The following is a 144,179-nucleotide window of genomic DNA, read 5'->3' as shown; positions in this document are numbered from 1 at the left end:
AATCTTTGGTAGCTGGTAAAATACCAGCATAATTGGAAATGACATAACCAAATAATTAAACATCTTCATATCAATTATATTTATATCAACATCATTTTTAAGGACGCAATTGATTTATCTTTTAATGTTGGATCACTATCTGATAGTTATATAGTGAGGGCAAACAGACAATTATTTATTCATAATTACCACCTCTCCTCCCTTATCGACCTGTTTAAATATGATATTTGGATTCCTCTTTAAATTAAACAGTATATAGCACTCTTTGACAAAGCGCCCTGTGCATGAAACACGTTAGAGGATCTATCAGGACTTTATCTACATGTCTTTTAACTAAATATATTTTTAAACGGTCCAACGTTACATTTTTTCGGCTGTGCTCCGGTTACTGTCTTGGATTGTGTTCTCTACTCAGTATATGGCAAAGGTTTAGGAAACAATTTGTACGCTTAAATGGCAAATTCCAATGGAGTTGAGAAATATTCTGTAAAACTATGTTCTTAAATGTGTTCAAAGAAGCACTCTGTATAGGAAAATTAAATGTACTACCGTAAGTTGCTGCAATTGCTTTCCACTGATTTCTTCACCAGGTAATCTCCTACTTTAGTATCAGAATGGAATATAATTGGGATCTTATATTTTTTTTGTATAGCGCTGTACATAGCTTTTCTTTGGTGCCCATGGCTCATGGAGATAAAATGACTTGCCCCAGGTCACAAGGAGTTGACAGTGAGATATGATCTAGGCTCCCCTGCTTCAAACTCAGTGTCATTTATCAATGAGCCGCTCCTTCAGCCAATTACATATTACAGTTAGTCTTTCTCTCTTTAAAAATCATAGTATCTCTAAGAGATCTAGGACTCAGGTTTTAGCCCTGAGATGTATCAGGTTGTTGACAAATAATCTAATGTTCCATAGAAAGCGACACCTCTGTCTGGTTCCATTTTGAACTGGGAAATGTTGTGAAAATTGATTGTTCACCATAATATTTACCTATCAAAGATTTTTTCCGCATCAAAGACCCAAAAGCATTGTACAGGCATACCCCGCTTTAAGGACACTCACGAGTAAGTACATGTCGCCCAATAGGCAAACAGCAGCTCGTGCATGCACCTGTCTGCACGTCCTGAACAGCAATACCTGCTCCCTACCTGTACCAAAGCTGTGCGCAAGCGGGGAGACTATAGAGCCTGTTACAAATGTGTTATTTACATCAGTTATGCACGTATATGACGATTGCAGTACAGTACATGCATCAATAAGTGGAAAAAAGGTAGTGCTTCACTTTAAGTACATTTTCGCTTTACATACATGCTCCGGTCCCATTGCATACGTTAATGCGGGGTATGCCTGTATGTTATATTCCTGGAGCATCCCTGATTAATAAGGCTAATTATCCAACATATACTGTATTGTCAAATGCCTGTCTCCCCTGTATAAAACCCACTTGGTATGGCTGGACTATAGACAAAAGAATAGAATGAAGTCTGTTCGCAAGTGTAGGTTTTAATATCCACGTTCAGCAGAGAAATTTACCTACAGTATATAGCTTTAACAGTATAAAGAGTTCTTTCTGTAAGAAATATGCATTAAGTTAATTACTGCAGCACCATGGTCAGTAGCCAGAATGCAGCACCGACTGCTGTACAGTACCTTGGAGAGCTGTTTATAATCTATTGGCTGCTACAGTATAGCAGGAGTGTGATTGGTCAGGGGATGTGGTCTCCTGCTTAAAGGTCCAATCCCACACAGTGGGTCAATTACATTTTTAGGGGCCTCTGAATATAGAACTGTTTGTCAATCAAGTGTTTTCTTTACCCTTTGCCAACAGAAAGGGAATTTTATCGACGGTTTATATCATGTAGTCCATGAAGAATTAGAGAAACTGGTGTCAAATACCTTTAAAAGTAAGGTAAGACCGAATCTGACCGAAGAAGGAAATGAGAAAATTAGAACAACTAATAAATGAGGAAGAAATCATAACACCTGCAGACAAGGGAGAGGGATTGTGATTTTAAATAAGTCTGATTGAAAGAATCCTACAATATTTTAAATGAGATAAATACATATCTAAGACTAAGGGGTATATGCACTAAGCAGCGAAAAAATGCATTTGCCAGTTTTGCAATTAGCCATGTTTTTGGCGTGTTAAACTCGCTGTATGCTGTAAGGGCCAAATCCCTGGCGAATTAATGCGCCACCACCATTTGATATAACCGTTGGCGAGACGGCTGCCTGGCGAGAAGCTGCCGAGAAGCTGTCCCCTGCCGAGTTGTGTTTGCAGCAGAGAGAGATCTGTTGCTCTCTCGGCGCAAACATCGGCATATTAAAAATTATTTTATATACAATTTTATTCATAGTATACATGTGCAGGGGGTCTCCGTAACTGAACCGCATTGGTTTCAGGTCCGGGGGCCCCCTGCTTCCTGAGATACAGGCCCCTTTATGAGGTGCCGGTATCCCTCTGCATTTAAAGGTCCCAATCACGTGACCGCGGAATGTAAACAAAGCAGAGGGATACCGGCACCCCTAAAGGGGCCTGTATCTCGGGAAACAGGGGGTCCCCGGACCTAAAACCAAAGCGGTTCAGCTCCGGAGACCCTCTGCACATCTACAGTATGAATAAAACACACATATCAATAAACACTCATTCCTTACCTTTGCGGCTATCTGCTATGGTAACGAAGCAGCATGAATATTTTTTTAATAATACTGTACAGTGAGCAGGGGGTCCCCCGAGCTGAACCGCATTGCTTTGTGGACCAGAGACACCTTGCTTCCCGAGTTACAGGCCCCGGTATGTGTGATCGGGTGGGCAGTGTCGTCGCCATGTTTATAGCGTCCCATACGCTACGTGCCCGCAATAAAGATGGCGTCGACACTGTAACCGATGCCCCAAACCGGGGCCTGTAACTCGGGAAGCAGGGGGGCTCTGAGCCAGAAATCAATGCGGTTCAGCTCAGGGGACCCCCTGCTCCCGCACAATATTATTAAAATACATTAATGCTGCTTCATTACCATAGCGGATAGCCGCTAAGGCAATGAAGGGGTTAACACATAATAGCATGTTTATTGGGGACAATTGCCCCCAATAAACATTGCAATACACAACATACAATACAGTAATGGGCAACATTACTATTATCCACAAATAGATAATAGTGAATGTGCCCATTTAAAATACATAAAGAACAATAAATACATTAAATACATATAGCACTCACCCATGTCCGGCTGCCACGATGAAGGACATCCTCATCTTCATCCTGCTAATGCCCCATCCACGTCTGCAAAACAGAAAAAAGAATAAAAACATCCAATGTAATGTCCCCTAACCCCTTAATCACCGCAGCGGTTAATAACCGCTACAGTCATTAAGGGGTTAACCCACCATCACCCACATACCCTACCCCACTACCCCCCCACCCCATGAGGCCTAACCACCCTCACCCACTACCCACAAGGGAGGCCTACCCACATACCCTTGGGGCCAATACCCCCTCCCCCGACCCCAACACATTCAGTAAGTACAATAATGTGCCAAATAATTATTGTCCAGATAGGGATAATGCATTATTTGGCCATTATTAAACACATTAACTAGCATAGTAAAATAAAGAAAATTCTACTGACCTCATCAATAAGAAGGCCCCGTCGCCAGCATCACCCTTGTGGTCGTTTGCCAAAATAATACATAGCCAATACATTGCAATGACATTCACATATCAATGAACCCCTTAATCACCTTATCGGATACTAACCGCAAAGGTAATTAAGGGGTTAAGCCATCATGGCCACATACCCACCCTTCACGCATTCCTTTGTACAGTGGCTACATCATAAAAAAAAAAATTACAATAAAATAAAAAAATAAAATAAAAAAAAAAATATATATATATATATATATATATATATATATATATATATATATATATATATACAACAAAGAAAAAAGCTGCGCCTCTAAAGAACATATACAATAAATATATATATATATATATATATATGCTATAACAATATGATGTAAATATGGATGAATATCTTAATAATATAAGCAATATATACACATATATGGTATTGCGGACCTATAATAGTATCAGGCCCACAAAAACATGAACAATAGTATATATAAAAAAATATATATATAATGAACCAATATACAACTAAATGTCAATCAGAGTAGGGATAGACTTCCCACGCTCTAATTGGCTACTGGAGCATGTGAGGCCGGCCATGTTTCTTTTCATGACGTCATCTTAAAGGCAATTGAAGCAAAGCCATTCTGATTGGCTGTGCTTTCATTGCCTTTAAGTGACGTCATCATTTTTTTTTGTATCGACCAAAACACATGGTTTTCACAGCCCAATCAGGGCCGTGGAAACCATGACGAAAATGTGACGTCAAAAGCCTTTAAAAGCCTATGTCGTCTCATTTTGAAGCCAGACGCCGAGGAGGAAGGACCTCCCGAAGAAGAAGAAGACCAGGGCATGGCAGCAGACGGGAAGAAGACCCCGGAAGAGAGCCGCAGCTGAAAAAAAGAAGAATACAGATGAAGATGGATTACAAGTAGAAGACACGTGGATTGGTTTGTTTTATTATTTTATTGTTTATTATTTTATGGGTTCCTGTTCGTGGATTGGTTCTTGAGTAAGCTGTTCAACGGGAGTCGGTGAGTGGGTCAAGTAATGGTAAGTGAACTAAAAAAATGTATTTAATGTAACTGTTTTTTTTTGTTTTTTACATGTGTTGTTTTTTTTTTATTGTACATCATTTCTTGCCACTGTATGTATGTATGTATGTATGTATGTATGTATGTATGTATGTATGTATGTCTAGAGAGATATATACATACAGGGTCAGAAATGAGAGTGTTTGAAAAGCTTGCTTTGCACTATGTTAAATGATTTTGGCTATGCTGCTATGCATAGATGTGTGTTCAATGTATTTTATAATTAGATAGATGTAATTTTTGGGCTTCTATGCTGTACTTTAGGTCATGGTGAGGATTGCTTTTGTATATTTTAATTTTTGGTGTCCTATTTTGTATGATGGTACCTTGTTCTCTTTAACGGTTGTAGTTAATTGTGTAATTGGTATGGATGGTATTTTAATTGTTTTGGGATGTAATTAATGTATGCAAATTGATTGATTGTGACTTTATTGGATTACATAGTATACTTCTTTTGATGTAATGGTATTTTCTTTGGAATATTGTATTGTTAACATTGATTTTCAGCGTCTCCATGTTGCTTACATTTTATGCTGCATGTATACCATGAAAATGCAATGTTTTTGTTTTTTTAACGTGACGTTTATTTTTTTGTAACAATTTTTTTATTGGACACGTTCACATATAAAAGTACATACAGAAATGTCATGAGCCCGCAACATTTCAACTCAATACAATCAGGTGGTGACCAATAACATTTTCACGTTTTCCATAGGGGGAAAAGAGAGGGGGGGGGGAAGGAGGGGAGGGAGAGAGGGTAACAAACAAGTGGGGGGGAGGGGAATAGGTGAACAAAGGTACGTCCAGAGGCTTCCTTGATTCTCTCTCCTGCTGTCTGGAGGGGACTAAAGGTCTAGGTGGTTGGCCTTTTTGGGCTTTATTTCTCTAACCAGGGGTCCCATGTGTTCCGAAATTGAGGCATCTTCTTTTGGAGCATAGCTGTCAGCTTCTCCATAGTCATGACCTCATTGATTCTTCTGACTACTGTAGTTCTCAAGGGGGGCTTAACCTGTTCCCAGGCGGCCGCTATGGAGCATCTGGCCGCTGTCAGCATTGCCGTGATCAGCCTTGACATCGGCGGAGGAAGATCTTCGATGGGTTTGCTCAGCACCAGGGTCAGAGGCTCCAGGGGAAGGGGGAGTCCCGTGGTCTCATAAATGAGCATCTGGATCATGGTCCAGTACCTCTGAATCTCCGGACATGACCACCAAATGTGGGCCATGTCCCCCTTTTGACCACATCCCTCCAGCACAGATCCAGTGTGCCGGGGGAAGACCTGGCCCAGCCTAATTGGCTACTGGCGCATGTGAGGCCGGCCATGTTTCTTTTCATGACATCATCTTAAAGGCAATTGAAGCAAAGCCATTCTGATTGGCTGTGCTTTCATTGCCTTTAAGTGACGTCATCATTTTTTTTTGTATCAACCAAAACACATGGTTTTCACAGCCCAATCAGGGCCGTGGAAACCATGACGAAAATGTGACGTCATAGGCCTTTAAAAGCCTATGTTGTCTCATTTTGAAGCCAGACGCCGAGGAGGAAGGACCTCCCGAAGAAGAAGAAGACCAGGGCATGGCAGCAGACGGGAAGAAGACCCCGGAAGAGAGCCGCAGCTGAAAAAAAGAAGAATACAGATGAAGATGGATTACAAGTAGAAGACACGTGGATTGGTTTGTTTTATTATTTTAATGTTTATTATTTTATGGGTTCCTGTTCGTGGATTGGTTCGTGAGTAAGCTGTTCAATGGGAGTCGGTGAGTGGGTCAAGTAATGGTAAGTGAACTAAAGAAATGTATTTAATGTAACTGTTTTTTTTTGTTTTTTACATGTGTTGTTTTTTTTTTATTGTACATCATTTCTTGCCACTGTATGTATGTATGTATGTATGTATGTATGTATGTATGTATGTATGTATGTATGTATGTATGTATGTATGTCTAGAGAGATATATACATACAGGGTCAGAAATGAGAGTGTTTGAAAAGCTTGCTTTGCACAATGTTAAATGATTTTGGCTATGCTGCTATGCATAGATGTGTGTTCAATGTATTTTATAATTAGATAGATGTAATTTTTGGGCTTCTATGCTGTACTTTAGGTCATGGTGAGGATTGCTTTTGTATATTTTAATTTTTGGTGTCCTATTTTGTATGATGGTACCTTGTTCTCTTTAACGGTTGTAGTTAATTGTGTAATTGGTATGGATGGTATTTTAATTGTTTTGGGATGTAATTAATGTATGCAAATTGATTGATTGTGACTTTATTGGATTACATAGTATACTTCTTTTGATGTAATGGTATTTTCTTTGGAATATTGTATTGTTAACATTGATTTTCAGCGTCTCCATGTTGCTTACATTTTATGCTGCATGTATACCATGAAAATGCAATGTTTTTGTTTTTTTTAACGTGACGTTTATTTTTTTGTAACAATTTTTTTATTGGACACGTTCACATATAAAAGTACATACAGAAATGTCATGAGCCCGCAACATTTCAACTCAATACAATCAGGTGGTGACCAATAACATTTTCACGTTTTCCATAGGGGGAAAAGAGAGGGGGGGGGAAGGAGGGGAGGGAGAGAGGGTAACAAACAAGTGGGGGGGAGGGGAATAGGTGAACAAAGGTACGTCCAGAGGCTTCCTTGATTCTCTCTCCTGCTGTCTGGAGGGGACTAAAGGTCTAGGTGGTTGGCCTTTTTGGGCTTTATTTCTCTAACCAGGGGTCCCATGTGTTCCGAAATTGAGGCATCTTCTTTTGGAGCATAGCTGTCAGCTTCTCCATAGTCATGACCTCATTGATTCTTCTGACTACTGTAGTTCTCGAGGGGGGCTTAACCTGTTCCCAGGCGGCCGCTATGGAGCATCTGGCCGCTGTCAGCATTGCCGTGATCAGCCTTGACATCGGCGGAGGAAGATCTTCGATGGGTTTGCTCAGCACCAGGGTCAGAGGCTCCAGGGGAAGGGGGAGTCCCGTGGTCTCGTAAATGAGCGTCTGGATCATGGTCCAGTACCTCTGAATCTCCGGACATGACCACCAAATGTGGGCCATGTCCCCCTTTTGACCACATCCCCTCCAGCACAGATCCAGTGTGCCGGGGGAAGACCTGGCCCAGCCTAGCTGTGGTCAGGTACCACTGAAATATAATTTTATAGATCTTTTCTTTTATTGTTGTGCAGATTGATGTTTTAGCAGCTTGCTCCCAAATTTCCTCCCAGTCTTCCAGGTCTATTTGGAGGCCCAGATCCTCCAACCATTTTTGCATGTATCGGTGATTCGGGGGGCTGGATGTTGGCTCTATTCCCTTATATATCTCGGAGATCAGGCCTCTTTGGTAGGTATTTTTAATGCATATGGATTCAAATCTGGTCAGCGGGGGGAACTTGGAGGTTGGGGATAAAGATAGTAGGAAGTGACGAACTTGTAAATACTTAAACAGGTGAAGGCCCTGGATCTGGAATTTGTTCTTCAGCACCTGATAGGTTAATATCTCCTCCTTCTGCAGCAGATCGGCAACCATCCTAATATTATGATTCTGGAATTGGTCAAATTGTCTTGGGGAACACCCTGGCGGGAAATTGGGGTTCCCAAAGATTGGAGTGAGCTGGGAGGGGGAAGCTATCAAACCATATTTCCCTTTGCTTTTAAGCCATGCGTCCCACGTACATCTCATTGCTCCTAGGTCGAACCCCTGTGGACCAGCCCTGCCACCACCTGTGGTCCATAAAGCCACTTGGAGGGAGTGGGGACGCGCGTAATGAGACTCTATTGCGAGCCAACAGGCTGAGGCCGGGTCGCAATTCCAAACTACGGCCTGCTTCAGTTGTGCTGCGAGATAATACCTGACGATATCAGGACCCCCATACCTCCTCTAGCTCTTGATGAGAGCATCACTGATGTTGGGACTCTTGGCCTTTTATCGTTCCAAATTAATTGGAGCAGTAGTGATTGGATGTTCTTCAGGGCCGCTTGTGGCACCGTAATTGGGAGGGTTTGGAAATTATACAGTAGCCTTGGGAGAACATTAATTTTTACGGAAACCATTCTCCCAAACCAGGAAATTTGATGTTTTTTCCAAGTTTCCATGTCTTTTTTTAATCTGATCGAATGGGGGGGGGGGTAATTATATTGGAAGAGGGTATTGTAGGAATTTGAGATTTTAACCCCAAGATATTTCATATAGGTGGAACTCCACTTGTATTTATAGTTAGCTTGAATGAGTTTCCACATCTGGGCTGGGAGGGATATATTAGGGCTTCTGACTTGTCCATGTTAACTTTATAGTCAGAGACTGACCCAAATTGGGTCAGTAGCCTTTGTAGGTTGGGGAGGGAGGTATGGGTGTCCGCGAGGGTCAAAATCACATCGTCAGCAAATAGAGAAATTTTGTATTTTCTTTCCGCAATTTGGATCCCCTTAATACTTTTTTCTTCTCTGATTTTGGCCGCTAAGGGCTCAATGGTTAGGGAGAATAGCAAGGGGGAGAGTGGGCAACCTTGTCTGGTCCCGTTCCTAATTTTTATTGGGTCAGAGAAGCCGCCTGATAATTTAACATACGCTGTTGGGTTTTGGTAGAGGGCTCTCACCCCCTCCAAAAAAAGGCCACAGAAGCCAAACCTCAGCATTGTTTGGTCTAAAAAAGTCCACTTGATTCTGTTGAACGCCTTTTCAGCATCAAGGCTCAGAATCATTGCTTTGGAACCTGTGAGATGCACGTGGTCAATTATATCCACAATTTTGCGGGTATTGTCGGAGGCCTGTCTTCCAGACACAAAGCCTACTTGATCTACATGTATGAGTCTAGGGAGAATTGCGTTTAGCCTGTTTGCCAGGATCTTACTGTAGATTTGGAGATCGGTATTTAATAGGGAGATGGGCCTGTCGTTGCCGCATAGTAGCGGGTCTCAACCCTTCTTGTGAATTATGGCTAAATTTGCTGCTGTGATTGTGGCGGGAATCCGGTCTCCTTGAAGGAAGGAATTGTACATGTCTAATAGGTAGGGGGAGAGGGTCGGCATGAACATTTTGTAGTAGGAGTTTGAAAAACCATCTGGGCCCGGAGTTTTGGCTAACTTGAGTGAGCTGATAGCCTGAGATAGTTCCTCTTGGGAGATGTTGTTGTTCAGACTCTCTACTTCCTCGGGGGATAGGGATGGGAGGTTACATTGCTCTAGATATTGTGTAATTGTGTTGCGGCTGGTCGGGTCTTGGTCTGGGGGGTGGATGTTGTTCTGTTTAAGTCAGAGTAAAAATCTGCAAATTCCTGGGCTATCTCTTTTTCTATGTATGAGATCTGCCCTTTTCGTGTCTGAATGCGGGCTATATGAGATTTAACTCTGGCGCCCCTGACCTTTGAGGCCAAGTGTCTATCTGCTTTATTGCCTTTGTCAAAATATTTTTGTTTTGACCACCTCAGTGCTTTCTCCACCTCTTCGAGTTGGGTCTGTTTCAGGGCAGATCTAGCTAGATTTAATTGTTTTAGCTTTTTTTTAGACGCCGTGATTTTATGTTGCTGTTCCAGTTGGGTGATCTTATCTGTGAGGTCCTTTTGTAGCTTAAGTTTAGTTTTCTTTTTATAAGAGGCGATTGAGATCAGGTCTCCTCTGATAGAGGCTTTATGAGCGTAAATGCAATGTTTTAAGTGGCATTTGAGGCTTTGGATTGGAATTTGATGGTTTAGATTGGATGATTACATTTGATTTGTTTAGGAAATAGCATTGTATTTTATTGAGGATGTTAGGGATAAGTGGTATTTATATTGGAGAATGTTTTTGTTAACCCTGAGACATTTATTTGTATATTTGTTCATCATGTATGTATATATATATATATATACATATATATATATATATATATTATTTTTTATTTTATTGTAATTTTTTTTTCATGAATACAAAGGAATGCGTGAAGGGTGGGTATGTGGCCATGATGGCTTAACCCCTTAATTACCTTTGCGGTTAGTATCCGATAAGGTGATTAAGGGGTTCATTGATATGTGAATGTCATTGCAATGTATTGGCTATATATTATTTTGGCAACGAACCACAAGGATGATGCTGGCGACAAGGCCTTCTTATTGATGAGGTCAGTAGAATTTTCTTTATTTTACTATGCTAGTTAATGTGTTTAATAATGGCCAAATAATGTACAGTATTATCCCTATCTGGACAATAGTTATTTGGCACATTATTGTACTGTACAGTATGTGTTGGGGTGGGGGGAGGGGGTATTGGCCCCAAGGGTATGTGGGTAGGCCTCCCTTGTGGGTAGTGGGTGAGGGTGGTTAGGCCTCACAGGGTGGGGGTTAGTGGGGTAGGGTATGTGGGTGATGGTGGGTTAACCCCTTATTGACTGTAGCAGTTATTAACCACTACAGTGATTAAGGGGTTAGGGGACATTACATTGGATGTTTATATTCTTGTTTCTGTTTTGCAGAAGCGGATGGGGCATTAGCAGGATGAAGATGAGGATGACCTTCATCGTGGCAGCCGGACAAGGGTGAGTGCTATATGTATTTAATGTATTTATTGTTCTTTATGTATTTTAAATGGGCACATTCACTATTATCCATTTGTGGATAATAGTAATTGTGCCCATTACTATACTGTATGTTAGGGGGTATAGGTGTTGTTGGTGTAATATATATATTATTTAGTTAGTGTGGGGCTGTTTTGTGTGTTTTATTTTTTTTGTGGGTAGCGGGGGTGGGTGAAGGGGGTATTTAGCCCTAACGGTGGTTTGTTTAGGGCTTGCGGGTGGGTAGCGGGAGGGTTTAACCCCTTCATGACCGTAGCGGTATTAACTGCTACGGTCGTGAAGGGGTTAAGCACACCCGCAACCCCCCGGCAAACCCTAAACAAACAACAAGAGCTAAATACCCCCTTCCCCCACCCTCGCTACCCACAATTAAGCTGGCATGGCGGCTTAACCCCTTCATTGCCTTAGCGGTTAGCCGCTAAGGTAATGAAGTGGCCTTTAAAAGCATTTTTCTTGCCTCGGATGCATGCAGGGGGGCTCCGGTGCTGGTGTTAATGGTATCAGCTCAGGAGACCCCTGGCCTCAATCCCAGCCAGGAAAAAGGCCCAAAAAAATTCTAAGTGCTGATCCGCCGCTCATCAGCAGCCTCTCACCATCAACTAGCCAACTTTTTTTGCCGTGGTTGAGTCGGCATAAAAATGCCATTCTAGAGTGGCGAATAGCGGCGCAAAGCTACTCGCCACTACTAGAATACAGCGTGGCGGAAAATGTGCCTATTTTAGGCAAAAAGTGCCTTCTCGCCTCGCCAATGGCGGAAAAGAAAACCGCCACAAAAACTGGCGTTTTTTTTTATTCTCGCCACTTTCTCGCCCCTTACTGAATAGGGGTAGGCATTTTTGGCGGGAAACGGGCAAGAAGTGCCTTTTCGCCGCTTACTACATGATGCCCTAAGTTACAATCCTACCAAAGAATATCAAGTAGAATTAAGAGACTAATTAGTAAAAAGTCATAATGAAGGTATCATTACTAAAAAAAAGGATTTTTTATCTCTATATTGGAAACATCCAAATATACCTACATAGTATTACCGCCCTAAAGTGCATAAAAGTGTAACAGCACCATCTGGAAGACAGATTATATCTGGGATAGACTCCCTTATTGCAAATCTATCCCAGTATATAGATTCCTTTCTAAGTTATAAAACTGAGGTCACACATTAGAAAAACTACACACTTAAAATTGTGAAAAATATTATCTGTCAAGAAGATTATGTACTAGCTACATGTGATGTTATATTTTTATACACATCAATCAACCATGGCCACTGTTGTGATTCTAGAAAACACATAAGAGTTTACAAGCATATTTTCTTAATTGAACACACCAGATTTATACTTCAATGGGGAATTTGTCCTACAAATATGTGGAACAGCCATAGCCACCTGATTTGCACCAAGCTACTCCAATCTGTTCACAGAAGCATAGAAGGGTCATTTTGGTGTAAACCTTGTGCTCTGGTGTCACCTGATAGAAGACGTGGTTTTTATTTGGATAGGTCATCAAGACAATTTAGATGTTTATCTATTGTTTCTCAATACTATCTCATTTAATTTACATTTTACCTCAATATGGAGAACCAAAAGAGAGCAATTATTAGACTTGGAGATTCTCATAGATAATGGTACACTGGCGACACACTTTATTCGAGCTCGGCTAGTCCCACGAATTCGGGTATACCCGGGTGTATTGAGGTTTGTGACTGTTTTCTGCCCGAGTGCATTGGGTTATTTTCCAGGCAGGGATTGAAGCATTTTATTCCCGCTGGCTGCAATACTGCACAGTATATATATATATATATACTGCATTACAATTCATGAATTTATGCCATCTGGTAGACACGCGAAGCATTGCAGCCTATTAAATCCTAATCATTATCATTTAACAGATCAGCCGCCCGTCAGCCAGGCATGAACCCAGGCTGGGAAGGCAAACACAACGGGGCTTGTCAGAGGTGAGGAGCGGCGCATTCCAGGTATCTGCCAGGTACATACTGGGTATTTGCTCGAATAAAGTGTGTCGGTGCAGTACAATTCATACCAAAACTTTCCAGAAACAGGTAGACAAGAAAAGCTACAGCATCTATTAGCTTTAATCATAATCCAAAATGTATATGAGATATTACATGCAGTTAATCCAGGAGAATTCAGAGAAATGGTTGAAAATAAGAGGATCATGAAGCTCAATCAGAGACATTAAAGAAATAATTTCTGGATAGAAAATATGATAGATTAGGTCTGTCAAACTCATGTCGCCAGGTGCCCCGTGCCCACTGAGCCGTCAGGGAGGAGACACGCATCAGCGTGGAGTCCCAAGCCCGGCAACTGTGGAGGCCCAGCTAGCTGGAGCTGGAAGTTGTGTCTGGCTGGTGGCCTTCTCCCACTGGTGCGTGCCTCCTCCCTCTACAGGTGCACACCTCCTCCCCTGCTGGTGCAAGTCAGAAGAAGGCCCAGGTGGCTGCGTGGCACTGCAGACATCAGCAAGGTATGGTGTGGGATTATTGTGAGGGAGGCTGGTGTGGGGCTATTGTTGGGAGGGGATCTGGTGTGGGTCTCTTGTGGGTGGGGGGGCAGCTATGGGGCTATTGTGGGGAAGAGGGGCTTGTGGGAGTATTGTGGGGAGGGGGGCTGCTGTGCGGCAGGGGTGCTTGTGTTGGGCAGGGGGTTCTATGTGGGGCAAGGGGGTTTTAGAGACAGACAGTTTATCCCTCTCTCTTAGGGCCACTCACCGGGATTAAGTAATCATCTTCTCTAGGGACTTCTCTAGATTGGGAGAGGGGGAGAGAGTGGAGATGGGGGAGAGAGATGAGGTGGGTGAGAGAGGAGATGGGGAGGGAGGGAGCAGATGAGGATGGAGGAGAGAAAGGGGATGGGGGAGATAAAGATGGGATGGGGAGAGAGAGAGAGGATCGGGGAGAGAGGGGGGTGAGGAATAGAGGGGATGGGGAGAGAGAGGGGATGAGGACAGAGCGGGTATGGTGAGACAGAGGAGATGGGAAGAGAGTGGAGATGGGGGAGAGAGAGAGGTGGTGGGGAAAATAAAGAGGTGATGGAGAGAGAGAGGAGATAGTGGAGGGAGAGAGGAGAGAGAGGAGAGAGAGGAGATGGTGGAGATAGGAGATAAGGGCCCTTGAGAACTAGAATTGGCTACTCCTGTTTTAGAATATCCTTGATGCCTACAATATGTAGTCTGCACCAGTTACTCTCTAAAAAAACAGAATATGTGAACATATTCTCGATATTAAAAAAGGCATAGCTACACACACTGTGTCTAATCATTTTAAAGTACATGATAAAAATCGCAGAGGTTTCATATTTTGCGCTATAGATAATGTAGTGCTGCTTTCCCCCCCACATCCCCTCTGGGAGATTTACTCTGGCTTCAGGTCAGTGTGGTGCTAGATACCTGTTTGATTCAGGAGAGGCTGAGCATCCGCGATGTTGTGGGAAACAGGACAGGCTTTAGGCGGTTTCAGGCAGTAGTTCTTCTCATGGTGCTGCGCCTTCAGTCACAGTAGGCTCCAGAGTTCTGGAGACAGTCCATCCTGTGACAGTCCTCTGAACATACCCCTACCCAATAGACTGTAGACTCAGGCAGGGGTATATAAAATGGGATCCTTTATTGAGACAGTCACTGCAGTTCTTGTTACAGTAGGTGCATGATGTTACTAGCAGGATCCAGGTCTTAGAATAGCCCTAGGTCACACTGGTAGGCTGGAGGCCTGGCCAGGTGCCTCAACTCTTCCCCAACCCATAACGGGGCTGGAGGCATATGTCTCTACCCCCTGAAGGGTGAACCTGGACTAACTAACTTTACATGCTTCCTCCCTAAAGCACATAAGGGGGAGGGAACTATTTTATTTTTATTTATTTTTTTATTTATAAAAATATTTTACCAGGAAGTAATACATTGAGAGTTACCTCTCGTTTTCAAGTATGTCCTGGGCACAGAGTAAAACAAATAATACATGGTTACAAGTACAGAGATTTAAATGAGCAGGGTATACATTATATACAAGACATTGCGTGCACAGTTAAAGAAAATATATATTATGGGCTTATGAAACAGTTACAGACCAGATTAAAATGTGAGACAGCCTTAGATTTGAAAGAACTTAAACTGGTGGTGGATGTGAGAGTCTCTGGTAGGTTGTTCCAGTTTTGGGGTGCACGGTAGGAGAAGGAGGAACGTCCGGATACTTTGTTGAGCCTTGGGACCAGGAACAGTCTTTTGGAGTCTGATCTCAGGTGATAAGTGCTGCAAGTGGTAGGGGTGAGGAGCTTGTTCAGGTAGCTGGGTAGCTTGCCCGTGAAGAATTTAAAGGCAAGACAGGAAAGGTGAACTTTGCGCCTAGACTCTAGTGTTGACCAATCTAGTTCTTTGAGCATTTCGCAGTGATGTGTGTTGTAGTTGCATTGGATAACAAAACAACAAATTGAATTGTAGAGGATGTCAAGTTTGCTAAGGTTCAAATAGGTCTGCACCATGATTGGCTGTGCACAGACCCAGTTCCACCTCCACACTCGACTCCTCTCTCACATTCGCCCCTCACATTCAAAACATTTCTAAAACTTGTTGCTTTTTCCTCCGCAATATAACAAACATACGCCCTTTCCTCTGTTGCTCGACTGCTAAAACTCTGACTCAGGCCCTCATTCTCTCCCGTCTTGATTACTGTAACCTCCTGCTGTCCGGCCTTCCTGCCTCTCACCTGTCTCCCCTACAATCTATCCTAAATGCTGCTGCCAGAATCACTCTACTCTTTCCTAGATCTGTCTCAGCATCTCCCCTCCTGAAATCCCTGTCCTGGCTTCCAATCAAATCCCGCATCTCACATTCCATTCTTCTCCTCACTTTTAAAGCTTTACATTCTTCTGCCCCTCCTTACACCTCAGCCCTAATTTCTCGCTATGCACCATCCCGACTCTTGCGTTCTGCTCAAGGATGTCTTCTTTCTACCCCCTTTTTATCTAAAGCCCTCTCCCGCCTTAAACCTTTTTCACTGACTGCCCCACACCTCTGGAATGCCCTTCCCCTCAGTACCCGACTAGCACCCTCTCTATCCACCTTTAAGACCCACCTTAAGACACACTTGCTTAAAGAAGCATACGAATAGCACTGTGAACATTCTGAACACATGATACATAAAGCTTGGCCCCCTGCAGACGCACTTACCAGAACTCCCTCCTCCTGTCTCTGTACGTTCTCCCTACCTACCAATTAGATTGTAAGCTCCTCGGGGCAGGGACTCCTCTTCCTTAATGTTATGTTTGTCTAAAGCACTTATTCCCATGATCTGTTATTTATATTATCTGTTATTTATTCGATTACCACATGTATTACTACTGTGAAGCGCTATGTACATTAATGGCGCTATGTAAATAAAGACATACAATACAATACAATACACACCCTGTCACTCAGAGAGGCTGCTGGAGGAGGGGGAAAACCCAAGATGACAGTCTGTATAGCCTGCATCTATCAGGGCTTACATAACAGGGGGGCAGTGGAATAGCCAAAACCTTCCATGGCTAAACTAATATTGCATAAGATTGGAGCGTTGGTGACATTATAAACAAATGATACAAAAGATAAACTCTTTGGCTACATACATTGCAGACCCTAATACCAAAGAGCTGGAACACAGTCATAGATTTTGGTTGTTTACTAGTTTAACGTTAATACGCCTATATATTAAGTATCTAAAAACATAACCTCTAGTTTTGCACATACGTTACTTTTAGCTTTTAAGGTTCCTGAGGGGTCAAACGTCAATCTTATGTTGAGGCCTCTATACTGTAGCTTGATAAATATGTGTTTCAGTTGCATTTAAAGAGGATTGAAGCAGGGGGTCTCCGGAGCTGAACCCCATTAATTTCAGCTCCGGTGACCCCCTGCTTCCCAAAATACTGGCTCCGTAAGGGACGCCAGTTGCTGCTCTGGCTCACTTGCTGGGTTTCATATAATGGCCGTTTCTCAAAAGTCCAGCACCCTAAGGGCCAATAGGAAGCTGCGACGTTCTAAGTTGCAGCTTCCTATTGGCCAGCGTGACGTGGGAGATTCAGGGCTGTTATATACAGCGTGGGGCCGCGCGTTCCTATGCGAACGCGCGTGCACGTGACGCATGCTTTTCCTGTATATAGTGCCGGGAGTTGCAGGTAATGTATATGTGTGTGTATGTGTATGTATGTGTGTGTATATGTGTGTGCATGGGTTGTGTGAGTGAAAGGAAGTGCTAGACAAGATTTTTTAAAGAAAAAAAAACTTTAATATATATATTTTTTTACCTTCTGCAATCATTCACACACAAACACACACACACACACACACACATCCATATAAACACACATCCACGCATACATGCATACACACATACACACATACACACACATACATACATTTGAGCGCAGGCAGCGGCGCGAAAAGATGATTTCCCTCATCTTCGCCGCTGTCTGTCGGCTCCCCTCTCCCTGCCGTGCGCGCGCGCGGCCCTTCTATAGAAAGGCTGACTTACGTCAGCCAACTAAAAATCCGCACGCGCGCGGCACTATAGAACATGCCTTAGAAAGCAGAGAGATACCGCTACAGAGGTAATTATCCCTGGAAGCAGGAAGTCCCCAGAGCAGCAGAGCTGAAATGAATGAGATTCAGCTGCGGAGACCCCCTACTTTAATTCAATGTAAAAAAAATAATTAAAAAAGAAACGCAAAACAAATCACCTGCAGGATTGCTCCTTTAAATGCAACAGAAACACATGTACCAAGCTTTAGAGACTTTAACATAAGATTGCCATCTAACCCGGAAACCTTTAAAGCTAAAAGTAACCTATGTGCAAAACTAGAGATCCCATTTTTAGATACTTAAAATATAAGAGTGGATCTTTTTAGGTTTCAGAAAAGCCTGAAAGTTGAAATATAAATATTTTGAATCCCACTGGGAAAGGATCCTGTGTTCAGATAAAAATGGGAAATGACGGCTTTAATATATTTGATGCATATGGAAGAGAAACCACTACTGACTGAGAGTCTGGCTACATAAAGCAATTGCAAGTTGGATACAATCGTTACGTGTTCCTGTGTGTCAAAACATTTTGTCTGATTTGTAGGACATGTTCTAGCAGTGATTGAATCAACCAAGAATATAATGCAAAGATCATACTGTATTTTGTTTTTTTGTGTAAAGTTAAAACACACTAAAACATTATTTCAGTTTTAAAGTGGAGAATGCATAGAGTTCTGTATCAAGAGCAGTGTTGTAAGACCATCATAAATTGGTCCATACCTAGCCCAAATTTTTTCATTTTTTATGTTGCATTTAGTGGTCAAAGTGACTTAAAAAAAAAATCAGTGATAGTGTGTCGGGTTGAAAATATATTCTAAATTTCTTGTACAATGGGGCAAACTACTTTCAACAATAGTTTAGAAAAATGTATATGAAAACAGAAAGGGAAAGAGTAATTCCAAGACAAAGCTTACAGGGGCTATTTCCGAGTTAGTGGGTTAGGGGTTATTGACCCTGTTTCCGAGCTCACCCATTCCACCTTTTTAATTGCAGTTCTTGCCAAGCACTTGTAAATGACCAGCTTATAAAGACAGCTCTCCCCATTAGAGAGGTTATGAGAGCTTTTTGCAGGTAGTGTTGGGACCCACAGATGGGCCATACCATGACGTGGTTGTAAGCTTAAAAACATTGGCCAAAGAATTGAACTAAATGGCCCTGGCTTATGAGAAGATAAACAGATAGATATTTAACTATATAATATGACAAGATAGATGTAGCACGAGGCCTTTTTGTCTTTTGTTCTTGACAAATCCCCTTTTCTTTCAAAAGAAACTCGAACTTTAGATATAGCAGGTTTATAAATAAAATTTGAGTCATACTCCATTCCCGCACACTTCGACCTCCTAGTTAAATTGCAAAAAAAAAAAAAATAAGAAGAAAGACATTTTGAATGTGTGACAATGTATAAAAAAGGTAACATTTTAACAAATGTTAACTATTTAACATCCTTTGCGTCATTGAGTGATTTATGGAATGATTCTAGGAGCAGTTATTTGATGCAATACCATAATGGGGTGCATCAAGTTCTACCACACACCCCCCACACCCCCTTCTATTCATTTTTTCCCCTCTTGGTGTAATGTTTGCACATATTCTGACATGGTGTAAACTTCCCTGGCAAATTTGCATCAGTAAGAAAACTGATTTAGACGTTTTCTTGCAGTACGTTTGACCAAGATTACAGTTTTCCTTCAAAATGGCACATTGTAATATTTAGAAAGCATTTCCTTGGATTGAATAAGGTTACAGGTGTCGCATACGTATGGTTTCCTTTCAGAAGCACTATTAAAAAGAACTGCCTTCCCTTTACCAGAATCTCTTCTTAGTAACATTTTCTTTCCCTAAACCTCTGCTGCTTTTAGAGGCCCCTGATAAGACTTCCGGTCCTTCTCTCCATCCTCTAAAGTACATAACCTATTTAATAAAGCATCTGGGGACACATTATCATTCATTTTTAATTTCCCTTTTTCCATTCATAAAATAATGCTTCTTGTTTGTTAATAACTTATGCAGCACAATTAATGGAAATATAAATCAGCCCTGTCATCTAGCTCCATTTCACTAAATAGGATAAGGGGAAAACAGCATAATATTATGATTGTTTTCTGTGTGCAAAGTGGATGTAAATTGGATACAAAACCTGATGCAACCATCCTACTTTTCACAAGAAAGGTCCTGGCTGTATTGAGAGACCTACCTACAGTAAGTGAATGAGCCGTACAGTGTATTCTGGCGCCAGAGGGTGTCTCATGGAGTGTGGCCAGGAAAGTCACCCGACTGTCTCTATCTGATCCCATTCTGGATTTTCAGTTTACCTGGAGCTGCAGAGCTAATTTTTCACCTCTAGATGCCCTGGACTAATTAACAAGGCTGATATCCCTATATCATGGCTGAGTTAGACTGCAGGAGAAAGGTGTGTCTGCACAACCTCTGTCTATGCCAGTGGTTTCCAACCTTTTTGTGGTTAAGGAACCCTATGTGAAATTCTGAGGAACCTCAACCCTATCTAACAGCGAGTCTGAGATCACATGCATTGTTAATTCTTCTGTATTTGGCACACTTTTAAAATAACCTGAAAACTACATGGAACCCTTTAGGGAGGCCCGGGGAACCCAAGGGTTCATAGGAACCCTGGTTGAAAAACACTTGTCTGTGTGATACTGTCTGTGTGCATGTTGACTTGCTTTGAGACTAATAATCTGACTGATATACTGTTGATTTGTACTCTCCCAGTCCTGTTACTGGGAGTAAAGACTGTGTTAGTGTTAGATTTAGTTACTTAGTTATTGCTGGAAGGTCCCTTATGGAGTACAAATTCTATTAGCCTAAATATCACTTAAGGACCTCCAGTTTGACCCCACCAGTGTCAATGAATACATTGTACAAAGTTTGTGCCATTTGTTGTAAGCACCATTGTCTCTCTTATACTGGTAGCCATGCCCGTTTTGGCTACTAATCTGCCCTTCCCGAAAACACAAGCCCTGGCAGGCAGTGTCAGGGCCAATCCAGGGTTTTCCCCACCAGAAGCAGCTCCCTTGAGAGACAGGAGAGGAGGTGGGCTAAGGCCTGTGTTCTGCCCAATGAAGGGCTGAGACCTTGCACCTTCCCCCTCGGTACCTAAGGGGCTGCACATGTAAATATAGGCAGTTGTCTCTCCCTCTTGAGAGAGACTGGTATCACGCAGAGGTGTTCAGGGCTCTGGCCCCTCCCCTTGGGGAGTGGGGGTGAATAACATACCCCTGACTCTAATAGAGAGTCAGGGAAGAGCAAGGACCGCCATTGGTGCCCATGGCCAGGGGTGAGAGTCCAGGGACCATCCGGAGGCTGAAGGCCTAGAGTAAGCTGTTTGCAGTGTTCCTGTGTATGCTGTAATATGCTGTGTATTCTGACTGTTGCAATAAAGGAGCTGCTGTTTATAAAATATACTCCTGCCTCGTGAGTACAATCTATCATGGGGAGTAATGTGAGTTCTCCTGCAAGAATTGCCTTCACATTCCTGCAGCTTGCAAGAGATGGAGGCGCTGACACCAATGAGATAAAGAACTATCATCTACCCCAGAATCCTGTCCAGATGTCCCCACTACCACCGGCGGACAACTCAGTATCCTGTATGCCAGCAGGTACCAGCACTACACACCTGGATAGCAGGGCAAATCTCCCAGAGGGTGGGGAAAACACCGCTACATACACTGGCGACACACTTTATTCGAGCTCGGCTAGTCCCACGAATTCGGGTATACCCGGGTGTATTGAGGTTTGTGACTGTTTTCTGCCCGAGTGCATTGAGGTATTTTCCAAGCAGGGATTGAAGCATTTTATTCCCGCTAGCTGCAATACTGCACAGTATATATATATATACTGCATTACAATTCATGAATTTATGCCATCTGGTAGACACGCGAAGCATTGCAGCCTATTAAATCCTAATCATTATCATTTAACAGATCAGCCGCCCGTCAGCCAGGCATGAACCCAGGCTGGGAAGGCAAACGCAACGGGGCTTGTCAGAGGTGAGGAGCGGCGCATTCCAGGTATCTGCCAGGTACATACTGGGTATTTGCTCGAATAAAGTGTGTCGGTGCAGTACTAATTACAAAGTAACTTAGACACATAAACATTAGTATGTCCCTTCTTCCTTCACTTGAACACAACAATATTAGAGCAAAAGAAAGTGCTCAACAACTTTTGCAAAACGTTCTGTTGCTTTTTTGTATCTTTAAGGCTCCAGTGAATACCTATATACAAATAACCATAACCTAAAGGGTTAACTCCCATACATAGTATTGAGCCCTCCCAGATAGGATCTAGCGAATCCCAGAAATCGGGTTTCAGCCATATTAATCGTGATTAGGCACCATAAAGAGAGAAGCAAGTGCAGCAGTGGCTCAGAGCTCATCACTCACCAGCGGCTTCCCGGCCAAGGCCCAACACAACTGTCCATCGGGAGGACCAGACAACAAGAGGAAAAAGGCAGCACTGACTGTTATTTAATAAACTCTATTATATTATCCTGTTATTGTTTAGCAAATCCTCCCTTCCCAGTCCAGTGGTACTACTACAGGGGTGGCCAACTCCAATCCTCAAGGGCCATCAACAGGTCAGGTTTTAAGAATGTGAAAAAACTATAATAAAGCACAACAAATATTGTGATTTAATCAAGTTTCAGCCTAAACACCAGCGGTTTTCCCTAAAACCGCAAATTAAAAAAAACCTGAACAAAACAGTGTTCATGGCGCAAAGTGATAAAACAGTTAATATGTGCAAATAAACCCAGTGTTAGTTAGCACTGAAAAACACATCATACTGTAACTCCAAGTAGAAGATTCTCCAGGTCAGCAGCCTCTTTGTAGACCCTCATATGAAGAAACACAAATGCAAGGATATAGTGCATTATCATTTACTTTAAGATGACAAACAACACAGAGGGGAATGGTAACACACTCACTCTCCCCACTGGTAAGTAAACAAGAAGTGACTTTGGGCGCACTTCAACCCTTCTCCTTAGATAACAGCACCCGAAGCGACCGCTTCACTTCTCAGTCAGGAACAGACCGCGATTGCCTCCGCCAGCGTCTCTCACCCACAGTGGGGGCAATCCGCCGCGTCTTGTTTACTTAGGCTACGGCTCCGCTCCCTCAGTCAGCGCGGCCGCACTGCAGACAGGTGGCGCGCTGACAGGCACAGACCGCGATATGCGGTCTGTAGGGAGCCGGGAGCCGGAGCGGGAGTGGAAGGGGGGGGCGTGGTTTGAACGGAGGAACCCGCTACTCCCCCTCCCTCCACAGGCTCGGTCTCGGTCTCCCGGGCTGCAGGAGGGAGCTGCTGCGGGCTGCTAGAAGGTAAGCAGCTCCCGCTCCCTCCCCCTTCCCCCACAAATGCCCTCCTCACACACGCTGACACACACACACACACCACCCCCTACCTTGTGGAGGAAGCTGTCTGACAGCTCCCGCCCCCGCCGCTGATAGGCTCATCAGCGCACCACGTGACGCATCACCGCTCGGGATCACAATTTTCTTGCATCCCCTGGCGGCTGACGCGTCACAGCACGTTGTGAGCAGTGCAGCGAGGGGGGACTGGGACCGGCTAGGAAAGGATACCCCTGCTGGTGAGGAACGCGCACGCGGCCGCACGCGCCGCCAGACGCAGCGGGACCAAAGCCATATCAGCGGGGAGCGTGTGAGTGTGTTACCATTCCCCTCTGTGTTGTTTGTCATCTTAAAGTAAATGATAATGCACTATATCCTTGCATTTGTGTTTCTTCATATGAGGGTCTACAAAGAGGCTGCTGACCTGGAGAATCTTCTACTTGGAGTTACAGTATGATGTGTTTTTCAGTGCTAACTAACACTGGGTTCATTTGCACATATTAACTGTTTTATCACTTTGCGCCATGAACACTGTTTTGTTCAGGTTTTAAGAATATCCCTGCTTCAGCTCAGGTGGCTCAATCATTGACCTGTGCTGAAGCAGGGATAGCCTTAAAACCTGACCTGTTGGTGGCCCTTAAGGACTGGCGTTGGCCACCCCTGTGCTACACGTAGCAACAACGAAAGTGACTACACTCAGTGCTGGTCTTCAGCGTACATTTCCCAGTCAGTGCTAAACCTTCAGTTCACATAATAAATCTAGCCCAAGGTCTTGGATCAGTTCTGTAATTAGTCACAGTCATACAGCTTGGCTTTGCCATCAGTGAGCTAGGCATTACAGTACTTGCTAGGAACAATTATTTTGAATGTCACTGCTAGAGATGTACTTGTAGATGTAAAAGTTGTGATACCTTTTATGGGACTAAAATGAAATGTCTTCATAGATACGGTAATATACCACAGAGCTTTCCCAATCTCACAGGTCTTTTCAACTATACACTGCCAAGCAAGTGAATTGGTTAAACTAAAAAAAATAATCCCCGTATATTAAAGGTTTTTTATTTGAATTGGGAAGTGACTTTGATGCGTCTCAGCACACAGCATAGGGTAGCAGTAGCACTGACATAGGGGGAAATGTTTTGCTACCAGCCGATGCATTTATTTTAAGGGTTACAGATTCAGCCCTAATTATCCTTTCTCGAGGTTCTTTTGTGCCTTTTCATGCTTATTCACATTTTCTGGAGATGTCATTTATTTATTCTGAAAAATGAATGACCTAGAAGAAAATACAGATCAAGTATAAGGATGTTATGTACTTTTCCTTCACGTTGTACCACTTTCAGATGCTTGATGAATAGACCCCACTGACTTGCAGAACCAAATCAATATTAAAGGCGCACTCTAGTAAATACCAACATTATTCAACTGGAAGAAAAACTCTAGTCACATCTTTAATTTAAACTTGTATTAAATGTTATTTGTCCTTTTATTAATTCTTTATTTAGGTATGATTATTAATACTATTCCACAAAATATAGTCACAGTGAGATCAATTGTATCATCATTTCCAGAGTGAGTAAAAAAAAATGATATTGACTAAAAAAAACAATCCCCATTTCCCCTAACACAATATGTCCCAGGTGCCACATTTTCAAAATGCATTTTAGGAGGTACAGGCATACCCCGCATTAACGTACGCAATGGGACCGGAGCATGGATGTAAAGTGAAAATGTACTTAAAGTGAAGCTCTACCTTTTCCCCACTTATCGATGCATGTACTGTACTGCAATCGTCATATACGTGCATAACTGATGTAAATAACGCATGTGTAACAGGCTCTATAGTCTCCCCGCTTGCGCACAGCTTCGGTACAGATAGGGAGACAGTATTGCTGTTCAGGACGTGCTGACAGGTGCATGCGTGAGCTGCCGTTTGCCTATTGGCCGATAAGTCCTTACTCGCGAGTGTACTTAAAGTGAGTGTCCTTAAACCGTGGTATGCCTGTATACCAGTTGAAATTACAGGTATTTATTGAAAAGGCTTTTACCAGACGTGTTCTTACAGTGTTGTCTCTTTTTTTCTGTGTGTACCCCATCTTCAGTATCTCTTAAATGTATATGTTCATTGTTTAATATACAGTACTAGCTGATCTACCCAGCGTTGCCCGGGTGATAATTTTCCCGCTCCCCCTCTGTCTCTGCACCCCCCTCTCTCTCCGCTCCCCCTGTCTCTCTCCGCTCCCCCCTCTCTCTCTCTCCCCCTTCCCCTCTCTGCCCACCTCTCTCTTTCTCCCCCGTTCACAGCAATCTGGTCCCCCCCTGCACATGAATGCGGCCCCCCCTCCTTTCACAGCTCCGGTCCGCCCCCCCCCCCCGTTCACAGCTCCATTCCCCCCGTTCACAGCTCCACCCCCCCCCCCTGTTCAATGCTGTGGCCCCCGTTTACACCTCGGGCCCCCCCTTCACAGCTCCGTTCTCCCCGCTTCACAGCTCCTTCCCCCCCCTTCACAGCCCCGTTCACCCACACACTCTCTCTCACACTCTCTTTCTCACACACACTGTCACTCACTCACACACACACACTGTCAATCACACACACGCACACAGTCACAAACACACAGTCAAGATGGTGGTAGTGACGCGTATGCGTCGTGTGCAATGCCTCCCAGCTGTGTGACATCAGAGGAGGTGGTGCGCGGAATGGAGGTGGGAGGACGGGCTGCGGCGGGCGGTCAGGCGCGGCGAGGTGAGTGGGAGTAAGGCGCTGTTGTAAGGGGGAGAGCGCATGGGAGGATAGGGGTCAGGCGCGGTGGTGGTGTGGAATGGAGGCGGGAGGACATTTGGCGGTCAGGCATGGTGAGGTGAGCGGGAGGATGGCGCGGGTGGAAAGGGGAGCGCGCGAGGGAGGTTGCGGATACGGCGGTGTGCGTGGTGTGAGTGGGAGGATGGCGGCGTGGGAAGAAGGGGGAGACAGTGAGGGAGGCTGCGGAGTGTAGTAGCAGTGACTGTGGGGTCCTGCCAGTCACCAAATGGAGAGTGAGGCCAAGAGGCGCATGCGGTATGAGGGTGGTGTTACTGTCACGCCCTGCTTAGGCATGGCCATGACGTCAGGCCACCCCACAGGCCAATGAGCTGTGGCCATCTGCCGGCCAATCACAGGGGGTACAAATTGACAGACAAACATTTTTCTGTGCTATTAGTTAACCTTATATCTCTCAGAGCTTCCCACCTATATTCTGTACTCCTACAGCACAATATGTGCCCCACAGAAACACCACCCTACTGCCCCTTATTACTCTCTCAGTGCATTCCTACAAAACAACCAATTTACTCATATCACTTCCAGCCCTTATTTATTTGTATTGGCTGTCATAGTAAATGTCTGTTGCTTCACCTTTCCAACATGTGTAACCCCTTTGTAAGTGCAAGCAGTGCCCACATACACTGCCCCTTGACTGCAATAAGAAACTACAACTCCCAGCTTGCTGTGCTGCAGCAGGGAGCCACTTCCGGTACAGGAGGATGTGACTAGTGATGGACAGGGCCTCAGCCAATAAGATTAGACCCTGGAGAGGCGGGACTGTGGAAGGAGGTTTCTAAGAGTCCCTGGCAGGACACGCAAGGGGAGAGCTGCCTGCTACAGCAGATCTGCGTGCACATGATATGCCCAGGACATACTTGAAAACGAGAGGTAGCTCTCAATGTATTACTTCCTGGTAAAACATTTTATAAATAAATAAAATAATGATAGATCTCAGGACTGACTGTTGGGGACCCAGGGCCACTGTACATTTCCACCTGGGTGAGTAGACGCTGGCTGAAAGGAGAGCAGTTATCACCACGAGGAGGCCCAGCGGAGCATCCAAGTGAGAGAAGCAGGAGGAACTCGCACCATCAGAAGGGATCCTCAATGGAAGCAAAAAGGGGCACTGAAGTGTTTTGCGAAGTACTGATGTTAGTTGTAAGCTCAACCGACAAGAAAAATGTATGCTGCTGTTGCTAGTAGTTCTCCTTGCTCTGATATGACACATGTGGCTGGTAAGGAGTCTGAGGATTAATATGTATTCTCTCACTATTATAGTGACAACCAGTTATAATTAAAGAGAAAGACAGAAATAGATATGACATCCTTTTTATGGAATTTTAATTGAATTTATGTTCACTCTTAGGGGACTGGTGGGGTTTGTTCACTCATCACACTTTTTTGCCCTTCACACGTGAATGGAGAGGAATCAGCAGGAGATATTCCCCCTCCTTATGTGGAGAAATGCAGGAAACTGCAAGTCAAGTAAAGGAGATTGCCAGATGCATTAAAGCGCAGAGAATGAGGGGATCAACCACATAGGTGGAGGAACAGCGCAAACAGAATGACGTGACACGCAACGCCAAAACATCACAGGATCTCGGGAGCAGTACCTGACCAATCAAGGACGATGAGGGAGGCCGTGATGAAGTCACATGCGTTCCAGAGTGGATGATGCGCTCACGGTCAGGTGATGCGGAAGAAGGACAGTGTGGAGTGATGAACAGCGTGGGACACGTGACTATAAAAGAAGGAAACTGGGGTTTTAATGGTTATATCAGTCACTTGAAAAAGGCCACTGTGATGGCCAAAACGTTGTTATTCTGATTTAATAAATTAAATATTGATTCTAAATCCGCAGTGCCCTGAGTCATCTTCTCATAAAGTGACCTTGGATTTTCTTGACAGGTATTCCCTGAACCAGGAGCGCTGGTAACTGTAGGTATATTTATGCTTATTATTTTGGTGTGCAGCCTATAATCTATATTTGCCCCCCACAGAAGCCCCACTCTACTGCCCCTATTTACTCTTACAGTACATTCCTACAAAACAAACAATTTACTAATATCACTTCCTGCCTTTATTTATTTGTATTGGCTGTCATAGCCATAGTAAATGACTGTCATAGTACATTTCTTTTACTTCACCTTTCCGACATGTGTAACCCTGTTGTAAGTGCAGGCAGCTGACACACATAGAAAACACAAAGACAAGGGGAGTGCGGATGAACAAATAGTAAATTGTATGTGGAATAAGGTTGGCTGGTTAAAAGTACAGCCAGACTTATCGCCTCACCTCAGTGTACAAAGGTTCAGCCTGAACCACAGTGGGCAAACTTATAACAGGGATGGTGTAAATGTAGAATAAAAATGATAATAAATGGATACTCACACGGGCTTATGTGAGTACATATGCATCAAGGGGTCTTTGTCCTGGTGAGTGGGGAAAGTCTCGGTGAAAGTAACATCTCTCGATCCAATCAGAAGGGCAAAGACCGGGACTAAGAGAGACTACAGACAGCTGCCTGGGAGATTAGGATTTCCGTCTCCCCATTTGGCCTGTGTTCAACACGATTCGGTGTAGAAGAGCTGGCGATGTGGTAACATGTCCCTTAGGCTTTGCCTATAGTGCCTCCGACGGCGACGGCGACACGATGGGTGACGTCACCCGTCAACGTCGCCACCGGGTGAAAGTTATGTTTCGCCGGTCGGCCGCATCGCGGGATTCCCGCAATGTGATTTGTTCAAGGGCCGTCACGTGACGGCCCTTGAAAAATCAAATTTTGCCGGCGGCGGGTTTTCGCGACGGCGCCGTCGCTCCGTCGCATGTCGCCGTCGCATGCACTATAAGCGCACGCAGCGGCAATGCTTTTGTTTTGGGGCGAATTCGCTTCGCCGTCGCCGGCACTATAAGCACGGCCTAACATGTTATGTTTATATACACTATAATTGATTTACGTGCGATACTCACCTGCTGATATATCATCACAATATACAGTATTTAAATACTACACTATGAGGCTTTGCGCTGTTTTTTCTTTCGTTTTTCTCACTAGTGATATGGTTTGTGGAGCCATCCCATGAAAGTCACAGCGGCAGCCTCCAAGTTTAGCATTTGAAAATACCAGGTTTATTTTTGACTTGTTGGTTTACACCTACAGCACTGTATACGTTAAATATTCACTCAAGTCGTTTTATTCACTTTATGTATATATATTGAATCACATATGTTTTTTCACTTTAATCATCTAGTGCGCGGTTCACATTCACTTTTATTTCACCTATCATAGGCAAGGTCTGAGAGATCCTAGCTGAGGAGGGGGCCACCATGGAAGTGCTTCACTGTAAGATGTACCCCGCTGTCCCTATGTCCTCCACGGACACCCCCTTTACCTCACCCGTGGTGCTCATAACTGTCATGGGTGAGTTAGTGGAAAAGTCCATGCAGTTCCGCCAGGGAGACAACTACTACCGGCAGCTACAGAACTTTTCAGGTGTAAGGCCTACCTCATCTGGAGAGGACGATTTTGAGAACTAGATAGAGCAGGCCACACAGATGGTGCAAAAATGGGTGGGGATCAGAGCAGGATAAGTGAGTCCGGATAACGGAAAGCCTCAAAGATCCCACGTTGGCTTTAGTAAGGGCAGTTACAGAAGGGAAAGAAGCTGTCACCCCTGTTGCATACCTGCACACCTTAGAAAGAACATTCAGTGCTACCGAAAGTGGAGAAGAGCTCAACTTTCAGTCCAGGGGTTGTATCAACAGGAAGGGGAGAAATTATCAGAATTTCTACTCTGGTTAGAAGTGGCCTTGATAAAGGTTGTGTGGAACAAAGGGGTCTCCACTGACCGTATCACAGTGGGACAATTAATGCAGGGGGGCCCCAAGAGAGACATGATGCTATACCTGCGGCTCCAAGAAAGGAGACACCACCTAAATTCCTAGAACTTCCTAAGGGAGATAAGGGATGAGGAACAACAGATGGCTGTGTGACCACACATATTGAGATCAAATAAGAGTGTCGCAGCTAGCAGCTGGTGGGAATCCAGCGACAGTGATGTCAATGCACGGCCGGGGGAAAAGACCCACCACTAGCCTGGAAACATGGATGGGAATCGCAGAGCAGCATGGACCTGATAAAGGTGCGGGCTCCCCTGCAGATTGCCGGAGCTCTTGGCCTCATTACAGATAAGAGAGGTGTTGAGAGAGGATGCTTGGTCCAGTCAAGTCGAAAGGCCCAGGACGACTCCCAGGAGAGAAACGCCTTGTAGAAGGTGGATGAAACAAGAGGACCCCCCACACTGATGCACACTAGCCTTGACTTCTGCTATACTGATGCAGCCACGATTATCAGAACATTTGCCTGGGAAAATCTGGGGCAATAACCCAGTAATGCTGCAACATTTCTGTGACATTTCTGCAGACAGACCAATGGCCCATCGGATTAGCACAGCGGGGTCCCATTCAAACTGAATGAGACTGCCAGGGACCGCCGCTGTATTAATCCGATGGGCCATTAGTCTGTGTGCAGAAATGTCACAGAAACGTTGCAGCATTACTGGGAGATTGCCCCAGATTTTCAACGTCAAGTGTTCGGATGCTCATTGCTGCATCTGTAGGTGTGGCGATGAGGGATGCTATGCCAAGTACTGTAGAAAACAAGAAAATCTGCAATATGTAATTAAGAGATTCATCTGGTCGAAGAAAGGCTCTGCAAATACAATCCCTACTAACAGACCGGGACAATCCCACCTGCCTAAAAGACTCCTTGGCACGTCAGCCCAGGTGGAAGTAAAGATATAGGGGAAGAAATGTGACGTCATTTTTGGATAGTGGATGCCAAGTATCCATTTTCTTTAAGCCATGGTACGATAAACACCTGAAGCACCTGACATTACAGCCAGTGGAGGGGCTTGTGTTGTAAGGTCTCAGTGATGCCAGCTACACATACCTGGGTTATGTAGTGGTGAAACTGGAATTACCAAAGTAGATTACGGGAGTATAGGGACCCCTGATGGTGGTTGCCTTAATATGTCCAGAACTCCGACGGAGGAGACTGGAGCCATCATCAGGACCAATGCCAACATGTTTGGGCAGCTAGCAAATTGGTGACAGATAGTAGGCAGATTGGGCTTCCATCTACTGTGTTTGAAGGCCTACCAAAGAATAGAGAAGAGAGCTATGGCTCAGGGTAGGGGCCCCTAGGGGAGGTCAGATGGAAAGGTCTACAGCAGTGGTTTCCACCTTATTCTATTTATTTTTATTTAAGGAACGCTATAATTCTATTGTGAAATTCTGAGGAACCCCAACCCTCTCTAATAGTGTGTCTGAGATCAGCTGCATTGTTAGGAACCCCAACCCTCTCTAATAGCGCGTCTGAGGGTGGATACATTGTAAGGAACCCCAACCCTCTCTAATAGAACGTCTCAGATCAGATGCATTGTAAGGAACCCCAACCCTCTGTCACAGGAGACCAGGCAAGTTATACCTTTTTACCAGGATCATGCATTGAGCAAAACAAGTTAATGAAATAAATGATACATTTATTCACAAGAAATGGCATACACACAATGATACACAAACTACAGCAAAAAGACACACTTACTTGGGAATTGGGGTAACAACCTAGATTCTCCTACGTGCAGGGAATCCTAACCCTGATAACAGTTGCAAAAACAGGACAGAAAATATTCCAGGCAGCTTTCTCTGAAGCAGCCCTTTCTTGCTGGAGACTTGAAACTGGAAACTTAGAATCTGAGAATCTTAGAGGACTGGAGAACTAACTATCTGATGAGCGTAGGGGGTTTTAATACTTCTGAGTTTCATTCAAAAAATACTACAGCCCAAATTTCTCCGCAGCCACTCAGAGCAGGGCTCATCTGGCTGATGATGTCAGAGGCAGTTAGCGTGTTGAGCTAGCTTGAAAAAAAACGGGTGGACGGGAAATATGAATCAGCCAATGGGAAATGTGCCCACCAGCAGCATCTTCCCCCCCAGCTAACCCATTGTCGGCTCCACTAAGTCTGGTGGGGCAAATAGAAATGCAAAGTGTGTCCATTGATCCCAGGGCGTGGATACTTGAGTCCTTCCCTCCTGTCCAAATGGTCTTGACACCTCAGACATCCTCTGGGGCTTTCATCTCCAGATGTCCTGCCAGAAATACTGGCACCAATTGGTAGCCCTAGTGGCCTGTCAGAGCATTGGTTCTGAAAGTCCCAGCTCATTTCTGTGCACAAGCATATATGGTTTAAAACACAATTTAATCAAATATACACTTTAAAAATATCCTAAGTTTTGCTGGTATGGGGAATAGAATAAAAAAAACTGCACTTTATTTCTTACTAGCCATATTCCCCACAGACTATAAAATAGACTTAGGACTGGACTTTACAAGTCCCCTCACAACCTTATAGATGATTGGAGTACCCCCAGAACATCTAAGCAGGTTCTGGGTTACCTGTGCAGTAACTGGGTATCCCCCCTAACCTGGGGACCACTTATAGTTACAGGGATACTTTACATCCCTTTGCACCATTTACCTTTCTGGGCTGTGCTGAAGCAGGGAACCCTAGTGGTGAGTCGCGCAAGCGTTTTCAAGGGGAGATATTACCGAGACACTGTGTCTACATACATCCAGGAATCCGACCTGATTCCCGGGCACATTTTTAGGGGAACCACAATTTGAGCAAGGTTCACAAGAATAAAAGAGAAAGAGGAGAGGTTATATAAGTGTTAATGCGATAATGAAATTGTGAGTGTATTCTTTTTTTATCTCTTATCCGCTGCAATAATTTTTCCAAATATGGGTTGTTCCCTGCCTATAATAGAGGAAAAACGATTGTGACATTTAAAGCAGCAGGGCAAAAACAAAAAGCTTAATGTATATGTAACCCTCCTTACCTGGCTCTAAAGGAGACCACATCAGATTAGCTATATACATTGGCAGTGCTCAGTATCTCAGCCTTTGCAAGGTTCCGGCTGAGTGTGGATGCTTCAATATGAAAAGGATGGATGCCCGGAACTTTTATAAACAAAAAGGTGCTTTATTTGACAGCCGTCAATAACGCTTCACAGACATTCACATATTGGTTATTTGATAGAAACTCTCGGCAAACAATATCACTCTGGACTTCATCTCCTGGTAGCTCTCACTCCCACTTTGGGGAGGTACTTAAACTTGTTACCCGTATTAAAGGCTAAATTGTCATTCTCCTGCACGGAGTTAATAATGCTCCACAACTTGTTGAGTGAGCCATTAAGGCATACACGTTGAGCTCCTGAGTTAGCAACCCGTTATTATGTATGGCATGCTTTAGCCATACCTACAGTATGCGATCAGGAATGCGCAGAGAACCTTATGGTTGTGTCGGCCCAAACATACTATGGAATTACTATGCTGAGAACTCCTTACCAACAGCATGCTGCTTCTTTTTCAATTGTGAGAACAATTGAGGGCCTTTAATACTGGCGCTTACCTAGGTCAGGGCACATTTCCTAACTAAAAACAACAAGCGGTGACCGGACACATCTTAGTTCACTGACTATACACACAAACTTATTTCCAGGACTCACAGTGAGGACCCCAGTCAGCACTCTGAAGAACCTGCACAAAAGGTGGAGCTATATATACCCTCTACACTTCCTATAGTGACATCACTGGTTACAAGACACACTGTACAGGGGAAGGTTGATACCGGAGTGACCCCACCCAGTTAACCATTTAAGGCTGTTAACCCCTTATATAACCAGTAGTCCCTCTGAAGCGGGGGCTACATATATCTAATTTCGTAGGATTTTAATACACAGGCCCTTTAAAAAGTCCTTGTTTGAAAAGTCCTATAGTCTGTCTCCAATTAATACTAATTGTTTGAAAACCATTTATTTAAAGCTTCTGGGGACTGAAGTCTGTCATTGTCATAACAAAGTAAAAAAAAACTTTGTTTTTAAACAACTTAGCATAATTTGCTATCACACATGCAGTATGAATTCAGTAACATTCATTTTTCTCGGAGAACAAATAAATAAAAATGTTTCTATTTCATTTGGGTCCGTGTTCTTCCCCTTTATCTCTTTAGTTGATATGAACAGCTTAGTTTGTACAAAACAAAAAAGAAAACAAATGTGGCTTTACATTTTGATATGCCAGAGCTTAAAACAAGTTTGAACATAAAAGTGATTAGATTAAGATTGTAAAAACACTACAATACACACAGAGACTTTAGAGCAGCAGTCCAAGCTGTGCTTTTCCCCCCTTTTAATATGTGCATCCATACAATCCACACAATGATGAGTAATTAGCTAAGTTGCCGATTGATCCGTTCTCCTGTGATCGATCGGCGAAGATTCGGTTCAGGGGTATTCACTAAATGGCTGTCAGTGCAGCAGAAGAGGACCCAAGATGCAAAGTTCTGTGGGGGAGATCATGTGACCAGCCAGTCACTAGATACAATTGATGTGCTGCTAGAGAGAGGGCCGGGCTCAAAAAGGGGTGTGCCAGAGTCTGTTTCAGAAGAGGAAGGGGATGTGACTTTGTAAATGGTTGCTATAGAAACAAAAAATGCTTGTTGCATTATAATACATTAAAAATGTCATTCAGAGTTGTTTTAGAAAACAAAATGCTTCAAGTATTTTCACATCGTACAGAACTGATTTATTTAAAAAGCACACATATAGGATATTGTTTGGTCTGCAGCTTTAAGACCCGTATTTACTAGTAAATATTGACTTAAACATTTAAAAAAATATTTACATTTGTCTGATTTTTGTAAAAAAATAAATAAAATATAGATGTTAATTACCTGCATTTAACTTATTAAGCATGTCACTGCCATTAAGTCACTTTGGTCCTAAGAGGGACCGCCACTTTAAAGAAGGAATGTACCCTTGCTGCTAATGCACTAAACATGTATCTATGCGTGTGTGGCTGCGTGAAATACCTGCAGAATGGATGCAATGACCCACTAGAAAATGTTATCATAATAATAAAGTATATAAAGGTTTATGAGAATGTACTTTCTGCATACCAATTTGAAGCCTTTCACTTGTTTAAGAGTGAATTATGACTTCCAATCATCCATACTATGCAGGTTCTCTATAGGTCAATGCAAATGTTTTAATAGAATAGTATTTCCTATTCGTATTAAAAATTGATGCTACGAAATGATAGCACAGGACATACTGTATGCATTAAGAAGACTCAGAGTATCTATGTTTGTCTTTAATGTTTTATTCAGTTTTCAGAAGAATGTGCACAGTTTCTAAGAAAGATTAAGATATATAAATAACAATGTCTTAGGACCAAAGAAAACTAAAAGCAGTAACATGTTTAACAAGCGATAAGCACGTTTGAAAAAAATATTATTTTTTTAATATATTTTTTTCATGTTTCCATGACAGAGAGCTCTGAATGAATTTTGAAATCTGTATCTAATCTCTTATGTTAGTAGGACTGTGTGTCAATATATGACATGGATCTGTTTTCTGCATTTAATCACTTTCCAAGTTTTAAAGGTTTGGCCACTTCTTCCAAATAAAATTGACAATATAATTTCAGTAAATAATGTCTGTCATGTTGATCCATGCCGAAGTTTAATTTGTAGTCACGCTGAAAATGCAGGTTTTCCCGGTTAGTATGGCATTTTATATGATGATAATACACCTTCATCAGGATACCACTTAGCACTGAACACTTAGGAGAATGCAAAGCTCTGCAGGATGACTGAGCCCGTTCATTTAGTCAGCAGCCGGTAACATAGTTTGCAAAGCATCACATTCTATACATCTCAGACCCTCTCAGGACCAAAGTAAAGTAACAGCAGTGCCGTGTTTAACAGGTTAAATGTCTGTGATTGTCAGATCAGGCAGCTCTAAATATTTTTTACTTTTGATATTTTCATACTTTTGAAATGCCTTACAGCTCAACTCCAATCCTTGATTGAACCACCTGTGCTGAAGCAGTGATATCCTGAAAATCTGACCTGTTGGGGGTCTTAAGGACTGGCGTTGAGAACCCCTTACTTTGTACAATCTTGATTTAATTTCTATTGTTGATAAAACTGTTTGTCAATCTTACAATCTACAGGTAAATGTTTTGCTCTCCCTTTGTTCTTTCTTGGTAGAGTTATGGAAACGAAATACCTTAAGTTTGCCAAACAGATGGAATTTGAACATTTTTGAGCGTGAAAGACAGAGGGGAGATAAATAAGTGGGCCCTTGTCATGGGAGAGGGGGTTTGGCCCGGTATTAAATGGTTACACCCCATTTGGCCACCCCCTGCTCTCACTGGGGAAGCAAGGGGTTAACTGGACTGGGGTCCGGTAATGTGTTTTTACCTTGCTTCAGAATCCAACTGTTTATTCCCCTGTAAAAATGTATTGTCTCATCCCAGTGTTTGCACCAACACATACACTGGGGTTGATGCGGGAGGCTTAAGTGGTTAATGAGCTACAGTTTTAGGAAATTACAAATATTTGTGGTATCTTTTCAGAACTATCTGGGCTTCAAAAGGCTTGATTGAAGTTGGGTGTGAAAAGTACAGAGGGGGTTTGGTGTATATTGATACCTAATTTGCAGGCCAACTGTATATTGCCGGTAGAGACAGCTAGGACCCAGGTCTGGAGCCTTGGGTGTGAAATATAGCACCTGTGACAAACGTTCTCTACACAGGAGGCCCAGCTTCAAAGCATTTCTTGACAAGGTGTTTTATGGGGGCCAGGGGTGCGTCAACAGAAGGAGATAGAATGAGTGACCTTATTAGATATAAGAATACCATGAGATGTCCTCGGCTGAACATGCTAAAAATGACATATGTGTATCTGTGGGACCGAGTCGCAAATAATGATTACAGACACATGATGTCTAGCAGGTACTAAGAGACAGATATTAATATCTCTCTTAATTTTAGTATTACACGGTAATATTTAGTCTCATTGGGAGCGTCATGCGTGCCGGAATGTATTAATATGTCTCGCGTGCCAGTAAGTATTACTGAACTGAAGTTATGAAGTTATTTAGATAGGAAAAGCAGTTTTTAAACGTCCTGGGGTGGGAGGAGTTTTACTCTGGGGTAAGACTGTCAACCTCACCACTGATTTATGACTGGAATTACATATAAACCAGTGACCAGCCTATACTCAGTTATCTTTCTATCATCCTGAGATTGCTGCATGAACTGCTAATCAAGATTTCTGATTATTTCATCATTCCAATTGTAAGTAAGTGCATATTTTGTCTGTTATTTGTATATCTTGTGTGTTCACTTTTTCAAGGAATAAACTATATTTATTTATATCTCAGTCGTGTTCAGTTCAACCCAGGTATTTTTGGTGTATATTATAGCTTGTCATAAAGTTACCGTGACAGTCCTCTTTTTAAATAGGGCTCTCTTTCTTTCTTTTATCCTTTCGTTCTCACTTTTACACTCCTTCCTCTCTCACTCCCACCTCCCCCTCCTCTTTCACTCCCACCTCCCCCACCTCTCTCACTTCCAACTTACCCTCCTCTCACACTCCTTGATCTCTTTTGCTCCTTGTATTTCAGGGCCTGGATGTTGTATGTATATAAGTTTGACAATTTCACCCAAACATTTTTGGCTAATAAGTTCAGGTGACTGATTAAAAATGTTCAACATTTGTCAACAGTTCGGGTGGCGGAGGGGTGAATGCAAACCAAATCTCAGCAATTTTGCACATCTCTATTTAGAAAATAATTATGGTCATCAACATACAGTTCAATGTAAGATTAATGTGTCTACTCATTTCCCTCTCTTTGGCCAAACTTCTCATCCACTCCCTAATCTTCACCTGTCTCAACTGTCCCAACTTGTCGGTCTCCCCCTCTACTTCTCCATACTTCTCTGACAAATCCAAAATGCTGCAGCCCGTACACTTCTCAATCTCACCCTCGCCACTCCTCTCAATTCCACTGGCTACCCATCCAACAATGTTCTCCCTTCAAATACCTCACTCTGGACTACAAATCTTTCCAAGATCTTGTCCATCTTAGTTTGCAGCACTTGGCACTCACTACACCCTTCATGTCCAATTTGCTCCATGACTGGCACAACCCTCACTCCCCCCGTGCTCCCTCCCACATCCCATCCAATTTTTTTCCTCCCTAACTATCTTCAGAAGCCAACTCAAAACTCATCTCTTCATCGCATTCCATGATCCGCCATTAAATCCCTTCTATCCCATCCCCTCCCTCACCCCACCCCACCCTCCTCAACGCCCATGATTTCCCGTACCCTCACCACTTCCTAAACCTTCTTAAAGTTCCTCCAAAACCCTCAAGTCACCCACCTCACCATCCAATCGCCTTCACTGTTCCCACTGTCAGACCCATCACCCCGTCTCTGACCAGACTAAATCCATAGACCTGACCTCAACCCCTGTTCACGAACCAAGCAAGCTCTCAATGCATCTAACCCGTAACCTTACCATAATGTTCCCACCTCTGCCCACCACAAAGACATATTAACAGTTCCTATATGCTTATCACATGAAATGTTCCATATACTGCATAACCTCACAATTGTTTACCAACTAATGTAGAGCGCCCTGGGTAATGGCGCTATGTAAGTGTTGTTATAAATAAAGAAATAGTCACATAGATAAAAATAGCATTGTGAATTAATTGGACCCAAGGAAATATTGGCCCTGATCTTATTGAGCAAGGAGATGTCCCATCATAGTATATTAAAAACTACTGAATAATGACCTTTCCGAAATGCAGAACTCAGATCCCTTATTTTTAGGTTGTATTGACTTTTGTAAGCTTTATAGCAATCTACCTGTGGTGTGATGCATCTGGATCCATTATCTTTTGATGCATCTTAGAATACCCCATGAGAAATTACTACATAACTTGTTCCTTATCAAGTAATGGGATCATTGAGCATACTGTACCCATATCACTAATACCATGTCCTGACAGGGAGTTATGTAGTGGAGGGCAAAAATGACAAGAAACATAAATGTAACCCTTAATGGAGCATCAATTCACACATCCAATTTTATATAGATAACTGCAAAGACCCTACAACGTGTTTAAATAAGTGTTGTTTTCTTGTCATCATCCCCACTGTCCCCCTGCCCTTAAAAGTTCCTATAGCTGGAGAAGTAGCTGATCCTCCTGGAGAAGTGCAGATTCATTGCAGTTTGTGATACTTTTCGTGGACCAACTTGAGTGTTCTTCATACACAAGATTAGTGTTACATAATTTAAAAGCTCAAACGATTCTTCTTCAGGATTAACTCTGCACACAATTATCTCACTTATGAAGATATTCTTTAGAAAACATGGGATGTCTGTGCCAAGTGAGACCCAAATAACCAGGTCCCTCTATAGCTTTAAATATTTACCAAATGTCATGAGCTGAAACACCCTTTGCTTTCTCTTCTTCACTCTTATAACGGTCTTATTTAATACAGCTTCCAAGTTTGTGTTATACCCTTTCTATCAACAGATCACTTGTGGGTGGGAGAGAAGATCCTACGTAAACCCATAGAAAAGGTCCCAAATAAGACATAGGATTTATAGTACAGTAGGATTGCATTCATTTCCATCATGATCAGCACTTTATCCTTAAACAATTAGGTATTTTCTGTTTTTGAGAGATGTTGATGGATGAGCACTTCATAGAAATGGCAGCCACTGTGACTTTTAAAAAAGTCGTACAGCCTTGATAGCCGCACATTTAGTAGATTTACTGCTTTCGTCCCTTAGTCCCCTAGGTAGACGTTAGCAGTGCACACCGAACTATTCCCTACACTTTTTGCTGTTTATTGTGGGATATTTGTTGTTCTGCTTTTCACTGCTGGCCTCTGGGACATATATTTTTTAAAGCCATTAAACATCATAGAACAACAGGGCTGAGTGTTTTCAGCTTATTGCAAATCCAACATAGCAGTATATTGTTAAATAGCACTGCTTCTTTATGGACATTAAGCAGAAATAGTTTGGGAATCACCATGTTTCTCATCCAAACCTAAACAAATGCTCAACAGTTCAACTGAATTTTATTAAAAACAAATGTTTCAATGAGTAGAAATAGTTGGAAAATAAATACTTTACACAGTAGTAGAAATGATTGCTGTTCATTTAGGAACACTTGAGGTAACAGGCAATTGCTTTCACTGCTTATGCAAACTACCACTGATCACCAATTTACCTGTACCATGGTGTGTAACATATGGACCGATGTTGTGTCTAATCAAAACTTTCACGATGATGAAATCCTACATTTACTATTATTAATCATTTGGCAAACCCTTTATGCTGCAAGGGTCATTTTAATACAGTGCTGTGTATGCACAAGCAAGCACTGATCAAGAGAAGGTATTAATATGCTACGCTCTGGGAAAGCAAGAGTGACTTGTATGTATCACTGTTCCAAAATCACAAGTAAGCTGTCAACATATCCTTTTGGTCTGCACTGCTCAAATGGTAATATTAAAAACCAATCACATTGATATGGACAAGCGGTGGGAGGGGCAGTGCAGGGCTGGAGTAAAACTCTGCACTGCAGGAAATTGAAGGAGAGGAGAAAGAGAACGCCTTATTATGAAATCATCAGAACCTACTGATTATTATACATCCATCAGAATTCAGGATATGCTTGAACACTAGTATTGCATCTACATGCAGCTTTCTTGGTCAAATATTTTGTACGTACATAAAATAAATTCAATTAACCCCTTCGCGAGTTGCTGAAGATGCTTAAAAAAAGTGGTGCTACTGTGATTCATTTGAGAAATATCTTTGAAACCGCAAAGTTCTTTGGACCTTGTTTATATATATATATATATATATATATATATATATATATATATATATATATATATATATATATATATATATATATATATATATATATATATATTTACCATATATACCATAATACTGAGTTAAGTTATGGTGAGTAAAAAAAGTGACAAAACCCCTCCACAGGAAAGCAAATATGCAAATATAGCTTTATGCTCATCTGCATGTCTTAGGCAGGTCTGCAACCCCGCCTTTCCCCATTATCACCCAGCATACAGCACTTCCACTGCAGCAAGGGATTCTGGGAAATGACATGCAAATGAGCACACAGTGTCACTTTTTTTGCATGTCATTTCCCAGAATCCCTTGCTGCAGTGGAAGTGCTGTATGCTGGGTGATAATGGGGAAAGGCGGGGTTGCAGACCTGCCTAAGACATGCAGATGAGCATACAGCTATATTTGCATATATATATATATATATATAAAATAAAAAAATAAATAGATGATACCGTTCTGTGGCTAACGAAATGCTTTTATTTGTGCAAGCTTTCGAGATACACTGATCTCTTCTTCCGGCGATGTTACAATGAATCTTTTATATATATATATATATATATATATATATATATATATATATATATATATATATATATATATATATATATATATATATATATATATATATATATATATATATATATATATATATATATATATATATATATATATATATATATATATATATATATACAGTGTTCGACAAACCTATACATTTGCTCTCCCCGGGCGAGTGGATTTAACCCCCGGGCGAGTAAATATTGGCCCAAGCAGCACACGTTTGGTACTAGGTGGCGAGTAGATTTTTTGGTGATTTGTCAACCACTGTATATATATATATATATCTTTAATTTTACAAACAAAAACAGAGGTAATTGTTCTAAAATAAGATCCAGTTTTCTTTAAAAAAAAAAGAATTAAACCAGTCTTACCTTGGTTTGTTAATAAATAAGTAGTGGTTCTCCATTACATTTCAGCACTGCCTTCTCTGCCAGAGGGACATACTGTAACCATATCGCTGTTAGAGGATATTGTGTTTCAGGCCCCTCTGGTTGCAAAGCAGTTCATGTAGATTGACATTTTGAAATATGTCTATTAGAACTGATAGACTATGTTGGTGGGAGCCTGATCCACAACCTTGTAGTTGGATTAAAGAGCCACAGTCAGAGGCTGCCAATTGCCACTGCACAGAATTAGGTTCCATCACTAACCATTCCCTCTTCACCGTGCATTCCCGGAACACATGTGATGTATGCGATGAACTAGCTGCTTTGTTTTATTTGGTTGGCGCACAATCGATTGACTTGAAAGCGACTGTGAAATAGCTTTCTGAATTACAGATTTTAGCTTTGCAGTAAAAACCTACAATTCTTAAAGACACGGTTTCGTAAATTGAGTTGGTCATCAAATAATTAACAAATAGTTGTGTAAAGATCAGAACGGTGTTGCCTAATTAATGAACACACAATCCCAGCAAGCTCTTTTTTAAGTAGCAGGTTTTTCCATGTACCAGTGCAGCACAAGTCTATTAAGACCATTCTCCCTCCACTGCAGAGGTAAATAAGATTTTTCACAGGTAGTGTTAGAACCTGCATACTGGTCGTACCATGATGCAGCTGCAGGCTTATAATGCTTTGGCCAAAGAGTTTAACTAAATGACCCTTACTCATGAAAATACTAACACTTAAGTATTTAACTATGTATTTTGTCACATTGGATGCAGCATTGGGTATTTCTGTCTTTTGCCTAGTTAATGCCAGCTTCCAGGACCACTTAATTCCCTTACTGAGATGTATGGGTATCGTGGGAAAAAAGGACTTCAATGGCTCTGAAAACTTGTTTGAATTCAGTTTATTTACCTACACTACACTCTTTGCATGCTGGCTACAGATCGTATGTGGCTGTTCCCCCAGATAACACAACATATCCCATTATAATGCAGAATATTCATTAAGCTGCGTCCACAGTGCCGCTGACCGCGCTCATGCTTGATTGCACCAGCTCTCCAAGCATCAGCGTTCGGCTGTTCACCAAATTTTTTTGTAAGCAGGAGGCTGTGGCCGGGGGCGTGGCCGAGCAGTGACTGGTGCTGATTGGCTGAGGTCACGTGACACTTCAGTGCGCCTGAAACACAATTTTACATGTCTAAGCAAGCGCCTAGCACCCGTGAGCATACGGGCACGGGCCACGTGAGCGTGGCCAGACAGATAAAAATTTATTATGCTGTCCACGCCAGGTGCCAAGCGTGGTCAGCGGCACAGTGGACTCAACCTTAGAGTGACTGGCAGTGCTGGTGCAGAATATCCCAACATGACCCACCATAACGCCCCAGACTGGAGATTGAAGCGTGCTGCATCGGTACCTCAGTAACACCCTCTATTCGGTTCACAAATCTGTGAAGCTCATGAATCAGACTTCCCGTCCATGATATTTCTTTAACCTTCCAACTGCTGGAGAACTAACAGCCCTGCAGACAATGACTTGAAGCTTGCCGGCTGCTTTTCAGGACCCTCCTGAGGGTATGAACATTCCAACCCATCATATGTCTGCAGCAGAAAAAGCTTTTAGTTACAAATAGCCTGATGGTTATAATATTGTGTTTTATGTAATGATCTTTAGAAGACTGAGGAAGAGAAATGTCGGAGAGAGAGGAGGCTTGTTGCACCAAATTAAAGTTCTTTATATTGATCATGTTTTTTTCTTCTTGCCGACCAGTGTACAGTAGCTGGTACAGCCAAGAAAAAACATAAACTAAGATGGAGACCATTAGGAAAAATAGACCAGAGACCATGCATTGAGATGAATCTAGATTTAGGCAGCAGTCTCCTTTTTTTTCTTAAATACTTCTAATATTGATTTATTTCCCTGCCTGGAACAAATGTTATATGTGTATATTTTCAAAACCAAACTAGTCTCTTAGTCAGATGTAAAGTCTCTCCAATGAGTGGGACATCATATTGAATCAAATGACATTTTATAATGCCATATTACTCTGTACTGTGGCTATATTTTGCAGCCATAGGAAAAGCAATTATCTTTATGAATGATTTATAGCCCACTCCCAACCTCTCAACGTGTCCCTTGCTCGCACCAATAGCTTTAATTGTACTAATTTGACCTATATTACTCTTTGCCCTAAAACAGTCTCCAGTAAAATCTTTACACTTCATAATCTATTTGCCTTACTTCACAGGAAACGAGTATAGTTATCTTACCTCTCTACAGTACATCAGTACACCCCAGTGCATCTCACCACCACTTTCTGGGCATTCGTCTAAGTCATTTCTATCAGCTTGGAGATGAAGAAAACTGAAACTATCACCCAGTTGGTCAACCAGTTCATCAACTAGATTAGGTTTATTAAAGCCAATATAAACATGGTGTTAAAAACTGACATAAAATTATGAAATTGTTTACATTTACTGCATGTAGTTCATGGTTCTAGTAGCCGTACGGAACCTTCAGCGGTGTAGATTTGTTGTACGTTGTGATACATTTTGATGGATCAATTTGAGAGTTCTACTTAGATGTAATTATGGTGTGCTATGCTTTCTGATGCTTTCTAAAATATTCACATTTATGACAGTGTCATAATAACAGTGTGTGCTAATGTGATTGTAAACGCCTGTTTTTCTATTATTTTAAATGTGATGCAGAATCTTTTGTCAACATTACACTAAAATCCTGTCAGTTTCTGTTCCCATGGGGAACCATTCTGGTTAGTTTAAGGAACCTGTAGGCAGCACACAAAGTTCAAAAATGTTGAGTTAAAACTATTTAACTTGGGATACTCAAGCATTTCAATCTTATAATCAATAACTTATTTAAAGAAAATACAATAATGAATAAAAACCAGCATTGATTGAAGTGTGCTCTATTTCAAGAGTCTGATTGTGTTAAATCAGGGAAATACACTTTTTGGGCAAAATGTACGTACTGTAAATATTAAAGTAGTTGCTACCCTTTTCTTTACCATCCCACTTTGATCACAGACTGTCATCAATAAAATCACCTCAGAGGTTTTTACACTGTATTGTTTGTTCACAATGTTCTACTAATCAAGTCAAAATATCTGGCACATAAGATATTTATATGTATACTACAAACTACTGTTCTGTATACTACAACCATCTGTGTATGTCTGTGTGCTCCAGCATGATGTGCTATTAAACTGATTTTTTATTTATGAGTTGTGTGGCTCATAGCTACATCTTCTTTACAGTATGGCCCAAGATAAAGGCCCCGGTAGTTTTTTGTAGCCCATTAGTTCATGTCGAGCCTTCAGTTGTATTGTCAGGCAGTAAGGGATTGTGTTTCATAATGCAGCTGACAACTGAGCAACACATATTTCTCATTGTTTTAAAAATGTCTGCATTTTATTTAAAATGATAACATTTCCACACCCAAAAAAAAAACGAATGGGGCCTCTTTATCTTGGGCCACCCTGTATCTCTTTGTACTACATGCAAATGACTAATTTGCACCAGTAAAGAAACAATTCCAATATTTTAGAGCATAATAGGTGCTTGCCACTGAAAAAGAATAATGGAATGCTATTTTCCGGTAATGTTATTGGAACTGTTACCATTGTTTGCTAAATTATTCTCGTAGGATTCCAACCCTTTTGATGATGGAATAAGTTGCACAACAGAATGTGCGTCAGCAAATGAGTTAAACAGCACAGCATGAAATACTATAGACTACAGTATAAACAACTGGTAAAAGGAAACCACATTTGATGGAGCACCTGTTACTCGGCTCATTACTAAAGTGGCTCCCTGAATGACAAAGGCTGAGTAGTAACAGGGAATTATAAATGAAGCAACATTTTGTGAGGATTCCCTTATCTACCAGCGCAAATTAATAAAAAAGAGAGAAATACAGTATAGACGGGAAGAACAAAAGGAAAGAAGAAATGTAAACATATATATGAACAAAAAGAGAGAGGATAATAATATATTCAACATCTACATTGAAATAGAAAGCATAACTATACAACTTTAGATATGTACAATATTTATATCAGTCCAATAAAATGTGTAATAAAATACAATTTAATGAGAACATTTATTCATTTGACTATGTGGTAAAATCACACTTTATCCTTCTGTGATTTTTAATCTATTATGCCAAGTGTTTTAATGAATGTTGCACATCACCAGCACTACCAGACTGAGACTGAGGGTGAGATACTGCTTTGTAAATGAGTAGCAAATCTCATCTTTCTTACTTACATATAAACATGTTTGACAGATATGATACCTTGATTGAGTGATAGCTAAAAACACAAGCTTCTACGGCCTTTCAGTAACCTGTGCCGTCCTGTTATCGAAGCTCCAGAACCAAACATGATTCACAGTATCACACACATTCCTCCATCTCTTAGCCCATTTTGGTATGTGAAGAATAATACACTAACCTAGGCATTGCCTTATGTAATGGATTTTCAGAAAATCAGGCTGTTTTGGGACATACAGTAGTGTGCCCAAATAATTAAAAAAAAATGTAAATTGGGAAGGGGGAAATAGCAATTAGAACTGGAGGATGAGGCCCTCAAGGTGGCTAAAAAGGACTACAGTCTGGCACACATAAGATAAATATGAAAAACAGGCTACAGAGTCCAAAAAATGAGCCAACTACTCACCTGTACTCAGTGGGGGGGAGAGCAGGACGGGGGGGGGGAGAGGGATGGAGGGAGAATGGGATAGGGGGGAGAGAGGGGCGGGGGAATAGAGGGATAGTGGGGAAAGAGAGGGATTGGGGGGAGAGAGGGGCAGGGGGAAGAGAGGAGGAGAAAGGGAGAGGGGAGAGGAGGAGACTGTGAGGGAGAAGAGAGGGAGAGAGCGTAAGGGGGGAAGAGGGAGGGATTGTAAAGGTGGAACAGAGGGAGGGGGAGTGTGAAGGAGAAGAGAAAGATGGACGATGGGGGATACAGGGATGGGGGGAGAGGGACAGGGAAAGAGGGATGGGGGAAGGATGAGTGAGAGAGGGATGGGGAAGAGAAGGATGCAGGAGAGAGATGTTGGGAGAGAGGGATGGGAGGAGAAATCAGGATGGGGGAGAGTGCGATAGGGAGAAGAGAGTGGAATGGGGGGATAGAGAAAGATGGAGGAGATAGAAAGATGGGGAAAGGGATGGGGAGAAGAGAGACGGGGGAGCGAGGGGGAGAGGGATGGGGGAGGGAGTGACATGGGGTAGAGAGGTTTGCTTTGAGAGGGAGAGAGGGATGGGGGAGAAAGGGATGGGGGAGAGGGATATGGGGGGAGAGAAATATGGGGGAGAGGGATGGGGAGAGGTACAGAGGGGTAGAGAGGAGAGGGATGGGGGAGAGAGAGAGGATGGGCGTGGAGAGAGGGACATGGGAGAAAGAGAGAGAGGGATGGGGGGACAGAGCGACAGGGGAATGGATGGATGGGGGTGAGAAAGAGAGGGTCCGGGGAGAGAGAGGTACCAGGGGGAGAGAGGAATGGGGGGAGGGAGGTCTGTGGGGGGAGAGAGTGGGAAAGGGGTGGAGAGAGGGATGGGGGAGGGTCGGGGGAGAATGATGGTGAGGGGGAGGGATGGGGGTAAGCGTGGAGAGAGGGACGAGGGGGAGAGAGGGCTGGGGTGGAAAGAGTGAATGGGTGGGAGGGTTGGGGGGAGAGAGGGACAGGGGCTGAGGGACAAGGTGGAAGAGAGGCATGAACGGAGTAGAGATGGGGTAGAGGGATGGCGTGGGAGAGAGGGACAGATGTGGTAGAGGGGGGAGAGAGAAGGATGGGGTAGAGAGGGGGAGAGAGGGATGGAGTAGAAAGACAGGGAGAGGTACATGCTAGAGAGGGGTCTAGAGGGACATGGGGGAGAGGAATGGGTGAGGAGAGAGAAGGGGACAGGGAGAGGGACGGAAGGGGGGAGAAAGGGGTGGATGGGGGTGGAGAGAGGGACAGTAGGGGAGAGAGGGACAGACGGGGGAGAGAGCAATTGGGGGAGCGATGGGGGAAGGGATGTGCAGGAGGAATATAGAAGGGGGGAGAGAGGGACAGGTCGGGGGGGGGGGCCTTAACCAAAAAAAAGTTGAAAACCACTGCACTAGATGCTAGTGTGTTGTGGCTAGAATATTGTGGGCCACAACACTTCATAAAAGCAGTGAAATCACCTACTATAGCTTACGCCAGGGAATGCCTCAGTACATCAAAAGGGTGGTAGCCACATTTACCCAGCTTCAACCAGAGCAGGGGCCTAATCACCCCAACTCTACCTGGGTAGCCTTCTCTGGGTTGAGGTCCATATTCTCAGCATGAAAGTATGTGACACATTTACTTTCCCCAGGGTGCAATTGCTCTCAGCTTTCAAAAGAGCTATTGTATAGTCTCCACTGTAGCCCCTGTTGTGAGAACAACTAAATCATCTCCCCAAACCCAATCTGAGGGAGAGGTAACTCATCCTATATTGGTGTATTGGCTGGAGGCCCCTGCACAGTGGCTGAACAGAGAGAGCAGTTCTCATTCCCCTTCGTGACAGGTACAAGACTCCAGAGCACTGGCGAAGGTTTGGTCATGGCCAAACGTCCCATTCCCCTACTATGGTGCTAGCCTATAGCCATGTGGTGGGTGTGCTGTTGGTACAGGGCAGGGAGATAGATTTTTTTAGGAGACAGCATTGGCTCCTCAAATAATGTAAAACTAGCCCCAGAGGAGAAGTTCCGCAGCACAACAATGACCCAGGGACCAGAGCCCTCCTAGTTATTACCCAGTGAACCCGAGTCCTCTCCCACCCTCTCGCTGCAGATATTTTCCAGCACTGTTGTGGTTGGGGATCCAGCCTTTTAAATGTCCTTTTCCATTTCTCAGAACCAATCAGAGCAGAATTGTGCCAGCTGCACTGGTGGCAGGATTTTACTGCCCATAGACACCGGTCCTCCCACTCTCCTGACATGGCACATTATTAACATTAGTGTGGCCTTCACCCTGCTATATGATATACCGGTCCCGGTGCCTGCAGAAGCCCACTTGCTGCGCCAGGATTTGCTCTTTCCCCAATAGTGTCGGTACGATGGCCAGAAGCCTTAAGCCAGAGGTGAATTTGCATTGGGGGGTTGGGACACTTGTGTCTGCCCTATAGGAGAAAGTGCCGATTGCAGGGTTAGTTAATGATACCCCTTGGACACCACATGCACAGAACTTTACCTCCTCCTAGGTGTTGAGGAGAATGTACTGTAGGTGTGTCCACCCCAAGGCAGGTACCCTCCACATAGCCACATCCTTCAGGCGTCACGTAAACCTGCCAAAGTGACAGGACATGGCATCATTCTTTCTCCTAGAGGGATAGGAGTAATAAGGGACCTGAACATAGGCAAATATATCATAAGTGGTACACCGGACACCTTCAGGACCCAGAGGATACCTTATAGCCCATTTGCTTGAATGGGTGGTAAAGGGGTCTTATGGCATTGCACCACTTAGAAAAATATGATCATTGTCTCCCCAAGGGTAGCAAGGAAAGACAATAGTACAATATGTGGCAAGAAGGGTGGCACATTGGAGATTACCTGGTACCCAGGCTATTGAGGGGCTCTATAGCCACATGTATGGGGCCTTTGGAAGTGATGTCAACCTGCAAGAAAAAAATCAGTGATATTTGTGGGCTCTGGACCCCAAAATGACATTTTAATAGAAATGACTTCTATCAGTGAAAATGTATTGAAGTCTATGGAACCGACAGGTAATGCCATAGAGCGGTGAGACCATCTCCAAATCAGTGGGACTCAGAGATAATTAGTGAGAGTTGACAGGTCTACTTTATGTTATGGCCAAATGTTTGGCACGTAACGGAGGAAGAGACAGGCTTTGCTGTACATCCCACGGAACGTCACAATACCAAGTGCACCCCACATCTTTGTAAAAGCGCTGATGTACTCCATTTACAAAAGATGAATTTGTGTTTGCAGGTGAGCCTCCGGGAGCTACTAGTACAAGAAGTGGAAGGCGCTGGAATAGCACTGGTACCAGTGACCAAGCCCAAGTCCTCCCAGGGCTATTTACACTCCCAGAGGCCACACCTGACATATGGGGTTTGGGGTATATGGAGGTGGTGTTGCTGCTGCAGCTACAGTACTGTACCTCTGATACAGCATGTTTTGGGGGATCAACTCTTTTCTTGCTGCAGCTGTCATGTTTGCTGAGATTTTTAATATTAGTTCTTTTCTAGGAAAATATTCTTCCCACCTCCTCTCTTTCTTAAGGTTGGTGGGTAAAATAAGTCCAAGAGCTATCTCAATGTACACCTCCATCCCCCCACCTCCACCACGGGTCTTTTTTTTATATATATATATAAAAAAAGAAGAAATAAAAGGGATTTATTGTAACTCCTTAAGGATCCAGCAACTAAATGAGAAACAAGAACCCTAAAGGGTTAAAAATGTACCCAGATTGAAAAATCAGTAACGTGATAACCCCGACACGTTCCAAAATTCCCACATTGAAATGCTCAAATGAAAGAAATGTGACCAAAAACCCAGCGATAACAGAGAGTAGAGCTGCTGCTGCTGCAGCCTTTGTAAATCAAACAAAATGAAGATGCTAAAACAGGAGTCAAAAATGTTCCAGAAACAGCAAACCAGTAACACGGGTTAAAACAAAAATAAAATCTGAAATACTTAAAGACTAGCTGTAGAATCTGTTTCCCCTCCATAAAATGTGGGACCAGTCCCTATCATAGGTAGCTGGGACTAGGGGTGCAGGGGGTGCTGCAGGTCCCTGAATTTATACTATATGGTACAAGATGTGTCACTCATTTTGTATGGACAGTTCTCCCATCCCCAAAAAATGTTCCTGCACTCCTGGTCCCTATCTTACAGCTATAGTAGAGGTTGGATGGGGGCTTTCTGCTCAGAGCATCTAAAGTGCTTCCAGCAACTAAAGCCATTCCCCAGGCAGGCCATAGCATCCCCTGACGCCACACCTAAATAATTCCATCCCTGGAATGCTGAGCACAAAGCCAGCGTTCCAATCAGAATCTCCACAGCGTTCTGGAATGAACCACCGCGTTCTCCATCTAGGTGGAAGTAGTTGTCATCGGGCCGCCTCACGCAGACTGGGCTCACATACCAGAGCATCTTTAGTTCCTCCCCTCTACCACCCCCCTACATCCTGGAGAGATGGCTGCGACCACTGTCTTACAAATTCCCCCTCCCACGTGCTGGTTTTGCTCTGTGTGCCTGGGGTGTAGCACTAGCAAGTTGCATGAGCAGCATTCTTTTCTCTGCATCTGCTGCTGCTTCCTTCTTCTTCACTGATCCTGCTGCAGCATCCTCGTCTGCACGGCTGGTACCAACAGGACATCACTCCAGGCTCTGCCGTCTGCAGCATCCTTATGTGGACTTCTCACAGGTGAGCCTACAAGCAGGATGGCACTGAGATTTTCTTTTATGCCCTCAGTTCCCACTGGGCTCTACCCTTATACTAACTGAATATACTAAGATCATCTGTAGATCAGCTTGGTTAGTATTCTGCCTTCACCCCTCCCAATGTGCATTGTAGAACTCCATAGAACTCCAGAGGTTAAATTCTATTTTATTGTCACATTCTGCTTCCTCACCCACCCAGGCATTTTGTCTATTCCCTGGATTCTGATCCCACCTCTGGCTTAATCATTGGCTGCATTTTTTTTTCTTCCTGAAAACAAAAGATCCCTCCCATCCCTGTGATTTCTTCTTTATGTGATCTGTGTTCTGCACAATGCAGAGTCTTAATATTTACATACTGTATGTATTAGCTTTAGGTAAAAAATAATACTGCTCTGTTTATGCCAAAGCATAAAGAGATTGAATGCGTTATTATGTATAGTAAATGTTGGTAAATACAATTTAAATGAGTTAAAAATGATACAAAAAGAGAAAAAATAAATATACATTGTTCATTTACCAAGTTCGTGTGCAAAATCAGTTGGTATTTCAATAATTAAGTTGTAACTTTTTACATTGCCATGTAGCAAACCAGTTGGTTTGTAACTGCAATTTGCTTAGCTGCAGGAAATGTGTAGTTGCACAAATTATATAGCCAATGAATTGGATGGGGTGTCTCTAGCACATAGGATTATCCAAATAAACCCACTGATGATCAGGTTGGTTTGTGAGCTGTCATAGTATCAGTGGCATGCACTAGAAAACTAAAGCAACAGTATCCTGTTGAAAAATAAGTAATGCACAAGATGTCATAATTATTTAGTATAAAAATAAAGCTGTATGGTCTCTTTTGTAAAGCTCTGCATATACTGTTTGCGCTAGACGAATAAAAATATAACTACATATTCCTGATCTCATGGATCAGGAAACAAACCTAGGCTGGCATGGTCCGAGTCTCAGCTCTGATCAGGTCAGACTGCTCCAAAGGATGTTAGGTAGCATTGTGTTAAGCCTTTAACTGGCCATCTTTGCACCCTGATGTACAGTAAGGGGCTATACAGATGTTGCTAGAGTGAGGAGAGATGAGCTAGGCGTGCCAGATGAAGACATTGGAGAAGACCTGCTCATATGTCAGCAGCACAGTCTGGACTAAACGTCTACTGACTGTGAAATGAAGGTAGGCGTAGGCAGGGATGGTGACTTTCAGCCACTGATACCTGCAAGAGATAGGCTACATACATGCACAGACGCCACCTTATGTGGAGCCTGTGTAGGGCTGTCTGTATTCTGGGTATTGCAACTCTTAATACATATATGGCTTGCTGTGTAGTTTTATTTGAAATGAAAAGAAGAAAAATATCCATGCTGAATTTATTTTTAGGATATTAAACATGCAACAGGGGAAATGCTGAAATACACTGTTGCACTGGAGAGAAAATTCTTGATCTGGACTTTTAGACGAGAGAGAAAATGAGTTTAGAATCATTTGTAGATGTGTGTGTGTGTATTTATATATTTACACACTATGTGAATATGTATCTTATTAATAGATTCAGATAATAAGCATGACAACGTTGACCTATTTATTTTATTATGTTCAGCAGTAACAGCTTAAGTAGATAACATTACAGCATTTAAAAAGTAACCATTTTTTTTCACCTGAATGAAAAATGTTGGGAAATAGTTAATGACAGAGTCTCTGTTGAATAATGGGAATGACACGCTGCCATCGATGTAAAATCAGAAAGAGCGTCAGCTGTCAGCCTCTAAATTCTGCCCACTTTGTCTTTGAATAAAAGACTGTGTTTCAGAAATGTATTATTGCTGCGTATTTCATATCTTGCATCTTTTTAAACCCTTCAAATATATTCGTTATGTTTATTTAGAGACCTGGGGGGTAGTTGATCTATATCTGTCTATTTTATTTTATTTATTTAAATGTAGCTCGACAAAATTGACGGAGGAAAAATGATGTTAGGCCTTATTAGGGGTTTTAATTATTTGGACACGGGTCATATTGTGTTACAAGTATTACAGAAATACTAAAGCAGAAAGGAAGAGATCATGAAAGAACAATGAAAGAATGATGTTACGCTTTAATATTCTTTCTATCTTTGGGTGTGCATGAGCTTTTAAGATCTGAAGGGACTTCCTGCAGATAGAGCTGGAACAGTGTTAATATCACAATGTGCATAACAATCTTTAAGGCTGCTTGTACTCTACACCGTGGTTTGATATTTCAACAAATAACATGCTTTTTCAGGACCCGTACAGTGTATTCATATACAGGATTCTGCTCAGCATACAGTAACTTCCTCGTGAGAATGTTCCAGAACGGCACCTCCTCTTGTGTATGCTAATGAGTATGCGCAGAGAGTTGTGCATCGGAACATTCCAGAACAGACAAATGAACGCTCAGAATAAACAATTGGGTTTTAACAGTTAGATGTTGCCATGATAAGCCAGCCTGGGGGGAAAAAAGATGCTAGTAGAATATGCAAGACTGTTGGGTGATATATTATATTATGCTTCTCCAAGTACTATTCTAATTCCAGGAAATTAAAAATGCATATTTCGCTTAGCATCGGTCTTGAAACTAGACGAGTAGTGAGATCTGGTTTGTAATGGGAGTATAATACGGTTCTAATAGAAATCAAAATACAGTAATTGTCCTGTGTGACCTTCAAAGTGATTGTAGGGTCTAACAAAATGCAGTCTGCAAAGATTCCAGCTTCCTAAAAACCTCAATATGGCTGCCAGAATTCTGCCTCAAAATGGAAGCTCTCGAAGTCCTTGACATGGCAGCTCAGAAGGATGGAAAGTCATGAGACCCAACAAGACTTGTTTCCCTCACACTTACACGGATCCCTAATCCACCACTCCCAGTGTTGCAATGTTAATATAAATTTAACCCCACTGTGTTCTGTTTCTTTGCATAACAACGTGTCGATAACTGTTTGCATTCTGATGTTTGAGATAGTGTTGCCTAAAGTATAGATAATTGTGATTATTTATTTATTTATTCTAAAGATGGCCACCTCTTATGTTCATATCTTAAATTGGAGATTGCCAGATAATTGTAAAGGTGGAGATGTGAGTGCTGTGATTTCAAGTGTAATGTTCACCAAATCAAAAACAGCTTAACAAAATCTAACAAGGGTGACATTAAATGTGCTATTTTATTTTTTCTAATTTTTATTTTCAGGGAAATTGTAATTGAAACATCTACATTCACCCAGCCCTTGATTTAATTATTTATTTTTAATGCAGAGATGTGTTCATTTGTGATTAAACATACTAGCAAATCTTTTTTTTTAAATATATTTGTTACAGCAATTCCTACAATATATTTATTTGCAGTAAAATCCAGATATTTCTACTTAGCTTTATTTCATTTCTGTAAGGAGAACCAAAAGAGAGGGCTTCTATTATTTTTCGTTGAAATAGCAAGATTGGGCCTATATGATTAAATGAGAAAGAAATCGAATACATTTTATAGTGCTCTATATATCTACATGTATAAGTGGGGCCTGCTACATCTTGGTTTCTTAAAACCGAAAGACTTAAGATAGAGATTAAAAAAAATGATCACAAATAATCAACAGTCTATAATTGATGAACCTTAATAAATGCATAAAGCAAACTTCTCCTTAGAGAGGGTTGTATGCATGTTATATTATTGTTATTTTAAACTCAGAACTACATGAAAACAAACCCGTGAATAAAATAACAGTAGTGTCCCTTCATTACCAAGGGCCCCCAGGAACACAGTGTACCTCTGTGTGTGTGTGTGCTTATTGGCCACCCATTGTCTGAGGCCAGAGAATTGAACAATGCACTCTGCTGTTCTTATTGATTTCATTTGTATGATGTTAACCATGTACTGTATGCAGCTTTCACATTATCACAAGACAGAAAGGTTAAATAAAGCACATGTGATCATTTAACCGGATTAGATAATAACCAGAGATAATAAGTAAAAAGATTACAGATGGTACCTTCGTTGGCTAACTGGTGTTTTGTCTTATAACATCACAGATAATATACGTAGGTGTCATTTTGATCATACGTTTCTCTACGAGGAGCACCTTTTTCTTCCGCTGACATAATACCATGATACATCCTACAGAAAATGTAAAAATGGTAATAAAGGCCTCTTTGCTCTGAAGAGCCTGTATCCATAGCTATTTTATCAAAGACATTAACACTAAAAGCAATAGATTTAGTTTTAAAAAAAAACTGCACAGTCTGTGATAATAATCTGAGAAATTGCTGTCTTAAATTAACATAAAAATACATTTTTTGGTGGATTCCTGTTTAAAAGCGGATTTTTTTTCAAACAGGATTAACTTTACCTCAAATCTTATAGTCAGCATTGCTTTATATTCATTTAGAAAATAGTTTTTTTTCCCATTGTTTCAGCAACCTGCACATTTAGCTTTTCTGATCCATTTAACTCTGGAGTTTGTGAATAGATATATTCTGTAGCCTTAAAAAAAAAAAACTCCAATTTTTCCCCCCTCCAAGAAACAAAAAATACATATTGGGATCTTTATGCTTCACTACTTTTTATTCCAGTAAAATTGGATAGATCGTTATACGTTCGAACATAATAATAATTAGTTAGTATTCTTGAAACTGAACGTGAGACCATCATTTCTGTGAATAACGGATTTCATTTTGCAACATATAAGGTGTGTCGACCCGGCTATGTTTAGCACAGTGGCGACGAAAAACCATCGTAGCTTCTCTTTCTCATGATGTCAGTGTGGTGCTTCACATTTGGCGAAATATGATGTGAAGGGGAGGTTACAGAAATGCCAAACAAGCTATTGCTGCAAAAGATCAGCTGAGTGTATGGCTCTGAGAAATTATTAAGGCTTTACAGCAGGGGCGGCCAACGCCAGTCCTGAAGGCCTACCAACAGGTCAGGTTTTCAGGTTATCCCTGCATGAGCCCAGGTGGCTCAGTCGACGGAGCCACTGATTGAGCCACCTGTGCTGAAGCAGGGATATCCTAAAAACCTGACCTGTTGGTGACCCTTGAGGACTGGATTTGGTGACCCCTGCTTTAGAGCAATACACTAATTATGTTATTTATGGAACATAGAAACCTAGAGGTTGACGTCAGATTGACCTTTTGACCCACCTGGCCAGGCCATTTCATCTACAGTATATGCTAAAATAAAGAAAGAAACAAACATATAGGCTGAATAATGCTGTCCACAGTCATTCTTACCTTTTTCCTGCTACTCTACTGCTGGTATACTTGCTTTTATACTGGGGGTTGAAGAATGCAGGCAATGGCTACTGTCTGCCCTGGTGGTTTGTGAAAGGCAAAAAGAGAAAATAGTATTTCTGATGCCTAATGACTTAACAGGGGTTATGTATTACATCCCCATCTGCGAAAGTGGAGCTAAAAACACCAGATTTATCGATGGGGAAAATCCCATTTGAAAGCAATGGAGATTTTTTTATTGAATAAGTCTGGTTCTATTTATTTGCCCCATTTTTGCAGCCAGGAGACTTTAATATGTAGTCCCCCACCCCACACCCACACGTCTAATGTATCATTTCTAAGGAGAGACGGAGAAAATGTAATATGCAAGCTTCCATGTGTCACTGCAGCAGGTAAGTAGGATGCGTAGCACTGAGCACAGATACAGTCACGTTGTTTCTTAGCATTATTTTACCTGCAAAACATTAAAAAGGCAAATCTAATCATTTATACAATTGCTTGTATAGAACATATTCGGGTTGGCGAGTAATTGACATAGATTAGGATTCATCCAAAAGCACTGCATTATTTCAGAGGAAAATTAGGAGGCCTTTGTTAAATCACTTTAATTATAAGTTCTTTGAGACAGAAACTCCTTTTTTTCCTTTGTTTGCTTTTGATGTATGAAGCCATTACTTTTCATGGTACACAAAGACACATGTAATTTAAAGAGACTGTATGTGTACTGTAAAGTCTTTCCTGCAACCTGTGACTGCGTTTTTACCAAACTATTTATTACTAATTTTTCCCGGTGTTGGAAATATCATTCTGCTGTCTTCCAAATGGTCTTAGGTACCAGTCACGATTCAGTTGTTCAGTGTTTTCAGCACAATTTATAGGACAATAAGTCTTTACTAATAGTGGATTTGGAATTGTTACACTTTACCCACAATAAGACTTGCAGAGCTTAACAAATTGTACTGGCGTCCATGTTATTTATGCATTGCTTGCCTGTATGTATAAATGGACAGATTTGTGACTTCAGAATTCAGGCTCCTTCTAGTACGGTATATGTGTGTGATTAAACTAAGTGCCTGTTTTAGAAAACACAATGATTACATTTCACTGTAGAAAGATGGACATTACAAAAACATGCACAAGTTTGATAAGGGAAAAAGTATTCTTAGTGTCTCTTTATAATCACAAAACTGAAAGCTACTTTGTGTATTTTTTCTATGTGCGTATGCAAACATATATTAATACAGTTATAACCTGTATCAATCCAACTATTTAACAAATTGGCCATTGTACAAATGACAGTTACCTTTTAGCGGTCCGTCTGTGCTTCAGCTCCGTAAAGCTAACATGTATTCACATCATTTATTAAATAAAGAACAATTGTTTTCTTTTGCACTAAATTGGTATTTTTTTTGTTATCAATGTTTTACTTGTTAACAGGTAACTTCGTGCTAAATCATTATGCAATGGGCACAGTTAAGGTCACTTTTAATGCAAAAAAATAAATTAATGATATACATATAAATATATATCAACGATAAATATTGGAATAAAAACTCCCCAATTGATATGCTGTAGGTTTAGCACAATAACAGTTCGTGCAGGCTGCAGGGTGGGGCTCAATGCAGTGTTCAACTGTATGCTCTTTTGTCTGTTAAAAGTAAAGGAGAACAGTCTGTTTAGGCATCGGTATCGAACATGCCCTTTCAGAGATGCAAAAGGAAGGCACTTTCCTTACCAGTATTTTAGTTTACCTGACATTATTTTGGGGATTCTAGGGGGGTGTTTATAACTACTAAAACATACACTGCATATACATCTGCTTTTTATTCTACTGCCACTCACGTCTCGTTACGCAAAACTGTGCAGCAACAACAAGTGGGCTGTGATGCAGTGTAAAGTCCATGAAACCTGGCATTGACAAATATCCCAGAGGGTTGGCTTCGAAAATCGCATTCTGAAAAATCATTTTTGGAAGATGCAGAAATAGTTGGTGCGAAATTGGTCTTGCTGAACACTTCCATTTTGTGCATTTGATCACGAAATCACCTTTAAAAAAATATATATAATAATAATTCTATTCCATTCTTCCAGTCTAAATGCATTTCTAAACAAAGCCCAGATGAAATAGTTTTTGTCAAGCCAGAAAATACATTTTTTTTTAAAAATCTAAGTGGAGAAAAAAGTACATAAGCGAGTCTGTAAAATGTGCAATATTTTCACGAAATGCAAATTATATTACAATAACAATTTTTTGATTTGAATTATATACACACATACAAAATTATTACAGTATCTTTGCTTTTTTCTCTCTTTCAAACTATGCAAATGGATTGCCAACACACACATACATAAACCTAGTTTCTAAAACTGAAGCATCAAAAAAAAGCATTCTCCTCTTTTCTCAGTTTTACACAAATAAAAGGAAGAATTCATTGATTCTCGGCTAACACCACATCACAGAATTCCGTTAAGCAGGGTTTTCAATCAATATTTCGTTAGTCTCTTTTTCTTCTTTTTGTATTCATCCTGTTGCAGATTTTTGTATTTTTTTTTTTTAACTTGATTTTAAAATAGCAGAATGAACAGGATGGTCGAGGTGCAGGTTTTCGGTAGTTAAATTGCAGTGCGTACAGTATGTGAGAAGCTGGTTCAAAATAGATTAACTGTAGAAATCAATTCTTTCAGTCCTTAATTCTGATCCTCATTTCTTCACTTTTTGGTTTTGCTCCCAGTGACATTCCCAATGCGTAGCATAATGCGTTATTCGTTTTGTATATAATAGCCTGTGCGGGAACATACATTTCAAACAAAATCTCTATTAGTTGTTACTTTATACAACCGTGTAGTTATACAGCACCTTTTTACACCTGTTACTTTTCTGTACATTTTCATTCTGGGTGTATGTTGGGTGTTTTATATTATACAGATCCACTGTAAAAAAAAAAAAAAAAAAATCAGTGCTTCTCGAGATGACGACTTTACAAACAATTTAATCTTTTAGAATAACATTTTTGCCGCATGAATCATATCAAACTTGCCTAGTTTTTAGCTGAAAATGTTCAGCCAACACAGGTTGTGTAAGAGCTCATTTAAATATTTAATTTGGAGTACCGTTGTCAGACAAAAGAATAACTAATTAATAAAATGAGTCTCTTATACAGCTGATCGACATCTTCGAATCTGTTCAAACAATGTAACGATGCTTCTGATTTGTAACAACAAAATGATTTGAATACATTGATTCTAGATTATTAACTCATTTTATTCAAATTAAAACAAAAACGTTAATAATATGTGAGATTTACAGGTGTAATATACATTTTAAAATCTTGGTCTTATTCATTCTTTTAACTCAATCAATATACTAAAATGATCATGGCTTAAAAGTGAATATCAGCAGCACAACACATAGAAAGACCGGTTTCAAACAGTAATTTCATATTTGGTGTATCCCTGTCAATGCTACAATGGGCCATGTTGTGATTGGGAATATTTCACATTTATAGATTTAATGCAACGTATTTTCTTATTTTCTACCCCTAATAGTAATTTTCAAGTAGGCATATTTAGTGATATAAAAATGTAATTATTTAAGGATTAAATGTCACGCACATGTTAATATTTCAAGAATTTTAATAGGTTTTATTAAAAGCAGTTATACAGCTGAAATGACAAACATGTAACAACTTATTTTAGTTGTTCTACTGTTGAAATATTGCTTTCATTTAGTATCTTAACAGTTTTATACATTGAAATCCTTAGCACATTTGAACAAATACATGTTCAAGTACAACATTTGTAGATATACTGCATATCGATACATATGTAATATTTACTCTTTTACACAGCACTCAATTCGTTTATTTCAACTGAAAAAAGGCACATTCTCATGTTTTTAATTTCTTTTCAAGTAATGATGTTACCCCAAAAAACTAAAGCATTTGTATAGTGACACATTAAAACCTCAGTTAAAATGAATTGCTATCTTAGCAAAGAATGGAATAAGATTTTTAAACAAAATGGCAGTGCTGGGCAAAGCAAGTGCAAACTTAGCTTTCATTCTAATTTTTTTTGTTCCTTTAACAATGCTAACAGATTTTACTGCACTTAATAACATTCTTATTATATAAATATTTAGCGTGACTACATTTTCACACATTGCAGCTGCAGAGTTTTGCATTGCGATGCTGGAGTAAAGCAATAAGCTTTCATTTGATGTTCTTCCGGAACAGTGCAGAAAACGACCCTTTAATCATTTCTGCTGCAAACACAACACACACGATTCCTATCATTTGCTGCCTTTTCGTGTTAAAACAACTCTTATTTCTGCCCACTTTCATTGAATTTGTCGGGCGTGTATTAATATTACAGCCTTAAAGGTAGACCCAGCCTTTTCCGTCTGCTGCTTCATCATCTTTATATGTAAAGCAGGTTTCTGGCAGAATGTAAAATATTCTGCTAATCAGAGGAAAACTCCTAGTGTGTCGAGTGCTAGAGCCCGTCCGTGTGATGCACGCCATGTTGTGAGGTGGTAGAATGATGCTGCACGTTCGTTAGAGTTGAAATTCTAATGGTATTAGAGGGCTGAATATAGGGTGTGGTCTGCTGAGCAGGAACAAGTGCAGGCAGAAACACACGTCTTTGTTCTTCCATCAGGTGATACAGGTGCATAGACAGAGCTGTACTGTATGTCAGCACCATATGCTTTTTAGCTTCATTCAGCTCCTCAACAGATACGCGCCATGCATGTGCAGCACCCTCATTCCTGATCAATGGTTTTCTGACTAGTTTAGGCGTTCTGTTAACTTGCTCCTTGAAAGAAAAAAAAATAACCCTCTTTATATATATTATATATATATATATAGATAGATAGATAGATAGATAGATAGATAGATAGATAGATAGATAGATAGTGTCATCCATGTACATAGCACTTTACAGCAGTATTACATGTGACATCATAGGAATAAGCGATTCAACATAAATGTTGACATTAGGCAAAGGAGTCCCTGCCCCACAGAGCTTACAGTCTAAGTGGTGAGACCTTACAGAGGCAGCAGGGGGGTGTCCTGGTAAGTGCGTCTGTTGGATAGGAAAGTCATGAAATTGACAGGAGTTAACATTAGAGATTCGGATCCTGTTTGCATGCACATTTTAACAAATGGATTTGATTAAACATCCTTTAATCACTACATTCTTAAAGCTATATGGCTACGATTTGCCGTTGAATCGTTATACAAACATGTAACATGTATCTGGTATTTTTTCTTTTAATTGGCACTGTCTAAAGAAACAACATTTCCGTTGTCCTTTAAACTATATTTTTGTACTGCTTTCATTATTATTGTGCAATACGAGATAACTATGTAATAAAACAATGAGAGATTTGCAGATATATTGCGTATCATCCCAAACCTTAACACAGTGTTTTCTATAGATAGACGAAAAAATAAGCATCAGGTGATTCAAGATAAAAATTTGCAGTTTACAGAGCTTAAAACAAATCGATATTGATTTTTTTTTTTTTTTTTAAAGGCCGTTATTATTATTATGCTTTGCTGATGCTGGTTTGTCCAATTGAACAGTGAAAGCCATTACACTGCTGCAGTATTAGTCAATTTGTGTTTCATATGGTATGTGGCATGTATAACACGGCGGTGGAACAGCCCGTTTCATCTGCAGGCAGAGGCTGAGCAGAGGCATATGCGTTAAATTGCATTCATGCTGTGCAGAATTCCTCGTGTTACCAAAGTAAACCTCTGAATCCAGGGAAAGTCCACATCGCTGTAGGGTTGTCACTAATTCCCAGCAAAAGGTTCTGTACACCGAGTATCACGCAACGCTGGCTGCACACCACACAATCCCTGCGTCCTGCTCGTTACTTCCCCAGCCCTTCATTCCCCGCAAAGACAGAAATCCTTTCAGCTCGGTTACCTCCTGCAGAGAGCTAATTTTCCAGCAGTCAAGCGCAATCTGGATAAATAATTAGAAAGAGGCAAAGACGAAGGTGATCATGGCTGAAAATCATTTAATGTAGCCAGACCCTGTTCTTTTATTCTATTTTAGGTATGTAATTGTAAATTTTGCTGCCTGCCGCATTGGCCTCCTTGCTGGAATTGGAGAGACGTAGCAAGAAAACCCCCATTCGTTCTGTGTCCCTGGGAGGTTAAACATTGAGTGCAGAAGGCTTGCGCTGCATTGCTGAGCATTGAAGGGGTTTATGATGCTTTATATTTATGTATGCGAGGGAAGGAAAATGTTGGATGAATAATAATGATAGCATTGTGCAATGCATATGTTATCTGAGGGGAAATTCCTGCTGATTCCAATGCAATGCATGTGTTGGGCAAACGAAATCCATCCTAATCACAAAATAATAGGCAAGAATGATATTCTGTACCGAGCACAATATACTGCTCTGGGCAAGAGATACTATCCAATGAGAATCTAAAGCAATCACAATATTTAACAGACAAGACGATATCTAATGAGATTCAGTACCCAGAACAATACATATATTAGCTGAGGATAATGTGCACAGATTACAATATATAGGGGGTAATTTATTAGAGAGCCCTGGATTCAAAATCAGGGCAAAAATAACACACCAGATCTCTTTCAAGGAAATCGCACTGGTTTTTATGTGAAAGTTCTTTCTTTCGCTGGTGCCGGTTTTTTTATACCCCTGTTTAGCAGCTGGGAGACTTAAATAAACGGTCCCCATATTGTGCAACATACTATGAGAAGGGAATGTACACTGATCTCAGTATACAATAAATTAATGTATGAATGTAATCGACAGAGCACACAATATGCTGTATTTCCATAATCTATCCACACCACAATATATAGTTCAATGCACAACATCATATTCAAAGAGATCTGATAGCGATCATATGTAACGTGCAATATAATATCCAAAGAGAACGTGTATATATATCATAATAAACATTCCACAAGATAATATTACAGGAGATTTTCTATTACTCACAGTGTACAGTAGACAAGATAACTATCTCCTAGGAAGCTTCACGTATCACAATATACAGTGCAATGAATTTAGACTGCTTGCAAAGATAATCCCTTTTAAAATGTACCCCTAATGGCAAAAATAAAATCTACTTTTATATCATACGGAACACACTCATCTTCAACTGAAAGCATTAAATTATTGCCACTTCTTCCAATAAATGCACTTGGGGATGCAAAGCCTGGTTTTCCGCTGTATAGAGACAAGCAGGGGTGGTGCATACATTAGTCTTTGTGCATGTCTAATGGCAGTAGCACGATGCCACAAGGATGTGAAGGGAAACAAAGCAGCGGAGGAACATTAGCACACAATGGTTCTTGCCTGTGCTATAGATGAGCCGTATGCTTCCCCGTGTCTTGTCATGCAAGGGTTAAAGCAAAGATGCAGTTCATCCCATTTCCCAGCAGTACCTGCACAACACCCACATAGGAATAAGATAAAAATAGGTCAGCATCTTGCACGGTGGCTCCTGTGACACATGGCGCTTGATTGCTCTACACCTACCGAGCGTGAACATCCCCTCGGGGGAATCTCAGAATTTAACGATAATAATGTAAGGGTGTGGGGGGGGAATTTGGGGGTTGGAGCATCTCGGAGAAACCTCTGCGACCTTCTTTATTTCTCCCTCTCTTCTTTAGTAGCTACAGTAAGTGAAACACAGTCAGTGTCTGCAGACAGGGAATGTACCGCTTGTGGAAGTCACCCACAAAGAGGATTCACCATTCTAACAGGCTCTTGTTTGCTGCGTTGATTGCTCAGCCGGAGATACAGATTGTTAACTTGCTCTAAGCATTTTACGTGCTGCTATGCGTGTGATGGCTTCCTCACATTGCTGCGCCTTTAAATAAAGGATCGGCTCTTCCCCCTTATTTTTGCCTTTCTTTAAAGTCCTACAGTATATGTGCAGAGGCTGCTTAATGGTAAGACGTCTTTGTCTGCCTCTTTGCTTTAATGCAGATGTTTCCTGCCTTGCATTGATTTCTTATTGGCTAGCAAATCTATACAGAGAAGGGGGAGATGGAAAAATACTTCCCGCAGTCTACAAGACCGACCAACCTATCTAAAGATTCTTCTTCTTTTGTATTTTAAATTGTACCACGTTCTATAAAAGAGAAGATGGGGGGAGAAAGGGGTCAGTTTTGATGTAATGGAGCCATTATCATGTATTAATAATGCAGACAGGCTAAGTAACTGGTGCTGGTCTTCCCCCAGGGAGGAGGGGGATCGTAAAGCAGATGTGCACTAGATCTTCCGGTATCTGACTGCTGACAGGGGCCCGGGGTGGGGTCACTGTGGCTCCCCGGTTTATTTAATCGGGGTCTTCTTATTAAGCACCTCGGCTATGGCGGTAGCCATGCCATGATGCAGAGAAGAAGGGAGCAGCCGGGAGAGCAGGAAAGGGCCCTGCCTGTTTAACCAGTTGGCTGCTGGGTGGAATTGCATTCCCCTCCAGCACGAAGGTAGTTAAGCTTTGTTACGCATAAGACTTAAGAGAGAGAGAGAGAGAGAGAGCACTGGCACAATTATCGCTCCTTCTCACTCGTTCACCCAGTTTTAGGATGTGCTTGTCATTGGGGCGATGCCGCCGATTCATTTCCATTCTTTAGTCATTTTACTGTGCGGTTAAAAAAGAAAAGGTAAGGTTTTATTCGGTATTAATATGATATGCATGAGAAAGGTGTTATATTCTCTGTGCTTTTGACACGGGAAGGAAGAGTTAGTGATAACTCCCCTAAAACCCCCTCTGCTGCAGTCTTTTCCGGGTATTTTTCTTTAACACGACGACGACTCCTAGTTTAGATTGAATTATTTTTTGATTAATTGTTCCGGAGAACTGTATGGTGCTGAATTGTGACATTACCTTCACCATGCAATCTTTTCTTATTATTAACGTTAGTAGGAACAATGCACAGGCAAAATGTCTGAACAAATGTAGAAATATCGTAGAGAAAATTTATTTTTAATTTCCTTTTTTTTTTTTGTGTCTGGTCGTGAAGGAGGAAACCTAATGATCGTTTAATATCTGGTACAGGTCTCACAATACACGGTGAGTTAATAACCAGCTAAAAGCAGTGCGTCTTATTTTCTCTTTTGAAATAGTCATTTATATACAGAGTGTGTGTGTGTGTGTGTGTGTGTGTGTGTGTGTGTGTGTGTGTGTGTGTGTGTGTGTGTGTGTGTGTGTGTGTGTGTGTGTGTGTGTGTGTGTGTGTGTGTGTGTGTGTGTGTGTGTGTGTAGAAATATATTTTGAGATATAGCGGGTATTTGTTGATAATTTGAATAACTGCTCTTAGCAGATGTACTATCTGTTTCCTTCAGTATAATATGAATGATGGGGTTTGGATTACAATATTGGTTGTTTGGAAAAGCATGGCCTTGTTCAAATGATGTCGGGTGGCGATGGAGAAACAGAGCCAACACGTTCACATTGCAAAGTATATGGTGACATTACAGGTCTATATCCAACGTCTTTACAGCTGCACAAGAAATGGATGTCATGATATTAAATGACAAAGGGAAACATTTAAGAAGGTTGTTGCTTCTGTTCAACCTCTTCGGTTCTGGTTGGTGGGTAGCCACACACTGCAGGAAAAAAAAAAACCCCCATTGCAAATGGTTTCATATTTCAGTATTAAAATGCTGACTGGGAGGATATAAATATGAACTACGAAAACCTATGCTTGGTAAATTTAAAAGGAATTAAACACGTCATTAACATGCACTTAAAAAAATCCATTAAAACATGCCGGACCGCAGAAGATTATTCCACTAAATTGCATTTTTTAGTTTCTACAACATGGGTGTAGAGGGGCATTAGAATAATTCTTGTGCATATCTGATTTCTAATGAGGGAGAGATCAATAGCTCAGATGTTCCCATTTGAGTTGGAGTCTATGCTGGTAATTTCATGTATAAATTAGCTGGGCGGTTGTACTGAATCTTTATTAACATGAGCGTCTTTATTTTTTCTTTGTGTTTGTCATCTAATAAAAATACCGATTTTTTTTTTGTGCTTGTCTACTTATTAGTTATTTTTTTGTGTTGCATTGAGCTGTGAAACGGTACCTTACAGATGTGTAAATTAAAGGGCAATGTAGTGCTACTGGTGTGAAAATCATGTATACACTATTATTATTATTTATTATTATATATATATATATATATATATATATATATATATATATATATATATATATATATATATATATATATATATATATATATATATATATGTTGAATGGCAGCCAGCACACACTTACAGTATATTGCAAAAAAAAAGTCCATATGCTAATCTTTATAAAATAGTATATGCGATTACCAGATTGTAGTCCAGCAAGAAGAGACAGCCACAAAGGGTAAACTTCAGAAGTTGTATTGAAGATGTAGACACTCAGAAAACCAACGTTTCGGTTCCAGAAGAGGAACCTTCCCCAGGGCACAATCTGGTAAAGTGTGTATATATATATATACATATATATATATATATATATATATATATACACACATACACACACACACACTTGTGCATACATATGTGTTTAATTACATTTGTGCGTCAATATAGATATTTGAACATACATTGCATACATATGTTTATTGTATATACTGTATGTAAAAACAAGTTATACAATAGAATTGTATATGTTATTGTATATACTGTAATACAGTAACAATTGTGAATTGATAGGAGTCATATTTATTTTTCTTTATCTACGGATGTGGCTAGGCTTAGTCACTCGTGTAGGTATTTTATTTATTTAGGAAAGGTAAATGACATCCTGCAGATAATGGGATAAAGTTACAGGAGATCAGAGAATATTTACGCACACACGGTACACAGAAGTATTGAGTCCAAAGGGGTTTGCACTAGCATTATGACCGTATCATGGCTGGGATCTCCGTTGGCTTTCTTTCACAGTTCGTCTTTTGTCATCTGTCATCCAGAAAGCCAAGATTGGGGGGCTGGGGGAAACCCCATTTAGGATGCTCAGAATCTATCCATGAAGTACACATTCAGATGTGGTCTTCTTTGTTTCAGAATAACATTTCCATAGCTTTCTGCCTCCGCCACATAACAGTTAATTAAAGCGATTATCTGTTGTACCATTCTATTGTCTATAGCAGGGGTCTCCAAACTCAGTCCTCAAGGGCCGACAACTTCCCGGCTTTTATGGATATCCCTGTTTCAGCACTGGTACTCAGTCTTTGACTTTAGCCACTGATTGAGCCACCTGTGCTGAAACAGGGATATCCATAAAAGCCGGTCTGTTGGCGGCCCTTGAGGACTGAGTTCGGAGACCCCTGGTCTATAGTAAAGATGTATGTTTATACATTTCCAGCCCTTTTTTTTTGTCTTGCAAGGACGCCATTGAAACTAATAATGTTTAAAAGGATTGAGGGTTAGAGAACTAGCGCATTTTGGTTAGAATTTCGCACTGCGATTTGGGGACCATTCTTAGAGCTAAGGGGGGGGGGGTGGTTAGGGCCGCGGTGTCATTTGCATATTTAATACTATTATTGTAATATGTCAATTCTGTTGCATTATAACACTGCCATTAAACTGTAGAAGCCCATTGGCAGACTCTCTTAGCTTTTGACTCCTGATTGGAACAAGGACATTTTGGTGAAAGTCTGAATTTGTTTTATAATATTGGTGCAAATGGGTTTTGTGGCTTTTAAGAACAAAACCCATAAATATATAAATAAATAAATGTAAAAAAGACTAAAGTGGGGCCGTGGCTACACAGGGAACAAGAAAATCTCAACCACCAGACTGGAGGAGAGATTGGGAAGCGCCCAATTGTATGCACTCAAAACACCTACAGTAGGTTCAAAGAAGTAGTGCTGCCTGTAGAGATAAATCCCACATTGGGTGTAATATTTATACTAAATATGATCACCCCCTTTGGCAATTAGGTTTATTACAGAAGGTTATTTCAAATTTGTAGATTTATTGTAATGTTATACACTTTATGTAACATTTTGGGTCAATAATAATAGTTATTTTTTTCTTTCTTGTATAGCACTGACAGAGTACACAGCGCTGTACATAAGACTTTTTGCGGGCACAAGTCCCTGCCCCGCAGTGCTTACAATCGATGTTTTTGGTGCCTGAGGCACAGGGTGACTTGCCCAAGGCCACAAGGAGCGGACACTGGGGATTTGACCCGGGCTTTGCTTCAAACTCACTGTCATTGTTTTCACAGGCAGTGCTTTTACTCACTGAGCCACTGATTCAGCACAAGATATGGGGGAACGCAAAAGCGTAGCCTTTGTTTTATTTTCCATACAGATTTTACACAAGAGTAATAATGCCTTGTGATTTTAATTGTGATTTAAGACAAGTCAACCCATTCCATTCGATTAATGTCGTTTTTGTATATATATATATATATATATACAAATGTAAATACAACTGTATGCTCATCTGCATGTCTTAGGCAGGTCTGCAACCCCGCCTTTCCCCATTATCACCCAGCACACAGCACTTCCACTGCAGCAAGGGATTCTGGGAAATGACATGCAAATGAGCACACGGTGCCACTTTTTGCTTCAAAAACCATTTTTAACATGGTTCCCTATAGGCTTAAGCTTGCTGCATGGTCACAGCTTTGAGCACAGCCAGGGTTAAGGTGCATACCCAGAAAACCACCCACAGACAGCTGTTTCGACCTTAATGGGTCTCATCAGTGTGGGGTTGATTAACTGGGTATGCAAAGAATGTGTTTGTGTGTTATATCTTATGTAAATGCATACTTGTTAGTTCATACAGTATAAATAGATATACTGTAATTAATGTATCAATACTGCTGTTACTAATATTATATACTGTAGCTCAGATTTTATACAAAAAATAACTTTAGTTCGGCGGTGTATACTACACTGTAGGAGAAAAGTGTCTATTTCTTGAAAAAAAATATAAGATTATATCAAGGACACACAATAGTGTAGGACAGCAAGATGGTAGCAGGACTGTCATATTTTTGTTGACTTTAATAGTATTTCCCCTTTCGCTCATTACATTTCAGAGGTAGAAATTCATTTCATCTTGATACATTATGCCTTATGTTCATTTATTCACAGACCACAGTATTGTACTCTATCAGCCTTGTTGTCCATTGTTTCATACTTTTTGTATTTATTGTCTTATGATGTGTGTTTCACATTATCTGTTCTTGCTTTTTGGTTTGACTTCTGATGTTTACTGTGGTGGGTGCGCAAATCACCAGCAGTTTGCACACTTGCTTGTTAGATTGACAAAGATTCCTGTCAAAAACAAAATGTAGACCATAAATCACCTCAAGTATTCAAAAAGGCCTGTGCGCGCCTTTCTTTCTTCTATGAATATGAACTTCTTAACTCCGGTACACCTAGGCATCTTCACCTTTGTCAGTGGAGTGCCGCGGTTCTATACAGCAAGCGAAGAAGGGTGGGTAACCATGTTTGTCCTTATTTCCATGTGGTAACATAAGAGGGAGAGGGAGCAGGTGGTATGATACCTTGTATTGGACTAACAGGATACTGAAATGCGTAGGGTCACGTGTTGCGAGCAGTTGCTTGTGAGATCACCAAGCCGGAGAAGAAAGCTGTGGTCCGACTTAGAGTACATGGGAACTTTTCCACACAGGAACTCTCTACCACTACTACGGGTTGCAGGAGGACATCATATAGGGCGACACCAGGGGAGAGGAATTGAGGGGAGGATATCAGATTGGGCGGAGCAGTTTCATAAGGAAGCATGTTGGGGCATGAGTTTACTCATACAACGCTCATTACTTTCAGATGTTTGTGAGTTTTAAATTGTTATTGTCAATAGAATCATTAAAAAAAAAAAAAATTTAAATCTTCATATATATATATATTTGAAGCAGAGGGTCTCCCGGTTAATTCCGTCTGTGGGGACCCCCTGCTTCCGGAGGTGCTGATAGCACTCTGCTCGGCTACCAGGGATCACTTAATGGTCGCTGTTCAAAGATCTCGTGCCCTGCGGATCAATTTGGAGGCTGTGACATCATCAGTGCGGTTTCCTATAGGCCCTGGGACGCTGGAGCTTTAAAGTTTAAAGCCCAGCTAGCTCAGCTGGAGCAGCTACCGGCACATACTACGGAGGTATCTCCGGAAGCAGGGGGTCCCTGTAGCTGAAATTAATGGGGTTCAGCTCCATATACCCCCTGCTTCAATCCTCTGTAAAAAAAAAAAAATCTAAGGCTTAGATTGCTCCTTTAAGTGAATGTCTTTTGGTGTTTTTCCAGTTGTCTGTAGGCCAGTGGGGGTCCATTACGAAAATAGCAGTAGGCCGACTTTACACGATACATTACAATGCATTGCAAGTGGCAAATTTACCTTGCAAACACTCCCAGTTCCCGTATAAATCCAAATAATATAAATATAAATCATTCATCCGTATTACGACAAATCTCCTTTGTAATCCAGGAAATACAGGTTGGGCTTTAGAGGGTAATTCTGTATATGCCAAAGTGTCCATTTTTTACCAAAACTCTCCATTGACCTCAATCCAATTTCCAGAAAATCTGGCGTAAGCAAACTGTCCACATATTTTAATGTAAAACAATATAACTAGCTTCCCTGTTAAATAAGCAAAGGAGCATTTAGCATTATAGAAGGCTTCCCCTTTGGCTGAATTGGTACCCAGAATATGGTGGTCTGAGTGCTACATACAGTTTATTAGCCACCTGAGACAATGAGTGATAAAGATCACTGGGCTTGTAAATACTAAGAACCATTTTCCCCGCGCACAGAGGTAGTGGGAATTAGAAGATTGCTGTGCGAAAGCGACTGTCTTTTTGTAGGGGCTCCAGCAGTTTGCGAGTGAGTGGGGGTCCCCTGAGAAAATGTTGGACATGTTCCCATTTCTTTCCCCTTACTTAAAAAGATTAATAAATGTTATCTTCTAATGTTAAAAATTATATGTATACATATGTAAAGCTGTTAGTACAGTCTATTTAAAAAATAAATAAATTAAAAAAATATATATTTGCAGTAGAAAGGCCAATATATATATATATATATATATATATATATATATATATATATATATATATACATATATATATATATATATATATATATATATATATATATATATATATATTGGCCTTTCTACTGCAGTTATGTAGCCTACATGGAATTTGATGTCTGGTTTTCTGCAAACACATAATACATAATACATTTGAATGATTTTGCAGTTGTTCAAAGGTAGGAAATCACAGATCTGTAGGCATCTTCACAGGTCAATTTGCTACAGTAAGGGAGGTGACGAAAATCTGAGACTGCAGTGTCCCAGCGATAATCACTCACCAGAGCTTATTAAATAGCATGCCCACACGTCATTGGGCAAAAAATGCTAATTTACATCTAGATTTGCATATTTGAGAACACTTCCTCACTCGCCTTTTCACAGCCCCTTCGCCATCATAATTTCAATATTGAATTCAGTGAAGCTGATTACATTTGCCCTCTGAGCATCTTTGGGGTTTATTCTATGGGTTTATTCTATGTGGTTCTTACAGGGCTGAGAAGGGTGTCATCTCTTATCATACCTGTAAATAAATATTCACTACACTAGCAGTACATGCAAGGTAGTTTAGCCGTGTGAACTCAGAAGCCAACCTCTGAGTTCCAGGTTACAAAAAGCAAAGAGGAAACATATTTATTTAAAAAATGCTTCCTTATTAGGACAAATCCCGCCCATCAAATGTAGGTTGGGCCTTAGAGATCAGTTTTTAAAAAGTGACGCGCTAGCAAACTGTATAAATATTATTATGTAAAGCAATGGGACTAGCTCTTTAAAGCTGCAGACCAAGCAATATCCTACATGTATGGGTTTTTTTTTTTTTAAATAAATCAGTTCTGTACTATGAGAAAATACTTGTAGCATTTTTTTTTAAACAATTCTGAATGGCATTTTTAATGTATTATAATGTTAGAAGCATTTTCTGTTTCTATAGCAACCATTTACAAAGTCACATCCCCTTCCTCTTCTGAAACAGGCCCTGCCCTTTCTCTAGCAGTGCACCAATTGTATCTAGTGATAGTCTGCTGCACTGACAGCCATTTAGTGAACTCCTGGGCCGAATCTTCGCCAATCGATCACAGGAGAACAAATCGATCGGCAACTTGGCTAATTACTTATAATTGTGTGGATTGTTTTGATGCACATATTAAAGAGGGGAAAATAGAATTGAAAAAAACCTGGCAGTTTGGACTGCGCTTTATATTTTTTTTAAGCCGTGAAAACTCAGAAGCCCACCTCCCAATTCCAGGTTACAAAAAGTAAAGTGGAAACATATTTATTAAAATAATGCTTCCTTATTAGGACTGCTTATTAGGCTATGGAGGGCCCGCTCTAACCCCACCCCTGTTTGCGGCCCATCTCTCTCTTCAGACAGGCGGGGGGAGAAGGTATGCGGCAGAGGGCCCCGGCGTTAAACTGAAGATAAGCCAGAAGAGAATTTAGCAGTTGTTACACAGGCAGAGCAGGACGGCACGAGGTGAGGAGCGTGCTCAAGCAGCAGACACCGGAAGTAAGAAAGACTTTCAGGTCAGACTGCTAGAGCGTGCTCTTCCCCTGCCGTCCTGCTCTGCCTGTGTAACAAGTGCTGATTCCTCTACCGGCTTCTGTCTCTATTATCACCAAGGCATGGGGGAGGAGGGGGAGAGATGATGATGAGGGGGAGAGATGATGATGAGGGGGAGAGCTGGTGATGGTGATGATGAGAGGGAGAGCTGGTGATGGTGATGATGAGGGGGAAAGCTGGTGATGATGAGGGGGAGAGATGGTGATGATGAGGGGAAAGCTGGTGATGATGAGGGGGAGAGCTGGTGATGATGAGGGGGAGAGCTGGTGATGATGAGGGGAAAGCTGGTGATGATGAGGGGGAGAGCTGGTGATGATGAGGGGGAGAGCTGGTGATGATGAGGGGAAAGCTGGTGATGGTGATGATAAGGGGGAGAGCTGGTGATGATGAGGGGGAGAGCTGGTGATGGTGATGATGAGTGGGAGAGCTGGTGATGATGAGGGGGAGAGCTGGTGAAGGATGAGGGGGAGAGCTGGTGATGATGAGGGGGAGAGCTGGTGACGGTGGTGGTGATGATGATGATAAGAGGGAGAGCTGGTGATGGTGATGATGAGAGGGAGAGCTGGTGATGGTGATGATGATGAGGGGGAGAGCTGGTGGTGGTGATGATGAGGGGGAGAGCTGGCGATGGTGATGATGAGGGGGAAAGCTGGTGATGGTGATGATGATGAGGGGGAGAGCTGGTGGTGGTGGTGATGATGAGGGGGAGAGCTGGCGATGGTGATGATGAGGGGGAGAGCTGGTGATGGTGATGATGAGGGGGAAAGCTGGTGATGCTGAGGGGGTGAGCTGGTGATGGTGATGATGAGGGGGAGAGCTGGCGATGGTGATGATGAGGGGGAGAGCTGGTGATGGTGATGATGAGGGGGAAAGCTGGTGATGCTGAGGGGGTGAGCTGGTGATGGTGATGATGAAGGGGAGAGCTGGTGATGATGAGGGGGAGAGCTGGTGGTGGTGATGATGAGGGGGAGAGCTGGTGATGATGAGCGGGAGAGCTGGTGATGGTGATGATGAAGGGGAGAGCTGGTGATGATGAGGGGGAGAGCTGGTGCTGGTGATGATGAGGGGGAGAGCTGGTGATGATGAGGGGGAGAGCTGGTGATGGTGATGGTGATGATGAGGGGGAGAGCTGGTGATGGTGATGATGAGGTGGAGAGCTGGTGATGGTGTTGATGATGATGAGGGGGAGAGCTGGTGATGATGATGATGATGATGAGAGGGAGAGCTGGTGATGGTGATGATGAGGGGAAAGCTGGTGATGGTGATGATGAGGGGAAAGCTGGTGATGGTGATGATAAGGGGGAGAGCTGGTGATGATGAGGGTAGAGCTGGTGATGGTGATGATGAGGGGGAGAGCTTGTGATGATGAGGGGGAGAGATGGTGATGGTGATGATGAGGGGGAGAGCTGGTGATGATGAGGGGAAGAGCTGGTGATGGTGATGATGAGGGGGAGAACTGGTGATGGTGTTGATGATGATGATGAGGGGGAGAGCTGGTGGTGATGGTGATGATGAAGGGGAGAGCTGGTGATGGTGATGATGAGGGGAAAGCTGGTGATCGTGATGATGAGGGGGAGAGCTGGTGATGGTGAGGATGATGATGATGAGGGGGAGAGCTGGTGGTGGTGATGATGATGAGGGGGAGAGCTGGTGGTGGTGATGATGATGGGGATATCTGGTGATGGTGATGATGGGGAGAGCTGGTGATGGTGATGATGAGGGGGAGAGCTGGTGATGGTGATGGTGATGACGAGGGGGATAGCTGGTGATGATGATAATGGGGAGAGCTGGTGATGATGATGAGATGGAGAGCTGGTAATGGTGATGAGGGGAAGAGCTGGTGATGATGATGTGGGGGAGAGATGGTGATGACGATGAGAGGGAGAGCTGATGATGTTGATGGGGGGAGAGCTGGTGATGAGGAGGAGGAGATCTTGTGATGGTGGTGATGATGAGGGGGAGAGATAAGGAGGGGGCACAAGGGGAGAGATGAGGAGAGGGAGAGATGATGAGAGATATTGAGGGGGAGAGATGATGAGAAGGGGAAAGATGATTATGATGGGGACAGGGAGAGATGAGGAGGAGGAGGGGGAGAGACAATGATGAGGATGGGGGAGGGAGAAAAAAAAATGAATGGGGCCCTAAAAAATGTCTAGCTACGCCACTGGTTGGGCCTTAGAGTTCCAATTTTTAGAAAGTCAGGCGTAAGAAAACTGCAGAAATATTATTATGTAAAGCCATGGGACTAGCGCTTTAAGTCAATGGGCCATTATGTCTTCCGTCACAAGGTGCCTGGTGGAATTGCACCTCTCAGTAAATATAGGCTTGTACAGTGGGTTTAAACTATAAAACAAAACAAGAAAAATCATAAGCAAAGCAGTACATGCACGAGCACATTCACTGTACTGGAAATGTGAATATTTACAGTTTTGTATATGTAGAATATTTACATTGTATCTTACTTTGTAAAGTACGACGGGATGAGAATTACTCCCCAAAACAATTCTGTTGCCAATGTGTTGTGTTCATTTTGTTGCCTGCTGCCTTGAAAACCATGTTAGGATCAGAAATGTATTTCTCCTTAGTCATATTAGTATTTGGAGAGAGTTTGAAGGCCACCAGGAACAGATAGTGAATGTCAGCAGCTGTATTTATTTCAGGACCCATCTTTTATTTGGTCTCAGTTCTTAAAGAATAAGCTTTAGGGCAACTGGGATTGTGTAAGTCATAATCAGTATGCTTCATGTAGAAGAATATTCAGTTTTGGTGTTTCGCCCATAGGGTGCAGTGACTTGATTGGGAGTTAATGTCAGAGCGGGTGCAATAATTTGTACCAGCGCTTAATGCATGTGCTCCATAGACTGGTAATGCATTCTGTAAAAATAAAACTATCTGCACTACTGCTGTACATGTAGGTACATATTTTTTTTAAACTTATTTTAGGAAAGGTAAACCTCTAGTAAGTGCACGGTCAATTCTACAGCTGCACTAGAAACGAAATACTGCAAGCGTTAACACTGGAGAACAGCATTGCTCACAGTTTGGGTTGAAAATAATCACTAGTGATGTGCATGGTTTTAAGACCATAAACTCCTCCTCTGACATGCAATATCTTTGTGTTTCTAAAGAGTCCTCATCTTTAAATATTGCAAACCACTCACTCGAATTTTGTAAATGGAGAAAAATCACTTTGTTGAAGGTTTATGCTACATTTTTGGTGCAAGAACATTCATGTTACTTTCATTTTAGTGTAAATCTATTTTTTTTAAAGAAATGCACTAAGGGCCAGTAGAGGCGACTTTGAAGGTTTGTATGAGATTTTTTATTTTTTTTATTTTATTTTTTTTTTGGCAAAAAAACCTGAAAATCTGTCAAAGCCATCTTTTCCTAATTCAATAAAAGGTGAATAGATAACCGAAGCCATTACCTCTGGTTCACCCCTCCCCTTACCAAAACATTTATGGAGTGTTGGCAAAGATTTAAATTACCATTGACAGAAGCTCTCTGCAAAAATAACTATTCATGCTGCATTCAATAGACTCAGAAGAGTGCTTGTGCTTGTTTTTCGGTTAAAGCAACAATCCTCACCGAAGCCTATATGAGTTTAACTCCTCTTATCCTAGTTAGTACATCATAAAGGGCACCATCTCTCTCCCTGAAACAGTGTCCTGACATCCATGTGGAAAATGAAAGATGATGTATTAAATAGTCAGATTGTTGAGTACACAGTGTGTATACAGTAGTACCATCACAACATAGAATGGGTGCTCAACATCAGCCCTCAAGACCCCCCAACAGGTCAGGTTTTAAGGATAACCCTGCTTCAGCACAGGTGGCTCAATCAGTCCCTGCTTCAGCACAGGTGGCTCAATCAGTCCCTGCTTCATCACCCATGGCTCAATCAACACTGAGCAGAAGGAAGGCAGTGAAACTCTGCTTTGAACTCAGACACAAACTGTATGACAGACCTACTGCATAAACAAAGGTTCATCTCAAGTGTTTCCACAAAATACCAGTGCTCAGATTACTGGGAGAAATTCATACAATGTTTCTGTCTTCAGAAGGATTGTCATCCAGTCACTCCCTGTGGGAACTAAAATGTTGATGTATTCCTTTATTGATACACACTTACCTTTTCTGTATTCCAGAATATTATAGGTAAAGTAATATACTGTATGCATATATGATAGTTTTTTTTTTAAATTATATTTGTCATTTTGTCACATCTTACGTTGAAACCCTTAAACCGATTCTTCTTGTGTTCCTGGCATCAACACAATTTGTTTTAAAATAAATTGTCACCATTTTGGTTTTCCCTTTTCTGAGTTAAAAAAAAACCTAAAAAACTATTCACACTTCCATACGAGCCAGTCCAAAAGGAATCAATAAGTATAGTAAATGCTCCATAATTGTTTTGATTAGGTTATTAGCTCCCAGCAGCACAGTGGCATTGATTCTGACAGCGGATGTGACATTTCTGAATGCAGATTACCTCTATTTTTAGATGGCGTGCTGGTGTTTACTTGTTCTGCATGCCAGGGGAAGCAGTGCTGAGAGACTGGCATGTCCCTGACACATTAGTACTTTGCAGATATTTCCTTTCAGTGCAGCTCACGTGTTGTCAGTTTATAACAGCCATGCATTACCCTAAAATAACAAACAGTTATTTTACTGTCACAGTGCAGCAACCTGGCACACCACATTCTACCCTAAAAAGTGAATTGATGATGATTCAAATTGGATGCTGCGGCACTGATACAGTGGTGGAAACTGGAACGATGCATTTATTGCAATTGCTTACAGGAAATACCTTTTGGTTGGAGGTGTAACCAGCTAAAATATTGGTGACACCCGAGTTTTGGGGAGGCTTTAGAAGTTTTCAGCAGTTAGGGTTGTGTAGAAGAGCACAGGCTCCGAAAAAATGTTCCCAGGTCGAAGACTGAGCCACTGATTGAGCTGCATATGCTGAAGCACGGACTGATTGAGCCACCTGTGCTGAAGCAGGGTTTTCCTTGAAACCTGACCTGTTGGGGCTGTACTCTATCCGCATTACTTCAACCACACATACCATTCTCCCAACACGAGAGTGCCTTGTGTCCCTACTTTCCGCAGGTCTTCTCCTTAGATTGAGAGCTGCTCTGAGAACATTGCATGGCTTCCATATCAGAAATGCCAACGTTTCAGTCCTCACAGGGAGACCTTGGGATGGTGGGTATAGTAGTCAAGATCACTGTGTTTGTTGCATTGCCTTGAGAAAGGTCCCCCCTGTGAGGACCGAAACGTTGGCATTTGTGCAACTTACTCTAATACAATTTTTTTGAAAATGACCTCTGAGTGCTGTCTCGTTCTTACTGTGTTGCTGCGGCTGCACCACTGCTGTGAGGAACACCCCTGTCTGTGTGTGTGTGTGTGTGTGTGTGTGTGTGTGTGTGTGTGTGTGTGTGTGTGTGTGTGTGTGTGTGTGTGTGTGTGTGTGTGTGTGTGTGTGTGTGTATACACACACACACTTAAACATACTGTACATATATGTGCTGCTGTCCTTTCAGTCCTTTGCATGAATACATATTTTTTAAATAACATATTTTTATTAAATAACATCTTCATGTGGACAGAAAATGCCACGAAGCAGATACAGAACGAGGCTGCGTGTCTGACAGTTGCATCGACTCTCTGTGTCTTTGTTTAACAGCCTATAATTTGTTAAACAATAATTAGAGAGCTTATCATTTCTAAAGCTTCTTCTCAAAATTGGATAAGAGCAAATGTATCAATTACACAGGTAATTTATCAGCTATCCTCGGATTCAAGCACAGAGACGAATCATACGCAGCGAAAGCTGTTTATTTCAACAACCTGGTTGCGTAAATTATTTAATATCAGGTGCTGACAATAATTTTGAGAATTGCTTCAATATTATTCAAATGAAATGTATTTTGATATGAGAAATTAAATACAAGTTAAAAATGAATGGTTTAATTTTATATCTTATTTTATAGTCCCGGCAAACATAAAATATAAATGTGTTTATAAAAAATACGTGGCATGAGCTTATCGGTATGCACTTATTGCTCATCTTTTGTCGCGGGATGCAGTGATCAATTACTCATTTCGATTAAACTATTGCTCATTTTACTTAACAAATAAAAATACCCTGTTAAGTTATGTAAAAAGTACTTTTATTTTACTGTCAAACGATATAAAATAAAAGTGACTGTAGGATGCACGGTAAAAACGCAGGCACGTGCTGTGGCAGCTGCAGCTAATAGGAAGTAGGTACTTATCCTATTATCTTTTTACTTTGTGTTCACATTCGGTCCCCGAACTGGGAGCAGCAAAAAGAGAAAACAGAAGTTCTAACAACACACACTAAGGGGAAGAAGACTCCTCGCTGTGACTTTTAGTTGATTCCGTGGGATGCCTGCATAGGGGAGGGAGCATTTTGAGGATGCTTGATCAATATTCAACACGTTCAGAGTTTTAAAGGTTACCAGAAGCACCCCAATGATCACCCCGAACAGTACAAGTAGGAGCTCAGTATGATTGTGTTTCCCACTAATACCTGGGTGACTTTGCTGTTTGTCTGCTTTTTAATCTTACAATATATGTGAAATAGAGGCTATGCGCATGCTCAGTTTTCCATGTATTTTAGGCCCAGATTCACTAAAGGGCGCTAAGCTTTATCACACATAACTCACTTAAATGAATACACATTAAGGTGTGCTACAATTTAGCACTATTTAGTAAATCCGGTCTTAAATTCTTTATCCACTTTTACCTATGTATAAAGCCTGCAAATATTTAAATGACTTTACCCTGTTCCCATCTCATCAATGCTCAATCTCAGTACTGATCGAGAGGTTTTTTTTTTATGGGATTAATTTATTTTGTTGAAAAGACCTTTGCAGGCAGCAGCCCTGAGCTATTCACTATTAGCCCTGTCCAGTCAAATGGCCATATTTAAAGATAATACTTTTTTGTGTTGCTCTATCTACACATGCTCCAGTTGTGCCTGTGCACTGACTTTTCTTTGCCTGTGACCCACGGAAGAATGGTCCCGCCCCAGTTATTTCAGCCTGGCTGCTGGCCCAGAACAATGGGTAGGAGCGAGTGGAAATGCTGAACCACCTCCTCCTCAGCAGGGACAGTTTTCTCGGCTGATGCTGAAGGATTCATTAGCTATTTTTTTCGTGTGAATGCTTGATGGCAAATTGAAGAGACCTGCTCTGACAATGCCAGGGAGTAGAGCCCTGGAGTCTGTTCGGTGAAGTACCCCACAAGGGTTGTTGGATAGAGTTGCAAGACAAAAGGAGTTCTGTGTTTATGGGTGCGTTACAGAAGTTGAACAAAGTCACTGTGAAGTGACTTTCATTTACCATTTGTAAAATCTTCTGAACAGAAAAGATTAAACTGAATTCCAGGTTGACTTTTAGTTTGCTTGAGTTTGATTCTCTTCAGAAAGTTTACACCTTATATGTACCTGTCGTTTTAAACGTATCTCTTTCTGTGGGCATCTAAAACCTTACACTTGTACAAACAAAGCTGCAAATGTCAGTAGAATTATTGTTGCAATTTGACCAAAATAATGCATCGAACAAATATAAATATTGGCACAGTAGTTACCGTCTCCAACTTATTAACAATCCTGCATGATATTTAACTGATATGAATACTCATGCTATTCTTTTTGTCAGAATTTCCAAATAACAATTCTGTAGTGGTTGGTCTCTTTTGGATAAATAAGAAAAAAATGCATTTAACTGTTTAGACTAGGTTTATTATATTATTAATCTATACATATGTTTGTATTATTTGTTTCATTCTGTTTCATAGATAACCACTGCTCATGCATCGGTGAACAAGAGGATGAATTCTGACGTCTGACCACATTCTACACAAACCTATTCTTTGAAGAATTTAAGGGTAAGTTATTCAATGAACATTTGTGTTCAATATTTTGTTAGCAGAATCGTGGTGTCTTAGCTATAATTACTGCAGCTGGGAAGATAAGTGTTTATGATTTAAAGTGACTCAGGAAAATTGGATTGCAGCATTTCTATACAGTATATCTCATTACCTTGCACACTCATTGGTTTCCTCTTCTTCACTGTGCAGAATAAACTTTTACATGTCTAACTTCAGATATATAGTCAATGGGTCTAGAAGTCACCAAAGCTAAGCGAAAAGGTTAAGCCAACACATAATATGTTTGCTTTTATGATGACATGAAAAGTAATTGGGGATTTGTCTAGCTTCACGACAATTCATGCTTAGCTTTGGTGGTTTCTTGACCACTTTACTATGTATTTGCCGTTAGTCATGTAAATGTTTATTCTGCAGTGAAGAGGAAGACACGAAATGGGATGTTTGGCCGCGGTTAAAAGTCATAGACCGAGGAAAACAATGAGTGTGCAAGGTACTGCACCGACACACTTTATTCGAGCAAATACCCAGTATGTACCTGGCAGATACCTGGAATGCGCCGCTCCTCACCTCTGACAAGCCCCGTTGCGTTTGCCTTCCCAGCCTGGGTTCATGCCTGGCTGACGGGCGGCTAATCTGTTAAATGATAATGATAAGGATTTAATAGGCTGCAATGCTTCGCGTGTCTACCAGATGGCATAAATTCATGAATTGTAATGCAGTATATATATATATACTGTGCAGTATTGCAGCCAGCGGGAATAAAATGCTTAAATCCCTGCATGGAAAATACCTCAATGCACTCGGGCAGAAAACAGTCACAAACCTCAATACACCCGGGTATACCCGAATTCGTGGGACTAGCCAAGCTCGAATAAAGTGTGTCGCCAGTGTAAAGTGATATGATGGCAGTAAGCATGAAATAATCACAAGGGGATTTTGTTTGGTTAAATGTTGTAATTCTCTGCTTTTTTTTTTACATTTCTATTTTAATGTAGAACTCGCATGCAAATACATTATTAACTTTCTTGTAGGCAGACTGTTCTTTCAAACTTCTAAATTAGAAAAACAAAATATATCAAATAAGCTTTGCTGTCTGGCAAGTAGCTATCTTTACTGGTGGAGTACGTATCTATTTTGGTGCCAAGTCTGATTGGTGTTGTTTGGCTTTAGTCATACAGCACGCAGAATACAAGCTGTCCGCATTCTAAACCTGCTCCACATAACTGTTATAGGCTTTTTTGGGGGGTACTTCCTATATAGTAGTTGTGGCAAAGGCACAATGAACCATACATACAAAGCAGTGCTACTCCATAAGATGCCTCCCAGCACGGCTCAGTAAATACAGTATGCCCCTTTATGGCCTTTTCACGTTAATGGGCTGTGAGGTGTCTTATACGCTGCTTAGTAAATATGGTCCTTTACTTCCCATTCACTTGATTGGGGATGTGTCACACCACCACAGAAGGTGTGTTATAGATTAGCACCTCTTTGTAAATAAGGCTCAGTATGTACACCCCCAGGATGGGGTCCTTAGATGGGTTTTACCTACAACATGGCAGACATCATTACATTTAATTGTCGTATGATTGCTAGTATCATTGTTAGGTTTTCTTCTTGAGGATAGGACCGGATAATAGACAGACTTGAAACACATGATGATTCCAGCTTTATATCAGTATACATTTGCTGTTTATACCACGGCTTTTATACTATATAGATGTGTCTGGTGGCCAAATAATGATACATAACATGTTTACAAAGATTCTTTCAAACGTGTGAAAGAGTGACACACAACTATGAGAGAGGTTTCTGTGCATTGGTAAAAGGCAGTTTTTGGTCAGATTTACCTATTTATACATGTGCTTGTTCTTTGAGGGGGAATGTGACAAGACTAGCATACTAGCCAATTTAGTAATTTCTTGGCATAATGCGTTCAAATTATTATTTTTTTCAATATACTTGGCATACTGTATGTATGTATGTATGTATGTCTTTATTTATATAGCGCCATCTATGTACATAGCGTTTCACAGCCGTAACATACGTGACATAATAATATAGCACATAATGGGAATACGCACTACAGACATTAGTAACATTAGTAAAAGGAGTCCCTGCCCCGAAGAGCTTACAATCTAAGTGGTAAGTAGGGAGAATTTACAGAGACAATAGGATGGTGTACTGGTAAATGCGTCTGGGTATGAGATGCACAGCATAGTATCAACCACGGAGCTACCCATATGCTTCATTAAAGAGGTGGGTTTTAAGATGGGTCTTAAAGGTGGAGAGAGAGGGTGCTAGTCGGACGTTGAGGGGAAGAGCATTCCAGAGGTGTGGGGCAGTGAGTGAGAAAGGCTTTAGGTGGGTAAGTGACAGCAAAGCCATTGGCCATAGTACAGTGGTCATTGTTCTAATTTGGTCTGGCTTTTGTTTAAAAGCCATTCAAATATTGGCGGGGGATTTGTTCATTCCCATTTCTTCTTGGGAATGTTCTCTTACTGGCCGCTATTTGACTTCTTTAGTACAGTACTGTAGCTGATATGTTTGACTTTCCAGGTTTTTATTTCCCCCCCAACAACATTTGTATTGTTGATATTCATGTCATGGACAAACCAAGCATGTAAAATGGCTGAACATTGCAGTTTGAACAAGATAATAACACATAGCCAAACCACATGATCAAATGGAAAATAGGCGTGGAACAATTTTGCACACAGGGAAGGAGTATATGGGGTAACAGAGAATTCAAGGAGCTGTACCATTTCAGTCAATGCAAAATGAAAATAAAGGAAAAAATCTCTAAAAACCCTCCTTGCTTCGGAAGATTGAAAAATGTTCAATAGTGGATTCAACAAAAACTCAAAATACATATAAAACTATGAACTTAACAAGTAAAATAAATTGACACAGATAAAAAAGCACTCAAGAACTGAAAGGTTCCCCAGATCTTGGCATATCAAGCCTTTAAAAAAAAAATCTAAATTATATATACATATGTATATCACAACGCCTATTTTAAATCATGAGAGATTATAAGCAAGGGGAACCTGAATATTTTTTGCTAGGGAGCCATCTTTACTGGTAAGAAAGTCAATATACTTATCCCACTTGAGTGAGTCAGATGGAACTCTGCGTGGCATCTTTCTTTCGGACAAACTCCCATGTATCCATGGAAATCCAGTCCAGTTAATTTGTTGTATTAATTGGCATCACAATTGTACAGGTATATCCAAGCGGAGGCTCTTTCCATTTACAGAAGAAGATTGCCTTTTCCCACCGGTGCTGAAACGAGCAATTTTAAGCTCTGCGATAATTACCCGTGAAGGTGCCGGCGCTCCTCATGTGGGAAACCAGCATCGAAGAGTGGTGTTGTGGCTTCTTTCTGGCTCGCAGATCCCACAAGATGTGGTGGCTATCTACATAAGGCTACTTTAAACCCTGTGTTAATATTTAGTTAGCAATAAAAGGTGTTAGGGATATGAGTTACTTCTTGCCCGTATAAAAATTGTATGTGTCAATCTCTTTATCTTCTTTTGTCATTTTCCTCCTGTTTGCCAGTATCATTGTACCTGCAGGTTTAAGCTGGCATCAACCTTATCTGGCTAAAAAACTGAAAGAAAATATTTCAAACATGAAGGAAAAGGGGCATTTATTTCATCTGATTCATTTACAATAGCCATAGCCTTTGTGCAAAAAAGTAACAAAATATAAAATGAAACATTTGTTATTTCAAAGATTTAGGGGCCTATTCACTAAACTTTGCTAAGTGACTTAACGCTTGTTAAGTGCATTTTTCAAGCGATTTTGCATGTGTAGCTATTCACAAAACTTCGATAACGTGGCAAAATCGCTTGAAAACAGCTTTTTAGCTGTGGGGTATCTCAAAAAAATGCCCCAAATCACATTTTTTGCAAGTTACTTCTATTCACAAAGCTCCGACATCCACATCACGGTGGCGAGATCGGAATCGCAATTTGCATCTGATGGAGTTTATTTTATTCTTAGGATTGAATACGGGGGTCTCTGGAGCTGACCACCATTAATTTCAGCTGCGGAGACCCACAAGCTTCAATCCTTAGGTAATAGAAATAAAAATATAACCCAGCTTCATTACATTAGTGGCTAACCGAAAAAGTAATGAAGGGGTTAATCGCTCCCAGGAGGCCTAACCACACACCCTGGAGTAACTACAAGCGTCACACACCACCTCTACCACCAACAAACTGGATAAAGCTATTTAACCCCTTCCTTACCTTAGTGGTTAGCCACCAAGGTAATGAAGCGGTGCCATTATCTCCTGCACGTTTACATCTCCCGCGTCACGTGACTGGGACATTTAAACTTGCTGGAGATACCAACACCCCTTACAGAGGCCTGTACCTCGGCAAGAAGGGGGTCCCCAGACCTGAAGATAATGCGGTTCAGCTCCAGAGATCCCCCACTGGCTAAAATACTGTGTTATTAAAATTTAAATAAAACTGAGCAATCGCCTCTAAGAGCTGTGCAGGAAGATGTAGCTCTCTCAGCTGGAGCGAAATCGCACGTTAAGTTCATTTCGCTCGTTAAGCAAATACAAACAAGTGCGGTAATGTATGGCATTTTTTTTTACCAAACGCTAAACAAAATGCAATTTTTCTTAGTGAATACAGTTTTTACACAAATTTCATTGCGTTCGGTAGGAACATGCCAACCCGATCAATGTTGCAATGAATTTATCGAAGTTTGGTAAATAGGCCCCTAAGACTTGCTTAAAATGTACAAGTGTGACTCATTCAACATAAGTAACATTTGACAGGTGGTGGAAAGTCTGTAGTTTCCTTTGAAATAACCACAATCAGTGTTTTTCATGGGGGTGTGAGTTATATATAATGTGATGGCAGTGAGAAAAATATATAACACATTATAGATTAGACATTGCCATCATATTTGTGATTGGATAAGTATAATATTGCTACCGGGTATTTCTCCTGTATCTTGGAGTGAGACGCCCGTAATAAAATGTAGTCTCAAATTCAGAAGAAAAGAAACAATACCTTTTTATGGTGAAAAAAATGGAAACGTGCTTATAGCGCTAATGCAATACTTGATAATTAGTGTGATTTAAACACTAAAAGGTGAATACCAATAAATCTTATATTATATAAGATAGGCTGCCAGGAAATAACGACCAATCAGAACATACACAGCACAAAAACAAAAGATACATCTGAAGGATCAGGTCAACAGGACTGGACATTACGTATGGTCAGATTCATCTATTTGTTGTTTGGATTTATTTTTGGCGCCGGATTATCTTTTGGTTTTATACCTTTTTATGGTAAGAATTCATGCACCTCACATAGTAGTATATACATTGAAAACAACATAACTTTCAGGGCAATTCGGATGCATTACAAGAACAGGCATCAATGTAAATTCTGAGAGAAGAGAACCCATGTCCAACAGAGCTAGCAATGTAATAGGTCTAGAGGGAGACATATATATAGTAAATGGTGCAGAACAATAGGCACTCCGTCTGGTTGAAACAATGTGGGTGCAAATCCTGTATGGTATAAAATAGGCAATACGATACCGTTTGAAGACGAATATCAGAGGCAGCACTCCAGGTAAGTGGTCAAAAGAAATTTGAATTAACAAGACATCTTATCCAACGTTTCGGTCCTCGTGCGGTACATCACCTTGAGAAAGGTCCCGCACGAGGACCGAAACGTTGGATAAGATGTCTTGTTAATACAAATTTCTTTTGACCACTTACCTGGAGTGCTGCCTCTGATATTCGTCTTCAAACGGTATCGTATTGCATATATATATATATATAAATATATATATATATATATATATATTAGACCTGTCTAAGACATGCAAATGAGCATACAATAATATTTCCATTATATATATATATATATATATATATATATATATATATATATATATATATATAATGAAAATATTACTGTATGCTCATTTGCATGTCTTAGACAGGTCTGCAACCCCGCCTTTCACCATTATCACCCAGCACACAGCACTTCCACTGCAGCAACGGATTCTGGGAAATGACACTGTAACATCGCCGGAAGAAGAGATCAGTGTATCTCGAAAGCTCGCACAAATAAAAGCATTTCGTTAGCCACAGAACGGTATCATCTATTTATTTTTTGATTATTGAAGCTCGGCTAGCACGGTACTGATACCTCTACATGTATATATATATATCAGCTGAACCCCGTTATAACGCGGTGCTCGGGGTCCACACAATGAGATCGCGTTATAACCAGGATCGCGTTATAACCGATATAGCTAAATGGCCGCCGCGCGAGGACTTACCCGGCATCTGCAGCTCTCTACTCTCTCCCTTCTTCATCAGGCTGCATCCATATGCACGGCGCACATCTCCAAGGTTTTTTTTTTTTTTTAATAACATTCAATGCTTTATTGCTAACAGGGACACACACACACACCTCCCCCCACCTACCCTGCATGGTATGCTAAAATTATTAGTGTAGGAGGGAGGTATGTGTGTGTCCGTTAATTCAATAATAAAGGATTGAATGTTATAAAAAAAAAAAAAACCTTGGAGATGTGCGCCGCACACATGGATGCAGCCTGATGAAGCAGGGAGAGAGGAGAGAGCTGCAGATGCCGGGTAAGTCCTGACGCGGCGGCCATTTCGCTAAAAAAACAATAAAAAAACAAAAACAAAAAAACTTGCAGAGGTTTTTAAATCGGGAGCCACGCTCATACCGCGTTATAAGCGGGTCTGTGTTGTAGCGGATCGCGCTATAACGGGGTTGAGCAATATATATATATGTATGTGTGTGTATATGTATATGTATGTATATGTGTGTGTATTTAAAGGCGCAAGGCCAGTTATCTTCATTCATATGGGTTTTGGTAATGAGAAAGCACTAATGCTTTAGTGTTTTCTTATTATAAAAGAAGATGTGTTTAAGTAAAACGAGTGTGGGCATGTCAGGAACATTGTTGCACAGCAAACTTCTCTAGTCCTTTAACACGTGAAGTGAGAGATACTGGATCAGACCAGTGAGATAAAGAAGGCGGACCCAGTGCTTGACATATAAGGTCTTGGATGTAAGAGAGCATTAGAGACCTACAGTATAGGGCAGAAAATGTTCTATAGGCCCCTGTAGCAAGGAATAGCAAAATTGGAGCATACTGTACCTGTTATCTAGTCGTCATTTTGTGGCCTAGATCCACAAAAGGTGTTCAAATGAATGGGAGTAAAAGTGTGCTAAAGCTTAGCACCCTTTTGTGTATCTGGGCCTATGCACTTTGCCTTGCTGTGGCTGCTAATCTCCATGGCAATAACAGCAGAACAACATCCCTTTTCACAATATAAAACAATGTTTTTACTTTCTTGCACCAGACTATACACCTTTAGACCCACCTTAAAACACACCTGCTTAAGGAAGCATATGAGTAGCTCGATGGCTGATTAATTAACACCTCATACATTAACATTGGCCCCTTTCAGACGCACTTACCAGAATGCCTTCATAATGTCTCTGTGCGTTCTTCCTACCAACCAATTAGATTGTAAGCTCTTCAGAGCAGGGACTCATTTTCCTAAATGTTACTTTTAAGCCTGAAGCACTTCTTCCCTTTGTGTTATTTATATCTTATGTGTTATTTATATCTTATTATTTATATGATTGTAACTATTACTGCTGTGAAGCGCTATGTACATTAATGGCGCTATACAAATAAAGACATACATGCATACATACATACGTTCTACTGCATCCAGCAGTATAAAATTGCTCCATTCATCATATAGGGTGTATCAACGTATAATACAGAATTTAGAAGCTTTTAAAACATTATACAGGACGTACGGAAGATTAATTTTCGGCCAAATATTGGAAAAAGGATGAATCAAGAACATTTATTTTTTTAGATTGAGTGTAGGAGGTTTCTAGTTATAAAAACTCCCAGTGATAAGACGTCATCAGCCCCTCAGTTAAAACAGAAATCTGTCCCGGTAATTTTTTCTTCTCATTTTTTTTTAATTACCTGAACCAGAGCTTTATCAAGAAGTCCGGGATCCGTGGTTCCTAAGATATCCGCTGTCGTATCTTAGAATACTTGTCCAATAGAAAGTCACCAGGAGAGGATGATAATAAGTTATCTTGGAAATTGGGAGGTGTTTGTTGCTTTATGTATTTTGTATATACTTTTCCAAACACAATTTAATTCCAACCCAAGTAATGTCCATGTAATGACATGAGAAAATAATGTACTTAAACTATACTTCTACAAATACGTTGCCCAATGACTAGGAAAAAGAGAGCACGTTTCATAGAAACTATGGAAGAGTCGGCCTACTCATGATTAGATTGGCGGGCCTGGTGACGATGCAAAGATAGGGCGGAAGTGTGTTTTGGGGCAACACAGATCAATTTGCACGATATCCCAGGTGGACAATTTGCACATCTCGCTAAAGAAGTAGAAGGTCCCAACAGAAGACCTTTTGTACCAAAGCCACACAGTAGTCTTGCTAGATTCTTTGGGTTGCCACAGTAACTCCCAGGCCACTCCCTGTGAGTTTACACTATCTATAAAAGATTACACAAAGCAGATGAAGATAAATGAGGCTTACATCTCTTAACAGAGCATACCCACTACTATCCACGCACAATAGCAATTAACATACATTACTGACTGTTGGTTTGCAGGAAGGTTAATTAATGGACCCCATAATCTGCATTTACTGTGCTGCAGCACTAGCGTGTGCCATAACAATGATAAAGGCTGAGACTTTTTTTGCGCACAACAGGTGTTCTGATGAAATTACCACCATTTTGCCGTTGACACCTTGTTGTGCACCAGTTAGAAAGAAGCTGGCGTTTGCTACTGGTTCTTGTTTTTTTACACTTCACAGCCTCCAATGCAACGTGTCAAACTCCGGAGAATGTGCCTTGGCGAGAGTGAGATATTTCTTATTTCAAATTTGGGGCGTTTAATATGCTGCGAGGACGTTTTTCCCTGGCTTGCACCGCACAAATGAAAGGGGTTAAAATATTCTCCAACACGGGGAAAGAAATTAAATAAGATTTAAATTCTACAAATGACTCTCAGGCCCAGATCCACAAATGAATGCTACGCTTTAGCACGCCTTTACTTCTATTAATATGAATGGGAGCTGAGGAGTATAAAGCTTAGTACCCTTTTGTGGATTTTGGTCTTAGATCCTTATTCGGCATGCTGGGAAGTCACTGCTCTGAGCAGCAGACCATGTGAAGTCCCATTCATTTCAACGCAGCTGATCTCCTCTTTCCAGCACTGGAAAGCAGGTTTTACAAACCATTAAATGGGAGTCTCTATGTCTCCCACACGCTGGAGAAGATTTTAGCCCTGTTCATTTGAGTGGGGTTAGACCATCTTCATGTCAGTGTTGACTCTTGGTACAAAGGCCCCTGCGGAAGTCAGCCAATCCTTCAACCTGCTTCAGTGTCCAACTACAACATTGAAGATGATAGAGCACTCACTGACCACGTCACCACTATTGGACAATAGTAAAACATTCATGGAAGAAATAAATTGTGAAGCACTCAAACTAAGTGGTGTAAAAACAAGTTGGGAAATATTGTTCCATTAGTAGAAAAAAAAAAAAAAAAACCTTTGCACTTTTGAGAAAAACCTTCAAGAAGGTCCCTATGGGATAAAAACCTGAAGCAATTGGAGTTCTTCTCTTTCAAGACAAATACAGTATGCATGTGTATTACAACGGATACAGTATGCAGCAGGCAACATGATTGTGCCAGTAACGCGATGATGTGCATCAAGCTGGTCCGTCATTTAATGTATTTTTTTTAAAGATTATGCGTTAATGTGTGCAATAGCGGTGGCTACATCTGCATTATACTTCAATTAGTTATTCTACCTGCCACAAAGATTAGATTTCAATTGTCTATTACAGGGGTGGCCACCTCCAGTGCTCTAGGGCCACCAACAGCCCAGGTTTTCAGGATATCCCAGGTTCAGCATAGGTGGCTCAATCAAAGTCTCAGTCTATGACTGAGGCCTGATTGAGCCACCTGTGCTGAAGCAGGGACTGATTGAGCCATCTGTGCTGAATCAGGGACTGATTGAGCCACCTGTGCCGAAGCAGGGATATCCTTAAAACCTGACCTGTTGGTGGCCCTTGAGAATCGGAGTTGGCCACTCCTGGTCTATTACTACAGTAAGTATTGAATACAGGTTAGAGCTCACATTCTTTAACCCTTTTATTTAATGTGCAATCAATCGGATGACGTGCACTAATATTAAACATCACCAACGAGTGCCACCGTGGTTTTGTAAATGTGAAGCACAATTTCTGCAGCACGTGCAGTCAGAATCTGAGAGACAACGTTGGCCTTGTCACATAAATATGCAAAGCTGTGCAAGTCTGTGCAGAGTAGCACGCTTGAAATGCTGCATAATGTGTGTCTGTCCATGGCAGCTTTTTTGTAATATTAATAATCAGTTGTTTAAGATTTACTGATGCTCAATGCATTAGCAGACACAGTACCTAACTAATAAGGACCAGCGTTACTGTACTCTACCACATCAATTATCTTAGGCATTAGCCGCGGCACTTGTAAAAAAATGGTATCTATTTATTTTGTGGTTTTAATATATACAGCCTTTGATTACCGTTAATGAAAACTAATTACCTGAGCTACGGATCGATCTGTTCTCCTGTGAGCAATCAGCGAATATCCTGCTCTCTGGGTTCACGTAATGGTCGACACGGAATGAATCCTTCAGTCAGTGAAATGCCTCATATACAATGTAATCTTTTATTACTTGTCTATTGTTACAGCGTGCAGCTCAGCCAGTCACCTGCTGGGAACACTGCAACACATTCTTGTTAGTGATAATTTGTTGCCAAATATCTTGCACTGCTCAGGAGGTGTGCTAAAAACTACTATAGCATCCAAAGGATGCTCAGTTAAAACTCATTAAAATGGCATTAATAGTTGAATTCTTTAAAAAAAAAAAAAAAATACACTATATCTAATACTTCAGAACTGATTTTTTTTTTTTTTTTTAAAGAAGGATATTGAATGTTTTGTTGCTTTAAGTCTTGAGGATGCTACATATTTTAGCTACTTTTATTTTATTTATTAGAAACCCTTCCAAAATCATGTCCAAAGATTATTTGTCTGTTATTTATCAATGCACATATAAACATAATGCAGTGAGGCACAGTGCAGGCATACAGCGCACGCGTATTTGTATCTGAAGTTATATAGAATTTATTACTTTTAATATTGTTATTTATTACTTATCATTTTTAACATAAAAACTGTATTTTATTAGCATTTATCAAATCTGACCTGTTAAAAAACGGGGGCAATACTTACTGCAATCAGCAGCATTAGAGTGCTCAAGTGAAGAAAACAAATCCCAAATCTTTCATTTGATTCATTACTTATGTTTTATAAACCCGATGCATATTTGCCTCTGAAATATTTTGCGCTGGCTTTGAAGGGTTAATTGCACTGCCTAAAGATATCAGGGACTAGGAAATATATCGCTGAACATATCGCTACCTGCAGAAATCATGCAATTAGCTTGACGTTTGTGTGAGACTATGAAGCACAGGTGGCTTATTTCTAATTATTGTTATTACATGCAACTGCCTCGCACTGATCTGGAGGATGATATAGGTTATAATTTTAAGCTCTTTGGAATAGGGATTATCCTCTTAGATTTGTTTCCATCTACCACTGACTGTATTACCGTCCTTTGTCATATAGTACATGCCAACCCGCTGACTTGATGTCAGTCTCTTCAGTGGAATCTCACTGATAGAAGTATGCCTGTACTTTTTCCAAACTCTAGACCAAATGCAATATTTGGTCTTGCACCCCCTAAAACTCACTATTTGGGGTTCTTTGGAGGTTGGCATCTCTGCCTTGTATTGATTGTTGTATCTCATTATGTAAAGAGTTTTGCAGAGCCTGTGTACTTGAGCCTTCCTGAATCCACTGGTACCAATACTGTAAAAATACGTTCCAAATATGGGGGGTTTCTTGTAACACTGCACCCAACCTGTACCCACCCTGTAAGGGGCCAGATTAAGGATTATTTCAAAATAGGCACTAGTCAATGAGTGTGTGGACATTGGATCTGAAAAATATATAACAACTACATGTAGGATAGTGGGAACAGATTTCTCAAAAGTGCTCTATTTGCTCAATACAGTTACATTTTGATAGGACTTACGCCATTTGCATAAAACATATCACAGCAAATGTCATTGTGTGTAAAAATAGATTGGCGGGCGTTTTTGTCTTCAGAGGTTGAAAGCTGATTGTATGTCTTTGCAGATTATATTATTTGATAGGTTGTCATATCTTCACACCAGGCGCCACATTTTAATAAACATTTTTCTTTAATTGGCTTCTGAAATTGCCTTATGGAAGAAACGAAAATTATCTTACAAATTATTCTAGGTCATTTCCTACAAAACCATAGCTGTGATTCCCTGTAAAAAAAAAAAAAAGTGAACACAAATGTATTTTTGTGTAAATTCGAACCATAATACTTTCTATCGTAGAAGACATAGCCCCACGCGGTGACTTTTCAACATAATTGATAGATCGTCATCAGAATTATATAAATAAAATACATTTGTTTGTAGATATCTTATGCAATGACCCTCTGCAGTTTGTATTCATTTTAATAGGACGCTGTGCTGTTCTCAAGTTTCTAGTAGTTTCAGTTGTAAACTGGCTATTCCAAGTGAGTGTACTAGAACAGCCCACCCCCCCACCCCCCAACAGGTCAGGTTTTCAGGCTATCCCTGTTTAAGCACAGGTGGCTCAATCAGAGGCGCAGTCAGAGATTGAAGGGCCGGTTAAGGTAGCTTCGATAAGTGACTTATTGACAGTTTTAAGCACTTTACGAGCGACTTTGCATGTGTAGCTATTCAGAGAGCTCCGATAACTTGCCAAACTATCTTGAAACCTGCTTCTTCCCGATCGACAGCACTCTCACTCAGAGAAACCGAGCGGCCGCTCCTGCAACTCGCAGGTTGTGATGGGGGCGAGATGGGATCCGCGATGTGACTCTGATGGAGAAAATGTATTCTAACTACATCGGATTGAAGCCGGGGGGTCTCCGGGGCTGACCCGCATTCATTTCAGCTTCGGAGACCCCCTACTTCAATCGTATGTAATAAAAATACATTTACACCCAGCTTCATTACCTTTGTAGCTAACAGCTAAGATAATGAATGGGTTAAATAGCAGAGTCCGGTTTGTTGGTGGTAAAGGGGGCGGGTGAAGCTTGGAGTTGCCTCAGGGTGGGTGGTTAGGCCTCCCGGAAGGGTTGTGGAAGGGTTAACCCCTTCATTACCTTAGCTAAAGGTAATGAAGGCGTTAACTCTTCCCACAAGGCATAAACACCCACCCTAGGGCAACTACCCCTTTCAGCTCCCCTCTCTACCACCAACACCACACAGGAATGGGCAAAAGTGCTATTAGCCAAAGATGGTTAATAGTGCTTTTGCCCATTCAAATAATCAATACAGTGCAATACATTCAAATACATTACTATAATCACCCTCCCTGGGCAATTATAACCTTCACCCACCCCCTCTACCATCAACTAACCTGGTAGTGCCGGTTAACCCCTTACATTACCTTACATGTTAGCCGGGAGATGCAGCTCTCTCTGTGCAGCTCTTACAGACGGCAAGGAAACCAGACGGGCAGATGTTAGAAAAAGACACTGCTATCCCGAGCGGTTTGGCATTTTCCTACCTCACGGTATCTGACTTGCAAGAAATCTTTCTGAATACCGTGACAACACAAATGTCAGGACGCGAGGTAGGAACATGCCAACCCGATCGAAATGGCAGCGAGCTTATCGGAACTACCTGAATAGGCCCATGAGCCTCTGATTAAGCCACAAGTGCTGCAGCTAGGATATCCTGAAATGCTGACCCTTTTGGGGGGGAGGGAGGGTGGAGGAGGTGTTGAGGACTGGAGTTGAACCGCCCTGTACTAGAAGATGTATTTAAGAATAGCACAGCTGAGTAAATATGGTCCAGAATGGTCACAGCTACGTCTGTATTATCTGCATTCTGTTGCAGAGACACATTGAATGTTAAATGTTTGCATCTGAAGGAAGTTACCAGCACTGCTGTGGAGAGTGAGAGGGGCCTATATGTTAAGATCATATTTGAATATTTTTTTGTGCGTCAACATTTGAGTGATTTTAGTACAATAGTACAAACCTTATATATATGGATGCCTCGTATGTTATGAAACGTGGTTCGTTGATGGAAATTAATTTTGCGTCATGCTCAATACTTTATTGATGCAATTTAAATTAAAACAGAATGCCATTTATAACTAATATTAGTATGCTGCGTCAAATACATTTTTAGGTTGATACATAGCAGCCTAATTCTGTGCTAACAATATAAATAGAGTTTTGGGGGTTTACATCAAGTTGAACTTGGCACCCGATTTTGATGCGCTTTCTCCTTTTTTTTGGCACACAGAAGAATTATTTTTTTAGTACACACCAATATCTGTACACACAGTGCATTGCATTTCTGCCACGCGAATGGCGTAGATTGAGAAGTTTCACACATGCGCAATTTAAATATTTTTTTCTTGCGCCAATTCCCCCCCCCCCAAAAGTGACCCCTTGCAGACACACCAGAACACCCTCCTACTGTCTCTGTACGTTCTTCCTACTTACCAATAACATTGTAAGCTCTTCGGGGCAGGGACTCCTTTACCTAAATGTTACTTTAATGGCTGAGGCACCTCTTCCCATCATGGGTTATTTGTATTATTTGTTGTTTATATTATGTCACGTGTATTACTGCTGTGAAGTGCTATGCACATTAATGGCGCTATATAAATATATACATACATACATACATGTGCCATGCATGCACACACATACCAGATACATGCACCAAGCCAACACATACACACCAGATATATGCACCATGCACACACCACATACATGCTCCATGCACACACCACATACATGCACCACACAGACCCACTACAGAATATGCATCACAGAAACACATACTAGATACATGCACCATGCACACACATACATACCAGATACATACACTAACACAAGATGCATGCACTATGCACGTACATACCAGATATATGCAACATGCACACACACCAGATACATGCACAATGTACCAAGCACACACATGCCAGATACATGCACCATGCACACACGTGCCAGATACATACACACACATACCAGATACATGCATTTTACATATACGATAAATGCACTATACACATCATATACGTGCACAATACATATACATGCAATATACACACACTCATACATAGCCTTATCCTGTCCGATCTGGATTATTGTAACATACTGCTAACAGGCCTCCCTGCTTCACAACTTTCTCTCTAGCAATCCATCCAAAATTCTGCTACTAGAATAATTTCACTTTCTCCCAAACCAGTCTCTGCCCATCTCCTCCTTAAATCCCTCCCATGGCTTTATTTTAATTAGGCATACATCTGTGTATTTTGTGTCTAGATGTTTTAATTGGCTGATTGACACCCCCTGAACAGCCAATCATTAACTGACCTTGGGGTTTAAATACTCCTTACACTGGTGTTATAATTATCCCTGAACAAGGTGAGTAATTCATCGAAACGCGTAGGAGTTATTGATACTGTATTTGGCAACTGCTAATATCCCCCTTCATACTGCTGGAGCTTGTCTGGTTAGCCTTCGGTACATTGTCTGAGCGAGCGAGCGCGAGTTAGTCGTCTAGTACGACGTAATTCTGTGACATCAGCGTGCCGCTAATTGGCACCGTGGAGCCGTAGCTCACATTGTGGGTCTTCACCCCAGAGACAGCAGTTTGGGGTAGATTAAATTGTTCCACCGTATTGCCGGACCGTTGCATGGACGGCCACATATCTGGAAATCCACGTCTGTGAGTCTACCATAGTGCAGACGTGTTAATGTGCTGAGTGCTTTCATTTGAGCTTCATTCAGCCTAATACAAGAACCTCTGCAGTGACCGGAGTGGGAATCCATGGGAACAGCTGATATATACCAAGTGGATTCGTTTTAACAACTGAGCGGTAACATATACCCTAAACATGCCTTGCTTAACTAATTGATTCTTGCTGTACGTGCATATTATAGCACTTTACTTTGAATAATTATACTTATACATTTTTTTTCTTTAAATACATATCAGATACATGCAATATACATAGATCAAGTACATACACTGTAAACATATACACCCACATCAGCTACATGAACCATACACACACAGATTCACTATACTGTACATACATACTCATTAAATACATGCAAACATCAGATGTGTGCAGTGTTACCACCTTCTACTGAAGGCTAACCCGGAGGCGGAAAAAAATCCCTTATTTTTGTGGCATGGGGGTGTGGCGGCGTCTCCCGGCACCCTGCTGCAATTACCCCTCCAACTGCAATGACCATGAACGTTGCCATTGTAAGCAGGCGATACGTGACATCATGACATATAAACAAGTATAGACAGCACTCTAAGTAAAGAATAATAATCATAAAGTACAGGGTGCAAACGGAACAAAGTGGGCCCAAACAACCCCACTGAAGATCATAAAAACCGGAAAAGCTCCAGCACACACTGATTAATAGAGAAAACGGAAGAGTCACGGAATCAGCCAAAAATGTAATAGCGGTAATAATAGAACAATAGGCATCTCAAAATATGGAAATGCTTAACGACTATAAATGCAGAATGTATGGATCCTGAAAAGCACAAGAGTAGGGGGGAGAAACACAGGGAAGGGGAGTGGGGGAAAAAAACATTAAAGGAAAAACTGCAAACAAATAAACACAGACAAAAGACAATGGGGGAGGGTAAGAGGGGCAACGTTTCGGGGTGACGACCCCTTCCTCAGGCCCGTTCCCTTGGGTCCAATGGAACCACAAGGTACTTCCCTTAACCCTAACCCCCCCTACAAGACACAAATTAGCCAAATAAGAATTAGCTCAGAATCAAGTCCCGGTCAAAAGTCCACAGTATATGCAAGAGTGTATTCAAACTCAAACCGTCCTTTAAGTGGGATAATCAGGCTTCTGTCCTCTCTTTCTCTCTCTCAACTTCAAAGGTTGCCTTGGCAACATGACACTGCGTAGCGTCATGGCGTCAAGCAGCGTCTGGTTACCATGGCATTTGACGCCACGCAGCCATGTTCACTGCAGTTGGAGGGAGAAATTGCAGGAGAATTTCGGAGAATGCCAGCAGCAGCAGCGCCGGTGTCGGTGAGAGCAGATCTGCTAATCCTCCCCGCCAAGCTGCTAGTGGACCAATATTTTTAAATCTGAGTGGACTGGGAGCAAATAACCCATTGGTTTGCAATGTTTAATACAAAGGCCCCAGAGTATGTGTGTGTGTGTGTGTGTGTGTGTGTGTGTGTGTGTGTGTGTGTGTGTGTGTGTGTGTGTGTGTGTGTGTGTGTGTGTGTGTGTGTATGCCTATAAAATGGCTGTACCTTACATGATAACAGCTGGTTCACCATAAAGACTGTGTAATGTCATACCTACTGCATGTATGTGGGGTGGGTCTAAATAATTTATTAAAACATATACACTGCTTGTTTGAGACTGTCAGAATCCCCCTCCCCCCTATAATAAACAGTTATGTCCTCTAGCATTGTCGAGTTGCCCTTAATTCCTCTTCCCAGATCCACCAAGATAAATACAATCCTGCTTTTTAAGCAGGGACTCAGTTTTGTACAATACATCCCTCCTCTGTTTGAGATGACCTGTTACCTGACAAATGATCCCCCTGATTACATTCTTCTCTTACTGCTGGAGAAAATCTATTCCATTCCGCTGATGAGTAACACTGTTTGCTTTAGAGGCGAGCAAGTTCAATGTCACTGCACCTGGTATTTCTTATGTTATGGCAGTTCAACTATAATCCTACAGTTTAAGATCTGGGCAATACCTTTAACGTTCACTACCAAGGGGGCAAACCAAAAATTGCAAAGTACAGTAACGTACTGTAACTGGCCCCTTTGGTAGTGAAAGGGTTGATGTTACAGTATCTCTCCATCTCATAATTTCCATTAGAAATTTTGAGTGTTGAAACTTTTTGTTTTACTGTGTCAACACCTTCCACTAGATTCATTTATATGTACCTGTCCTTGTAAAGCAGAAGGAAGCCAGGGTTAGATGAAAGCATTGGAGTATGAAATACAATATTTACATAGTAATTATAACAGCAATAGTAAACATGATCAGGACATATAAACCTGTACACCGAACATTGGTGAGTCTTAATGTTTAGATTGCCCTAATGACAAGGGGAAGCATGCTGGTGGCCCTTATACCGACCGACGTGTGCTCCGTTCTAAGGGAGATCATACGCATAGCAAGCAGGCAGACGTTCTTCCATTTGTGATGTCACACAAGTGATCACATGATCACGATGCCAGCGCTTGGGTGTTCCGGATGCCCAGCACTCTGAAGATTAGGGCCCATATTGATTAAGCGGAGCCATTCCAGAAGATAACCCTGTGCCCTGGAAGACACCCAAGTCACGTAAGGCAGTCTATGAGATTCGGTAGTGGCCGTCTCGCCACAAACAAATGACCGCCGGCGTTTAGGTGCTGCTCACCTTGCCACCGGGACGCATCGCTGCTAAGGTAAGTCACTAACCTTACCCCTTACCCTAAAACTCCCTAATGTTAACTTCTAATACTAACGCTACCCCCTACCCTAAATCCTTATCTCTGAAACCCCTAAAGTTAACCCCCAACCCTAAAACTTAACTTTTCGTCCAAGCGGCGGGTCCCACTGCGGCTAAACGCCGGCGGGGCGGCTGCGGCTAAATGTCCCATTCCGTCATAAAGTGTCTTATGGAATAGCACCGCTTAGTAAATATTGGCCTAGGTATATTATTTATTCTCTTATTGCCATGCGCAGTCAGCGAGAGTACAGTACAGAGGGTCTTTCATACAGGAATAAGTGTCAACTTATTCCCCTATGAGATGGTTGATACGTGATCCTGTCATCTAATGAATTGTAAAATGAGCATTCAAGGTGTGAAGGGGAAGTATGTATTTGCGCGAGCTCAAGAAATACTGTCAGAGATTATTTTCCTTTTAGAAAGAGAGAAGTGGTCCAGCGTTAATGACAATACATTTGAAATTGGTGAACCTGATTCGAATCCCACTCTTTGTGACCTTGGGATATCACTTTATCTACCTGTGCCTCAAGCACCAAATCTTAGGCTGGGTCCATGGCGGGTCAGTGCGGGCGCGCCCCCGTGCGAGGGGCATCACGCTTTGCCCTAGCTGGAGCGATGTGTGCCCTGTAGTTGGACGCGATGACGGGGGCGTGTCGGGGGGGAGGGTGTGGCCGTGACATCACGGAGCTGGTTCGCCCTCATTGGGCGAACCGCTCACGTGAGCCTGCGCCTCTGGTCGCGTACTCTAAAGACATCCTCATAGAGCATCATATTACTGATCGTGCTACGTACGCACTCCTCCGCGCGGTCACGCCGAGCATGGGCGTGGCCTTACATTGCAAGTAATACCGGGCGGAATTGTGCAAAATTCTATGTAAAGAGCTGTGTACACTGCAATCCTAATTTTTCCATTTCAATAAACTCGGGATGTGTAATGTCTGGATATTGCGCAAAGTGGACCGGTTTAAAGAACATTGCAGTTTCATCTAGCAGTTCATCTTCTAGAATGAATTATTATATATAACATTGTACTTTTTACTGATGACACGTATTTTTCCTTCTACCTTTGGAGATAAATACCAATTAATTCAGATGTGATTCGGTGAACCACCTTTCTGGAGATGTAAACTACAGTATGCTTGAATTGTTGTACTATACTAAGATTTTTGCACAGCAATGAACATTATTCTAGCAGCCCCGGCTGATTATTATTTAGTGTTGGTATGAAACTCCTAGGTGGCTTCAGTACATGACATTTAAATTCTATTTTCATCACTGCAGTTTAAGCAGATAAAATGTTGTACATTATAAGAACTGACTGAAAATATTTCCAACTCCCTCTTTCCTGAAGCCTCTTACATATATGCATTGCAAACACATTTACGTTTACAAGGGAACTTCAAAACAGAAGAGCTGAAGCACAGCTGAAAAAAGGTGTAGCAGTAGGGTAGTAGCCCATTTAAAAAATGTATTGAATTATTGAATTAAAAACATATAAACAAAAGTCCTGTCAGATCCTCTAACGCGTTTCACGCACAGGGCCCTTCCCTCTCTTCCTTCTGACACTCGGTAACCGTGAGTAAAAAAGACAACATTATGGTGCCTGTTATCATTTGGCCAGTTGCTACAATATCACATTGACAGTGTTAATGAATATGGAGAGGGGGTGTGGAACATCTTATTGAAGCATACAGCTAGTCTCCAGCTAGTCCTCATTGCTGTTTCATGTGAGCTCCGGACTTTTGGGCTGGTAACAGTCCTACTACTTGCTCACATTTACGTTTAGTTTAATTGGTTACAAATATTGAACGCTACAAAAAATGAAACACTTTTTGTTGTTTTTCTTTTTTTTTTAACATTATTAATGTAGGATAAAATAGTGTTTTTCTGCTAAATTACATCAAGTCATATCCTCATCAAGATTTTTATATCCTGTTTTGTAGTTGGAAAGAGCTCGGGTTATGATGTAGTGGAGAAGGATTGAATTTGACACTTTCCCTCTACATGAATTGTATTCTTTATAGCTCTCAAATTGTACAAGTTTTATCGCTTGCACAGACACTGATACTCAAGAGATAGGATTTCCACTTTGGTGGTTTTACTGGTCATAAAATATGTCATTATCCACAGCAAAACCAATTATAACATACTTCAGTTGGATGTTGTTGAAAGCAGAAGGATTTAAATACATGAAAAAGGAATAAAATACAAAGAATGATTTATTTATTTTTTATCTTCAGAAAGCTACATTTTTCAAACGCCTGCTCTCTCTCTCTCTCTGTGTATTTGTCCCTCTCACCCTAATCCTGGCTGAACTGAAGCAGTGTGTTGATTTAGCCTTGCCTCAGAATCTGTCTGGATTAAGTCATGTACCCAAGCTTGCGTTGTTCAGAAAATTCATACTTTTCCTCTCTAAAGAGGCATTTCACATGGCTCGATATTTAAAGCTGCCGTCCAAGTAATATCCTAAATGTGTGTGTTTTTCTTTTTAAACAAATCAGTTCTGTACTTTGCGAAATACCTGTAGCATTTAAAAAAAACAACCCTAAATGACATTTTTTATGTATTATAATGTAACAAGCATTTTTTTTTGTTTCTATAGCAACCATTTACAAAGTCACAACCCCTTCCTCTCCTGAAACAGGCTCTGGCACACCCCTTTTTGAGCCCTGCCCTCTCTTTAGCAGTGCACCAATTGTATCTAGTGACTGCCTGGTCACATGATCTTCCCCACAGAACTTTACATCTTTGCTCCTCTTCTGCTGCACTGACAGCCATTTAGTGAACCCCCGAGCCAAATCTTCGCTGATCGATCACAGGAGAACGGATTGATCAACAATTTAGCTAATTATCATTGTGTGTATTGTAATCATGCACATATTAAAGCGGAAAAAAATTAATACATTTCTAAAAAATGGCAGCTTGGACTACTGCTTTAAAAATTAAATGTAAAAAATGGACTTGTCTACTTTCAAACTCATCTACAGAATATGCTGTGAAAGCGCCTGCCGCTTACTCTGGAAGATTTCTATTTAGTCATTTGAATGGGGCTGAAATTCTTCTGATTAAGATACAGACTTCTCAGCATATTGAATAGGTCCCTAGACTTTCTGTAGTTGACTTCTTCCTCAGTCCTTCAGTGCTACAGTACAAGACGTAGAGTGTGACATTGTTCCCCCACATAACACAACATATACTATTGTACTGTAATGCAGAATGTCAGAGTTTCTGTACAATTCAATGCCAGTGTTGCTGCCTCAATATTATAATAATAATAATAATAGCCTAGTTTTTGTTCACAACATATCCAACCATAATGCAATAGAGGAGACAATGAAGCCTGCTATATTTGTATGTGTACTTTAGGGTTGCCAGGTAGCTTCTGCAAAAATACCGGACATACTTGAATCAATGCCCTCTGATCTACTGTAGTACCTCAGTTTTCCTGATTGGATCAGTCACTGCCTATAAATTTGGCAAATATAATAATTTTTAATGTGGCAGTTCTGTCATTTGCCAGTTCCACTGTAAAGTATTTGTGCCACGATTTGACGCCAGGAAAGATTTGTACAGATTTTGTCACAAAATTATGAACTATAGAAGATTAAGTATTTTCTTTGTGCTACACCGCAATATTGTTATGCATCATCAGTTAGTAATCTCTGTTGGAAAAAAAAATAATTGATAGAAGACTTTTTCCCTCCCTCCTATACTGATTGCTGCCCTGCCTATGACGCTCAGGGCATAGTGAGGATCTTTCATAGGCTGAGCAGTTTCTTTATTGACAGGTTCCAGTAATTCTACAGGCTCGAAAGAGCAAAGCTAGAGATGCACTGTTCATGAATACAACATACTTCCTGTCCAATCTCATCTAAGCTTAACTTCTCATGCTCCTTGTTTGGGGGGTGAAGTGGACACTCACTAATGTTAATTTTCACATCTTTTTTAGCACAGGAAAGCATAGACTGGATGTACTTTTATGATGTGAAGAAGGCCTTGAATGATACTGAGAAAACGTGAGGACTGCTGGCCATGGTGGACTCCCCGACAGGAATCAGAAGAGCCATAGAGCGGAATTTCAAGTTAGATGGTGAGTAACTATTATGTATTCATGAAACAGAAGAACAATATGTGTTCTAGCATGGACATTCCATTGTAAGAACAATATGTGTTCTAGCATGGACATTCCATTGTAAGAACAATATGTGTTCTAGCATGCACATCCCATTGTAAGAACAATATGTGTTCTAGCATGGACATTCCATTGTAAGAACAATATGTGTTCTAGCATGGACATTTCATTGTAAGAACAATATGTGTTCTAGCATGGACATTCCATTGTAAATCGTCATACAGTGTTTCCAACCTACCCCCTCTTAATTGTAAGTAGCTTTTGAATGAGTGACAGGACTAATCATGTTCTATTCATGTACTATAAACTAATGTATTTATTTTCCAGTAATACATGAAGTGAAGATTGTAAAACTCTAAAATGTTAGTTTATTCCCTTATTACAATTACAGTTTCACTAATCCTACAGACATTGTCGTAACTACTGTAGATTGCTTTTAAGTTTTGCACATATTTGTCATCAAATTCCACATGTTCAGAATTCTGCTTTTAAAAATATGATGATTTTTTGTAATTAAAAAAGCCACAAATGGTACATTCATTTATTTATAATAGTCATTTGATCTTGGTATTATAGAGTACAAAATATTGAATAGTACATCCATGTCTAATGCAGGTTCTTCAGGCCTTTTCCTGTGTTTACACTGTGGACGCTCACCGTTATCGCAGTTTAGTAGATGACACACTAAAGGTGTAAATATTTAGCTTCCAGTACATTTTTTTACATTTTTATAACAGGGATTTCCCTACAGCTTTAACTTGCTGCATGGAACAGTTTGCACACTCTAGGAGAATAGAGAGACAGCAACCCAGCTAATCCGTAATTTGTTTATTAACTTCAGGTAGGCTGTTCTGCATTATGAAAGTGGTATACACACTGGAAACCAGACAAATAATAATAATTATGATAATTGTTTGTTCGTGTATAGCGCTGCTAGTTATACGTAGCCCTTTACATAGACATTTTGCAGGCACAGATCCCTGTCCCGGGGAGCTTACAATCTATGTGCTGAGTATCTGAGGCACAGGGAGATAAAATGACTTGCCCAAGGTCACAAGGAGCCGACAGCGGGTATTGAACCAGGACCCCTGCTTCAAACACAGTGCCAGTCACTGAGCTGCTCCTTCTCCTCTATTACAGTGTAGGACAAAAGGACAAAGTACTCAAAAGTGCCCCAATGTATCCCCAAGCTTGTGTATTCTAAAAGTGTCAGGATTCCAGGCATGGGTGTGCAAAGAATTGGTGAAAGAAAAATGGAAACAAAATCTACGAGTGTCGTCAAACACTGTCCCGTATCTGACAAGAAATCCAAGATCATTGCTAGATGTATTGAACCTTGTAAAACTATTGCTGAAAGATGCATCATATGCAGACTAAAGTTAGTTCATGGCAGATCAAGAGCAGGACCAAATGTAGATGGTAGATATACGTATATATATATATATATATATATATATATATATATATATATATATATATATATACAGTATTCGACAAACCTATACATTTGCACGCCCCGGGCGAGTGGATTTAACATCGTAGCGAGCTCCTATTGGCCCAAGCAGCACACGTGTGGTACTAGGTGGCGAGTAGATTTTTTTATTTGGCGAGTAGATTTTTTGGTGATTTGTCGACCAATATATATATATATATATATATACATACAAAATGAAAAGATGTTCAGGGCACTCTAATTGGGCAAGAGTAGGACAAATAACTTATCTTAAGGAGCAGGGTGCTAGCAGTGTAGCCGGGATCACCATCCAGCGACAATGATAGATAGACAGGAAAAAAGTTCTGCAGCACTCTCTGAAGTACAGGAAAAAATGGAGCAACGTTTCCTTTGAAAAAGGACCAGGAGGTCCGAAACATTGCTCCATTTTTTCCTATACTTCACCACTGATGTTAGATTGATGCAATAAACCTTTTTTAAATTGGAAACTTACCAGAGAGTGCTGCAGAACTTGTTCCTGTATATATATATATAATACTGAGTTAAGTTATGGTGAGTAAAAAAAGTGACAAAAACCCTCCACAGGAAAGCAAATATGCATACAGTTATATTTGCATATATATATATATATATATATATATATATATATCGATAGATTTAATTTTTCATTTTAAATCTAAAGATTTTCTTCAAATAACAACAATCCATCAAAAATAGTCTTGTGATGAGCACTCAAAGGTAACAAGCATACAGATGTAGCAGGCGATGTTGCACCCGATATCCTGCGGTGCAGCTAAACTAAATGGCACGATTTTGTGTGCAAATCACGCAGTGATGCATTAACATGCAATGTCTTATGCCACATCTGAATCTGGAGAAACAGCCTGTTAAAAGGGTTGTAATTGAGCCGAAATACGGCAATATATGCGAACACATGTCTGCTGCGAGTTGTTTGTATGGTGTTATGCTGCTGTCGGCAAGCGATGTTTCATTAAACGTTTAGTATTCTGCTTTATTCTGCATGTGTACGGATGCACAAGTGACTGGTAACAAAGCTTACCTTGAAGATATTATTTATTTATTATTATTTACCTCCAGGACCCAAAATAATCCAGCATCAATTATATACTTCTGTACGTATGTGTGTGTGTGTATATATATATATATATATGTAGAGGTATCAGTACCGTGTTAGCCGAGCTTCAATAATCAAAAAATAAATAGATGATACCGTTCTGTGGCTAACGAAATGCTGTTATTTGTGCGAGCTTTCGAGATACACTGATCAGTGTATCTCGAAAGCTCGCACAAATAAAAGCATTTTGTTAGCCACAGAACGGTATCATCTATTTATTTTTTTATATTATATATATATATATATATATATATATATATATATATATATATATTATATATACACACACACACATACACATATGTACAGAAGTATATAATTGATATATACCATAATACTGAGTTAAGTAATACTTATATACCATAATACTGAGTAACCCTCCACAGGAAAGCAAATATGCAAATACAACTGTATGCTCATCTGCATGTCTTAGGCAGGTCTGCAACCCCACCTTTCACCATTGTCACCCAGCATACAGCACTTCCACTGCAGCAACGGATTCTGGGAAATGACATGCAAATGAGCAAACAGTGCCACCTTTTGCTTCAAAACCATTAACATGGTTCCCTATAGGCTTAAGCTTGTTGCATGGTCACAGCTTTGAGCTCATTTGCATGTAATTTCCCAGAATCCCTTGCTGCAGTGGAAGTGCTGTATGCTGGGTGACAATGGTGAAAGGTGGGGTTGCAGACCTGCCTAAGACATGCAGATGAGCATACAGTTGTATTTGTATATATATATATATATATATATATATATATATATATATATATATATATATATATATATATATATATATATATATTTCTTTTTGATGCATGCATTATTTTTGAAAGATGATACTCTTGGGGGGGGGGGGGATTTGTTTCTTTGTACGGTGGCTGACAGGTAGATTTAAGTCCAGAGGCTTCTGTTTATAGGTTCTCCTCAAATAATGAGAGTAGTTGCAAGTATGCAAAAAAAAAGAAACATTTTAAATACAAATTTGTTTGCAAGTTTCATTGAGAATTAAGAGAAAAAGAAAATATCACATGAAAACGAAAAGCTGTTAGCTGCAACCCAACACTGATACCTCACCGTCCTTACTGTACTTATAAGGGACCTACATATTAATTATACAAATGTGTTCAGTTTAACCCTTACAGTTCATTTCTGACCTCGGGCACTGAAAGGGTTGAAACAAGAAACACAAAACAACTCTAAATAGAAAAAAAAAACTAATTAAAACAGAAGGCTGGCTATATGAAAAATAATCAGTATCAATGCAAGTATTGTTCTTCCCATCTATACAACCTATTCTTTGATGTGATTTGTTTCCTGTTGACTATATTTTTGCATCTGGAAAGCGCAGACTTTGGAGAAGAAACCATGCTCTGCTTTACACAGAGCTCTGTTTTGTTCATTATACTGTATGTAATAGAGTGGCAAAAATAAAGGGATCGTCCTGTACCAAGCAAACTACACCGGCGAGCTCTGGAAACATTCCTGTTTGAGCTACAGTAATTACAGAGCAGGTCACCAACTCCAGTCCTCAAGACAACCCCCCACCCCAACAGGTCAGGTTTTAAGAATATTCCAGCTTCAGCCACCTGTGCTGAAGCAGGAATTGTTTGAGCCACATTTGCTGAAGCAGGAACTGATTGAGCCACCTGTGCCGAAGCAGGGACTGAATAAGCCACCTGTGCGGAAGCTGGGATATCCTTAAAACCTGACCTGTTGGGGGGGGGGGTGTCTTGAGGACTGGAATTAAGAACCCCCTGGAAAGCAATGGTAACCAGCACAAGACCTTGTACACATCACCTTAGACACTGGTACCCCAGGTACAGAACGTGGGATGGCCGCCCACATCTCTAGCGTGGGTGTGGTGCAATTTGCTCATACTTTTGCTAACATTTCCAGCTTCCACTTGCTTATTGATTGGCAGTATTAAGTTGTACATTTTGCCCAGGATGTCTTGGCAGATATTCCAAATGGCCCATTAGGGCAGACTTAGTAGACGTATCAAAATACAGCAATCAAGTTTCATGTTAGCTATTCAATGGTTTATTCATAATGAGTTCTGAAAAGCGTTATAAATGGAAAGATAACTGTATAATGGGAATACTGTTCTTAGTGCTAGCCTGCGCTTCAGCCAATTACATTTTATGTGAAAATAGCAAACTTCCCCTTAGAAGAGCATTTGATGTTGGCATCGATCGTCTCTAAGTGTAGTGCTGTGAAGTTGTCCATTAAAATTGAAGTTGTACTGAAGATAACAGGATTTCACGCTTCCATGTCTACATGGGTTAGAAAGGCTTATTTAATCCAACTATCTTTTTTTAGCATTCATGTGGGTCACATTACTATGGTTAAATGGAAATTGAACCATGAAGTGAATGTTGCCTTCCGACGGAATCTTGGGTTGGGCAGAGTTCTAGAAGTATTAGTTGGCACTAAGAATGTGTACTCCAGTTTGTTCAAAGTGAGAGTTCCTCATAGACATTGTGAGGCACACGTCTCAGACTTGTCTTTATTTCTATCTATGTACAGACACACACAGCCCCTATAAGCTCTGAACCTAAATCCACCACATCATATATATTGTGTCAAAAAGAGTGCTACTAGGATTGTGACCTCATATATACAACAAGAGACAAAAAGGCCTAGTGCTACATCTAATGACATATTATATAGTTTAATACTGCTCTGTATATCTTCCAATAAGCAAGGATCATTTAGTTCAATTCTTTGGCAAAAGTATGTTAAATCTACACCCACGTCACAGACTGGCCCATCTGTAGGTCCTAACACTGCTGTGCCTGCTCTCATAACCTCTCTAATGGGGAGAGCTGTCGTTATAAGCAGGTCATTCACAGGCGCTTGGCAAGAACTGCAGTTAAAAGGGTGAGTGGGTGAGCTGGGAAACCTTTTTAATTAATTGTAGCTCTTGCTAAACACCTGTAAATGACCAGTCTATTAAGACAGCTCTCTCGCCATTAGAGAGGTTATGAGAGCTTTTTGCAGGTACAGCAGTGTTAGGACCTACCGATGGGCCATACCATGACGTGGTTGGCCAAAGAATTGAAATAAATGACCCTTGCTTATAAGCAGATAAGTATGTAACTATATAACATGTCAAGTTAGATGTACAGTAGCACTAGGCCTTTTTGTCTTTTGTTATATCTATGTGCAGGCCACAGCTGAAGATTTGTACTGTATGTTCCAGGGTGATTATGTATAATGTCACTTCTTGATATATGCAAAACTGCTGAATAGTTCAAGGATTTTGGCATAGATCAAGACAGTCTGTTTCCCCAAAGCATTTGGGGATTTGTATCCCAGTCTACCACTGCAAACAAAAATTGTGTGTGTGCCAATCACGCGCATTTTAAGTGAAACTTCTTTGTCATTTGTCACTGTTTTGTCACAGAAATTGTATTTGTAATGGTGGTTTTTAATTACAAATTCAAAACACAAGTTCAGCGCCAAAACGCAAAGAAGTTTGACTTAGAATGCGTGTTTTAGCTATTTGCACTTCTATATTTATAGTAACTGAATTCCTTGTCTGTGTGTCAGTCTGTGTGTGTGTGTGTGTTTGTGTCAGTCAGTGTGTGTTAGTCAGAGTGTGTGTCAGTCAGTGTGAGGGGGTTAGTCTGTGTGTGTGGGTCAGTCTGTGCGTGTGTCTGGCAGTGTGTGTGTGTCAGTCAGTGTGTGTGTGTGTCAGTCAGTGTGTGTCAGTCTGTGTGTGTGTGTGTGTGTGTGTTTGTCAGTCAGTCAGTGTGTGTTAGTGTGTGTGTGTGTGTCCAGTCAGTCAGTGTGTGTGTGTGTATGTCAGTGAGTCAGTGTGTGTGTCTCCCTGTTTGTGGTGTGTGTGTGTTATTCTGTGTCCTGCCCCTCCCCCCCTCTCTCCTGACTCTCCCCCCCCCTGCTTGGGAGCTGCGAACACGGGACGGGGTTGGAGGGGAGTCTGTCTGAGTATACCCCATGGCGGAGCTGTGGACACGGCTGTGTGTGTCCTTCACTTGGTCGCCAATAGGATTGATACATTCCTTCACTTGGTCGCCAATAGGATTGTTACATTCCTTCACTTGGTCGCCAATAGGATTGATACATTCCTTCACTCGGTCGCCAATAGGATTGTTACATTCCTTCACTCTGTTGCCAATAAGATGGTTACATTCCTTGACTTGGTCGCCAATAAGATTGTTACATTCCATCACTCGGTCGCCAATAAGATTGTTACATTCCTTCACTCGGTCGCCAATAAGATTGTTACATTCCTTCACTCGGTCGCCAATAGGATTGTTAGATTCCGTCACTCGGTCGCCAATAGGATTGTTACATTCCTACACTCGGTCGCCAATAGGATTGTTACATTCCGTCACTCGGTCGCCAATAGGATTGTTACATTCCTACACTCGGTCGCCAATAGGATTGTTACATTCCTCGATCTGAGATCCTGGGCATTTATTTGTGTTTTAGGTAAGCTGCAAATTGCTGGATTTACATTTTTCCTTAAATTGTCATATTATTGTTATATAACAATATACATCATTTGAAATGTTGGATTGTTTGTTTATTTATTCACTCCTCAATGAAATATATTGTATATATTGTTCTATATGAATTCAATCTTTGCTGATGCATTTTATATGTGAGAGCTCAAAGAGCAGCCCCTCACAGTTTTGTCAAATGAGTCTCTTTTTACATAGTGGTGCCACCAGCTATCTTGCCTACTTGTTATAAGTAGCACTAGTGTCACCATGTTGGCACCTTGTCATCATACAGTTAGCAGTGCATTAATTCCGACAGTGCATTTCAATGATATATCAGCTGTTTGACAAAAGTGCAAACATCTGTGAAAACAGGGTCATTATTCACATTAGTGGGTCAAAAAATAGCTTCCCTGAGATTATATTCCCACTAAAGTAAAATGCATATTAACCTCTTCCCAGCTCTGCAATGTGTCCCTGGATCCTTTGGCAGCGAAGGGACTGATAACCTAATATAATCTATTTTGTTGTTGCAAGGACATGGGGAAAGACAATGCAGAAGCTTCCAGAAATCCTGATAAGAATGTAGTGAGTTAGCAACACTCTTACAACAGCAGTTCTCAATCTATCAGTGTGTATGTCCCTCCAATCACTCAGTTACCCCCCTTTTTAGTCTCCCGGACACACTTCTGGGGGGGGAGGGAGGGGAAGAGCAGGTTCCCCAATGTTGGGTCACACTGATGCAAGGGTAGGGTTGCCAGGTGTCCGGTATTGAACTGGACTGTCCTGTATTTGGATACTCTGTCCAGTAAAAAATGAGAGTTACTGTAATACTGGACATGTATGTGTCCGGTATTTTCCTCCCTGGACATAGTGACCTGACGCACCTTTCACCACTGAGTCCAGTATTTTTGGAGAAGCCACCTGGCAACCCTATGCAAGGGAATGAACAAAAGGAAATGCATTGCGCACTATTTTTACACCTTTGAGATGCCACTCAAACTCCAGCTGTCATAATCATACACAATGCAACATGGTGCCCTGCTAATTGTGTGCATCTATCACGTAAGCATACGCTCTTCCCAGGAGGTGCTTTGAGATGCACATATCTCTGCCATGTTGTCTGAAATAAAGACCATAACAAACATACCCATGGGAGGGACCCGCGATAACACTATATTAAAGTCACGGCGGATTTCTTTTATATACCGTCTATCACACCAGCCATGTCACCTTCTTGTATATTGTGTGTTGACAGTGCCATGTATAAAAGGCAGTTTCTGCAAATCTGCACCGATGTTTCCCGCTATCGTCCTGCTGTTACACGGATTTGCATCCATGTAGTGGTTTGGAATATTCTTCTTTTTGATACTTTTTGTAATCATTGTAAACGTTTTGAGCTTGCTGGGACTGTGCGGGAATAATGATATTGGCATTAGACTTGTATTTATACCTTTACACAAGGCCATCACTGACATGAGGCAAGCAGCACATGTTCCTGCTATGTTCAAATAAAGATTGTACATGTAACAAATGGCTTCAGGCACATTTGTGAGTTTTGTTTGTGATTGCCAAGCAAATGCTAGTGAAAATGCTAAGGTTTCACAACTCCATCATCCCTCGTTATATCTTTCCTCTATAGAGTATTGGTTTTACCTAATTCTTTCATGTTACCATTATGTTTTGATATTGCTTTATTTGTGATTTTTTGCTATAACATACGGTATATATCAAAAGAACAGCATTTATTTTATATATTCAAGAATAAGCACGTGCATCCATCCACTTCTGATTTTTGTTCAGTGCAATATTGGTTGGAAGGCTCATCATTTATTCAAACCAAGGCGGAAACACTGTAAGCTTCTCTGACACATCTTGACTTACTGGATCAGTTCATGAGAACAAGCTATTTTATGTTGCTAAGCTGCACAATATGTAGGATCCTTGCTTTGTGATTGAGCCTTTTAGGTTATTATGAATTAGCTTTTTATTTCCTTACTATATAGTGACATGTAAAATTCTAGAGCCCGTCTTAGACAGGGGAGTATTTGAATGTGCATGTTTCTGTGGAGTATTTCTGTAACTGATTACTCAGAATGAATAAAACCCACATTGTATTTGAAATCATTTTTGTGTAATGTTATATTGTTGCAGTGCACACTGAACAATTTCCTTCAGCAATGTCACTTACTTGACTTATTTGCTGTAACAAGCTACCGCAGCCTGGAAACATAATCTAGGTCAATAGACCACATTAGAAAGTTAAAATCCAGCCATGTATTGTGGGAATTATACATTGAACTTGGCAAATAACGAAGGACACTTATTTATCAAAATGTTTTACCAGGTAATAATACACTGAGAATTATGTCCTGGGCACAGTTGTGATAACAATACATGGTTACATTAAATGGAGAGGGTTATTATACATTATATTTAAAGACATTTCATTCACAGTTAAAGATAATATATGTTATGGGTTTATGTAACAGTTACAGACCAGATTAAAATGTGAGACATATCTGTAGTGCTCTGGCTGGAGGTTATTATTTTTATCAAATTCTTTAGTGGGAAGAAAAGCGTATGTGTGGTCGCTTTAGATTGTGACTTAGTGATCTATATATTTTTTTACTTGCCTGCTTTAAGACAATGTCACATTTCACAGTAGCTCACTTGTAGTTCCCCAAACATTCTGTTATTTTGGTAAAGCAAATTACAACAGTGGTTCCGAACAGGTCTGATTTTAAAGATGTCCCTGCTTCAGCACAGGTGGTTCTGTCAATGACCGAGCCACTGATTGAGCCTCCTGTGCTGAAGCAGGGATATCCTGAAAACTTGACCTATTGGGGCTTCTTGAGGACTGGAGTTAGGAACCGCTGCATTACAAGAAGCCTTATTATTGCTGCAGAATGTCTTTATGACTGTTACTTACTAATCTAAATTACAGTATCATGAGAATATTTTTCCTTTAGTCTTCATTTCTGTTACATTAAACCAAGTGCCGATTTATTCTGCATCTAATTTTTTGTAGTTGGAGCTTCCCAGATTTCTTTCCCCTTAGTTGGTGTTGCAGATATATTTGATGGGTGATAGCTGCACAGATATGAAGCGTGGGAGTTCTGCAGTGCAGTGTTGGAGCAGCTGTATTGGTTTAAGGAAAAACTAGGCTCTGGCATTGTGGTATCTTTTAGAAGTTGTCTGAAATAATAATAATAGCATGTTCTTGTATTGCGCTGCTAGTTTTACGTAGCGCTTTACAGAGACATTTTGCAGGCACAGGTCCCTGCCCCGTGGAGCTTACAATCTATGTTTTTTGGTGCCTGAGGCACAGGGAGATAAAGTGACTTGCCCAAGGTCACAAGGAGCCGACACAAAGGAATTGAACCAGGCTCCCCTGCTTCACACTCAGTGCCAGTCAGTGTCTTTACTCACTGAGCCGCTCCTTCAAGTCTCCACAGAATGCAATTCTGCTAAATTCTTCACCGTTGATCTTCTTGTCAGTACTGATCTTTCAGTGAAGAGAGGTGGATATGCACAGATGTCATTTCCTGCTGATTTGAGCTACTACTGTCACTGCTAATGTTGTGTGCAGCTATAAGAAAACATTGGCAAATTGCACATTGGGGAAAAAAACATAGCCATCTAGTATTTCAATTCTCGTGTATGCGAGTATGCGCTCACTATTGGTCTTTACCACATTTACTGTACAAAATATTTTTTTAAAAGAGACAATGCTGGCAAGGAAAGAAACCCCTTAATGGTTTTTATTTTGAAATTAGATTTGTGATTTCCGTGATATATACTGCATTGCACCAAGTGCTGATATTTATCAACGCAGACATTAGTTTTCATTATTGAGCACTGGCTTCACATATAGCAGAGGTGCTAATTGCATTTCTTACATTAATTCCACTCTCATAGGTGCAGAGATTAACACCACCTCAGACCTGGCAGATTACATACACGTGTAAAAAGTAAAATGTTGGGTCTTTGAGATGGAAGCTCTGATTTGTTCCATTCTAATATTGTACCAAGTAACTCCTCCACTAACATGGCCTATAACCACCTTCTAAAACCTCTGCTAAATTGACACTGTGAAAAAGTTGAAGACTGATGCAGCAGCCGCTCCAAAGGACTGGGACTCACCAGAGGGAATTAAAAGCTAAAAATCTTTATTGGACTACATTTAAAAAAAGGACACTCAGGACATACAAAAATAGGGGAACCTCCTCCTAAATTGACACTGTGCCTGAACAGGGACTCAACATGAAATATACTCAACGCCACCTTACCAGGAAAACGACTGATTGTGCCACTCCTTATTTGTCGTGAGAGGATTCTATTGACGTTTACTTCGAATATAAGTAACCCTGATTAAGGTCTCTGTGGTACAGAACGTAAATCTTTTTTAGTACTTGGTTTAGTCAGCCTGTATCCCTTTGCTACATTTGGTAGTGAGTGTTTATGTGATGTTGTATTCTGTAGAGCACCAATAGTGCCTTAATAACCCACTTGTAAATGTGCCTTGTGCCTGTCTTGTGATATTACTTAAGAGTTTATGTACGGGTATCTGTGTCTTCTGCACACTATCCACTTACCAGACAGTTGGCTTAAGAATGTAAATGCCACTTCTAATGAATAATGTTAATGAGTTCAGCAAACTGTAAACAAGACATAAAAAAAGCACACAGGTAATGACGCTTTTCTGTTTACAGAGAACATCTTGGCCTCTGTGGATGGGGAGGAGGGAAGGGTTGTTCTGTGTTTACCTTGGTCTTTTGTCGAAGTGTTATGCACCACCGTCTTTATTAATGGTGGGTTCCTCAGGTAAGAGACTTTGGGTGAAGCTTTTCTGATTTGTCTAAATTGTCAACAAAGCTTATAAGTGATTAAATATTAAGAATAATTAGAAGTTTTTGTTGTTACTGTACTTTCATGATGTGTGTTCAGCTTGCTGGCTGAGTGGGCTTACTGAAAGGGTTTAAAGGCCTGCGGTATGTAATTAAACGCCTTGGCATTGTGTTTCAAGGACATTGGCAGATGTCCAGATATAATTTTCCCCACTCGAGTCATTTAATTGAAACCATAGGGAAGAAGAAAGGTTGTTGGCAAAGGGGAAAAAAAGAACCTACAGCAAGGATTTACGTTATTGGATATGAACAGACAAGGCAACAAAGCTGATAAAACAGGATTAGCAAAGCAGTTTAGTTGGATGTCACACACTGTGTAACATGCACTACATAGATGGGGTTTGGCAGGATTACTTTGCAGAGCATGAAGATATAACAGAAGAAGAGGACTGAATTAACCCTTCTGGTGCTGGAAGTAGTGCTAAGCAATGCACCGCTGAGCACTTGCAACAATTGAACGTGTAATAGACTCCCCGTGCCAAAGACACTACGTAGGATTTATAGAAGCATTAATATCATTGTGTATTCCTAAAATGTACTCTTTGACTGTGGCAAGATATCAGTCCAGTTCACATCATATCATCATTGTTATTAATACTATCATACTTTTGTTAATTCAGAATAAGATGGGTTGTACATAGCAGAGCAACACAAACACAGGAGTGACCTCCTTGTCAGTCACTTCTTTGCCAGATGGACCAATAACTCATTGCATTGCGTTGGCGGGCCACCTAGCACTGACAGTGTTATTCAGAGGGCAGTGTCTTTAGACTCTGAATGTCTGCACTGACTACCTTAAGGTAGTCACATCATCACCTTTTTGTCTAGGATTGTCAGCTAGTTCCTGATTAGTATTAGATGTCCATCTAGACCAGATTTTTACATGTGTATGGACGATGAAAATTTAGAGATGTGATGAATTTGTCACTAAGGCTTAGATTGGGTCTCACACAACAAACATCAACACGTGTCAATACCCGGCTTGCATAAACATTCCAGAGTAAGTAGTATCCTGGTGCCAACCCAACCTGTTCCTCAGCTGCTACAGATGTCATTGTAAGTCCATTGAACTTGATTTCTTGTTAATATTTTGTGCATGTGACTTGTGTAGAAATGTATGTTGCCTTGATAGTTTTGCTACCCCCTGAACTCCTGATTCACAAAAATGTCATTGTCACCAACCTTGTACATTGCATCGAGAACCTTATGCGGGATATAAATATGTAGCGAGCAGGTCATGGCAATTCTGTAGTTGAGAATTGCTTCAATTGATCAAGGCATTGTTTTTCAACAAGGGCTCCTAGGACATACTCAAATGTGCCCGTTATATCTGTAGGCACGAAGATTTCATTTTGTTGAACCCTCATTATAGTCATTTTTTTCTAATGGGAAGTCACAATTCTTAATGCTTGCTACCTTCAACTATTTTCAATGTAGTAATTGTATATTTATTTATTGTGTGATTCTATTGTCTTTCTTAAATTACATATTGCATTCTTATTGATGTTCTTTAGTAACAGGCTACTGAACTCTAATAAAAATGTTTGTGTCATTGATATATTAAAAAAATATGATGCAGGGATAGGTGTTTGTTCATTGTATAGATCACCGCAGATGGAAGACGCAACTTTGTATTTTTTTGCTTGATGCACGGATTACACATTTTAAAATGCTAATCTCTTATGTTTCTTGCATGGTGAATCTTTCATTGTTTTGACATGCCTCATTAGCTAAGCCATGCAGAGCTATTTAATCATTTGAGTGGTGACTGTCTCCGGTGATAGTTTACCAAAAAGAGAGAATAAAAACAAACTGTTTTAGAGGTTTTACAACGGGACCAAGACAGTTACCCGAGTGTAATATTGGGAATCTTAAAGGATAAATTCTTTCTACTTAACAATTATTTCACCCCCCCCCCCATTTTGTTGCAGGGTGGGGACCAAAAAGGGGGGACCCGGGTGGGGTCCCCTTGAGCCAAATGCTACTATTTTTAGCTCTGGAGTCCCCCCCCCCCCTGGTTCCTGAGTTTAAATCTTCCTCAGAGGAAACAAAATGGTGGTCGAATCTCAGGTCATTGAGAAACTGCGTCATCATTGGTTGTGGCATCCTATTGGACGGCCACTTAAGTCGTCTTTAAAAAAAAACGGGAAGTAATACCTGAAACTTCAAATGTGTATGAAATGTATTAGTTATATAGTTTTCTTACTTAATTAAAACAGTGGTGATAACTACTGAAAAACTAAGGAAGTTCCTTGAAACCTAGTAGCTCAGAACAAGGATAGCAAGGAAGAGAATAAGGCCAGAAGAAGATCCAACAATGGCAACATGTCTCCTGCCCCGTCTTTTTATTTGGTTATTTCAAATGCTTGATGTCTTTGCTGATTACTTCATAATTGAGCGGGAATAAACAAAATTACCAGGCACCGTTCTTTTGAAATAAAATCAATGGAAAAATGATAGGCTTTTAAAAAGACACAATCCAAGTAGCTTAAAAAAATTAAAATCTTTTTTTTTTTTTTTTTTTAATATATGCAGCCTTTGTTTAGCTTTATTAGTCAGAACGATACGTTCTCCCGTGATCAATCAGCAAAATCCTGCTTCCCAGGGTTTACTAAATGGTTGTCTTTCAGTTTCAAATCAATCCTTCAGTCAGTGTAACTCAGCAGCTACAATGTATTCTTATATTATATATATACAGTATAAGGTAACTTTATCTATTGTTAGTTTGCAGCTCAAACTGCTGGGAATATTGGCATCAAATGATCACAAACAGGAAAGTGATGCAAAAATCTTGCACTGCTGGGGAGGTGGCTAAAACCTGCTATAGAAATAAAAGTCTGCTGAGTATATTAAAACTCATTAAAAATGTCTTTAAGAGTTGCATTTTAAAATAAAAAAGGTAGTAAGTATTATCTAATACTAAAGAACTGATTTATTTAAAAAAAAACATACGTAGAATATTGCTTTGATTGCTCCTTTCAAATCTACTATATATTTTGGAACGTTGTTTGTCTGTTAGCTTACCTTAAGAAGTGTTCAAATGCATAGTGATCCTAACCACATTTTGTATGATGGTTCCTCAGATCAAGGATTGGGGTTTTGCCTATGTTTGGATAAAATTAAAAATTACAAATGACATAAATCCCATCACACAACCTCAAGCTGCCACTTAGTCTTGGTCACTCTGAAAATCCAATTTGCAACATTAGCAAAAATACAGGATCAACCAAAGTTCTTCAAGAGTGTGAGATCATTGTTTGGGATGAGTACAATGTCCCACAAACACGCATTACAGGCTCTCGATCAAACACTCCAGGACCTCAGAGGCAATGAAACTATTATGGAGGGAGTTGTTGTTTTAACTGGGGATTTTGCATTAAGAAACTAAAAAAGCAATTATCCATTTATTAATCTCAGTATTCTTTGGTTTCTTAGAATTCTTGAGTACTTTCAGCTAGTGTGTGTGTGTGTGTGTGTGTGTGTGTGTGTGTGTGTGTGTGTGTGTGTGTGTGTGTGTGTGTGTGTGTGTGTGTGTGTGTGTGTGTGTGTGTGTATATATATATATATAACATTGTTTATTTATGAAGCGCCAACATATTCCGTAGTCCGGTACAATGGGGTACAGAGTTATGTATAATACATAAAGATAAACAGTTACATACAGGTGGGGACAAACATGTACAAACAGATATAAAGAGGTAGTGAGGGCTCTGCTCGTGAAAGCTCACAATCTAGGGGGAATGAGGGACAATGGTGAAAAAAGAAGGGTAGGTGGCTGCTCATTGTAGGATAAGGTGTGGCTCAGGTTAGAATATGGCCCAGTCTGACAGCTGAAGGCATTAAGGTGTTTTTTTGGGGTGGGAGAGTGTGTTACATAGGGTGTAAATTGGTCCAGCCACACAGCTGGTCCCAGTTGTGTGTGTCCTTGTGCATTGTTGTACATGTGGGAGTGTGCATTTCCAAATCTGTATACATCAGTGTACTGTATATTTCATTCTGTATATGTGTACAAAGTGTATGTCAGTGCCTGTGTGTGTGCATCAGTGTCTGTGAGCATCAGTGTGGGTTACATGCTTGTAATGTGAGCACTGAGGTGCTGGTCCTACAGTATGACAGCTAAGGGGATAGGCGCCAAAATATTGACCCTGCCCCTCCAATGTACAGTGTGTTCTGTGCTGATTACCTGAACTACATAAGAATATATGACGTAACATTAATATTTTTTCTAATATGTCAAAACATTTTTTTTTTTTGCAGCTTCTGGATGTCAACGGTTTTTTAGACTTCAGAAGCAAGAACTTCCTATCCGGATCAGACACTGCAACATGCGAGTGAGAAGCAGGAGCAGCTTTCTAGGGACCATGGTGAGGTGCAGCAGCTGGTGTTGTGAATCAGGCCGTGACCAATCAGATAACGGCTACTTCACAACACCAGGGTTGCACTACACCTCTGTCAGCAACCTCTGCATCAGAACAGCTGGGATGCAGCGTCACAAGCAATGTTATTAATCAACACTAACAAATAATATATTTCAGAAGTGTGCGTGTTTTTTTTTAATTTTATTTTTATTATATTTTATCCTTTTACTGAAATTGACCTACTGTATGTAAATTACAGGAATATGGTAACAGTATATGAAAAATGAATAGAGAAAATCATACATACTGTATATTGTATTTAAGAAGGAAAGAATAGCAGAACTATTATGTCCTCATTTATTGAAGAAGAAGAAGAAAAATCAGAATATACCATTATTTGTTATCTTCCTTGATTCCCAATTGCTTTAATAAAAAATCTCTGTAATGTAATGTAATGGAGATAGCTATTTAATTTCCAGAATGAAACAAAGGTCAAACAGAGTAAAAGTCATTCAAATGTATTTTTATGGTCAACCAGGATTTCAAGTTGCTAAGAAAATCTAAACCTGTAAATAATTTGCATAGCATTTGCTTCAGTAATCCACTTGCCTGTAACAATGAGGGATGCAGGTGTATGTGTGTATTACTTGACTATTGACGACCACAAGAGTCCTCGCCTAATCTGAAAGGCACATGTGCAAAGTCTGGGTATACTGTACTTTTGCTTTTTGTCCTAACACTGTTTTCTGATCCATACAAAGAATACCGTTTTTTTTTCTGGGATCACGTTGTGCCATTATTGCATTGCAATTCTGCTTTCTTTTTCATTCAGGACATCCACAAACAAAACACCTTAGACTCTTCTGAACTTGTCTGACTGCATAAAATTATAATGACATGTTTAGTGTTGTAGATAGCTTGTTGATTGAAGCGTAGTGGCTCCATCTGTAAATCCCTACCCCGGAGGGTTGAAACTCATGATATCTGAGTGTAGCCTACACTTCGCCAATGGTGTATTGCCACATTTCCCCCCCCCCCACCCCCATGTATATTCTGTAACAGATCCAAAGGAAAATAAGACGAGGAATATTTTATAGTTTTAGGTGGCGTATTATGCATTAAAACTAGGGCGCTACTGTAGTTTTTATCTCCATCCCATCAGCGAGCTGGAATTCCGATGCAGCGAAGGGATGGTCCACAGCACAGATAACTTCTCTGCCAAACTGGCGTCTTATTGCAGGAACGCTGTTTTGCAGCCAACAGTGGTCTTTCCCAATGACTGTGTTACTCCTGGCATCATTGCAGCACTGGTCTGGATGCTCAACAAGATTGATTGGCACAAGAGGCAGCTCAGGCATCATCTCTGCTGGAATTAAGCAACAGCCTGATTGAAAAGTACACATGCTGAGAAATTCCCAGTATTTCCCTTGTATGCACTGTGTTGATGTTTACTTGATGTTTAATCCTAGCTGTAAAAGCTCATTTGAAAAATTGTTCAATTGTCTTCTGCATAATACAAAGTATTTCTAAATAACTCAGTGAGTACTATTGAAAGACTTTTATTCAAATGCATTAAATTTGATGAGAATCCTGGTCAGGATTCTTTCAATTAGGATTTTATGGGGGGGCGAGAGGTGGGTGAAACATTAAAGACTGATATTGAATGGGGGGGGGGTTGAGGGTAGGTCTGCTTTTTACAGAAAAAGTGTAAATTCTACTGTGTTTTCATGTAAATGTCATTTTTAAAATACATGTAGCAGTTTCCTTCAAAGCTTGTCATCTTTGATTTACTGCACAACAGTTTATTGAAGTGGAATAAATAAAATACATCTGTATTAAACATACAAACAGAGCATATCAAAGATCCATTATTGACTGTATTTACTAAGCAGAAGTATGTAATAAGATGCCACCGGAAGATACCATATTGTCCGTGTACGTGAGCTGAAAGGTGTCTTATCGTGTCTTTTGGAATAGTACCACTTAATAAGTATGGGCCTGTGTGTTAATCTGTAACCAAATAACAATTTTTATTTACCGAGATATGGAATTCAGACCACTACTTTAAACCCAATATATTGGATCCGTTACAACACTGTGAGATTAATATCTTGTTAGTTCACATAGTAAGGGAAGAAGAGGCTCGTTGTTATAATCATGGGTCAGGTTAATGAAACATACAAGTTGATATTTGTGCTATTTCCAACCTATTCATGAACATGAGGTCTGTGGTATGCAAAGGCCAGGAATCACTAAACTCCGAAATTGGGTATCACATTGCGAATTCGCCTAATCTGCCATTAGCCGGAAGTCATGAAAGCACGATCCACACTATCGTGGCCGAATCGGCGATACCTGCCATTAGAGTCAATGGCAGATATCGTTGTCTCAGGCACGATAGCACTGATCATGTTGTAAGGACTCCGGAGCATTGAATTGAATCGCTGTGCATGCCTGATCGCGGTGTGATACAGGACCCTAGTGAGTCTCCCCCTTTGTCCTAAATTTTATTTAGTTACTAAACATCTGACAGTAAACAAGCAAATAGTCATTTTTAATTGTTATTTCTGTATACTATATATTATATTACAAGCATAAAAGACCAAGCATTAAAGGTAGTGCGGGAAGGGGAAAAATCAACCAAAACCCTTTTAATTCTATGTAAGCATTTATATACCCTGCAAAGAGGGCTGTGTACACTATCATCTCTACATGAGAAAACATATTATTAGTAGTGTTTACATAACTAATGAACCAGAAAATTCACAGTCCTAGAAGAAGCAGAGAAACTTCTGTCGAGGGAGCCACGTTATCTTTCCTAAGACTGCGCTCTCAATCGTGGTGTTTGGAATGTTAGTTAGAAACACTGGAACTTCACTCTTTGGGATTTGACTTGAACTGCTGCCACTGCCGTCCCCGATGGGATGCAACGAATGAGAGCAAAGATACAAGCTCTGTTTGCAGGAGATATAAAGTCTCTCTGCTGCAGACTCCTCTCTATGCATAGCACACGTGAGGTCCTTCAAAGAGTGCGGGTGAAAGTGGGGCATAGGAACATTTCATTTTACCAGTGACGCAATAGGGAACAACGGTGGTGTTTATCTTAACCTATTTTTAAAATGCCCCTTTTAAAATAGGATTCTTTGTCCAAAAAGGGAATTACATATATTTAGATGTTGCCTTTTAATAGGCATACATATCTAGTTTTTAAATTGTGTTATTTTTTGAGAGGGCATACAATAACGTATTTTTCAGCAATGGTTTTGTTTTATGGGATTTTCAAGAAAAAGGTTAAAAATGAGTAATTATCATAATGCTGAATTTTTATATTTCATGTATATCTTTGTAAAAGTTGTTTATTAAACTGTCAGTAGTATCGTCTACAAAGTTTCAGACAATTTTATGGTGTGAATATAGATTACACTCTTAATTGGAACACCAACTGTGACGGTAGGGGGAAGCCAGCCTTCATAATAAAGGTGAAGCCCGCCTAGCTACCCCTAAAACCGTGGTTCCCCAGCAGCTTATCAGCACCTATAAGCCAGGGACAATGTGTGTATTTTGACCTATTATGCATTATAGCTAGAAAACTGGGACTTCGGGAATGGGACCCCAGAGTGGATACTGGGGGGCAAAAAGAGTTAAAATATCTGTAAAATGTTTTGGGACAAAGTGTCTGGTTGTCCCATAATTTTACCCGTGAATCACGCCTGATTTGCGGGTACGCATGTGCATTGTCATAACGTTATGATTCCCTATTACTATTGCCCAGCCAGGAAGTTCTTGGAACTTGGTTTTAAAACTTGGCTGCTAGGACAAGTTTTACCACCCAAATTCCTGAGCCCAAGTTGTGGAAAAGAAATTTGTTTTAAATGTGTGTTCATATCTATGGAGGCAGCCATGGTAATTCGATTAGCCGGGATGCCTGCATAGAGATGGTGGATCAAAGGGGAGGATGGGAGTAGCGAGGTGTTGGGCCATATGGTTGAGCATGGATGGGCAAAGAACCAGGTCCAGAGACAAGGCAGGGGTGACTCTTTGTTCTCTCAGACACTGTGGAGCCTACCCAGCGGGAGCTATGGGGATGACAAGTTGAAGCCATTGCTCATAGGCACAGTTCCCATTGGCCAGTTCGAATTTCCTGCTCACCAGCTGTGTGAGCCCCTCGGTATACCCTCTCCTCTAATGGGGGCAACAAGCTGAGCCTCCAGCTTGTGACTGGCTGTTGCACTACGATCTGTACTCTCATTGGCCGCCAGTCCCTGTTCCATGTTAGACATAGGACACCGAGATCTATGTAAGGGGACTGCACGATCATTGAGACTTACCTCCGGTGCGTCGGAGGTGGAGCGGCGGACGGGAGCAGAGGTGTTGCGGAGGAGCGGCACGCGGGAGTGGAGGGGGAGCAGGCGGGAGCGGAAGAGTAGCGGAGGTGGTGGTGCAGCCAGTAGCGGAGGTGGTGGGGCGGGCAGGAGCAGAGGTGGGGCGGGCAGGAGCGGAGGTGGTGGGGCAGACAGGAGCGGAGGTGGTGGGGTGGGCAGGAGCGGAGGTGGTGGGGCGGGCAGGAGCCGAGGTGGGGCGGGCATGTGGTGATCTGTGAACTGCAGGCATTAAGAAAACAAGCTGCGCGTTAAGGGATTCCTGCTGTCCCCTGTCGCCAGGTAAGTTGGAAGTAATACGTTTGCAGCTGCACGTGAGGAGCCACTCCTCAAAACACTCCTACTGTATAATTGAGAACACCAAAAGGAGCTCCCAAAATGACAAGAAAACAATGCACACAGAGTGGACCACGGATTAGATATAAGATAATATTTTAATATCATAAATATCTAGTCAACAGACCACAAAGATGTATCACAGGAAATAATATACACAATACAATAAATAACTGAAAAAAAAACATAAAACACTTTACATGAAATATATATAAACAAACAAACAAAAAAGACCCAATGTTAGCTGTGTAGGAGCACAACAGCAGGGCACAAAAATACCAAAGTTAATCAAATAAAGACAATCCAATGAGAGTTCTATGAGAAACTTGATATAAAACCACAATGAGGGGAATGGATACTGACCACAAGCGGCAGCAGGTTGCCTGTGTGAACGCGAAAAAGTCCAGACAGTGCGAACACACTGCAGATCTTCCCTCCGCTGATGCTTCCTGGTTGTTCCCTTCCAGCCAATGTGTGAATGTGCAGAGCAACCTCCTATGACCTCTACGCATTTCGCAACCACGTGCTTATTCAGGAGGTCACGTTAGAGGTTGCTCATGCGCATTAAATACCAAATCGCAACCTATAAGATCAGGCTGCCAAATAAGTCCAGAACGTGGACATCGCCAATAAAAAAATACATAATGAATTAAACCAAACATGATAAATACTATGTAATAGTAAAGAGCATATAAATACCATAATAGACCCAAATCAGACACATAGCCAATACTTAAAAGCAACGCGATATTAAAAAAATAAACTAAACTCCACAGTGAACCAGTGGATACAGTATACAGTGATATAAATGAAAATAATACTTAAGAAATCCATACTAAACTATTAATCTAAAGTGTTACTGATGACTATAATAAAGTCATCTGTTTAAAGTGCAAATGCAATATATTAAATGTATAAATATATAACAATAATAAATTAGCAAAACTATCGGATCAATATCAATGTAAATCCATCACACCAAATAAAAATTCACTATGTATATATATATGCAGCCAGGTCCCCTACGGTCCCCCGCTCTCCCGTTTCCCCCCATGCCCCCCCTACCTCTGATGCAGGGGGATGTTGCAGAGAGGGCGACGGGCTCACCAGCGGCTCCCTCCGCAGGGCGCACACCACCTTCGCGCATGCGCAGTAGCGGAGATTCGTTGGATAGGGGCCTTCCCGGTTCGCACATGCACAGGGCACCCCCGCGGCAGCCATTAGAGTCGCGAATGCGCAGTGTCCTATGCGCACGCGGTCCCAATGTTAAGTAGACAGCAGACAGTCTACAACTCCCATGCTGCATAGGGGGAGGCTGCCATGTGACTCACCACAACGAATGGGATGGCTGGGTTGCTCTTGGAAGGGAGGAAAGAGTACTGCACGCTGGTACAGGAAGCAGTCAGTGAAGACCGGAACCTGAATGGTACAGGTAGTGTCCATGGAGCTGTGCTCCAGGGACTAGGCCAGAAGTTACCCCCAAGGGCCCAGTTAGTCCCCTGAGCCACAGTAGAAGTACTCTGTGTGTATGCTGTAGGGAAAGGCCTTAGGATAGGGACCCTTTCCACTATAGCAATAGAGAGAGAGATATGCTGCAGGACATTGCCTGAAGGACAGTGCAGCTTGCTAGCAGAAAGCAGATCTGGACTCCATAAAAGAGACTGCTCACAAGGGATCATCTGGCTGGGGGTCCCTCCAGAGCAGTCAGATGGCGTAGTCATCCACGCAAGGAGCAGCGCACCGCGCAGCGGGACCATGTCACGGAGCTGCAGATTGTTGCTGGTTATCCTGGTCTGGACTAAGACCAGGAAGGTATTATAAGTGCACCACCGGGCCCCAACACAGGGAAGCGCTATCCCTCACACATACACTATTGCTTGTGGACACTCAGGGGTTAAGTGCCCAGGCACGTTAGTACTGGAAGGACAAAGGGGAGGTATTATGTGGGGTGATGCAATGAGTTATATGTGGGTTGATGCAATGAGATATATGTAGGGAATGTGTATATGCCAAATACATGCCTAGTAAATACTGTTCATTTACAACTGTGTGCATTTACTTTGTATGTTGGTTCCGGTGAGGGAATACTCCCACACGCTGGGATCCCTTATCGGTGGAGGCGCTGTACCGTGCATAAGTGTATCCCAGGCTCCCAGTGGCGGAGGTTCAGGCCTCCTGTTAGCCACATAGGTAATAGCAGCGCATATATATATATATACATATACATATGACATACATACACATACATACACACACACATATATCTTTGAACATACAAAACTATATACAGTATGACACGTTACAACAGCATGACTTTTAAAATTGGAATAAACTAGAATTAAACATGGAATAAAATAGAATTAAAACATTACAAGGAACTGAGTTTGATCAATCAGATTTTATCATATCCATAATGTATCTAAGGAATGGAGTTAATTCCACCAGTTCATTAAATCTCTTCGGGTGTTTTGACTCAAAAGTGGATATCCAAAATGGTTATTTTTTTCAGTAAGAACAGGTCTCTAACCCCCTGTCTAACTGATCTTGGAATACACTCGATCCCCATAAATCTCAAGGAACTGGGATCACATTTATGAACATCTTGAAAATGTTTCAATAATGGTGTTAACGGCAATCCTTTTTCCACCAATTTTGGAATATTTTTAATACTCCTCAAATGTTCTAATATTCTTAATTTTAATATCCTTTTGGTTTTCTCAATATATTGTAAGTTGCACTTGGATTGTAGTAAGTATACCACATGGGTAGTTAAACAGTTGATAAAATTACGAACTGGATAATTTTTTTGTGCAACTGATGATACAACCTTTTTGTCCATTTTCATATGATGGCATGCCTTGCATTTTCCGTATTTATAATTCCCAATGATACCCAATTGTGTTTTGGTATCACTGGGTGCTTTGTCTGTAGTTTTTACCTGACTAGGGGCCAAAAGTCCCTTTAGGTTTGGGGCCTTCCTAAAAACCACATCTGGTCTTGATTTAATTAATGGACCCAAGACCAGATCTAATTTTAAAATCCTCCAATGTTTGCTCAAGATCTTTTAATTGAGCCATGTGCTCTATTGAACTGTGTAATAAAAGCTGGTACTGTTTTAGATGAAACAGCCTTTCTGCGCATTCACACATTGGCTGGAAGGGAAGAACCAGGAAGCGCCAGCGGAGGGAAGATCTGCAGTGTGTTCGCACTGTCCGGACTTTTTCGCGTCCACACAGGCAACCTGCTGCCGCTTGTGATCAGTATCCATTCCCCTCATTGCGGTTTTATATCAAGTTTCTCATAGAACTCTCATTGTGATTGTCTTTATTTGATTAACTTTGGTATTTTCGTGCCTTGCTGTTGTGCTCCTACACAGCTAACATTGGGACTTTTTTCCCACTCTGTGGGATTGTTTATGTATATTTCATGTAAAGTGTTTTATGTTTTTTTTTCCAGTTATTTATTGTATTGTGTATATTATTTACTGTGATACATCTTTGTGGTCTGTTGACTAGATATTTATGGTATTAAAATATTATCTTATATCTAATCCGTGGTGCGCTCTGTGTGCATTGTTTTCATCCCGATAAAATATATAAGGGATTTACAGAATAAAATGATGCAGTTTTTATGGGGTAGCAAAAGACCAAGAGTGGCGAGATCAGGTATGCTCTCATCCAGGGGTCCAGGGGTCTGGCGTTCCCTGATATTAGGAAATATTATTTAGCTCACCATTTGACACAGATAATATTTTGGCATTCTCAGGAAAATCAATATAGCTCTCATGGCCCTTCTGTGGAATAATAAGCCAACAAAATGTTCTAGACTAGACTTCTTTGATTCGGCAGTAATAAAATGTTCTCTTGGCCCTTCTGTGGAATAATAAGCCAACAAAATAAGCCAACAAAATGTTCTAGACTAGACTTCTTTGATTCGGCAGTAATAAAATGTTCTCTTAAAATTTGGCATCAAAATTTATTATCAACTATTTTCAGCTCCCTTGAGATGTACCCCTATTTTTGACAACCCTGACTTTGGTCCAGGTTGGTTTACTGATACTTTTGATTTATGGAAGGCTAAAAATGTTAAAGATGTGGGGGGATATGCTATTGAATGGTCAATTGTTACATTTCAGAGATTTTGTATCAGAAATACTCTTTCACGGGTGCCGAGGTGTTCAGATTTTTACAAGTTTCCCATTATCTTAAGCAGCTGTCTCGGGTGGGTGTTTCCCAGAGTGTTCTGTATTTCGAAGAATTATGTAGAAAAAGAAACTGTGGAGTCTTATCTCAACATTGTACCAAGTTTTTATTTCTCAGGAATTTAACGCTCCCTGCACCCACCATTATATGGATCAATGGGCCCACGATTTTCAGGCAGAGATTTATTGGGAAGATTGGCAAGACATTTGGGTCAATGCACCGAATACATCATTATGCACAATATCTAAAGAGAATATCTATAAAATTATGTTCAGATGGTATCTGACTCCTCAGAGGTTGAGGCAGTTTTATCCAAGGACCATGAATCTTTGCTGGAGAGGTTGCGGTGGTTTCGGGGATATGGTCCATATCTGGTGGTTTTGCCCAAAAATACAGAGATTTGGGGGAATAGTGCAGACTCTGTAACGAGAAATAATTGGGTTAAGAATCCCCCTAGACCCGCTTATAATGGTCCTGGGTAAGCCGCTATGTAATTTAAACCAAAATATATCTAAATTATTATTACACATTCTCACAGCGGCGAGATGTGCAATCGCAGGGGCCTGGAAAAAGTCCCAACCCCCCTACAGGGGAGTGATTATCTCGAGAGTAAATGAGGTGCAATCTATGGAAAGATTAACATCTTATGTGAGACATAACTCAACATTTCAAAAAGTATGGGAGCCCTGGTACTCTAGGGGGAATAAGTGAATCTTTAAGTTACTGTGGACTGAGGGTTGTATTATCTCCTAGAGAGTTGGTTACTCTGAGTAATGTGTGGAGATGTGGTTGTCTAGCATTGTTATATTTTTTTTATACCTGTGTTAAAATTGTGGTACCTTTCCCATCCCCCCCCCCTTTTTTTTCTATTTCTGTATCCTTTTTCCTGTGTTTTTCTAAAACTCAAATAAAAAGTTAGCTCAAGAGACAGCTCCACCAATAATAGAGAAAATGTGCATGTAAGGGAACAAAACCCTCCTGTATATGCAGGGTCTGGGGAAGTTAAACAACTCAACTTCTACCTAAGAGCAAAAACTGTAAAGCATAGGGTTACCAGAGAAGAGAAACCCACCCGTTCTACCAAATGTATAGATGGGAGGGGTGCACTAGGGTAATAATAATTGAACAAGAGAGAGAGTGTGGGCACTGGTACCAGGGGTGGAGCAGTATCAAGGATCCCATTTAGTGTGCACTCGTCTGAAGTAATAATAATTGTGTAATGTCAGGGTAGGCCTTGATTAGCACGGGATATACCACTGTCGTGGCCAAGTACAGTACATAGATTCCCCTCCACAAGTGTTGAGATATGTGATATGGTAATTTCTAAAAAAAAAAACCTTTATTGAAAAAAAATATATAAAATATATGGGGATATGAAGCCACACAAGAACTCTGTACATATATATGTAGCCAGGACTGGTTTCTGGTTACCAGTCTGCCCTCCCTGGCAATAAGCCCTGGTAAGGAGGCCTGCCAGGAGTTATCATGGGTTTTCCCCACTCAGGGCAGCTTCCATGAGTGAAAGAGGAGGAGATGGGACTAGACCTGTGTTTGTCCAATCGTGGACTCAGACCTAGTACCTTCTTCCTTTGTACTTAAGCAGCTGCACTGCTAAATTTAGTCAGTGCCTCTACCTCTTTGAGAGAAGCTGGTCTACCCTAACAACTGTGCAGGGCTCTGCCAAGTTTGTACTCCCTCCCCTAGGGGAGTGCAGGGGGAGACTATACCCTTTACTCCACCAGGGAGTAAGGGAAGAGCATAGACTGCTTCAGGTGCCCCTGGCCAGGAGTGGAAGTCCAGGGTACATTCTGAGGGTGAAGCCCCACAAAGTGAAGTATGGGTGTATGCTGTTCCATCTGCCAGGGTACTGAATAAAGGGATCCTGTTCAAAGATATCTTCCTGCCTGAGACTACAGTCTATCAGGGGGAGGAGAAGTAAATTATCCTGCAGGGATTGTCCCCACATTACTGGGGCCTGCAAGAGATGGAGGCGCTGACACAGAGAGAGAGAGAACCAGATCCTACCCCAGAAGCCTGTCCTGTTTTCCTCCACAACACCGCAGGAGACTCAGATCTACTGTAAGCCAGCAGGTATGCACCACACCACACCACACCACGTAGTAGTGAAATCTCCCAGAGGGTGGGGGAAACACTGCTACATATATAAAAAGTTGCCGTCTGCCAGCTAAGTGGCTGTGTGGCAGTCTATTAGTAGAATTTGTTATTGCCACAGGTAACACTATCAGACCTGTGCATCTGACAGGTTCATGTAATGGTATTACATGTGACGTCTGAACAACTGAGTTGTTTTGTTGGGAACTAACAAGTCCTCACTGGTAGTTAGAGGAAGCATAGGGTTGCCACGTGTACGTTTTTATAATACGGAACGTCGAAATCCAGTATGAAAGTGACACGTCATTATGAGAGATAAATAATTTTCAAATGGTTCAAGCTGGATGGGATCTTCCCCTTAACCACTATATTCTTTGGGGTTTTATCATCGCTGCTCTTGGTGGGATGGGGAAAGACATGCACTGAACAAACAAGTAGTGGTGAGAGAAAGAGTAACCCCTATAGGGGTGAGTGCCATGGTATTATGAGATGACCAGGCAGTGTCCTAACTTTATTATTTTAATAATTTAGTAAGGACATCTATCGGAAAAGGTAACTATTACACAAGTAGAAATCAATTATGGGTTTGACTGATTTAATTACAGTCATTTTAAAGTTCAGACATTTCACGTCAAGGCACTAAAATATGGGACAATTATGCGCCCCGACAGACCTTTCCTGGACAACATGACAAGTCAATATACGGAACGTCTGGCAACCCTGGTAAAGGAGCAGCCATGCTGCCCGTTATACTGCCTCGTGCTTTTCTCAGGCAGGGAAACCCCAGCTAACATAGAAGAAAATGTCACGACAAAGGAGGGCCCTCTCGTGGACCTCACTGCGAAAATATTTCATCTATTTAGAGTGACATTTTGGTCCCAGTCTTGGACCTTTCTCAAGATGAGAATGAGTCCACGAGAGTGCCCTCCTTTGTCTCAACATTTTCTTCTATGAGCAAAAAAGCAACCAGATCTATCTACTGTATCTCAATGTCTTGTATAGCGCATACACAGAGCCAGCCGTATATCTACTCTCAGTGAAGCGAAAAATATATTATTATATTATTTTTATATTATTAATAATAATTAACTCTACTGTATCTCAATGTCTTGTATAGCGCATACACAGAACCAGCCCGATATCCACTCTCAGTGAAGTGAAAAATATATATTATTATATTATTATGTTTTTATTAATAATTAACTTTACTGTATCTCAATGTCTTGTATGTATAGCGCATACATAGAGCCAGCCCTATAGCTACTCTCTGTGAACAAAATAAAATAAAAAATTTTGAGGGGTGGTTTAGATTTGAGGGCTAAAAAATTCTACATATTTGATTTTATAAATTGCATTTTTTTAAAGAAGCATTTATTCTTTTCCAAGAAAAAGCCTAACTACTTTGTTTTCACCATACTCTATAGCATATTAAAAATAACATTCCTATTTGACAGAATTGTAGATATACTAATCTGTTTAAAAAATGCACAGAATGTTACATTATTCTAAAATAAAACCGCCTGTGAAAAAAGTGACCGCAGCAGCAACACGAGATGTAAATTAGGCAGTAATTGCATTAGCTATATTTTGTACACCAGGCAATTTTCTCCCAGATAAGGGAAGTTTTGCTGCAAATACTCAGCTAAAACCCCAGACAATCACTTCCTGCATATTAATAAGGCTCCTAATTAAATAGCTTTGACTGCAGAACAGGGAATATTTAAAAAAAAAAATGCAGCCAGACTAGGCATGACTCATTAAAACGAAAATGTTTCTAGATTCAACGCTATAAAAGGAAGGATTAGCAAATAAACTGTAGCAGGCAATGAGAATGAGTAAGCTGCATCAGAAAAATACAGCCTTGACCAGTAGTTCTTAAATCGTGGTTCCTGGACCACTGGTGGTCTCCAAAGAATTTACTGGTGGTTCTTTCATAGTTCTCGTCAGGCAGATGTTTTTTTTTTTTTACAGACAGTCTCAGTCTCTCTCTCTCTCTCTCTCTCTCTCTCTCTCTCTCTCAGACTCTCTCTCTCTCTCAGTCTCTCTCTCAGTCTCTTTCTCTCTCTCTGTCTCTGTGTCTGTCACTCTGTCTGTCACTCTGTCTGTCACTCTGTCTGTCTGTCTCTCTGTCTGTCTCTCTGTCTGTCTCTCTGTCTGTCTCTCTGTCTGTCTCTCCGTTTACAACATGTTTGGCTGGAAAATCTTCATTTAAGTCTATATAGATGTAACAGGGTACCCCTTCTGCACTTCTTTCCTGCCTGTTATATAACTCCTGCTAGCTGCAGGAGTAACAGGTTAATCCTGTGGGCATTAGACCCCCCATTTCTGCTCTGTAAGTGGCAGAAGGTGGTGGTGACTCATGGCCTGTGTATAGACAATAGACCACCTTTTCCGCTTCCTCTATGAAGCGGCATCCAAATTTATCAGTCCTGCTCTGGAAGAGCTAAAGAACTGTCCTCTCAGAAGGAGCTCCTGAGCAGAGGGCTATCAGACTCTCCCATGGCGTGATGATCTTGCCCACCTCAGGTCTCTGGGCCTGGGGAACATCAGATTAAGCCAAGGGACCCTATACTATCAGGGGCATGCACTGTTTATCATCCTGGAACCTGGAAGATACACCCTCCCCCCCCCCCCACTGTAATAAGAGCTGCAGTGATGCACAATAAAGAATCCCTGTTCTACTATACCCCTGCTGTGACAAGAGTCAGTGTGCATGGAAGTGCTTCAGGAGGGGTAGTCTCGGGTACTCCCTGAGCCCACTGAAGCTGGAGGCGATGTACCAAGAATCGAAGCTCATGCAAGAGACTAAAAGCCTGTCCTGTTGCCCCTTACCATCGTGGCCAATCAGCTCTTCTGGAACTAACAGGTATGCCTCAGTACCACACAAACAGAGTAATGCAGTGTACCTCCCAGAGGGTGGGGAGGGGAAAAACTGTTTATAGAATTACACCCTTAGTATGAGTATAGTTTACATATACATAAATATCCAAACCAGTACTCAAGAACTGAGAATTGCACTCATCCAAACAATCCATAAAAACTCAATTATATTTATTCCATCCATTACAAAGAATTTTACAGTAATATACTGTCATTCCTCCATTCAAGTTGTAAGATTCCGTTCATAAAGATAAATTAATCCATAAGAATGCTAACAAAGTTCATATAGATCTAACCAATGTTATCAAAATGCACAATGAGAAAAGACCAAATTCTTATGGCCATTTCATGTTTCCAAGTTCCCGGTGAAGCAGCAGAGGTCACTGTGAAATGGTTTTTTTATGTGTGGCCTAGGTTCTCCCTTGGGTCCCCTTTCGCCCCTTACCTCTGGCTGCGACCGACAGCGGAGGTTAGCGGGGAGAGGTTCAGGAGCTGAGGCAGGCTGTCGGGGGTACAGGCAGGGCGACCGAGTCACCGGCGGCTCCTGTAGCAGGGCATCGCCATCTTGCGCACAGTCGCACATGCGCGGTGGAGTTGCGCATGCGCAGAATTAGCAGCAGAGTGGCGACCATTACAGAAAAGCCCCGCAGGGGAACTACAGCCCCCAGAAGACAATGGGGCTGCCGAACACATGGTGCGAACCAGCCAATAGGGCTGCAGCATTCTCCCTGCACCAGATGTTGATACATTGCAAGCGCTAGGAGCATGCCAGTCGGAGCTGGGGCAAGGTCAGGGTAGGTTGTATGTGCAGGTGTCTGTAGCACCTGCACTAGGCCAGAGACCCCCTGTTAGGCCCCAGCTAGGCCCGACTCCCCTCAGTTTGTGGTTGCTGCAGGGACAGGCCCATGAGATAGGGACACTGCCCCTGTAGTACCATAGAGAGGGACACAGCCAGGACGCGGCAGCATCCTAGCCTACAGTGGTCTGGGATCAGATCACCCCTTCTACTGATAGAGACTATCTGCATGGTGGCATCGTCCACGAGGAACACCACCCACCATAGAGGCGGAGGCTTCGCGGATAACGTCACCGGATCCCATCTTACTTCATCAGTGCACCCGGGTGCTGGGGCACCTGGCAGGTACCTCACCTCACCACGTGCACCAACTTTACACTCAAGTCCCCTGGGTACTTTGGGACTGTGTATCAAGTGTCAGATATACCGTGTGTGGGAGGGTACGGTCGTGCATGACCGAGTGGTTGTGTATATAATATATCTGTGCAGTAAAACTGTTATACTTACCAAGGTGTGTTTTGTTGCATGGGGTCCTGTAACGGGGTCATTCCACATAGTAGAATCCCATACAGGTGGAGGCGCTACCGATTATCGATTCAGATACACCCCAGGCTCCCAGCAGCGGAGGGTCAGACCTTCTGTTAGCCGCAGGTAAAGCACCACACATACCATAGTCACCCTATCTCCCTGGGGGTGGGGGAAACTGCGCTACAGATGGAATAAATATAATTGAGTTTTAATAGACATTTTGGACAAGTGCAATCATCATATTTTTTTTAGATGCAGTTTGAGTATTTAATAGATTACCCCAAAGGAATACTGACCTCTGCAACATTTATATCACTACATACTGTACAATTATATAGATATGAACATAGTTTAACCATGCTTGTCCACCAAACAATTATTAACACTGAAGTGGTCTGTAATGTGATAACGTTTCTGGAACCCTGGTCTAGGCAGTTTTGGGTTTACTCGAGTTAGGTAATCACTCAAGGTGATTCAGTACAAAAATACCATGATATAACATTTTAATAGAGAATATCTCACCACCATCAAATATTAAAATGTTTTTTCCATCCTTGCACATACAGTTATTTCATATACCAACAGTGACATCACCTCATAAGATTGCAAACAACACTGCTAGAGAATGACATGATAAAGACATGAAAAGTAAATAATTAACTCTATATACCAAAAATACAATTCAGATGTTCACTAGTACTCATTAACCATATTGAATCCAAATAGATTTGCACAGAACAGTTCAAAATAAGGCTTGGTTACTATATTTGCTCTTCATATACTGTATTAAAGCGATAGCTTTAAGACTTCAGGCTTTCTTTCCGCACATAGATTTTTATAGTTATTTCAGTACTCATGGGTTGCCTATTGGCATCTGTTGCAGGGTACATGCAACTACACACGTGGGTTTCTTGACAAGGCTGTTTTATTTTGCCTTGAAAAATATACAGCACACAAAACAAAAATAGCTCTTTTTCAGCAACAAACGAAAATGGCTTTTCCTTCAGCAAACCGAACAAAACAGTTTCTCTTTAGCAGACAGTTTATATATATGCAGCTACCCTTTTTCTATGCAGGGGACAGATAGTTCACAGTTTCACTACTTTGCTACTCAGACCTTGTTTTCAGGAATCACTTTAGCAGCTTACTCCTCTCTCATCAATAGCAAGCTCCATGTGTCTACAACCTGGGTTTTAACACACCTTGATTAGGCAGCTGGGATCCAACTAATTGTCCTGAAGTTCCCAGCTGAAGTTTAACCTAGTCAGTGCTGCACTGCAGACTAGACATAGGTTTTCCAGGCATATAACTGGTGGCTTTTATTTACCCTGTCACATTCCTCCCCTGTTAGTGTGTGGCTGGGGCTACGCACGGCTGAAGCCTGACCATCCACCCCTTCTCTAGAAAAGAAGTCAGCATTTGCGTTCTCTTTTCCCGGCCTATGCTGAATCTCAAATGAGAAGGGTTGGAGGGCCATATACCACCTAGTCAATCTAGCATTGGAATCCTTCATGCTATTTAACCATTTCAGTGGAGCATGATCCGTCACCAAAGTAAAATGGACTCCTGCCAGGTAATGCCTCAAAGCCTCGATTGCCCACTTTACTGCGAGGCACTCTTTCTCAATCACTAATTTTTTTCCCTTGGGAACAATTTCCTACTCAGGAAAAGGATAGGATGTTCAACTCCCTCAAACTCCCTCAAACTGTTGTGACAACACTGCCCCTAGCCCTATCTCTGATGCATCTGTTTGCACTATAAAAGGGCTGTTGAAGTCTGTACTTCTAAGGATGGGACCCTCTGATAGTCACCTTTTTATGTCCTCAAAGGCTCTCTGACAATCCCTTGACCACACCACTTGTGTAGGGGCACACTTTTTTGTGAGGTCCGTTAAAGGGGCTGCCACTTCCGAATAGTTGGGGATGAACCGCCGGTAGTACCCTGCTAAACCCAGCAGAGAGCGTACCTGCGTTTTTGTTTGGGGGGTCGGAACTTCTTTCTGGGCAGCTACCTTGTCGGCTAGTGGCCTTACTTTTACACCTCCCACTGCATACCCTAAATATTTGGTTTCCGCTTTACCCAAGGCAAAGTTCTTAGGGTTGGCTGTGAACCCTGCCTCTCTTAGAGATTTGAGGACCGCTTTCAGCCTATTGAAATGAGCCCACCAGTGTTTACTATAAATGACAATGTCATCTAGGTAGGCTGCGGCATAAGTCCTATGGGGCCTCAGTACCTTATCCATAAGTCTCTGAAATGTGGCTGGGGCTCCATGCAGTCCAAATGGCATTGTCACAAACTGGTATAAACCCATGGGAGTGGCAAAGGCTGTTTTGCATTTGGACTTTTCCTCTAAGGGTATTTGCCAGTATCCTTTTGTCAAGTCCAATGTGGATATATATTCCGCGTTACCAAGGGCGTCAATTAATTCGTCCACCCTTGGCATCGGATATGCGTCAAACTTGGATACCGCTTTGACCTTTCGGAGGTCCACACAAAATCTTACCTTCCCATCGGGTTTAGGGACCATAACTAGTGGACTACACCACTCACTGCATGATTCCTCAATCACTCCTAAGTGTAACATTTCTTGTACCTCCTTCTCTACCAGAGCCCTACGACTTTCAGGCAACCTATAAGGACGGGAACGTACTTTTACCCCAGGTGCTGTCTCGATTGCATGGGAAATTAAGTTAGTTTGTCCTGGTAAGTCAGAAAAAACATCCTGGAATTGTGTAATTATTGCTAACAAGTCCCCTTTTTGTTCAGAGGACAACTGTTTAGCCATTGGGATTTTATCGTCACTCACGATGTTCTCCCGTGGAGGCTGAGGACCCAAGTCCGTTTCCTCCTCCACCGGGTGGATGAATAGAGACCGCTGCATCTTCCAGGGTTTCAGCAAGTTCACATGGTAAATTTGTTTACCCTTCCTGGACCCTGGTTGAGCGATCTCGTAATCCACATCACCCGTACGGCGGAGTACTTCAAATGGGCCCTGCCATTTGGCCAGGAGTTTACTCTCGCAACTGGGTAACAATAACATCACCTGGTCTCCTGGGTGAAACACTCTCATGCAAGCATTCTGATTGTAATGTCTCTCCTGACTGTCCTGGGCTGATCTAAGATTCTCCCTGGCAAAATGGCCGACCACATCTAGGTGCTTCCTAAGGTTTAGTACATATTGCAGGATATTCTTAGAAGGGGACTGCTGTTCCTCCCAGGACTCCTTTAGGAGGTCTAGGATACCCCGCGATTGGCGGCCATAGAGCAATTCAAATGGAGAGAATCCCGTGGAGGCCTGGGGAACTTCCCCCACTGCAAACAGCAGAAAAGGGAGAAGTTCATCCCAGGCTCTCTTTTCTGAGTCTACAAATTTCCTCAGCATCCCTTTTAGAGTTCGGTTAAATCTTTCCACCAATCCGTCAGTCTGTGGATGGTAGACCGATGTCCGAACAGACTTGACCTCTAGTAACTTTAAGACATCCTGCATCAGTTTAGCCATGAAATTTGTACCTTGGTCTGTCAACATAACCTGGGGAAGTCCAACCCGTGAGAACAGTTCCAACAACTTGTTGGCTACTTGCTTCGCCGTTGCTGTTCTCAGGGGGAACGCCTCAGGATATCTTGTTGCATAGTCCACTATTACAAGGATAAACCTGTGTCCTTTCGCAGAAGGTTCTAGAGGTCCTACCAAGTCTACCCCAATCCTCTCAAAGGGAACTGACACCAAGGGTAGAGGAACCAAAGGGGCTGGTTTTTGTCCTTTTGGACTAGTTAGCTGGCACTGCGGACATGCTGCACATAGCTTAGCAATATCACTATGCATCCCTGGCCAATAGAATCAGGACGAAATACGGTCCAATGTTTTATCCCTGCCCAGGTGACCACCCCAAGGGACAGTATGGGCTAGAGTGAACACAGATTTAACAAACGCCTTGGGAACCAATATCTGTCTGGTGACCTCCCCTGTTTGTGCCCGCCTATTCACCCTATATAGGATATCCTTTGATAGCTCAAAATGGGGGAATACTATCACCCCCTGTACATCTAAAATCTGTTCATCAATTTTCACCACCTTGTCATACTGTCTCGCAAGGACTGGGTGTTCCCTTTACTTCTGGCGAAAGTCAGGGAGGTACAGGTCTGGTAAATCTCCAGGGCTTGTGACCTCTGACTACTAGAATGGTCACCTTGAGACCCAGATTTCTGCAACCAGTCCTGTTTGTCCAAGTGTCTTTGCTTCCGCGTCTTTTGAACCCGGTGTCTACTGGGAAAAAGGTCTGCCGAGAAGGGGAACAGTTTGCCAGGGTTCTCCTGAGCCCCAGAAGGAGGTTCCTCATGAAAGACTGGGGCCATTAGGTCCGCAAAGAAAGGCCAGTCCCGACCGAGCACAACGGGGGCAGGTAGCCAAAGAGCGACACCTACTTCGAGGTAAGCCTCCTGACCTTTTACCTGTAGCCGGATTTTGGCCATCGGATAAGGTTTTACATTGCCGTGTATACATTCTATGCTTCATGGGGAGTCAAAAGAACACACGTTGAGCGGTAACAGTTCCTGGAGGACTAGAGTTTTCCCAGAGCCCGAATCTACAAGGGCCTGGACGTTTTTTCCCCCAATCAGGGCTGGAAGTAGCCAGGGCTTGTAATTTTCCCCAGAAAAAGCCGAGGCGACGGTTCTGCTGAATGAACAATCCATCAGTGGACAGTCCACATACCGGTGGCCTTGTTCTCCGCAGGCAGAACATGGAGAGGGTTCCTTCGCAGGAGGTTACTGGAGACCAGGCATCTGGTGGGTCCTGTGGGCGATGTCCTCGGTAGTTCCTCTCACTTTGCGACGACCCGACCTCCGGAAGGAGATGAGGGTCTCTGCGGGGACCAGCATTTGGACTCCGTCCTTGCTGGAACGACTGCTCCTTCCTTTGGACTTGGCGGTTCCGTGACGGGCCATAGGTTCCCCATTGATCCGACCTCCCTCTTTGGGCGTCCGCATGTGCCGGTGGAGTCGGATCCAGGACACTCTCCTGCTGCTCAGCCCCAAGGAAGTTCTCCACGAGTCAGACCGCCAAAGCTAGGGTTTCAGCAGTGTGGCGTTTTACCCACGAGCGTGCGGGAGGAGGTATTACTTGTAGAAATTGTTCCAAAACCACCTGCTCAAGAATTGCCTCCTTAGTGCACTCCTTGGGTTGTATCCAGCGCGTACACAAGTCCAATAATCGCTGAGCGAGGACCCGGGGTCTCATCTTAGCGGTGTACTTCATGTTCCGGAACTGCTGCCGGTAGGTCTCTGGGGTCAGACCTAAGCGATCCAGTATGGCGGCTTTTACTTGGCAGTAGTCCATTGCCTGATCTGTAGGGAGGCCCTGATATGAGGCCTGGGCTTCACCTATGAGGAGCGGGGCCAAAGCAGTTGCCCAGCGATCTGCAGCCCAGCCCTGAGCTTCGGCGACTCTTTCAAATGTTAGTAAAAAAGCCTCTGGATCCTCATTCGGAGCCATTTTCCTCAGGAGTCTCGGGGGTCTGCTGGCCAGTTCTGCACCGGCATACCCTTGGAATTGGGTCAGCAGCTTGGCAATCCGCTCATCCTGTGCTGGTTGTAGTCTTTCATCTCTCTCCGCTTGCAGCCGGGCCTGCTCGCACAGAAACGCTTTCAACATTTCTTCCATTCTTGTGTGTGTGGCCCTTTAACTGCAGGAGACGTTTGAAAAAAAATCAAATCTCACTTCTTGACAACCATATGTTGCAGGGTACATGCAACTACACACGTGGGTTTCTTGACAAGGCTGTTTTATTTTGCCTTGAAAAATATACAGCACACAAAACAAAAATAGCTCTTTTTCAGCAACAAACGAAAATGGCTTTTCCTTCAGCAAACCGAACAAAACAGTTTCTCTTTAGCAGACAGTTTATATATATGCAGCTACCCTTTTTCTATGCAGGGGACAGATAGTTCACAGTTTCACTACTTTGCTACTCAGACCTTGTGTTCAGGAATCCCTTTAGCAGCTTACTCCTCTCTCATCAATAGCAAGCTCCATGTGTCTACAACCTGGGTTTTAACACACCTTGATTAGGCAGCTGGGATCCAACTAATTGTCCTGAGGTTTCCAGCTGAAGTTTAACCTAGTCAGTGCTGCACTGCAGACTAGACATAGATTTTCCAGGCATATAACTGGTGGCTTTTATTTACCCTGTCACAGCATCCCTCATAAGTTATATCAGGACATCTGTAGTTAATTCTCCTACTTCATAAGACAAACTCAGTCTCACCCAATGAACACTATGTATCTTCAGTATTGGACTTACATCTCCTTTTCCCTCAAAACTGCTGGTTATCAAGGCAGACACAAACCTCTGATCAGCTTCGGGTCTTACAAAGTTCTGCATGGATCGTCCTTTCTATTCTGTTCAAAAAGTAGCGATCCTGCTTATCTCCACTTGCATATTAGGTTCATAATAGTAGGATTGATCATATATCATTTCGCTCTTGAGCTGGTCTTCAGGGCAGAACTCCACCTCTCCTCATCTCCATGCAGACACGCACCACACTTTGCCAGTCATTCAAGGGAAGGTTTAGGGCACAGATTTAATGGCTGTGTAGTTGGCAATCAGCCAAGGAACAGCATATCTGGGTGAATACTAGTGAAATATTAGCCTCTGTTTTGTCAGCTGGCCATTGGCTAGCTGCGACAGATGGCCCTTTTTAGTTAGGTAATTAACTGTGTGTTATCAATCTGTGATTGGCTGGTGGCCTTGTTGTGGTCAGTGGGCTGCACCCGGCCAGATCTTTGAACTCAGGAGGGAAGAGGGGGGGAGGGAAGAGGGAAGAGGGGGGAGGGGAGGGGGGAGGGGGTGGGGATAAAAGTGAGCAATGGATATTTAAAAAATCTTTTAAAGTTGCCAGGGGCTCCCATTCCCACCACTCCCCCAAGGATGACGCTTCCCTTTGAGGGCAATGCTGAGCTGAAGCCTGCAGAAATCAGTGTAAGTGATTGTCATACTGTAGGCCGAGTGATCGGTCAGCAGTAGAGGCAGCATGAAGCAGCCATGCTGGTGGTATCCGGGGAGGAGAGGAACTAGCAGTCAGCTTGGGTGGAAGAGCATGGAATTGTGGGGAACCCCAATAATGCTGCGCGGGTGTGAATCAGTGTCAATGGTGTATAAGGATTGAAAGTTCAATGGAATCTGGGGCTCCAGAATATTCCTAACAACAAGAGACTCTTGAGGTCTCATTAAACTTGAACAACTTTTTATAAAATATATGGATATTATCAAGCCCATACATATGTATATGGAGTATACGTTCTGGGGTATCCAATAATAGGGAATAAGATAACTGTCATGAGAGAGGGGATTTGGCCTGGGGTTAAAGGGGTTACACCCCATTTGGCCACCCTCTACTCTCACCTGGGAAGCAAGGGGTTAACTGGACTGGGGTCCAGTAATGTGTTTTTGCCTTGCTTCAGCCATCCAACTGTTTATTCCCCTGTATAAATGTATTGTCTCATTCTAGTGTTTGCACCAACACATACACTAGGGTGGATGCGGGAGGGAAGGGGTTAATGTTAATTTAGTGATTATAGCCCTTTGTTCCCTTTTCCCGCTTTTTCAGGCTCCATTTTGCAGCCTTCCATAGGTCGCCATTGAGACTCCATCCATTCTAATGGCAGAAGTAGCAGTTTTGGACCTGTTTTCAAGCGACGACCAGCAGGTGGTGTCCGAGAGGAGGAGCGGCGGTTTCCCATTGTAAGTCAATGGGGCCATTGACTTCAATGGAGATTCCTCGACGCCGGCCTCGAGGAACAGGTTGGCAGCCATCCAAACCGCAGACCGCAAAACCGGATACAATGTCTTTGAAAAGAGTTTAATCACTTCGGACAAGTTCAATGACAATTGGCATGGGAATCTTAGGTTCTAGGGCACCTGGGAATAAAATTCTTGTTGCCCCTAGCCCCTAGGAACCCCCACAAACGACCCCCACTGGGTCCAGGAATGAGAGACCCCTGTAAGGGGTCGAGCGGAGGAGGAGGGTCGCGCCATTGACTTTAATGGCGGAGCAGAGGTCCCATTGAATCCAATGGCGGTGCGCCCATGCATTGTCTATGGTGGCGCCGGCCATTGATTCCAATGGGGAAAAGCCGCGTGGCGTAAAAACAGCTAAGTGTGAAATGGTGAAAAATGTAAGTCCATATCTCCAGTTCTGGAATGACCAGAGGGATGGGATTTGGGTGGCATGTAGCCAAGGTTCCGGCTTTAATGCATGGCCATTCCCAGCCCTCTCCGATCAACCAGACGGAGTGTGGGCGAATGTAAAGATTTGTGGTTTTTCCCATAGACTTCAATGGCGGCGGTTACCCCATTGAAAGTCTATGGTGGGGAACTCCATTGACTGCAACGTCGCAGAGAGTTGAAATTTGGCCACTATGTAGAGTCACTGTAGGCATTAATAACTGGCAATTTGCGACCCACTGAGCCTACCAGAACGGAATCTATTAATATGTGAAGATATTAAACTGTATATGGTATTGTGGATCTGCTCTGAAAATGCAGACCCCATCTGCTATGCTAATAGGTCAGGAAGGGCAGCCGAATGGTTTAGCATAAGCCCTCTGATCAAAAGTTAACCGCCCTGATTGTTTACACTAGGGCCAGGAACAAAGAAGTTGAGTAGTTTGCAAGTGTCCTAGTTCACACCTGCAGGGGAAGAAGAATCTACTTCAAAGAGATTTTCCTAGCCAGCTTGGCGCCTAGGGTTAAGAGTAAGA

General features: G+C 41.5%; 1 long non-coding RNA gene across 1 annotated transcript; it reads left to right on the top strand.

Moving 5' to 3' along the window:
* The first annotated feature begins 50,883 nt into the window (after positions 1 to 50,883).
* Positions 50,884 to 104,129, top strand: LOC142488731 (uncharacterized). The gene is made up of 3 exons (XR_012799621.1): positions 50,884 to 51,187; positions 80,900 to 80,989; positions 103,678 to 104,129. It is a non-coding gene; the product is annotated as an uncharacterized LOC142488731 (long non-coding RNA).
* The last annotated feature ends 40,050 nt before the right edge of the window (positions 104,130 to 144,179 follow it).

Source organism: Ascaphus truei, chromosome 2, assembly GCF_040206685.1.
Source record: "Ascaphus truei isolate aAscTru1 chromosome 2, aAscTru1.hap1, whole genome shotgun sequence".
NCBI lineage: Eukaryota > Metazoa > Chordata > Amphibia > Anura > Ascaphidae > Ascaphus > Ascaphus truei.
This window is presented reverse-complemented; position numbering and strand designations above follow the sequence as displayed.